General features: G+C 39.6%; 2 long non-coding RNA genes across 3 annotated transcripts; both read left to right on the top strand.

Moving 5' to 3' along the window:
- The first annotated feature begins 60630 nt into the window (after window positions 1-60630).
- On the top strand, window positions 60631-111119 carry LOC131218285 (uncharacterized). Of its 2 annotated transcripts, none has more exons than XR_009157607.1 (3): window positions 60631-60787; window positions 110745-110955; window positions 111076-111119. It is a non-coding gene; the product is annotated as an uncharacterized LOC131218285 (long non-coding RNA). The 2 variants fall into 2 exon arrangements; XR_009157608.1 differs by having other exon boundaries at window positions 111024-111119.
- A 4539-nt stretch (window positions 111120-115658) lies between these two features.
- LOC131218483 (uncharacterized) lies at window positions 115659-116535 on the top strand. Its single transcript, XR_009157764.1, has 3 exons — window positions 115659-115701; window positions 115964-116082; window positions 116419-116535. It is a non-coding gene; the product is annotated as an uncharacterized LOC131218483 (long non-coding RNA).
- Window positions 116536-125720: the final 9185 nt, after the last annotated feature.

Below are 125720 nucleotides of genomic sequence, written 5' to 3'. Positions count from 1 at the left end.
TCCCGAACTCGAACCCAATTTCCTAAACCTAAACCTTAACCTATTCTCAATTCCCTAAACCTATAGCTTATAACCTAAACCGAAACCTAAACCTAAAACTAAACCTAAACCTATAACATATAACCTAAACCTAAACCTAAACCTACACCTAATCCTAATCTCAACTCCCTAACCTAAACCTAAACGTAAACTTGAAAACCCAAACCTAAACCCAATCCCGAACCCGAACCCGATTTCCTAAACCTAAACCTTAACCTATTCTCAATTCCCTAAACCTATAGCTTATAACCTAAACCTAAACCTAAACCTAATCCCTAACCTAAACCTAAACCTAAACATATAACCTATAACCTAAACCTAAACCTAAAACCTAAATGTATTCTCAAATCCCTAAACCTAACCTACACCTAGTCATAATATCAACTCCCTAACCTAAACCTAAACCTAAACTTGAAAACCCAAACCTAAACCCGATCTCGAACCCGAACCCGATTTCCTAAACCTAAACCTTAACCTATTCTCAATTCCCTAAACCTATAGCTTATAACCTAAACCTAAACCTAAACCTAATCCTTAACCTAAACCTAAACCTAAACATATAACCTATAACCTAAACCTAAACCTAAAACCTAAATGTATTCTCAAATCCCTAAACCTAAACCTACACCTAATCCTAATCTCAACTCCCTAACCTAAACCTAAACCTAAAACCTAAATGTATTCTCAAATCCCTAAACCTAAACCTACACCTAATCCTAATCTCAACTCCCTAACCTAAACCTAAACCTAAACTTGAAAACCCAAACCTAAACCCGATCTCGAACCCAAACCCGATTTTCTAAACCTAAACCTTAACCTATTCTCAATTCCCTAAGCCTAAAGCTTATAACCTAAACCAAAACCTAAACCTAAACCTATAACCTATAACCTAAACCTAAACCTAAAACCTATTGTATTCTCAAATCCCCGAACCTAAACCTACACCTAATCCAAATCTCAACTCCCTAACCTAAACCTAAACCTAAACTTGAAAACCCAAACCTAAACCCAATCTCGAACCCGAACCTGATTTCCTAAACCTAAACCTTAACCTATTCTCAATTCCCTAAACCTATAGCTTATAACCTAAACCTAAACCTTAACCTAAATCCAAACCAAAACCTATAACCTATAACCCAAACCTAAACCTATAACCTAATTGTATTCTCAAATCCCTAAACCTAATCCTACACCTAATCCTAATCTCAACTCCCTAACCTAAACCTAAACCTAAACTTGAAAACCTAAACCTAAACCTAAACCCGATCCTAAACCCTAACCCGATTTCCTAAACCTAAACATTAACCTATTGTCAATTTCCTAAACCTATAGCTTATAACCTAAACCTAAACCTTAACCTAAAGCTAAACGTAAACCTATAACCTATAACCTAAACCTAAACCTAAAACCTAAATGTATTCTCAAATCCCTAAACCTAAACTTACACCTAATCCTAATCTCAACTCCCTAACCTAAACCTAAACCTAAACTTGAAAATCCAAACTTAAACCCGATCCTGAACCCGAACCCGATTTCCTAAACCTAAACCTTAACCTATTCTCAATTCCCTAAACCTTAACCTATAACCTAACCTAAACCTAAACCTATAACTTGCACTTATAACCTAAACCTATAACCTAAACCTAAGCTTAAAACCTAAACCTAAAACCAAAATGTATTCTCAATTCCTTAAACCTAAACCTACACCTAATCCTAATCTCAACTCCCTAACCTAAACCTAAACCCGATCCCAAACCTGGACCCGATTTCCTAAACCTAAACCTTAACCTTAACCTATTCTCAATTCCCTAAAGCTATAACCTATATACTATAACTTATAACTAAAACCTAAACCTTAACCTAAACCTATAACCTAAGCCTAAACCTTAAATTAAACCTAAACCAAAACCTATAACCTAAACCTTAACCTGTAACCTATAACCTATAACCTAAACTTATAACTTATAACCTAAAACCTAAACCTAAACCTAAACCTATAACCTATAACCTATAACCTAAACCTAAACCTAAAACCTAAATGTATTCGCAAATCCCTAAACCTAGACCTACACCTAATCATAATCTCAACTCCCTAACCTAAACCTAAACCTAAACCTAAACTTGAAAACTCAAACTTAAACCCGATCCCGAACCCGAACCCGATTGCTATAATAATGTAGCCCAATTACATGGCAAGAAACAAGAATGTATCCCTTTTAGCATATGCCCCTTTTTACAAAGCTTTAATTTTTGTTGTTGTTTCTATTAACTTGAATTGTAGCCCAATCACATGGCAACAAACAAGAATGTATCCCTTTTAACACATGCCCCTTTTTATAAAGCTTTAATTTTTGTTGTTGTTTCTATTAACTTGAATTGAAACACTTTTTTGCATTATTCGCTTGCATTAGTTTTATTTTAATGATTAGTTTTATTTTTAAAAAGTGCCCACTTTTTTGGAAGAAGTTTATGTAATTCTTCATGATTGTAAATTATAATGTTTTGTTGGTTTAATATTATTTTTTTTAGATGAAAGACACAAAAAGAAAATTGTTGCTGATTTTTTTCCTTTTTTAAAAATTTATGATGTTAAACTTATATGTATTTATCAATGGATGAATGGAATGTGGATAAGATTGTTTGTGTTTGGATGGATGTAGTTTATGTTTGGATGAATGTAGTTTTATGTTGGATTTACGTAGTTTGGGTTTAAATGGATGTGAATGTGAATATGATGAAATATATTACATAGCAAGTGTATATCAGGAAGAATACGATGAAATATATTGTAACAAGTGTACATTGACCCTCTTAAATTTGAAAATTAGCTTTGAAGGCTCATAAGGGATGGTCCACGACAGTCCTTTTTAAGGACGGTCCATGACCATCCTTTGAAGGCTCATAAGAGACGGTTCATGACAGTCCTTGTTAAGGATGGTCCATGACTGCCCTTTTAAAGGACGGTCCATGGCCATCCTTTGAAGGCTCATAAGAGATGGTCCATGACAGTCCTTTTTAAGGACGGTCCATGACTGTCCTTTTAAAGGATGGTACATGGCCGTCCTTTGAAGGCTCATAAGAGACGGTCCATGACAGCCCTTTTTAAGGATGGTCCATGACTGTCCTTTTAAAGGACGGTCGATGGCCATCCTTTAAAGGCACATAAGAGACGGTCCATGACCGTCCTTTTTCGTCAATTAGAATGACGGTTTTCGACTGTCCTTTAAGTAATACGACACGGTAAAATTTGACGGCCCATGTGACGGTCCATGACCGTCCTTTTTGGTCATTTAAGACGGTTTTGGACCATCATTTTTTCACTATTTTGGCGTAGTGATGTCGCTAGCCATCTCTGAAATAATGAATATGCTTTCGATAATAGATCGATCATTAACAAAGGCACTTTGCTCTTCAAATATGATGAACGAAAGGATCTTAGACAACCTGTTGGCAATAATTTTGGAGAATATCTTGTGTATGCAATTACATAGACTGATTGGCTGGTAATCAGCAAAAGTCTCCGCATTTTTCTTCTTGGGAATAAGGAAGATGGATGAACATCGGAATGCTTTGGGTATATTGCCTCCCTTAAAGAGGTCGATGGCTGCTTCATGGATGTTGCCTTGAATTGTCCTAGTAGGAGGTGAAGAACCAACCAGAGAAACCATTCGGGCTAGGCACATTGTCAAAGGGAATGGAAAAGATGGCTACCCTAAACTCATCCAGATTGGGTGGACTTAATTAGGAGATGGGCATTCATCTGATCAAAAATCATGGTGAGGATGCATTGTAGAAGAGAGGATGAATTATGGGGGCCCTGGAAGTGAACAAATTTGTGTAAAATTGGATAGTTGCTTTGCCAATCTCTTTGGTGAAATTAATGACTGGCCCAAATAGGGGTTGAATGGATTTGATGGAGGCTCTTCTTCTCTTTTTGAGGATAGACGCATGAAAGAATTTGGTGTTGTGATACCCTTCCTTCAGCCAGGAGATGCGGGATCGCTGCTTCTAGAATATCTCTTCAAGTAGAAGAGCTTTCTTAAGAGACGCTTGGGCTTGATTTAGGTTGATTTTTTACTCTTCGGATTTGGTTAGGAGTAGTTTTCTTTCTACAGTTATTACTTTGTCCTATTCCCAAAGACCCTAGAATTCTAAGTTTTCAAGGCTGATTTCAGCCTGCTCATTTTCAGAAGTAGTTTAATCAGTGGGGTGCCCTATACTTCTAGCAGCCATTATTTGTTAAGAAGTCTATGAAAATCGTCATGCTGTGTCCACATGTTTTGGAATTTAAAAGGCCTGGGCCACTGTCTCTTGGTTCTTCAATGGAAAGTAAAATGGGGGAGTTGTTAGAGAGTACCCAAGCTGTTCGACTTTGCTTCGAGGGAACGCGTGCATCTAGTCAGTGTTGATCAACATCCTGTCTAATCTGGCCCATCGCCGACTTAACCCCGCTCTGTTGTTGCACCAGGTGAACTTGGATCCATAGAACCCCACATCCAATAGTCCTGCTTCTCCAATGGCTAAACTAAAGTCGTCCATGCTTCTGGTGTCTGATGAAGTGCTGCAGATCCTTTCTTCTGGGCTGATAGTGGAGTTGAAGTCACTACAAACAAACCATGGACGGCTGACTGATCTGGACAGTGAGATGATATCTTCCCACGGGTGAGTTCTCTCTGCTCTGTTACATGCTACATAAACCATAGAGATTAGAATGGACTGATCGCTATCCTCAGTTGTGACTTGATTTGTGATACATTGCTTGGAAGATTCAACTGTTTGGAGATAATAAGGGGGATTGGAGAGGATCTAAATTTTCCCTTTCGACTGTTCTTTTAAAATAGAATACTGGAAGCCCAGTTTTGAAGCTATCAGGTTCCTCCTGGATGGTCTAACCATAGGTTCTTGGAGAAGAAGAATGGCTATGTTGTTGATGCGAACTAGTCGTTTCAAGTGCCTCAAGGATGGAGCATTACCTACTCCACACACATTTCATGAAAGGATGTTATGCATCAGATTCCCAACCAATCTCAGTGGCCCATTTCCTTAGCCCTGTAAGTCGGGATCTCTTCCTGTTGGAAACCTTCCTTCTCTGACTGATTCTAGTCAGAAGCACCTTGATTACAGATGAAGAGGGGGCTGATTCATGTTGCAACTGATCTGAGTTGCCTCTAATGTCCACCCAAAGCTCCATCTCCCCCTCCAAGGTGCAAACAAGAGGATCGGGTGGATTTGTGAGTGAGTCTGAAACATATTTTGAGGTTGTGGTGTCTCCTTCTGAGTCTGGTGGCCTGATAGAAATAAATAGGTCCCAACTGTTGGTGGTGGATACGTCGAGCCAGCTCCAACTTCCCAGATTATCCAGCCTATTGTCTTTTCTCTGGAAAATTTGAGCTACTACTTCCAAGTCATGGTCATGGTTGCCTCTTGAAGCCAGGGTATGTGGGTTCACTAAAGGGACTGTTGTTGTGCAAGGGACTGGTTGATGAGCAAGGGCTGACTAGTGTGTGATGAGGGTGGGGGCAGTGGGTGGGTTGATGTGGCTGGTAGTGGTAGTATGATATGGTGGGTCAATATTTTTATAGTTGGACAAGCTTTTGAAATTGGGATGTGTGAGGGATGGATTTGGTGGGATCTGTGGGGGTTGTGGTGTGGAGGATTGGCTAGTGGGGCGTGATGTGGGGGAGCCATGCATGTTAGGTGAGGTCTGACATCGAGCAGATGTTGGGCATGTGGGCTGTGGGTTGGAGTGGAAAGGTGTGGGGTCGGTAGTTGGACTCAGTGGGATGACTAGAGGGGAGGGCAATGTTGGATGGTTTTTTTGTCTGGCTGCTATGGGTGAGACATTTGTCAAGCATCCGACGGGCACTAGCTTCCCTGATAGGATGTGTAGGCAAGTGTGGCCTCCCTAGCAGCTGATTAGTCCGAATCGCTTGGGTCATCCTGTGGTTTCTCTCTCTGGTAGGGTAGGGGGCTGAAGGATATGACGTCTGATGGGCTTGGCTAATGTTTTTGCTTTGTAGTGTTAACATGAGTTTCTTGGATTAGATATGGTGGCTTTATGGAGGAGATGATTAGGAACGATAAACCGTCCACTTCAAGATCTAAGATGGCTGCGAGATGTGAGCCTAGACTAGGGATGATTTTGGCTCGGGCGAACATGAGGAAAGCAGAGGATAGGGTGAGTTGATCGATCTCCATGACCATCCCGAGGAAGCTGGTTTCTTGCTTGATGGTTTGCCTGCACCAAGCATGAATGGGGATCCCCTGAATGAGGATCCAGATTCCCTTGTTTGTCGAAACCGCCAAAGGTCCCCATGGAGAAACAAAGCTAAGACCTATGGTATGATGGAGAGTGTCATCTCGGAGGAAGGCAAGAGCCTCTTCTCTAGATTGGAAGTTGAGGAAGAAGGATTGTGTTGATATCCTTGCCACTTCCACCTTCAAAGCTTCGAAAGGGGATATATGGAGAGATTCAATCAACTGAATAACAGAGTAGGAGGTTTCTATGGCAACGCTTATCAGCGCATTGGCTAGTTCTCTCCTTCAAGCGGCGGAGATCCTAGATGGGATGTACAGCCTGTAGTTCCTTTACTCCACAAAATCTTGGGGACAGGCTTGACGATCATTGACAGATGCAGAAAGATATGATATCTTAGGTAGGAGTGGGAGATTGGATGGATATTCGCTTGTGGAGGGGCCAGACGAGGCCACATAATGGCTGTGGGCTTCTTGGATAATGATGGAGCTACTCCCTAGTTTAAATCCTTGCAGTTTGGCCATGGCAACATTAACATCCTCCTTGAGGTGGAATCTCACAAAGCCGAAACCTCTGTTCCTCGATGAGTTCTTCAGTGTCGGGATGAATATATCTGAAATACCCCCAAATTTAGAGAACATATTTCGAATTTTAGGAGCTCCGCAGTGAAATGGGATGTTGGCAATGAGTAAGGAGTGAGATTGTTTGGCTTGCCATCGACGCTGGACTATGATCCATCCTTCCTCTTCTGCCATCCCTTCCTAGTAAATCAACAGTTCGGATTCAAAGCCAACCATGTGGGTGAGACCCTTAACCCTTATTATAGGGCCCACCTTGATGTATGCATTGTCTACTATACATCACGATCCATCTATTTTTCCAATTTATTTTAGAATATAGTCCTAAAAATGAAGTTGATTGTATAGTTTTAGGTAGACCACACCAGAGGAAACATTGGTCATTGAACTTCCACCATTAAAAGCTTATTGGCAATATTATTATAAGATCACACTGACCTGGATGAAAGTTATAAGAAATAGCTGCTTGATCTAAGACTTTTAAGACTCAAATATTGCATATTTTTCCCCATCCATTTCTTAGTTTTATGAACATTATACTGCTTACTGTTATGTTTTACTCATGTTTGTGTTGCAAGGTAAACTTGAGAGCTTAGAGTGAAAACAATGTTAAAAGTGTGGATTTAATGCTCAAGAATTACTAAGGCAAAGAATGGACCTTTGGAGACCAAGATTGAAGATTTCAAGACCCCAAGAATCAAGAAAATCAAGTTTGGTTGCTGGATGAAGTCTTAGATGACATAGAAGAATTATAGGAAAATCAAGTTTGGTTGTTGGACAAATTGGATGTAATCTTCGATGACATTGAAGCCAGTCTTAGATAACATCAAAAGTAGAATGGCTTACGCAGAGCCTACGTGGAGTGAGAAAATTTGAGGCAATTTCTGAATTTTTCAAATCAGTTTGGAGGGAGTTCTCCACTTATAAATAAGGCTTCCCAGGGCATTCCTAACCATCATTCAAAGTATTTAATGGCAAGATTTAGGATTTTTCTAAGGTTTTTAGATCTTTACAAGTTCTTTTTAGATCTTTATTAATTTATTTTCTTGTTTTCTTGTTGCTTTTCCATTTTGCAATTTAATTATGTTTTTTTTAATTCCCTCTAACCCAAGCTAGAAGGGAAGCACATTGGTTTAATGTTATCATAATTTATGATGATTGATTGTTTTTTAATGATAAGATGAATGGTGTGTGCATGTTATCAATTATCTAGGTTTAGTTTTTTGATCCTCATGTGAGATCCATATTGATGGATAGGCTTAACCTGGATCAATTAGATTTCTTAAATGGGAAATGTTCTCAACCTGCTACATTTCTTTGATTAATTATCTCATTGATATTGAATACTTAAAATCATTGACGCTTGAGAATTTATGTTAATGGTGATAATCTATGATTCTCTAATCTTTTATATAGTTTATTAAAATATTTAAACTGTTTTATTTTCCGATTATGTCGACCATAGTGATCAGATCCTAGTTGTGTTATTAAAGTCATCATCATTTATTGATCATTAACATATGTGTGGAACTTTGAAGATTGGGTGTTATTTTAATTCTGTTAAATTTCATACCTTTAAAACCTTCAAAATCATTTTATTTATTTAGTTTCCATTACTTAGTTAATTTTGCATTTGATTTTCTCATTCTCATAGATCGCCTCCCTGTGAGATCGGCCATGTATTCACAGAACATTACTTATGAACCTCTGCACTTGGAGGCAAGCGATCAGCAGGTTTCAACATGGGCATCAATACCCACCGTTTCGTTTGGTATGGTCCACCAACACTTCAAATAGGCTTCATTTTTCAGCTCATGGCTTAAAATGAGCTGGCAAAGTGGATAGAAGGCGTTCATCATACAGCAGTGGGTGTTATAAAGGTTTCAACAGTAGACGATAAAATAGGGTGGACACCATCCATTCATTTTTCCAAAGCATTTTAAGGCATGAGCATAAAAATGCAGCAGATCCAAATCTCAAGTGGGCCACACCAAAGAAAGAAGTGGGGATTGAACGCCTTCTGTTGAAAAATTCTTAGCAACTACATGAGTTTTAGATCAAGCTGATGTTTTTATTCTCCCTGCATCGGGTCTGTGTAACATTATTAACAAGTTATATTGTATGCAAATGAGGAAGATGGAGGTGTAGTCATTATTCCCTTTACTTTCTATGGTGTGGTCCACTTGAGCTCTGTATCGGCCTTATTTTCGCGATTATGCCCTAAAATGTATGAACGGTGTGGATATAAGGCATACATCATGGTGGGTCCGATCAGCAAGGAAAGAGAACCTCACTTATTTGAAGATGACGCTCAATGGGAGATGACACTCGATGGAAGATTGAAGATGACGCTCAATGTAAGATTGAAGATAACACTCGATGAAAGAGGGAAATGAGAGCAAACGGAGATTTGGAAATCCTCTTCTAAATAAGATAATAATTTTAAATCTGAATAGTGTGCATTTTCCAGTGTTTGTAACACAAACTCTATTAATAGTCGTACATGCAAGGGACCATTTTTTGGATGGTTAAGATTGTATAATATAAGAAAATGTATAAATATTAACCATACAACTAGACCGATTATTTGGATGGTCTGGATAACTCTGTATCATTGCCACTATTGTTATGAACGAGTCACCACTATTTTACATCAAATACAAAACTCATAGTTTTTCACTGTAGAATAAAAACGTTAAACTTGAGCTTTGGACCTAGTAGGGCTCTATGGGCCCCACTATGATGGATGTGTTTCATCCACGCCGTCCATCCATTTTTCAACATCATTTTGGGATTGATCCCAAAAAATGAGCCCAGATTAAATATCAGTTGGACAACAAAATGAGAAAACGCTAGTGATTGGATGTCCACCATTAAAAACCTTAACTTAGTTGACGAATTATTGTGTTTCGCCGACAGCTAAAAGCCGTCGGGGAAACCATCAGAGGGCTGTCGACTTTGCCTTGTTTTTTGGTAGTGTTAAGATATTCAAATTGTAAAAAGAATGACTTCAAAAATTCCAAATATTTTCAAGTCTCTAAAAATAAATAATAATGCCATCAGCTACAAACATCAAAGGAATAATAAACCTCCTTTAGCTGAAAAAATTGTGAACTTACTTAAAGAGCTATTAAAATCCAACTTAGATAATATTGGAGTATATAGAAAAAGAAAAAATCCTAACTCTCAAACACAGCGAAAAACAAGAGATCCACCTAAACATAGAACCGTAATGAAATGGGTTTCAAAGGTTAAGTGTTTTGTTGCCCACACAGCTTTTAAAGCTATTAGCCATTCAAGATGGTAGCTGGATAGTTGATGTTCGAGACACATGATAGGTGATGAAGCTATATTCTCAAACATCAACGACGTAAATGGCAACTCAGTTATATTCAAAGATGGAAGCAATTGCAAGATAATTGGCTAAGGTAATGTATAACTTCTTAACTTACCTCTCTTTGAAAATGTTCTATATGTTGAAGGATTAAAACATAATCTTCTGAACATATCTCAGATTTATGATAATAAGCATAGTGTAAAATTTTCAGATCACGGATGTGAGATTATAAATGAGAAAGAAAGTGTAATATTAAATGGTTGCAGAACGTCTAAAAATTGTTATATAATTGATAACTCTTGCTCACCAAACCATTCATGTTACATGGTCCAAACTGACAAGACTGAACTATATCATAAACATCTTAGATATGTAAACTATAGAGATCTATATAAATTGAGCAAAAGAGATCAGTTATGTGGCCTACCCAATCTGAAAAAGATGTAAAAATTTTGTGTTGCATGTCAAATAGGCAAGCAAATTAGGAGTAGTCACAAGAAAGTGAACTCCTTAGCCATAGCTAGACCTCTTGAACTTCTCCCTGTGGATTTAGTCAGACCAACTAGAACGGAGAGTGAGGAAGAAAGAAATATTTTCTGGTTGTAGTTGATGACTACACTAAATATACTTGGGTAGCCTTTCTAAGAAAAAAATCAGATAATCTTGATGAAGTAAGAAAAATTTTAAAACGTATCTAGACTGAAATAGATTATCAACGGTTAAAATTAGAAGTGATCATGGTACCAAATTTGAAAATAATAATTTTGAGAAATATTGTAATGATCATGGTATATCACATGAATTTTTTGCTCCAAAAATACCTCAACAAAATGAAATTTTTGAAAGAAAAATAGAATTCTTTAAGAGATGGCAAGTGTAATGTTAAATAGTATGAACCTAGTAAAAAATTTTATGGACTGAAGCTGTTAGTACTACTTGCTACATAATTAATCATATTTATATTAGAAAAGCTAAAAACAAAACAACTTATGAATTATGGTTTAATTAAAAGCCTACAATTAAATATTTTCAAACTTTTAGAAGCAAATGCTTTATTTTATGTGACCATAAAAACTTGAAAAAATTTGAAGCCAAGAGCAATAAAATAATATTTCTAGGTTATGCTATAAACAGTTGGGCATACTATGTTCTTAACAAAGGAACTAGGGTGATACAATAGTCTATAAATGTTATGCTATATGATCAAGAGATCACACCTAGTCCTAATCAAGATAATGATGATGATAATGTCAATTTGATTTGCCTAACTCTTCATCTAAATCAGATAATATTGAGTTAAGGTTAGTCAAAGACCATCCGACTAATCAAATACTTGGTAACCCTCACACCGGCATTCAAACAAGAAGACAACTAGAAAATATATGTAATCATGTTTGTTTTACTTCCTAAATTGAACCAGATAATGTAAATAAAGCACTCGCTAATGAAAGTTTGATTAATGTCATACAAGAAGAGTTAAATCAATTCATTAGAAATGATGTATGGTATTTGATTTCCAGACCTACTGATAAACATGTGATTGGAACCAAGTGAATTTTTAAGAATAAAACTGATGAAATAGAAAACATTATCAGAAAGAAGGCACGACTGGTTGTACAAGGGTATACTTAAATAGAAGGTATTGATTACGATGAAACTTTTACATAAGTTGCGCACCTTGAATCAATCAGATTATTTATTTCAATTGCGTGCCATAAAAAATTCAAAATTTATTAAATGGATGTAAAAAGTACATTTTTAAACGGTGATTTGAATGAGGAAGTATATGTTTAACAACCAAAGGGTTTTGAAGATCCCAAACTTTCAAATTATGTTTACCATCTTAAAAAGGCTCTTTACGATTTGAAACAAGCTCTCGGAGCATGGAATGAGAAATTGACTAAATTCTTACTTAGTCATAATTTTGTTATGGGTTGTGTTGATAAAACTCTATTCATCAAGAAATATAATGATCATATCCTAATGGTTCAAATCTATATTGACGATATTATTTATGTATCTATGTGCGCTAACTTATCTATTAAGTTTGCAGATCTAATGAAATCCAAGTTTGAAACGAGTATGGTCGATGAACTAAACTATTTCCTTGGATTACAAGTCAAGCAACTTGAAGATGGAATGTTCATCTCACAAACCAAATATGCATTAAACCTTATAAAAATGTTCGACTTTAAGAATTGTAAGAATTTTGATACTCCAATGAGTACAACTCTTAAACTCTCAAAAGATGAATCAGGTAAAAGTGTAAACCCTCGACTATACCAAAGTATGACTGGTAGTCTTCTATATTTAACTAGTAGTAAACTTGATATTGCATTTAGTATTGGAATATGTGCTAGATATCAATCCTAAAGAATCACACTTAACTGTTGTTAAACGGATAATCAAATATGTTGCAAATTCTGCAAACTTAGGTCTATGGTATCCAAATGATACGTCTGTATAAATTTCTGGTTATACAAATGCAGACTGGGCAGGAAATGTTGATGATAGAAAATCTACCAGCGGTAAATGTTTTTATGTTGGCAACTGCTTAGTATCTTGGCTCAGCAAGAAATAAAATTTTGTATCTCTCTTTATCGCTAAAGCTGAATATCTTACAGTAGGAAATAATTGCACTCAACTAATATGGATGAAAAGAATGCTAGCTAACTATGGAATTACGAAAGATACGATGACATTATATTGCAATAATTCTAATGTAATAAATATCTCTAAAAATCCAATTCAACATTCTTGTACGAAGCGTATTGACATACAATACCATTATATTTGAGAATTAGTTGAAGACAAATCCATCATACTGGAATACATTCAAAATGAGAAGCAGCTTGCAGATATACTGACTAAGCCGCATGACGAAGTTAAATTTTCAAACTTAAAGCATGATATTGGATTATGTGTCGTTAATTAACTATTTTATTTCCTTTTATGCATTTATGCTTATGTTTATTTTTTATAATGAAATGCATGAAATAAAAATAAAATATTAATAAATTTTAAAATTTTAAAATTTAAAATTTTTGGGGTTTTTAGACCAATCGAGCACGGGCTTAAGCTAGCCGAACATCACGTGGATTTGACTCAAAAAGGAAAAAATCTCCAAATTCCTTTCATTCTACATCTTCTTCCTCATCTTACCGGTGCCCTATTCGACCAACCCATTTTCCAAACTCATTTGTAAGTGATTTATTTTCAAATTCCTTCTAGTATTTAGTGCTCTCATGCTATATAATCATATTTGAGTAGATTTTTCATCATTTAAAACCCTTTTTGTTGTGTGTTTTGATTCAAATCTGATCTAATCTTTTTCTTTGATATTTTTCTTGTGCAATCTAATATGGAGCATAGAACTAAGAAAACAACTTGCAAGAATCGTGCTAGTTCATCTTCTAGATCAACCCCTCTTGGTGTACGGACACCGAAGGATAATCTAGATTATGTTCAGGACTTTTGCACAAGAAACATAATCATAGAAAACTCTGTCAACTTAGACCACATTGCTAGGCTTGGTCTTATTCCAATTCTCTCTAAGGTTGGATGGGAACGCATCTTGAGTTGGGGTGGAACGGCTTACCGCTCCATAGTGCAGGGCATGTATGCATCTATATGTGATGTTTCACTTGAGAATTTGACATTCTCAGTTAAATTTGTTGAAGAAACATTCACGATAACGCTACACGTTATTTCTACATTGATGGATATAGTTTGTGAGGATGATGGAATACCAATTGCCACATTGTCAAAGAAGATGTTGAACTCTGAAAAACAAGCCATCACTCGTAAATTATGTCGCTTTAATGCTGAATGACGATCAGGTAATACCCTTCCCGCTAACCAAGTGCTTTCAAAATACCGCGTATTACATCGGATTTTTTACGTCTAACGATCTTACTTCCATCATGTTAAAGTATTTCACTTTGTTGTATCAGGTATTCTTGTCTATATGCATTCCTTAATCTGGTACATCATCATTCAGTTTCGCTTGCATCCCAAGCACAGTTTGATTCCCTTTGCTCATCTCATGAATTGCATTGCATTTCACTACAATGTTTAAATTCCTACATATGAGGCATCAGAACCTGAACTTCCCTTTAACAACTCAAATCTGAATATGATAAATCTCACTCTTCATGGACAAAATTAAGAAGAAGAGGAAGTACTGCCAGCTGTAGACATCACAATGGAAGACATTTTTAATGAGGTAGATGATTCAGATGATCCAGCTGATTCTGACTACCAACCCTCTCAATTTGATCAGAGACTTATTGCACTGGAGGAGAAAGTGGAGTCCTTGCATGTATCGCAGGTTCATTGGCCCAAATCCAAAAGTTTACAATGAAGTACATGAAGAAGAACTTCCATCGCATCACCTGGAGTTTGAACCAAAATGATCCCTCGATGCCTCCTCCTCCTTCATCTGGGTCAGATTGAGCTAGATTTTCATTATTTTTTCAGACTTATGCTGGTTCTGTACTAAACACTTATTTTGTTTGTCTTGGTACTTTAGATGCTTTTACTGACACTTGCTTACCCTTAAACCTTAACATATTTTATATGCTTACATTTATCATTTCATATGGTTGGAAATTTCATATGCTTACCCTTCTCTTACTACATGTTACCTCTATTTATCTTATTTCTTCTATTCTTCCTTTGTTAACTTGTGACAAAAAGGGGGAGAGATGCTAGTATGGGGGAGAAATGATACCAATGCTAGTAATATGAGTAATATGCAATGTTATACTATAGGGGAGATAATGTAGGAGAGTATGTATGGAATGAATAGCATAGATGTTATGTGTATGGAATGTATGAAATGAATGCAATGCTATGTGTATGGAATGCTATAAGTGTATATCATTGGGGGAGTGCCAGTTGAGCATCATTGGTTGGTGAGCTGAAGATTACAAGCCTTCATATTACAAGACTTTAAAAGATGTGTGTGATTGCATATTTATAATGTTAAGGGCTTTGTTTTGTCATGAAATTGACAAAGGGGGAGATTGTAAGTGCTAGGATGTTGACCACACATAAGTTGTCAAATTTTGTAAAGACAAAACTACTTCAAAGTAGATCTTCAAAAATCGGTCTATGTCAAGAGAAGATCAAGCTCAAGATCAATCTTTGTTCAAGAGAAGATCAAGCTCAAAATTAGTCTATGTTCAAGAAAAGATCAAGCTTAAGATTAGTGAGCTGATATTCAAGATGAAGTCTGAGACACAGTTCGAGCACAAATTCAAAATGAAGTCCAAGACTAAGTTCATGCCAAAGAAAATCAGATATTTGATATATTTCAGGTGGTATAAAACCCTAGAAAGACCGTAGGACTAGATACTTTCAAAATTATTTAATCGTGGGTTTTTCACTTGTTTTTGCCTGGAATTTAGCTAGCCTAACTTTTGGTTCGGCCAGCCTAAGCTTCTTTGACCAGCCTAACTTCAAGCCCGAACCAAATAACAACTTTTCTTATAAATTCGGCTAGCCCGAGCTTGAAATTCAACCAGCCCAAGAAAGTTCGGGTCAAATTCCAGCAGCTTCAACTTTTGGAATTCGGAGGAATTTGGCCAGCTGAAGGTCAAATTTGGCTAGCCGAATTGTGCTGTTCGGCTAGCCAAAGTTGACCTCGAGCCAGCCGAATTTTTGATAATCCTTATCCCGCGCAATCCGAAATCTATTGAACCGAATCCGCTGAACTTAGGCTAGTCGAAGCCCATATTGGGCTAGTCGAAGTTCTAACTTTTTTGCCTATAAATTGAGTTCTTCTCTCATTCCAAATTACAAATTTTAATTATCACAAGAGAGAAAGAAGCTCAAGTTATTAGCAAGCTATTGGACGATATTTATAATTTATTTAAATAGCTTTTTCAATTCCCTTTAGTCTCAAATCTTTTAAGTTTAATCTAAGAGAGTAAACTATACTCCTCTTTGAGATCTAAGAGAATTAAATTAAGTAGTTTTTGGGTTTAACATAATTAAAATCAATAGAACCATAGACCCTTTTTATCTAACTGTACACAGTACCATGTACATTCAAGAAAAAGATGCTTCTGCTATAAGTTTCTGCTACATCTTCTACGGTGAAGATAAGTATACCTTCTATAACTCTTTTTAGGTTTTTTTGAGATCTCTTGTGAAAATCTCAATTAAGGTTTTGTCTGAGATTGCTTAGTAAAATCACAATTAAGGTTTTGTCTAAGATAGCCTAGGAAAATCTCAATTTGGATTTTTATTGTGATAGCCCATGAAAATCATAAGGAATTGTATAAGGTTATTAAGGTGACCCTAAGAAAACTTTTTCATAGTGAAAGCCAAAATTATGAAGGAAGTAATTTTCAGAGTGGAGTAGCTGTGGCTAATTTTAAAGCACCGAACCACTATAATTCTTTATGTCATGTGGTGATGCTTTATTTTTGTTTGTGATGGATTGAATGTATTTAATTTCAGTTGTGTGGTGAATTTTATAATTCTTTAATTTACTCTTGCAAGTTTGAGGTTTTGATTTTAAAGAAATTCATGAAATAAGGTATTCCTGCCTAAAACTTTAAGTGAAGATTGTCGTAAGAATTATTTGGAATCAATGTTTCAATACTCAAGCAATTGAGATCATTCTTTTATTTATATATTCAACATTTATTTCAATTATTTGGCATTATCCTATTCATCCCCCTCTAGGACACCGTAAGTTCTCATTTTCATACTTAATGAATAAGGTTTTCTATAATGTCATGAGATAGAAAACTGTAGCAAGTAAACCTTTTAAACCTTCTAAGTGGTCAAAGTGGTCGACTTCGCTTTAACTAACGTGGAACATACTAATGGCTTTTTAGCCACTACTTTTGCAATTGTGATCTCGTAATTGGGGTCGTTATAATGAGTCCCTAATGATGAGTTCTTTTATCTGGTTCCTTCTTGTAGGAGTTCCTCATATCGAGAGACCTTTTTGGTTAGGTCGTACAGATCCATAACCTCCATGCCTATAAATTTCTTATGGAGCTCGTATTCAAGCTCGTCTTGTGCCAATTACACAAACTCGGCTTCAGTCATAACAACTTTACAGTGGCTCTTCACTCGCTTAAATCATGTGATGTAACTCTCACACGATTCTCCAGGAAACTGCTGGAATCGCACAAGATTGGACATGGTAATTTCTCTATTCTTAGAAAAGAACTAAGTGTGTAACTTTTCTTCCATCTCCTGCCAAGTGTGTATCGAGTCTGGCAGTAAATTTGAGTATCATGTGAAATCTATTACGATCAATGAATGGCTGAACAATTGTAATTTGTTATGGTTATTGTTAGCCAGCTCTCCACATTGCATTGTGAATTGGCCAACATGCTTGATGATTGACGGACCTGGTTCACCTAAAAATAAGGCAAAATTTGGTTGATAGTTCCTTGGCAATGGATGTTGGCGATCTATCCACTCGAGGTATGACTTGTGATACACCAAGATAGTGTTGCGGCTAAGCAATTGGCAAACAACTTCCTGGATAATTTGTATAATCTAGTCGCTCTCGATCCACTAAGGCTCTAGGGCTGGAGGATGATCGGGGCCAAATCGATTCACATTATCCTAGAATCTAGGGAGCTATTGGGGATTAAATCCTTTCGATAGTCATTGATTCCTTTTTTTAGGAATAAAGTTTCTAGCATCTCGCTCCGGTCGCCTAACCTCCTTAGGAGGTGGCACATTTATTATCTTTAGGACAGGAAATCCAAGACTGGATGGATTGTAATGCTTTCATTTTCAAATTTAAATGCCTACACCGAAATTCCGGCATCATCTCTCCATGTCTATCCAGATATGTTGATCTTGTATTTGATTTCCATGTCAGGTATCAACATAAAGTGAGAATATTTGACAATGGAAATAAATGTAAGAAACATATCCAAAGAGAAAAAGAGGGATGATGCATAGAAAAGGCAAGTGCATTTGAATTGCTAAAACGAAAGCATTACATTCTATTCGGTCTTGAACTATCCAAACAAGGACAATTTAAGGATTTTTATGCACCAAGGAGCACACTGTATCGATGCCTGACCACAAAAAAACCCTCAAATGGGTAATTGATTGTCCTAATCTATATACAATCACATCAAAATTTGTAATATAAATGAACATAATTCAAAATCTAACCATGTAGAATCAAAGCAATTAACCATGTAGAAGCATATTTTGATAACAACTCATTTCTAAATGGAACTCTACAAAATACATTGCAGATACAATAAACAAGACAAAGCAAAGAACTGGTAACCTGAGTTGTTTTCCTACAAATAGTCTAACCAGATACCAGCACTACCTATTCTCCATACATAAACAAATAAACAGAAATCAGAGCATGACATTGAATAGCATAAGAAGTCCATAAAACAAATATGAACTCAACATGTATGAAGTATACAGTACACGAGTGTATGTTTATAAAAACTAATAGGCATCTCAATGTGGAATACTCACACATCCACCCACATTACATGGTCATTTGACCCGGTGTCACTGTAACATGCACTCAAGAGAAGGATTGGCATATAGATATGGTCAAGGTCTAATTAGGAAATCCTGTTATTTAATAGTTTGCTTTTGCAAGTAGATAAATGGAGTCTTTTAGGCAGCGCAAAGGACTTGGACTTTCATATTCTTTTCTTTTTTTCTTTTTTAATATGGCTGTGAAGGCTGTTGTATGTATCATTGCAAATGCAACCATTACCTTATCCGGGGGTTTGAGAATGGTGGATGGGATGGAATTAGAAAGAAGAAGAAAATTTATCTTACCTTGATCCAGATACAGGGAAGGAAACATACATGGAAGTGTTGGTGTTCCTCGGCTGTTGCCAAAAACATGGGTACTGGTATGAGTATGGGTACCATTCAACACATGAGGATGCTATGTTCGTATTTTTTAGAAGATGAGATTAAGTTAAATAATTGTTAGTTTCAGAAAATAAAAGGCCCATGTAGAAAAATATTTCTATCTTTGGGTTGAGCATGGGTATCATTCAACACATGAGTATGGGTATCATTCAACACCTGCCGTTCCTTTAGCCTCCCTCCATCTCCTTTGCAAATTAAGAGTAGGCAAGCCTTTTTTCCTCATGAAATCAGGATTTTTGAGGATTTTTTTTTCTTAAAAATTCTAAGAAATGAAAAAAAAAAACATTGAAAAATCTTCAAAAAAGTAAGAATGTTGAGGGCGGTCACACAGATGGGGAAAAGGGACACCTGTATAGCTTTATTGATGACCTGAGCAGGGGCATATTTCATATTGATCCAAACACCCCCATGGCCCTTGTTTTATCCAAGTATCCTATTGGCAGTCTCATAAGTACATTTTTTTTCCAATCCACGCAAGTGGCCTAGTGTTCCCTAGAATATAAATAAAAAATCCTAATCCTCCAAGATTATATGGGGTAAAATCCAACATCTTCTAAACTCTTTGTAATCTTACAATTTTAGTGCAACCAAAAAGAAGAGGGAATCAACCTTGACAAAAAATTTAAATAATAATAAGCAATAAATGTTCCTAAACCAATAACTGAAGAGGAACACCAATATGCAAATTGCTAAATAGAAGCAAATTTGAGTTCCCTCTACAAGATGCACAAGGCGAACATGTATGGTGATTGGGACCACTGTTCTGGTGGTCCCCCAATCCCAGAAGGAAAAGGGATTGGACTGTGTAGCCATCTTATCAATGTGCTGAGAAAGGAAAGGTTAGATAGTGGTCTACACATGATACAACCACAGAAACACAACAATTGGATCGTCAGATTTGTGCAATAATTACAATTTTTGCTGTAGAGCCAATCTAGAATGTGTCCATCAGATCAATATTCCTGATCATCAAACATGTTTTGCTACCATTGGGAGGGAACTGCATAGAACTTCTAAGCAGCAACCTGCATATTGGCATTTGTTGTGTCCAAGAGAACGGTTACCCTTACACATGACTTTATTACAACATGAGGAAACATTGTGAACCATGGTTTTAAATATCATCTGAAAATAAGTCGACTCAGTATCAAGGGAGAACAAAACGAGTCAATGGGCAAGTTACACCATGAAATGATACTGAGTCGAGGCGAGCTGTATAAGTTCCAGTCTCTGTGAGAGTCACTCTCCAAAACTGCAATCGAAAACCATGTTTCCAACACATCTATGGTACACAAGACATCAATCCATGAAGAATCATATACTACATTGACTGCATGCTTGCATAGCATACACGGGGTTTTGATTCAGTAAGTGAAGGGCCATTGCATATTCTAGACCATTGGTCTATCATGTCCCACTGTAGATGAACTAGGACTCACAATCTCCTTGATAGGACATTCTTAGCCTATTGATTTTTCACCCGCAGATTGATGGTTACAAAGAGAAGATACAAAAAAGCAGTCCACATTCAATTGGAAGTGGGTATGAAAAGCACATCTCTTTATCAAGGGTGTCATGCCCACTGTAATTATCAGATTAGAATATAGGAGATACAATATTATATTTTTCTGTTTAAAGTATTAAAATCCTCAAGATCCCTAAAATTCTAAAATCCCCAAATCCCTAATTTGTAATATCAGAAAATCCTCGATTCGCGGTCCACATTCAAATCTGTAAGCCTTAAATTTCAAAGCCCTACATGAGGGTCCACATTGAATCAGGAATCCACAAATTGGTAAATCCCCAAATCCCTAAATCGGTATTGAGATTGAGAGAGATTGAGAGAGAGAGAGATACCTCACAGTCATGAATGAGCTAGCCTTCAACCGAGCTTCAGAGAGAGAGAGAGAGAGAGAGAGAGAGAGAGAGAGAGAGAGAGAGCGTGCGTAGGTAGGGTGTTCGCAACAGTAGATCTGTGGTGGAGAGAGAAAGAGAGAGGAAGAGAGAGGAGAGAGAGGGTGCGACAGAGACTATCGGATTAGGGCGAGAGAGACAGACAGAGAGGAGAGGGTGAGAGAGAGAGAGAGAGAGAGAGAGAGAGAGAGAGAGAGAGACGACCCATGGATTAGGGCATGTCTCTGGACGTGGATTAGATACTGACATCACCAAGTTTTGTGTGCCCCACTATGATGTATGTGTTATATCTACACTGTCCATCCATTTTTAGATATTGTATGAACCAAAGAATGAGGCAAAATAAAAATCTGTAGTGGACCCCACCAAAGAAAATAGTGGGGAGAGTGATTCCCACCGTTGAAACTATCCTAAGGCCCATCATAATGTTTATTTGAAATCCAACCTATTCAAAAGTTAAAAAAGACACGAAATAAGGGAAAACACAAATATTAGCTTGATCTAAAACTTTTGTGGCCTTTAGAAGTTTTTAATGGTGGGCGTCACTGTCCCATTGTTTTCTGTGCGGAGGTGCACTGGAGCTTTGGATTTAACTTGTTCTTTGGATATTGCCCTAAAATGATCTCTCCAAATGGATGGAAGGTGTGGATAAAAAACATACATCATGGTGGGGCCCACAGAACTTGGTGACGTCACTTCAGTAGCTAGTCTCGCTACTCCCCCTGACACCAGCCCCGTGGCTGGTGGTCATTACTCTGTGGGCCCCACCATGATGTATGTATTTCATCCATTACGTTCATCCATTTTTAAAGATCATTTTAGGGATTTATTCAAAAAATGAGAGGTATATAAATCTCAGGTGGACCACACCACATGAAAACAATAATGATTGGATATCCATCATTAAAATCCTCCAAAGGCCCACTGTACTGTTTATTTGACATCCAATTTGTTTAATAGGTCATATAGGCCTAGATAAAGGGGAAAAACAAAAATCAACTCGATCCAAAAATTTTATGGCCCCTAAATGTTTTTAATGGTTGACGCTCATTCAACACTGTTTCCTATAATGTGGTTCATTTCGGATTGGGATATACCTCATTTTTGGTCTGATGCTGTAAGATGATCTTTAAAAATAGATAGACAGCATGGATGAAACACATACATCATAGTGGGGTCCATAGAGCACCGACCACTAGCCATTGGCTGGTGTTAGGGGGAGTAGCCAATCTGTTCCCCTTGCATACCGATTACGTACCGAGTAACTCGATACACTTAGCGCACTCAGTAAACTATGAGGCCCACCATGAATGCGTGTGTTTTATCCACTCTGTCCATCCATTTTACCAGATAATTTTAGATCATTAGCCAAAGTATGAGGCAGATCCAAACTTCGAGTGGACCCTACCATAGAAAACAGTGGGGTTTGAACGCCTACCATTAAAAACTTATTTGTGGTGTGGTCCATTTAATCTTTGGATATGATTCATTTTTTGGATAATTCTCTAAAACGATCTCGAAAAATGGATGAATGGTGTGGGTTAATCCAAAATTTTCGGTAAATTCAAAACTCAAGTGGACCATGCCACATGAAATAGTGTGGAATAATGATTTCCACCATTGATACCTTAGGCCCACAGTAATGTTTATTTGTCATCCAACTTGTTCATAATATCTAAAAGATATGAATGAAGAGAAAACACAAACATCAGCTTGATCCAAAACTTCTATGGCCTCCAAGAATTTTTCAATGGTAGAGGTTCAATCACACTATTTCCTATGGTGTGGTCCACTTGAGCTTTGGATATGCTTCCTTTTTGTTCTTTAGACCTCAAATTATCTATTAACATGGATGAATAGAGTGGATAAAATAAATAAATAACGGTGGACCCCACAGAGTATACTCTAGTAAGGGTAATGAGTAACTCACCTAAATGTAGTGGAAAGGGGTTTCCTTAAAATATTTATAATCATATATTGGGCCTACTTAAATGCGATTCACATATCCAACCCACTCATTATGTATGTCCCACTTGGATGAGGGGTTAGACCAAGTTTCAGCCGCATCCAAAACTCATGTGGGCCCCACCAAGTGCTTTTATATTTTTTAGGATGTTTTCACATAGTGTGTGTGTGTGTGTGTGTATGTGTGTGTGTGTGTGTGTACATACACACACACACACATATGTATATACATACATACATACATACATATACATATACATATACATATGTATATGTATATGTATGTATGTATGTATGTATGTATATGTGTGTGTACACACACACACACACACACACACATACATACACACACACACACATATATCTACATACATACATACATACATACATACATACATACATACATACATACATACATATATATATATATATATATATATATATATATATATATATATTTCAAAATCTCAGTGTTTTTATAAATAACTTTTTCTTTTAATTTCAAATTTCGAACATTTTCAATTATTTTTCAATATCACAATTTTTTACAACTTCTTTATTTTTCATTTCAAAATGTTTGTTTTTTGTCAAAGTATTGATTTTTTTTAATATCGTTTTATTTTAAAATTTTCAATTCTTTCGAACTTCTCCATTTTTTTTTAAAGCATTTTTTCCGAACTTGTCAATTTTTATCGAACTTCTCAAATTTATTTCATTTTTCAAAATACAAACTCTCATTTTCTTTTTAAAAATATTTTCATTTTTCAACATTGTCAAAATTTTCACATTTTTTAAAATCTTTTTAATTTTCTTTTTTAGGATATTATTTTTTTCTCGAAATCAAATTCTTTTTTTTCGAAATTATCAACTTTATTAAATATTCTTTTTTTTCCCCATAAAGTAGATTTTTTATTAAACTACAAATTTTTTTTTTCAAAATCTCAATTTTTCTCAAACATTATTAAATTTTTTAAACTTCTCAATTGTCACGCCCTAGACTCGGTAATCGGACTCACAAGGTACCCGATGGCCGGTTTTGGCCGCAACAACCTCCGTAGTACCCCATTTTCGGCTTCTGAGGCAGATTCCGATCCTGGGATCCTACAAGGAGGATTTCCATAACAATATAATCATTTCTAATATGAGCATACCCAAGATCACAGCAAGTATATCTGAGAATAATAAGGCACACATCATAAAATCTACTAAGAATTTGAACTTTTACAAGCTTTCATAAGGTCCACAGGGACATACATAGGATAATAGAAAAGGAGAAAAAAGTCAACAACACTAGAGTCCTTAAGCTCAACTCTACTCTAAGCTCTACCGCTACGATACCCACCTAGGATAACCCGCACACATCAATCGTGCATAAGCTTATAGGAGCTTAGAGGGTGGCGAAAGTGTGTGATAATGGTGCATAGAAGAATAGAAAGAAGTACAGGAAGAAGAACATGCTCAATGACAATATCACTAGCCTTACCGAGGCTTATCATGAATACGATACAATGAGTACTGGACGTCATACCAAGGCGATGTATGAAGGGGCTTATACAGCCGATGCGAATGCGATGTAAGTAATGCTAGTACTCATATCCAATCCACATATCAAGTACATTTCCAATCATAAAGAAATCACCCGGGTCCATTATACTGCTAGATGACTGCTGCTCTATAGACCCCGCACAGTCAAACGAGCGTAAGAGACCTCACTAACAAGGCTCGACGGTAGCGGACCCATTTCACGAGCTGGTCAGACTCAGACCAATAATGCTCTCCCTCACAGGCAAATCAGGCCACATCCCTACCCAACCAACTACACGAGAGTGGGAGTCGCGGCCTAACGGTATAAGGCCCTCGTGCGCTCATAATTTTCACTCGGTCACGGCGTTGGGACAATCCCTTGGTACCATGGAAGTTTTGGAAATTTCACCCATGTGCTTCTTATGCACTCGATAGGCTTAAGTATCATTTTCGATGTCCACACATCCATCCATCAATAAATATCCCTGTGGAGGTGAAGCCCTGATAAAGTAAGGGCAGTATCATCATGAAAATGCAATGCCAATGCATAAGTCACATATACAAATCGTGCATAAGCTTCAGGCACTTAATGTGCACAAGGGGAGAAACTCTATCCCTTAAGACCATCATACAATGCAATCCATTCATACAGATGATGTATATGGGTCATAATGATGGAAGTGCGCTACCTATAGAATACGTTCGTCCTTCCCAAGGAGAGATAGGTTCTAGATAGATAAACAGATACTCTAAGGAGAAGTGAAGTCCTTTAGTGGGGGCCCAACACTTTGGGGTGACCCATAAGCTAAGTGAGTCATAAAGTCTTAATGGAGGAACAGTCCTAACCAGGTCTAAGGTGGGCCTTCAACTACCTATAAGGGCCCTATGGGCCTATCTTAGGGCCACCAAGGAGGACATCTAACCTCAACTGGGTCCCAAAAAGTATCCCATTATACATAAAAAGTAAGGTTCAAGGCCCAGACAATCCGTGGCCCGGTGGGCCATACACTAAGCCCAATACATAGGCTGCATGGTGGGCTCTTAAATAAGGTTTGAGCCCAACCATAAAGGTCATGAATCCACTCATTGTGGTTGGCCGAATGGGCAGCCCATTATTTCAAACATATGGGAAATCCTTACATTTAAAACAAGTAAGTTGGGCTTCACATCTTGACCCAAGCATGGATTTATTTTAGTGGGCAAGGAAGGGTCCAACTACTTGAGTATTTGGCCCATAAAACTCATTACAATGGCATGATAATATAGGCCCCAAGGGTCCAATGGACCTATCAAAAGTTTCAGCCCAACCAAGGTTATAAGGCCCAACAATTAGCTAGAAAACTAGTTCAATAAGAATCCAATTGGAATGGGCCTTAAATATGTACTAATTAAGCCCAAAAAATCTAATTAAAATGGGGCAAGATGTGTATGATAATGTCCCTAAATTTTGGTGCACCACGCTATCCCAAAACATCCATTTATGGGCAGTAACCATGGGCCTATTGCTGAAATTCCAGCCCACCCACAAGCTGGGCTTATTGGAAATTCAAAAATAATTAATTTATAAATTTATTTTAATTCCTAGTGACCTATACTTGTCACAGGGGGGTCCACCAGATGAAGAGAGTAAATTAAACACATAATTCAGATGGGCCATGCTGCTGGACTGGACGTCCAGCAGCAGCCCATGGTGGGTAGTCCTATGGGCCTGGGTATTTGGCCCCAAAACTTATCCAGTGGGCCCCAAAAATGGAAAAAATTATAAAGGGAAGATGATAAATGCCCCTATGGACCCACATTGATGAATTTTGGGATATAAAATACATTAAGGTGGGCCCACAAAGTAGCTTGGATGGCCAGCCAAGGCTGGACACCCCAGCTTGGGCGTCCCAGCTTGGTGGGCCACTCCTGGCCACACCAAGGATAGTATGGGGACCTGTTGGCCTTGAAATGTTTTAAGTTAGTACTTCCATGGGTGGGCCATACCTGCAAAAAAATTTCATAATTTTTGGATATTCATAAGTATTTTAATTTATTTACGGAAGACAGTCTGCCCAAAAATTCTGGTCATCCTAAACATCCCAACGTGGTGGGCCGGTCCAGCCCTTGCCATGGTGTGTACAGGGGTTCATTGGCCCTAAAATTTGGTATGTGGGTCCTACCATGGGTTGAACATATCTTCACAAAATTTCATGATTTTTGAATACTCATAAGTATTTTAATAAATTTCAGAATTACAATCTGTCCAGGGTGAAATGTTGCTGGAACTATAACTGTCCCTATGTTTGGGACCACATGGAGTGGGCCTGCGCCCACCCAAACCCTTGGAAAATTAGGGGAAAAGGTGACCCTACATCTGAAAAATAAGTGGGGTCCACTGGGATGACCCACTTCTTCCAGAAAGTCAGATGAATATAGTGTTTTCCTCCATACTGTATTGCTGAACTGTCCAGAAATTTCTGGATAGTTAGCCATCTTTGGCCCAACCCATGGGCCTCAAACATGGGAGTTAGGGTGTGGGCCCTATACCACATCAAAGTGGGGTCCACACACTACAAAACCCCTAAAGAAATTTGGGAGAAAAGGCTTATAATTAAGTCTAAAGAGCAGCCCAAAACGCAAGCTCCAACTGGGCCTGAAATCTGGATACCAACATAGGCTGTCCATATTTCAGCCCATGCAAATAAATCAAGGGGTCCATAGCCCTGATTCCTCATATGGGGTCCACCCTGATAGGTTACAAAATTTTAGACCCATCAGACCTCTCAAGCCTCCATGAAAATCCAATTTAGAGGCCATCCAAACCATGCATGCATGATTGGGCCTAGACGTCCAATCAAGGTGGGCTTGGACATCCCATCTTGCTAGGGGCCTGAGATGTTGCTGACCTACTTTGGTGGGCCACACATTATTAGAGAATGTACAAAAGAAGATAAGAAAAAGGAGGGAGAGAGGAGCAAGATCGGCCATAGGTGGGAGGTCCCACCACTAATGGACCACCCACACACAAATCCACACCATCACTACATCATATACTTACATGCAAGCCAAGATACATCAAAATATGTTGCTGAATGGTAGGGATCCCTTCCCTACATGCATGAAAAGGCCTAGGTGGCCCATGAGATGCAAGAAATGAGAGGAGATCATCATGGTGGGTCCATAGAAAATGACCCTCTATGGAATGGATTGTGAAGCATCTAGGCCCTTGGCCTTCATCTTAGGAACCATATAGGGCCTCCACCATAGATTGGTGGGCCCTACATGCTTCCATGCATGTAACAAAAGGAAGAAACGAAAGAATAAGAAGGAGAGATGAAGCTAAGAAGAGCACCTACCTTGAAATATGTCTCCCAAACTCCAAGATCCAAGTACCAGGCTTTAAGAGGAAGATGCTTGATGGTTGTAGATGGGTTGCTAATGGCTAGATGGAGAGGAAATGAGGGAAGAAAGGGCTAGAAATGGGGAGGGAGCTTACAAGAGGGAGAGGAGAGGAAGAGATAGAGAGAATGAGAAGAAAGAGAGAGGGAGAGATGCTTGTAGGAGAGAAATGATTGCAACCTTGTTTGGAGGAGAAATTTCAGCTTTTCTCTTGAGAAATGGGGCTTTGGTTAGAGAAATAATAATAAGCTAGCAAAAGAAAGCGTATTGGAGGCTATAGGCTAGGTTTGTGGGTGGTTTATAGGTGATGGGTAGTGTAAATTATGGGATTTTAGGTGGTGTTGGGTATTGTGCGTTGAAACTTATGCATTAGGGATGGGACCATCTAGGAAAATGTGCACACCACTCCTAGGTGGGCCATGTGATTATGATCAAGGGCTATAACATGAGATGCACACAACTTATGATCTATACATTGGATGGATGCATAAGACACGTCGTTGGAACCGCAACAACGATGTGAACACAAAGGCATAGTTTTCGGGTCGATCCGAGTTGGGTCTATGTGATCGAACTTAAGGATGACCGCAAACATTACTCGAAGGCCGCGGGTCACTGGAATTTGACCGGTAGGACCGCGGGACCAAAATAAACGAGATGTACACTCACACACACACACATGCTCATATGCGAATTCGGGTCGGGTCTCACATCAATATTCTTTTTCATGTGATATTACAAATCATTTAAATATTAGTTTTAAATTAAAAAATAATAATAATTTCCACTCATTTGATATAAAAATAATTTTTTTTTTTTTGCATTCAATCAATTGTTAAAAATAATCTTAGATACAAGTATGTACAATTAAACCACTGAAATTCTAGTAAAAAATAATTCCTAGATGACAAAAAAAAACATAAATTTCCACCATATTCTAAAAAGAATGAAAAAAATAAATGTTTTAAGGCAAGTCCTTTTACGACATATCATAAACCGTCGCAAAAGCAACTAAAAACCGTTGTGAAGTGCTATTTTGGGCGGGAATTTGCAGCTGATATTCCGTCGCAAAATCAAAATTTATGACGGATTTAATCTGTTGCAAATTTATGACAGATCACAATCCGTCGTAAAGCCATTGTAAATCAGATTTTAGCGACCGATTTTGTTTGTCACGAAATTCTTTGAACGGATTTTTGAGACAGGACTGGCGACAGACCTTTTCCATAAGCGACGGATTAAATTTGTCATTAAACCAAGCGATCCGTCGCAAATTCACAATTTGTGTGTGTGTGTGTGTATCAAGGCAAATCTAAATCTCAGGTGGACCACACCATAGGAAAACAGTAGTGATTGAATGTCCACCATTAAAATCCTCCAAAGGCCCAGTATAATGGTTATTTTGACATTCAACTTGTTGATTTGGTCTTATAGATAGCCCAAGATAGAGAAAAAAACAAATATCAGCTTCACCCAAGACTTCATTCATCCCCTAGAAGTTTTTAACAGTGAGCATTCAATCAACATTTTTTCCTATGAGGTTGTCCACATGATATTTGTATCTATCTCATTTTTGTGCACATACCATAAAATAATCTGAAAAAACAGATGGTCAGCATAAATGAAACACATATCATGGTGATGCCCATAGAGCACCAACCACTAGCCATTGGCTAGTGTCAAGGTCTCTAGCCAATCCGTGTTCATGATTTGCATGGTGTTTTACACATGATACACAACTCATATGTCACATGCAAGTGCCAGATTGGCATGTATATTCATGTGCAAAGGTTCATGTAGAAATGGTTTTCTATAAGCTTGAAATTAAGGAAAATTACCATTCGCTATTTCATAAACGACGATAGGAAGAGTTATGCCAGAATATGATTCACCAGCAATGTAGAGAGGATTTGATAGCAACTGCGGGTGAGCTATCAACCACTGTAACATGAATAAAACAAAACATTCACATCCATTCATCTCAATGGCCCATAAGGATAGTGCATGCAGTAAATATGTCACATCTGTTGTAAGCTGCTAAAAAGGTAGGTCACCTTGAAGATCACAGGACACAAAATTCAAGCAGATCCATTTATCATCACAAAAAACAATGATGAAGCATCAACACATCATCAAACATAAGGTTTCCATGATGGAAAATAATAGTTAAATCAAAGCAATTTTCATACTACTACTTCGCTTATCAATCTATTGCCTTCCTCTATTAATCTAATCATAGTTTAAACAATCCAAAAACCTTATTCGACTCCATCTTTACCCAGGTTGGGTTGACTCAAAGGCTCCACCATATCTTCGCTTGATTCGACTCGATATCAAGTATTATATTAACAATATTTGGAGCATTTTAAGCATTTAAAATGGTGAATTTACTATTATAAATATAAAAATCTCAATTATATAGCTATAGGCATGTAGTACGCTACTTGAGGAGTTAATCTACCTTTACAACTATCCTCAATCGAAAATTCACCAGGAACCTTTTATAGAAAAAAAATAGTTTCAAAAGGTAAGTGATTCAGTGTCTCAACTCTCATCGCACTGAGTCAATTGTCTCGAAATTGACTAAATGAGTTCTAACTAGTCAGAAAGCTTTCAAAAATGAGATTCCTGGTAACTCAGCTCGAAATCTCATGCCGTCAAGTAGCCTAGCTGGGTTTTGAGTAGAGCTAACAAGTTTTAGAATTATGATTCTACTGATTCGTCTCCTTTCCAAGCTATTATTACCAAATTCCTGACTAATGCTTTTTACATGCTTTTGGTTCTACTTGCCATTGTTCATCTCCATTATCATCATACCCTGCAACAATCAACTAGGAGTTATGTGTGATCTGTACAGATCCGCATGGTGCATTCGAAGATCTGGAGATATCTAGGGAGAGATTTCTTGGTAAATATAGCTAGAATGTATCAGACAGTGCCGTGTACTACTTGAGCGACTGAGGAGCAATCGTGCTCGAACGGTTACATGACAGGTAGTAAGAGGAGAAGCAAAGGAGGCCAAGTAATGGAGCTAAGACGTGGGAAGCATCCAAAAGGCAATAGTGGCGAATGGTTATGGAAACCGTCAGAACATGAGAAGGATCCAAATGATCGGATCAAAGATATTAATAACAAAGCAAAATAGCAAAGAAAGGTGTCTCATACCAAACCAAACAAACCGAATCTATCTTCTAAATTATCCTGTTGAATTACATTCCATAGTGTAATATTTACTTTCCAAGCCTGTTGTTTTATAGTCTGTAGTGTAATCCGTAGCAATAGCCAATTAACTGCTACTCTCTAGCTGTAATTTGAGTATAAGCTCTCGCACTGGATTTGGCTCATCCATTGGAAATGTGTTCTGCATCTGCCCTTTATGACCGTTAGTAAGAATCCTTTCTCCCATTCTAATTTGTCCCTATCGAAAAGTCCTTCCATATGAAAGCAAATGTGCAACCTATCATTGGAAGATGAACTCCACCCTCTGAATATTGCCTAATCCGATTTTACATAATGAACGAGTGCCTGAATAGGCAACCAATCTCGGTCATGCACTACATGTCTACCTATCTTGGCACTTGGGGTCATTGTTGTTCTGTTTGAATTGAAGCCGCGATTTCAATTCTGGCACACTTGCATACCTAGTGTAGAAAATAATGAAGAAAATAATGACAAATAATTTTCTAGCACGCCCAGTGGGACACTATCTCTAAATTACTGGTATAGCATTGCTAATGATGAATAAAAGAAGTTTCCGTATTGTCGGGGTTGGGCCCATCATGCCAACCACACCTCCAGTTGAGGACGTGCTGGTTTTTGCAACCCTTATGACATTGAACTTGAACAATAGTCCAACACCTGTTGTTGGGAAATAGGGAGGAGCGTCAACTTTTCGAACCATTCTTTCAGATGAAGTAGCAGTCGTACCTTAAAATGTTCATATGAGCATTCAGCTTGTGCAAGAATACGGAAGAGCCCAGGGGGGACAATTCCATATTCAAGCTGACAACACTAATCGATATATGGCCAGCCAGACTAAAGCCATGCTTTGATTGATAACTATAATGACTGAACGAACACCATCAGTAACATAATACCATGCCGAGGGAAGTTCGATTGGTAATCCAACTCCATTGCCACCAATGCTGCCTCTGCAGCATAATGCACCGACTGATTTAGTTAGTTAGATAGACATACTCATTCGCAATCTAACTTAAACACATCATGTACGTGTTACCAGAGATGGCTTCCATGACACCATGCAAGAATTAGGTGAGGACAGGAAGGTTAACTGTTGAATACATGGAAGGTGTTATAACATTTATAGAGTACATGAAACAAAATTCAAATGGGGATGACTGGCACAACTGTCCTTATGCCAAGTGTTGTAATATACGTGGGAAGATGACATTAGAAACCATTTCCAAACACTTGGTTTGTAATGGCATAGATCAAACGTACACGACATGGTTTCTCCATGGGGAACAACATCCTGAAACAGGTGCGAGTGCATCTATCGATAATCGTAACGAAGATGTGTTGCTGAGAATGGTTGATTTGGTGAATTGTTCACACCCCAAGTATAGGGTTACGATGTAGTAATAATCTCGGTAAGACTGAGGTCAAATCCACGGGGATTGAACCTTGTACGTATTTTGAAAGTAACCAGAACTAGAACTAGAATAAGATGAAATCTAAATCAGAGGGATTTAAGAGAATAATGGTGAATTATCTAACTAAAAACTAATGAATTTAGGTGGGAAACTAGGGTGTCAAGAATCCACTTGTAGAGATCAGGGAGATCTACTCTTGATTCCAGAACACAACTGGACTTAAAGTCCCATCTTCATCCAGTTGGAAGATATAACATTAAAAATTAACTATGAACTTCTTTTGATCTAGTTTTCAAGAGACAAGAAGGATGTAAATTAGACTTGATTCCATCACAAGACCATGCCCAGGAGACAAAGTAAACAACAGAATTTAACCAATCCACATCTAATCTAAGAGAGTTATGAACATATGGAAGGGTTCTGTCATCTAACCATGCCCGTGAGACGATGGTGAACAACAGTGCTCCTACGACTATAGCCTCTATACATGCATAGAAAATACTCAAAGCTATCGCAAATCCATTGTAATTTAAGTCACAGTAAACCATTAAAAACTATAAATATTCCATATAATCAAACTATAATCAAAGAGAGTCCTTAAAACATGAATCAAAGCCGTAGAAACCGTCCCATCATGTTACAAGCTTCACCTCTTAGCCCTAGCTAAGAGGTTTAGTCTGTCATAGACATGCTAGAAACTCTTAAAAACATTAAGGAAGAAAACGAAATGAGAAAGGAAGAAAAACTCCTTGAAGATCGCTGCCTCCACGCTATCTCTTTCCCTCTCCTCATGTGCATAGCCTCCATAGCTGCCCTAGATGATTTCTTTCTCTTCTCCTCTCCCTTATATAGACACCATGGGGGCCGGTTTGTGGCTGGAGTTAGTGGGAAGACCCCCTTTACGCAGCAACATGCATATGCAACCAAACACGCAAATCACCTTGCGTTTGGAGGAAGATTTCGGGCGGTGGACATTCTAAGAACCGTTTTTGGCTCATGGTTAGGCTAAAGACCCCCTTCCCGAGCTTTTGGATGGTTCGGATTAGAGATCCGACCATCATCTGGGCCGTACAACGCCCCGCAGCGTTTGAAAAAATCAGACGTATGTATGGTGCGAATTTCATTGCGTTGTGATACTCGGTGGGCCCCACAATGATGTTTTCTGAGAAATATGACCCGTTCATTGGATTCCTGGTGAAAAACCAATCAGGAATGAGTGGTTTTTATTGAGTTTTGGTACAGTCCACTGATGTTTTTCTTCCACCGTCCATCCTGCATTTGAACGGTGATCTGCGTGTGCATGTGTGCATTGGGCCAAAAGGCCACCTAGGCAATGGTCACACCACCCCCACCCCCCACGAAGCATATGGCATATGGATGGTTCAGATCATTCAAAGGGATGATGGATGGGATCCACAATCAAGAACTGATGAATGCCAGTCCATTCACAGGCTCCTCTATGTGAGAGAGGCAGGTCAACCGTCTAGTTGACCAAATCCGGGTCCGGTGCGCGTCCAGCACAGGTGCACTATGTACACGCACTTCAAGCATGGGATCCATTGAGATGTTCATGAAAAATCTACTCCATTCATCTTCTTCCCAATCCAATTTAAGGGGTTGAGAAAAAAATTGAAGCATATCCAGATATCGGGTGGGCCCCAAATCAATGATTTAGTTATTAATCTATCCGTTGGGCCACTTTCACAAGGATCCAATGGCTTAAATTTGATATGTATACTTAATTTATGGTCTTTAGGTAAAATATAAAGTTTCGAGCAGAACGGATGGTGGGAACCCTATGATCTTGCATTCTGGACGATTTCAGGCCCGTTTAAACCCAATCACTTGATTTTCTCGAATCTTTGGTGTGTAAATTCTTTGATCTCGGTCCACTAGGGTCTGTCCCTTGCCTTGGTGATTTATGAGCATTAAATTAATGCTTTTAGCACCCTTTTTTAGTACAGGCTCCTAAAGTCACCTTACAACACGAATGTGATTAAAATAAGCTATTAAATAGTATCATATTCGTAAAATCAGGTAGTAACTGGGGTCTAATATGCAATATTTGATCCTCAACATGAATGATGCTTTCGGTCATTTTCAACCCGATGAGTTAGATGCATGTATGGATGAAGTTAATAATGAAGATGATATTGAACCTTATGATGACTTAGGCAATGAGGCTTGGTATAGGAAGTTAATGGAGGATGCAAAACAACCGCTATATCCATCGTGTAAACCCGAGCATACAAAGTTGTCTATGATAGTGGAGTTAATGAGTATGAAGGTTAGGTTTCGTTGATCAGACAATAGCTTTACAGAGTTGTTAAAGTTGCTCATGAAAATTTTGCCAAATGAGAACTCTTTGCCAGATAGTACTTATAATGCAAAGAGGTTGATCAGTTCATTGGGTATGAACTATGAGATAATACATGCATGCCCTAACAATTGTATGTTGTACTGGAAGGATCATGTTGATAAGTAGTGTTGTCCAAAATGTGGAACAAGTAGATGGAAATTTGATAGTGTTGTAAGGTCAACCATCCCACGTGTACCTTGTAAGGTGCTAAGGAACTTCCCATTAACACTGAGGTTAAAAAGACTCTACACTATAACAGAGATTGCAAAGAATATGATACAGCATTCAAAGTCGGCTCAAGATGATATTTGTATGTGTCATCATGTGGATTCGTCTATGTGGAAGATTGTAGATGAAAAGTATGTTGATTGTACTGCAGAGCCACATAACATTCGTTTGGGACTTGCAACGGATGGATTCAATCCTTTTGGGAATATGAGCAACTCATATAGTTGCTGGCCTATTATGATTGTTACGTATAATCTCCCACCTCATTTATGCAAGCGAAAGGAGTTTACCATGTTAAACTTTTGATCCCTGGAAAAAAAAGGTCCAGGATATGACATTGACATTTACTTGCAACCATTGATTACAGAGTTGCTTGAATTGTGGGAAGGATCTGTGACATATGACTTGCACACTAAGAATATGTTCACAATGAGGGCAATTTTATTATGGGCAATATACGATTTTCCAGCATATGGACATCTTTCTGGTTATAGGACAGGAGGAAAGTACACATCCCCTATTTGTAGTGAGGAGACGAAATCAGTTTGGCTTGAACATGGAAAGAAGTTTGCATATATGGGACATAGAAGATTCCTGCCATCAGGTCATGACTTTAGGACCGACAGAACTAGATTCAGTGGGAAAAAAGGAAAAAGGAAGGCTCCGAAGCATATGAAAGGTTCAAATGTACTATGTAAAATGAATAATATTCAAACCATTTTCGGAAAGCAAGTGGGAAAGAATTTTTAAAAAGTCTAAGAGTGACCCGAACAACATTACTCCTTGGACAAAGAGATCAAACCTTTTTGACTTGCCATACTAGGAGCATTTGCCCATTCATCACAATCTGGATGTGATGCATGTTGAGAAAAATGTCATCAAGAACCTCATTGCAACAATCATGGATACAAAAGATAAGACTAATGATGGTTTACAAGCCCGTCAGGATCTTTAGGCTATGAAGATAAGAAAGTCTATGTGGCCTGAAGAAAGGAATGATAGGTTATTCTTACCCAAAGCTCTTTTCACATTGTACACATCTGAAAGAAACTTGCTTTGTCTGACACTGAGCAATTTGAAAGTCTTGAGAGGATATTGTGCAAACTGGACACATCGTGTCAATTTAGAGGATTGTCAGCTCAAGGCCCTCAAATCGCATGATTATCACATTGTGCTGCAGCAGTTGTTACCAGTTTTCTTGATGCACTCGTTTTCAGGAAAGAAGAAAATATTGCGCACTGCCATTTGTGAAATGTCAAGATTCTTCAACTTCATATGTTCAAAAGTTATTAATCGTGAAGAGCTTCAAAATATAAAAAATAAAATAGTGGAAACATTATGTGTATTCAAAAAATATTTTCCCCTATCTTTTTTTATTCCTATAACACACTTAGTGGTACACTTAGCAGAGGAGTTATAACTTTGTGGACCTATCAAATATCGGTGGATATATCCTTTTGAGAGTGAACATTAATTATCAGAATTTATTAACTTTCTTTTTTCTATTTTTCCTATTTATATCGATATCTGATTTTAATATGTATAGGATGATGAGAACATACAAAAAGTATGTGACGAATCAAACTTATCTAGAGGGTTATATTGTTGAACGCTACATACTAGAAGAGTCCATGATGTACTGCATGAACTACATGCCTGATAAGATGTTAGGAAGCCATAAGAGAGTAAAAAAGATATTCTATGATAAGGGTGATGAGAATGCCAATCATTTTTAAATCGATAAGGAAGGAAAAAGTTATCTTCTTACTAATGTGCAATATCAACAAGCACGTAGATGGGTATTACACCATCACGCTGAAAATGCTCAATGGGAGGGGTATGTTAACAAAAGTATTTGTTTCTATCCTTAGTGTTTTTAGATGGTACCATGTAAAGTAAAATTTTAATTTTTATATTATATTATATGTGACTTGTAGGAAGTACAATGCATACATTCATGGCCAAACACGTAGGGGACAAAACTGGAGGGGTAATCCATCTGTACAAAAAGAAGTAGACTACAATGCTTAGTTAAGGGATCAATTAGAGAATGAAGAAATGTCACAATTTAAGAGAATTGCTACTAGTCCTAGCTATAATGTCACATCATATAGTACATAGTCAGTAAATGGATATGTTTTTTGCACGTCAGACTCTGAAAAAAACTTAACAACACAAAACAACAGGGTCTCTATGAAAGCCTTAACTATGTTCAGGGCAAGTGTCAGGGATAAGAACTTGGTAGAATAGGAAGCCACCTACTATGGCATCATTAGACAAATTCTTAAATTAAACTACTTCACCTTCAAAATAACACTATTCTACTGTGATTGGGTGCATATCGAAAATACTTCAAATGGATGTTATGTATATCCTGAAACAAATCTGATATTTGTTAACCTGGGAAGATTTAGAAGGAATAGAAAGGAAAAGGATGAGCCATTTATCCATGCATCTCAGGCGGCTCAGGTCTTCTATTGCAAGGATCCGATAAGAGATGATTGGCATGTTGTATTAGATGTTCAAAAGCGATTGACCAAAGATGCATATGCATTTGAGGATCCGCTAGTGTTTGAGGTCAGGTTGATTGCAGGATCCTCAATCCCTTCCTTAATGGACGATCTGTACGACCGAACTAGTGAAGATATACAAGATGGGTCATATATAGAAATTGAATCAAGTAACTCACGTCTTCGGAAGCAGATAAGAAACTGATCAAGTTTCATATCAGGTTGAAGTAAATTTAATTACAGTTACTATATGATATTTTTTTCCTTTTCAATTCTTTTTCGAATTCAACAAAAACATGTTCATGTGTATAGCATCATCTCTTTATAATGTATAACAACATATTAAATAACTAATAATCTTAATTTTTTTATAAGAATTATGTCGTATGTAGGGCCTTCTTCTAGTTCTGCCCCAGGAAGCACTACGAAGATCAAACTTTTAATTAATTCAAATGGAGAGATTATTAGAGAAGGAAAAAATCAATTCTCCTCATTTTTAAAAAATGTGGTTAGGACACACTATCCAATTTCATACAAAGACTCGTGGCTTGTACTAAATACCATTAAAGAATATGTTTAGTCAACCGTTTTGGTAAGCATTGAAATACATGAGTTTTACTTTCTAATATTTATAATATAATTATTGTTGACTAATTGCCATATGTAATAAAATAGTAGGCCAAATATAATGTTAACAATAATCAGAGATGTAGAAAATGTATAATTAAGAATGTTAATGATATATGGAAGGACTAGGAGAACATATTGTGAGTAAATGTCTTGGATAAGTATGATGCAGACAGGTAAAAAAATTGTCCTAATGGTGTGAAGCTAGAAGATTGGATCAAATTCGTTGATTACGAATCTATAGAAGAGGCGAAGTCTCATCGTGGAAAGGGAAAGGTATCCAAAAGAGAGATGAAGTTCCCTCACACGACTGGTCGACGGGAATCTGCTAGGACGACAGAATTGATGATAAGTTTTTAACATAACTTTAATTTCTTTTAATCCAATTTAAGAATGTAAAATAATTAACATAATTTCTCATTATAAATTATAGCGACAAAAAAATTCAGATACTCCTATCATGAGAACAGAATTGTTTGTGGCAATTCATACTAGATCCGATGGGTCTCTCCCTTCACAGGAGTTGAGCATCACAATGGAAAAAAATAAAAGAAATAGTTACCAATGACTCGGCTAGTATATGTAACGATTTAAATCACGACCTGGTTGCACAGGTTTTTCATTCATCCTCCTCGCTTTGACATACTTAGCTTTTTGAACCTTTTCTGTTACTAATATACATGCATTACTAATAATGGCGGATTATCATTTCAGTTTGTGGTCGTTGTCATACCCCAAACTCGGAAACCGGGCTCACAAAATTCTCGATCACTGAATCCGGTGCCGACAGCCTCCATAGTACCCCATTCTCGGCACCCAACGTCCATGTGCCAGATTCCGATCCTGGGATCCTACAAGGAGGATTTTTCAATGTACCTTTAACTCGTATTAAGCATAACCACAAGTATACCCAAATCACAAAGGCAACATCATCATCACATATCAACTAATATAAACATTTCAATACAATGTTGAAAGGGAAATACATATATAAAATAAATCAAAGCTCCAGACGACCGCTACACGCTCCAGGCTTAATGCTGCTGCAACCTAACATCACCTGCACGCATCTATCGTGCATAATCTTATAGAAAGCTTAGTGGGTGGTGAGAGTGTGTGTATAAGGTAAGTGCCAAGTAAGCAATATCAGAGTAAACGAAAATACTGAAAAGAAATCCGTAATCATACAATATCAGAAACACTAGCAAGATCATAAATCATAAGAAATCAGAGTAATACGAAAACATACTAATAGGCCCATAAATACATCAGTCTTATCCAGGCTATTCGACGCAGAAATATAATAAAAACAGTATCATATACTGATAAAGCAATGTAGATCGACTATACAATGCGGAGACAACAAGTCAAATATCAGATGTCGCTGATGCAATGCAATATACAAATCCTGATGAGTCCACGAATACCGTCAGTTGTATTTAGGTCATATAAATGCATAAACATAGTAACCCGAAATGCCATATGCGGTGGATTTAATGCGATATGTGGTGTGAATGGAATGACCATCCTCGAGTGTGAAGTCGGGATGATAGTACGTAGTATCACAGGTCACGGGGTCCATCACAAGGGACTTCTATCCAAACTAGTCCCATACCTAAATTTGGATAGTCAGACTCAATGTGGTAAACTCCTGATCTCAGGTTAGTCGCGCGCCCAACCGAAATCCTAGTCATGCGAATGTACACGTAACAAATAGTTGCGCACCACCAGCCCGAGTGAATAGTGAATGAATGAATGAATGAGTATGCAACGCCTGCTCAATAAGTTCACATATCAGTACGGTTCCTCTCTAGAAAATCACCGGGGTCTATTACACTCCAAACCAGGTTGCCGCCCCATCGCGCGCAACAAGGTGAGTGGAAGAGACCTCACTATCTGCCTACCAATATTAGGCTCGGCTCATCGATAGCGGACCCATTTCACGAGCTGGTCAGACTTAGCCTAGCATTACCCCCTCCTCTCAGGCAGGTAAGGCCGTACCCCCTTCCAACCAACCACGACACAGTGGGAGACGCGGCCTAACGGTATACGGCCCTCATGCGCTCATGCATCCACTCGGTCTAAACGTTGGAGCAACCTTTGAAACCAAGAGGGTTTAGGGACTTTCACCCAGGGATATCTATAGCACCCCATGTAGAACAGATTTTCGGTGTCCCATCTGGCCATCCATGAAATACCTGTGGAGGCTACGCCCCTGATGTCAATAGAGCGTACAATAATCACAACACACAATGCAAGATGCATGAATCATACAATCCAGTCATGCATCAATCTTGCGCATACCATGTACTCATGTGAGACAATCTCTACCTATCAGGGAGTCTTATAACAACATGCCCAATGTTATATGCAATGGTCAACCACATCTCATAACAAACATACAGATGATGTGTATGGGTATGTATCGTGATGCTATGCTGTCACATACTCATAGTCTGTATCAATAACTGGCACCGACAACCGGCATCGACAATCGGCCTCGACAATGTGGACATTAAACCAACATTACCCCCAAGGAGTGGCCCACATAGAGCCCCACATATAGTGGACTCATGGCCTCACAAAGGGCCTGATATACAACACCATGGGCCTCACTCAAGAGCTTAATACACATCACAATGGGCCTTTCACACGGGCCTAACATACATCACAATGGGCTCCATCGCCTGACCCTCAAATGCATTACAATGGGCCTCATCACATAGGCTTAGACAATCGGCCTCGGCAATCAAAATCGGCCTCGACAAACGAAATCGGTCTCAATACTCAACCCCGATAATCAGAATCAATCGATAATCAGAATGGTAAATCGGTCACGTCGATCAGAATCGGCAATCGGTCACGACAATCGGAATCAATCGATAATTAGAATCGGCAAATCGGTCACGTCAATTGGAATCGACAATCGGTCACGATAATCGGAATCATTCGATAATCAGAATGGTAAATCGGTCAAGACAATTGTAATGGATCGGTAATCAGAATCGGCAATTGGTCACGACAATCGGAATCAATCAATAATCAGAATGGTAAGTCGGTCGCGTCTATCGGAATCGGCAATCGATCACAACAAACGGAATCAATCGATAATCAAAATCAGCAAATTGATCACATCAATCAAAATCGGCAATCAGCACTGATAGTCTGGGTCGATAATCGGCACCGATAATCAGGGTCGATAATCGGCGTCGACCTCGATAATCGGCACCGATAATCAATAGATAAACAAAGTGGGGTCCATAGATGATCAGCCGATCAACCATAGTATAAAGATCGGCACTGAGACGTGGTTATATCAAATCCGATAGCACAGAGTCATCCGTCTACGGCGAATGGGGCCCACTTATTTGAGTTAACCCACGAAGAGGATGGACCTAACAAGGCCTAAGGGAAGGTCACAATGTCGACATTAAACCATCATTGCCCAACAATGTGGCCATCTAACCAACATTGCTCTTAAGGAGTGGTCCACATAAGGGATTCATATACAACGTAACGGCCACACATACATCACCTTGGGCCTCACATACATCGCATTGGGTTTCATACAAGGGCCTTAAGTGTATCACAATGGGCCACGCCCACAGGCCTCGCCCCTGGGCCTCAAATACCTTAGGTGGGCCGCATCAATGGGCCTCATATACATAACAGGTGGGCCCTGCTCATGGGCCTCATACACATCAAGTGACCTACATCAATGGGCCGCACCAATGGGCCTCTCATGGGCTAGGATCACATCTAAAATTATTTTAATAGTTGAAAGAGTAACATGTGTATCATTGTACACTATCATCCCATGGGGCACATGGCCCACTAATGATGATCAGCACTATCCAAAGATTGTCCACCACCGTCCAACACAATCTAGATGGTGTGGATATAACATATATATCCTATGGGCCTCACTAATCTAGACAGATGGGCGGAATGAATATACAATAAATACATCAAGGTGTGGCCACAGGACTTGCTGACGTCTTGCATTGGGACCCATTGCCGGACGGTTTGGATTCAAATACATCTAGGTGGCCCACAGAACTTGCTATCGCCAATTAAAGAAACTATATAGCTGGTGTGAGACCCACCAGCCAAACCGTTCCTCATCGGGTGGGCCCCACGTGGGACCCACCACAAGATAATATTAAATTATATAATATATCATGAGGGGTCCACCATTTATCAGGGCAGGACCCACAACATTCGGCAGGTGGAACTCCACCACCTAGCAATCTGGATGGTGGCAATACAACATATACATCAGGAGGTGTGGCCCACCAGATATTTGAATCCAACACATTGATGGTGTGGATACACCACACGTGCAGATGCGTGTCATGTCCAGACCCTAAACGGTCTGGATATAACATAAACATTACTGTGCAACCCACCGTCCAGTAACTGGATAGTGGAGATAAAACACATATATCATAGTGGGGTGATACAGGGCCTGGACGGTCTAGATTCAACCGCCATCAAGGTGGCCCCACTGATGAACGGCGTGAATAAGGCACATACATCATATCAAGGCCCCACCGTCCCTTACTGGACGGTGGTGGATGGCACGCACATGACAGGTGGGTCCAGCACCGATGGACGGTGTACGTATAACACCTACCTCATGTTGGCATCCACGGAACTCGCTGACACCTTCAGCACTAGCCACCGTCCAAATGAACGGTGTGGATTTAATGCATGCATCAAGGGGTCCCACCCCACACGTGTCACACGTGTGGGTAGTCCCATGCCATAGGAAAATGAATGGACGGTATGTATACAATACATACATCAGGGCGGCACTACGGCCCTTGCTGCGTTAGGTCAGCAGCTATAGGCTGCTGACCGTCCAATCAAATGGACGGCCCAGATGTGGCATACAAGTACGAGGTGGGTCCCACCCGCCACATGTTTCACACGTGTGGGTGAGCTACGTCCAGAACAAATGGACGGTTATGAATGTAACATATACATCATGCTGGCCCCATAGAAATGGATAGACGGACGATTCTAGTATAACACATACATCGCTGTGGGTCCCACGTGGGGCCCACCATAATGTTTATCTTCCATCCAACCCATTCATAAGGTCGCCCGTACCTGGATGAAAGGAAAAAAACAAATTTCATTTTGATCCAAAACTCCTGTGGACCCAACAAGGGTTTCAATGGCAGACGGTTCAATTCACACTGTTTCCTGTGATATGGGCCATCTGAGCTTTGGATGGGCCTGAGTTTTGGAGGGGACCCATGTCAAGAAGGGACCCACCTCATGAACGGTTTAGATGTCATACACACATCATGGTGGGGCCCATGGCTAGAGCCATGGGTTGTTGTCCACTCGCCCTTCCACCCGAGCGTGCACAGGTAACGCCTGCTGCCATTCTGACAACAGCAGCAACGCTGCTTATGAATTTTTTTATTTTTATTTATTTTCTGGTTTTTCTAAGGTTTGCTCATGTGGGGCCCACATTAGGTGAATCCACCCCGTCCAATGGCCCTCCATGCCTCAAAATAAGCAAAACAAGTCCAATATTGGGCCTGTTTCAATGTATAGAAACAACAAGGGATTTTTCAACACTAAACCCGCCGTTTGCCATGTTATGGCCCGCCTGAAAGTCTGATTGGTCCCATCTTTCGAATCAACGCCTAAAACGAGCTTGGGAAAGGAATGAATGGCGTGGATTGAATACATACATCAAGGTGAGGCCTACATAGATAGCCCTCTCAAAAGCTTTGAAAACAAAGCTGAAACGTGCTTTCCATTGACGTCCAACGTCCCTGGACGGTCTGGGCAACGCATGTACATAAGGTGGGCCCGGCTAGGTGGGCCACCAAACGGAGTATGGTGTGGGTACAATACACACAAAGTGGGCCCCACTTGTAGATGGTTTGGATAGAATACATGCCTCGTGGTGGGGTCCATTCAAGTGGGTCACATGACCACACCATCACAAAGAAATAAGGAAAGAGAGAGTGGGAGAAAGAAGCACCCACCTTCAAAACTACTACTCCTTCTTCCGCACTAGGGCAATCTAGCTCCAAGGAGAAAGAATCAATGGTTGAGATTGGATTTTATAGGTTGGATGATGGGGTATGAAGCTTCATGGTGGGTGAAAAAATGGAGGAAAGCTTGGACGTGAGTTGCTCTCATGGAGCTTGGGAGAATGAGAGAGAAAATGAGGAAGAGAGAGAGAGGTGATAAGTGAGAGATGTGAGTGATGGATAGGTGTACTTGATGGGTGTAGAGAGAGTGTGTGTTGACTTTAGAGGTTGCTTGGGGATGGGTGAATGTACTTGACATGATGGGATGGAGTACTTGACACTTGATGCGATTGATGGGACATTCCCTTGGGATTGCAACGCGCGGCGTTTCTCTCGAAATGAACACGGGCCCACATCTCCTGGCTCGGGTATCGTCTCGGCGCGTGAGATGCGGCATCGGAACTGCGGCGACGGCGCGGTCGCAGGGGTACAAGTCTTGGGTCGAGTCAACTTGGGTTGACGGCGAGTGAATCAGGGTCACGCACAAATACCGGTTGAGGGTCGAAGGTTACCGAAATTCAACCGGGAAGACCGCGGAAGTCTATGAAACGGTACGGTCTAGGACACGGGGCTTACAGTCATGATAAAAGAGGACGTGTCAGGGGGTTGGGTCATATTTCAAAACCTACCATTATTGCTTCAATCCCTTACATTAATGAAATTATAGAGGGAAATGGAGAAATTGCTGAGGTTAAAGCATCGATAAATGAATTCAAACAGCAAATGGAAAATAGGATGAACGAGCAAATCAACATGTGCCAGAACATTTTATCCAACATTGGAGAATGTATGGCTGATTTTCAGAATCAAATAAATAGTTTAGTTCAACCAATGCAATGCTCTCCGGGCACTGCTGGTTCTCAGGTATTTTAACAATTAAAGAATAATGTATAGTTACTATTTTATCCATGAAAATAATAAAAATTATTTGGTCTAAGCATTTTTTCGATCTGGCGAGACCTCAAGTCATCGTGATGAGTCAGCTCCACCTCCACCTCCACCTCCACAAGTGAAACAAATCTGTCGTTTGATAGATATTCCTAGTCAAGTTGTTACACGTGGGTGCCTAAAGATAATGCAAGCATCCCTCCAGATTGCATCAAAGTTATATTGGATGTTGTTGAAGTTCTCGGTGCGAATGTGTTTGGTGATGTTGGTGACAAGACGTTGGCCGATTGTGACATGGGTAATGTTCTCGTTTGGCCTAGAGTCCTGACGAAAACATAAATATTAAAGGAGTTTACTTAAAACTTTTCTTAAGTCAAGAACATACTTTTTAAATTTGGTCAGGACATGTGGATTGTGTTTAAGGTTATTTTGGATATTATTTGACTAAATATTTATCTTAAATTATTTAGTAGTTTTGCTTAACTAATCTATAGAAATTTATGTTATGATTTGTTTCAGCTTTTCATCTTCTTATGCGTAACAGAAGGAACACATGTTTCTATTATGATTTGTTTTCATTTTTTCTCTGCTTATGCATAAAATGTTCTAATTTAAATATTAAAAACTACGTAGTGACTTGATCCCAATCTTCCGAACATTGGGTACGTATGCAGCCATTCATACTAGACCGCATTGGTGTAGCCACAAATTTTATTTTATTTTCCCTTCTTGTAGTGTGGATGCATTTTCATTAGGACTACTTGACCGTAAGAATGAGGTGGATGTAAGTTCTCGAAACCTTAAATTAATCTTAAATCATTTATAGCTTTATCGCTTCATTTATATGTTGTCATCAGGGTTAACATGCAACTCCTCAGAACTCGCTCTGCCGTAAGACATTACGGTGCATGACGGTTCCCAATAGGTTAAGTTGTAAATTATTATTAAGAGTTGGTTGGATATCTTTTATTTTTTATAAATGTTGTTAATAGTTGGATGAATGATGAATGTAAAAATAAAAAATAAAAAATAAAGAACTTAATATATATATTATCAATGGAGGATACCTTCACTACCAAAAAAATGATCAAAGGCTATGGACTATGCTAGTTTTTAGCTATGGACTATGGAAGTAAAAAACCACTATGAAGAAAAATGAAGATTATAAGGCAATATACTAACCTCTCCCTTGGAAGTACATAGAAAACCATTTGTCCACACCTTCGAATTATTTCTCATACCCTAGAAAAGCCCTAAGGACATCTATTTATAGTTTAGGCAACTTCTCTTTCGCACCTCTGCAAAAACCGACTCAAAAATCTGCAGTCCGCATCAAATCCGGAAACGAATCTATGTAACCTCGACTGGTCAAGCAGGCTGCTCGACCGGTCGAGCAAACCCTTGACTGGTCGAGCATGGGCCTTGACTAGTCGAGCACGGGCCTTGACCAGTCGAGCACCTCGGAACCCAAAACCTGATGCTCACTGGACTTTGAGTCAAGCCAGTCCTCGACTAGTCGAATGGGCCACTCGACCAGTCGAGCAACCCCCAGATATGGCTTCATATCTCAACAATCTCTCACTTGGAGACACATCGCCATAACCTTCATCTTCTACATCCGGAGTGCACCACCTTCAAGCCTGAAGACCTATCAAAGCTGAACAGAGCTTCAGCTTCTCCCGTGTGACCGCCTTGGTCAGCATATCCGCAGGATTCTCACTTGTATGAATCTTCTCCAGAGCAATCGATCCATCTTCCAGTAACGAACGTATGAAGTGATATCTGATGGCAATATGCTTGGTCCTTGAATGAAAGGCTGAATTCTTAGCCAAGTGTATTGCACTCTGTCACTGTACAACTTGCAATCTGCTTGCTTCTTACCCAACTCTTCCATGAAACCTTGCATCCACACCATCTCCTTGCATGCTTCTGTAGCAGCAACATATTCTGCTTCTGTCGTACTGATAGATATTATCTTCTGTAACTGAGAGACCCAATTAACTACAGCACTACCCAGAGTAAAGACATAACTTATAGTGCTTCTTTTGCTATCGATATTTCCTGCCAAATCTGAATCTACATAGCCTTGTAGCTTGATTTTCAATCCACCATTGTACAGCCCTATATCCACAGTACCTACCAGGTATCTGAGGATCCACTTCAGAGCTTCCCAATGTTCCTTCCCAGGGTTATTCATGAACCTGCTAACAACTCCCACTGCTTAATCAATGTCTGGCTTCGTGCTCACCATAGCATACATGAGACTCTAACAGCTGACATGTATAGGACTTTAGCCATGTAGATTTCCTCTTGCATCTTTGCACCTTGCTCCTTAGATAGCTTGAAGTGGTTGGCTAATGGAGTGCTAACCGGCTTAGCACCTCCCATATTGAATCGATCAAGTACCTTGGTTATGTACTTTGCCTATGACAAAACTAATTTCTTATTTTTCCTATCATGCTTTATCCTCATACCTAGGATTTATTTTGCAACTCTAAATCCTTCATGGTAAATTCTCTAGACAGTTGTCTTTTGAGATCTGAGATGTCCTTCATGCTTGAACTGGCCACAAGCATATCATCAATACACAGAAGAAGGATGATGTATGACATATCAAACTTCTTCTAATAACAATAGTGGTCTGCATGACATCTCCTAAAACTATTTTTCGACATGAAACTGTCAAACTTCTTGTACCACTGCCTCGAGGCCTGCTTAAGGCCATATAGACTCTTCTTCAGTCTACACACCTTGTACTCCTTTCCTAGTGCCACGTATCCTGTTGGCTGATGCATATATATCTATTCTTCAAGGCCTCTATGAAGAAAGGTTGTCTTAACATCTAGCTACTCTAGATGTAAGTCCTCTATAGCCACTATACTCAAAATCATGCGAATCGTAGACATTTTCACTACTAGTAAAAATATTTCAGTGAAATCAATACCTACCTTTTGTTGAAACTCTTTCACAACCAATCTAGCCTTGTATAATTTCGAACCATCGTGCTCCTCTTTCAGTCTATAAATCCACTTGTTATGAAGAGCTTTCTTACCCTTGGGTAGAGTGACTAGCTCCCATGTATGATTAGACTCAGGAGAGTCCATCTCATTCACCATGGCCTGCTCCCACTTAACCCGTGTATCCAACTATAATACCTCTTCAAAACACTTTGGTTCACCATTATCAGTCAACAGTAGATAATGTAAGGAGGGTGAGTATCAGACTGTGGGTCTCCTCTCTCGAGTAAACCTCCTCACAACTGGTGTCTGTGGCTTTGCCTCATAATGCTCCTGTGTATGATCATCGTATGGCACTGTAACACCCATGTCCGATAACTCTTCCAACTTACGAATTCTTTCTCCCCGGCCTTATTTTCTTGTACATTGTCCTTATGCATCACTTTTTCATTGAAGACTACATCCTTGCTTTTGATGATTTTCCTGTTTTCTATATCCCAAAACATGTAGTCAAAATCATGCTGATCGTAGCCTATAAACTGCACCTCCTGGACTTCACATCCAGCTTGTTTCTGTGCTCTACATCAATGTGAACATATGAAGTACAACTGAACACTTTGAGAAGTGCAAGGTTCACTTCTTTCCCAATCTATATTTCTTCTGGTAGCCCACCATCCAATGGTGCTGAGGGACTTCTATTGATGAGATATGCGGCAGTATTCACAGCATCTGCCCAAAATATCTTGGGCAACCTTACATGTAGCCTCATGCTCCTGGCGCGCTCAAGGATGGTCCTGTTAATGCGCTCAGCCACACCGTTCTGCTGCGGTGTCCTTGAAATCATTTTCTAATGTTTGATTCTATTTGGTGCACAATACTCCTTCAATCTCTTATCACAGTACTCTCCCTCATTATCAGATCTGAGACATTTTACTATTTTACCTGTCTCATTTTTAACCATAACTTTTTACTTCTTAAATACATCAAATACATCAGATTTGTGCTTTAAGAAACAATCTACAGTTTTATACTAGCATCATCAATAAAGGAAACAAAATAATGTGAACCACCAAGAGATAATACATATGCCGGTTCCCACACATCAGTGTGTATAAGTTCCAACAGATGTGTCTTTGGAGCACGTCTTATTTTCTTGAAACTTACCCTCTTTTGCTTGTTATACAAATAGTCCTCGTAGAATTCCAAGTCAATAAACTTTAGCTTTGGTGGCTTCCCCTTTGACAATAGCACTTTCATTCCCTTTTCACTCGTATATCCAACCTCTGATGTCATAACTGCCCATTCACTCCAGTTGATGCGACTGCGAGTGAACTATACGATCCTTAAGTCACGTACGAAGTACCTTCCTTCTTGTCTCGAGATATCACCAAGGCACCTTTTGTGATCTTTCAAGAATCACTGGTGAATGTCTTCACATAACTGGTATCGGCCAACTGCCCTACTAAGATCAAGTTCCATTTCAAACTTGGAACATGTCTGACGTCCTTCAATTTCAAAGTTGTTCATTCTTTCTAATTGACATGAATGTCTCCCTTTTCAACAATACTGCACGGCTCATCATCGCCTTAGTAAACTCTCCCAAAGTCACCTGACACATAATCACGTAAAACTTCCTTACATGAAGTGGCATGAAATGAAGCACCCGAGTCATAACCCAAGATTCATTCCTCGCATTAAGAGACAAGATCAATGCCTCTGTGTCACTCTCCTCAGATAGAATCACTTAATCCTTCCCAACTTGAGAGCTTCCTTCTTGTTTCTTGAGCGCCCTGCATTCACGTTTCATGTGCCCCTTCTTCCCGCAATGCCAACACCCGTCTTTATCTTTCGATCCCTTAGACTTCTTCCTCGACTTAGAACGTCCGTGTTTATTGCCTCCTTTGTTCAGTGATCTTCCTCTTGCTTCAACGTTTAGAGCATTCCCTGAATCCCCTGAAACTGCTCATGCCTTTCTTCTAGATTCTTTGCTGAGAATTAGACTGGCCACATCATCAAATTTCAGCTTAGTCGACCTTGAAGAATTGCTCACAGCAATCACCAAACCATACTAACTGTCTGGCAAACTAGACAAGATCAATAACGCCCTGACCTCATCCTCAAAAATAATGCCAACAGATTCTAACTGCCTCGTGGCTATATTGAACTCGTTTAGATGTTCAGTCGTGCTCCCACTATCTAACATCTTCATGTTGAATAGTTGTTTCATAAGATGAACCTTGATGGACGCTGAGGGTTTTTCATACATGGTAGTTAGAGCTTCCATTAATTCTTTTGTAGTTTTCACCTTGGATATATTGAAGGCGAAGCTCTTAGACAAAGAGAGTCGGATCGTTCTTAAAGCCTTCCGATCTAATAAAAACCATTCATCATCTGTCATCTTTTCTGGTTTCTTCTCTTTTCCTCCTAAAGGAATATAGAGGTCATTCTTATACAAATAATCCTCCATCTACATCTTCCAGAAGGCAAAGTTTGAACCATCAAACTTCTCAATTCTAGTCTTCCCTTCTTTCGTCATCGCTCCCAATAGAACTAAACCAATAGCTTTGATACCAGTTGTTGCGCAGCACGCCAACAACATAGTGAACCGAGATTCAATCGCTGGTCTCACCCACAAACGATAAACATAAAGAAATATAAACTAGAAAAAGAATCAAAGCATCCCAAATAAACCACAACACAAGATATATATGGAAAAACCCCAACAAGGGTAAAAAACCATAGATGCAAACTTCCATTATGAAGAAAAACAAAGATTACAAGGCAATATACTAACCTCTCCCTTGGAAGTACATAGAAAACCCTTTGCTCACACCTTAGAATTATTTCTCATACCCTAGAAAAGCCCTAGGGACACCTGTTTATAGTTTAGGCAACTTTCCTTTCGCACCTCTGCAAAAACTGACTCAAAAATCTATAGTCTGCATTAAATCCAGAAACGAATTTGCATAACCTCGACTGGTTGAGCGGACCCCTCGACTGGTCGAGCATGGGCCTCAACCGGTCGAGCACCTCGGAACCCGAAACCTGATGCTCACTGGACTTTGGGTCGAGCAGGCCACTCGACCAGTCGAGCAGGGCACTCGACTAGTCAAACGACTCCCCAGATGTGGCTCCACATCTCAACATTAAATGCATCACGATGGACCCCACAAAGCCCTTGACAAGACCGTCCATCTAGAACCGTCATACATGCAAACGCGGAGTGGGTGTGAAGGATGGTACAATGGCTACGGTCCAGAGGGCTTTTAGCTACAATCTAAAACCGCAGCAGGACCGTAGCAGGTAAAAATGCAGAATCCGCACTGCCTTTTTCTGTTCTCCCTCTCACGAAACATTTCATTTCCCTCCACTCCTTATAAAAAAAAACCTCATTCCCTCTCTCTCTCTCCCTCTCTCTCTCCTGCTTCCTTCTCACGTCCCTCTCTCTCTCCCTCTCGATCACCTGCACCCCTTTTTCTAATCTCTCTCTCTCTCTCTCATTTGCTTCTCATTATAGTGATTTAATCAGATCTAATATTCTTTCTTCCATCTCTTTCTTTCCTTTTGTTTGATCTGATCATCTCTATATTTTGATTTTTTTAGCTTTGGATTGTAGGTGAAATGGGGCTCACGTTTACGAAGTTGTTCAACCGTCTGTTCGTAAAGAAGGAGATGAGGAATTTGATGGTCGGTCTTAATGCCACCGGTAAAACAACCATCCTTTACAAGCTTAAGCTTGGAGAGATCATCACCACCATCCCCACTATTGGTATCAAATCTCACCCCTGTCTCTCTCAATCTTGGATGTTGGATGGTTTTTGTTCTCTTTTTTAACCCAGATTGTGTAATTCTGCATGTTTTTGGTGATTGGTTGATGTTTGATCTGGTTTTCATGCTTTTGGACTCAATTAGATCCTTTCTCTATCTGTAGAATCAGAACTGGGTTGTTAAAGCATGTATGTTTCAGGATCTGTTCATTTGTTTTGTACAGTTAGGTTTCCTAGCTTGATTTTATGGGAACTTGTATGCATGTCATAGATCCATACATTGCATTGTTGAAATCTGAAGATGTGCTTGTCGAGAATGAGAGATCCGTACCTATTGGCTTTAGCTGGGGCTCTGTGTTCATGGCTCCATAGGTGAGAGGTTGGGCTCAGACTTATGCTAGTTAGCCATTGTCTACATGGTTTTAAGACTTGCACCAACTCATTTGGTCTTGAGATGAGTTGTACTGGAGTTGGGGTGACTCAGCTAAGTCACCACCATGTTTCTTAAAATAGAAGGAAAAATAAAGAAATATATAGAATTTTTTTAAAAAAAAGGGCAGCTAGGGTAGTTCTATGATAAAATATAGTTAATGTGTGACCTTGAAATGCACTAAATATCAATTGGTTGTGTGAAATGTGGATAGGTATCTGATTGATTTCTTTGGTAATAGATCCACACCATTCAGGAAAACATGTTTCTTGATGGTAGTTGTAAGTTCATCTTGACCATGGTAGGTGGAAACACACTAGGGCCATCTGAAATGCATTTTAGAAAAGGCAGATTTGCATTTCAAATGTTCTGTCAGAATTGAAATGCATTCCCTTGGGGAACGTTTGTGAAAGGCAATTTTGAAAAAGTAATAATTTTGCACTTTAAAATTTCTTTGAAACACTTGTGATGCATTTGTGAAACATAAGAGAAACTCATTTCAGACTTCTTTTTCTTTTCTTTTCTTTTTTTTTCCTTTATCGGTAACATAAGAAATCCTCTTGTGAAACATTTCTCACGAGTAAGAAAAACATGAGCGAAACAACTGTGAAACTCAAGTAAAACATCTGAAGTGATAGTGAAACTTTAAATTAATACATTATCATATTTTCTTAGTTTTATATTAAATTCCCCAAACAATTTAAATGTGTTTCTAATTAATGTAAAGGTTTTCTTATTATTTTTGAGACATGGGTAGCAAGAGACCATTCAACAAATAATGTTCACGCTTAATTCGATTTCGATCGTTAAAGTTATACAATTCAGTCAAAGAAACGAAAATGCCAGGAAATCAACTTTTGAAGGAACAAGGTGATGTTTACGAATGTACTTGATTTCTTCACAAATCTCTGTCTATTAATTATTATTGAGCTCTCTTACTCTTTGAACTTACTTCTCCAAACTGTTAGAACTTCTACAGTAAAATTTCCAATGAATGTTGATTACAAGTCTAAACTTATTCAACTACTCTGCAAGTAGAATTGAACTCAACTTGGCAAGACTCAGCTTTTGAAAAACCTAGTTATATCTGATGAAAATTTGCCAAGCACTTGAAAAACTCTAGTGATTTCTTCACAAATACTTTTGGACTTTCTGAGGCTTAGATATGGTCACAATCCACCTCAGTCACACTCATCTATCCTTTTTACACTTTAATCCTTAAATTTTCCCATCGACATGATTTTCTTGTCTTTTTTCATTTTGTAACCCAAGCAAGAAAATCTTCTCTCGAAGTGTTTGACAACCCTTTCATTTTCTCATGACATAGTGGGCCTTTAGGGAGCTTCAGGAATTCCAGCGATAAATTCGCTGATTTTTTTCAAGAGTAGGAAATAATGTGGATAATTGCCCACCAAAATAGGGGCCCTATTCGGGTGAAGAATCAACAGTAGGAAAAAACTAAACAAGAAAAATGTTTTCATATGCATAATAATTTTGTATTACTATAAGCCTATAAAATGTATTTCCTCCTCATGGAAGTGGAATTGTACATAATACTGAATTAATTGAGGTGCTTTGCTTCCATGTTTTTCCTTCTTTGACTGCTTTCTCAGTCCGATTGGTCTATCTGATTCAAATTTGTTTAGACTTTATCTTTTGAAAGAACATATAGAGTTGCATTGGGATTGGTAAGGCACTTTCTTTGATTTGGGATTTGTTCTCCATACTTTCAGCATTGTAGGGATATAAGCTTTTTGAAGCCTTGTCTAGCTGTTTGTTTTGGTGTTACTTATCATATTGCAGCATTGGCCAATTGTCTGATTGCCTTAAAAATTTCAATTACTCCTTTTAATTTTATTTGATAAGTAACTGCTTTTCTATTTTACTACAAATTCGCATTAGAAAGTACAATGTAATTTCATCAATTCTTTTCTTATTTTTGTGGCTAAAGATTAATGTTTCACAGATGCATGATGTGGAAGTAGCAAGAAGGAAGAAAAAGAAATCAATAATCACCAAAGAAATTCTAATCTACAACAGCGTATCTGTGTTACCTACTTAATTGTACATCTTTTGTGGCTTTTAACAAAATAATAATAATAATAATAAAGGAAAAGGGAAAAAATGAAGAAGAAGTTAAGTCTGCATTTGGCTCCTGGCTATAATGAAAATGGAGAAAGATAAAAATTTGTTCTTTGTAGAATTTCAAAAAATTGCGAAATGGGGTTCTTTTGTGTTGTACCGGAAACAAAGTTATTTCAGTTTTTTCTTGTTATCAATATATTTCTATTTTCTATTATGTGTGCACACTACCTTGAGTTTCTTTTTTCTTTTTTAACTTTGGCAGGGGTTTCAATGATGCCATCAATGGATTCCATGATGATGGCTGGTCAGTGTTGGATTCAAATGGAGTCGAAGATGTAATAATTGCAATCAATTCAACCAAGAATATGGGCACCCATGTTACTAATGCAAATGCTCTCCCACTGCCTGAAGGCATTCTCTGTGCAAAGGCCTCCATGTTACTCCAGGTAAGCTCTAAGCTTGTTACAACATTTTTCTCTCTGCCCTCCTTTTTCAGATGATAGTGCTTCGTCATCAATTCCATCATATAGTTAACAGTTAATGTTGTTTTCAATTCTTATTGCATGATGAGAAATCAATTGAGCCACTACATTAGAAAATAACAAATTTGTAGAACTCAATGGTCAAAAACTTACAAATGGATTTCTGTTTTGTTTTTCCTACTCTAATTGTTATTTGTATAAATCTACTGAATAGTTGTTTCCTGAATCTCTTATTAAACTAGATGATATTATTTTTCTCCATCTATTTTTTGTATTGTTTTTCCTACTCTAATTGTTATTTGTATAGGGCGAAGCACAGGATGGCTTGAGCACACATCGGACCTTGGATTTGGCATCTAGTCTTGAAGCAGGCTCTGCCGTGAACCGCACAAGTGGAGATGCTTCTACAAACACTTCTAGCCTGTGCTCTGTGATGACAATTACCTTCCAGTTCCCTTATGAAATCCACCTCTGGGACAGCGTTGTGACCATGGCTCGATAGTACTTGCGAAGTGTCATTTCATCTGTATAGCGGATTGCCATAGCCATTTCTCCCTCTCGACTTGGATCACATATGGGGCCAAAGGTACCTCTGGGGTCTCCAGAAGCTCTTACACTTGCTCATTGGATCTGCCAGAGCTATAGGCAAGTTCTACCATACTAACTCAGTGTCTCTACCTTAAATGGTATGCAAAAACCCAATGTTAAAATTCTCCCGACTTGTAGTTAATCAAAAACTCAATCATGCTTGGCATTCGCCAGGACTGAGCATTTCCTGCTACAAGCATGTCTTTTCTTTTCTTTTCTTTTTCTTTTTTGCCTGCTATCTAATTACCTAATTTTCCTTTTATGCAGCTATATTTTAATCCTGCTACCGTGAAAATGCTAAGCAACCTGAAGGTATTGTTGACATATGGATTGTCTTTGACATTTTATTTTGTGATGGCATTGTCTATGACATATTTACATATTTTTCAATAAATTGAGAAAATTTTGAGATGTGCACCCTGGATTTGAAATCCTCCTGTTGTGTTAGGCACCCTGGATTTGAAATCCTCATGTTGTGTTAGGCACCCTGGATTCAGAATCCATGGTATAGTTACTGAGGTTTGAATTTAATTACTAAATCAACTTTAAAAACTCTAATCATTGAACATATGTAATGTTTCACATGTTTTCTAAGCTGCCATTGTTTAAATTAAATCTAACTATTACATTGCTACAAAGGCTCTTTCTTGACCCAAACCCAAAGACCCAACCTAAGTTTGGGTCAAGTTGTCAAGTTCCTCAGGCTGGAAAATGCCAACCTGATTTGAATTTTGGTTGGGTTCAGGTTGAGCAAATTTGGGTCGAGCTAGGTAGGGTTGTGAATGATCACATGTATTTGGGGGTAGGGTTGTGTTCGATTGGGTTGTGTCAAGCATAGAGGATTCTAGTTGGGTACCTTGGGTTAGAATTCAGGTTGGGTCAAGCATGGAGGATTCCAGTTGGTCACCTTGGGTTGAAAGTGCTTGAATATTGATTTTCTATAAGATGAAGATTGTCTGAGTAATATTTGTTGATCCAATTCATGATGGTGAATGGTACTCTAGTTCGGGTTCTTATTCATACAGATGTTACAAAGTACCTAAGCTTCAAAGCTGTGGACGGGGGCTATGTCTTTAATAAAGGAAAGGTAACCCCATTTCTGTTCATTAAACTTCAATGTGTTGATGATCTGTTCTGCCATCACTTCGGCTTTCAGCAGTTCTTATGCCTACACTTACTGATCATTGCAACAGGTTCACAAGGTTCCAGCAACAAACATGGAGGCCCTAAAATCTCCATTGATGGGCTTATTTGAAAAGCGTTGTACTTGTAAGTTCTTCATCTATGTCCAAAATTATGTAGAAAATGACCCCAAGACACAAGAAGGGCTGGACCTTACAAGAGTGACGACTAGAGAACTTATTGCATATGTTCCTGATCTTTCACTTGCATATACAAAATTATTTCATAATGAGAAAACTTTGTTATAATAATGGAAGTATCTACTATTAAGTTTTGATTTATGTGCCTTGAATTGAACAACTCACATTCTCACATGGATTTTTTAAGTTCAGACCAGTCTGTATGATTTTGTCATGAGGCTGATCCACTACAAAGCACTGTAGGTTAAACTTAACCTACTATGCAATGTGTGGAGCCCCATTGTGATGTGTGCATGACATCCATCAGTGCATCATGTGTGCCCCTTCATGTTCTCCTTGGCTCTCAAAAATAGGTTGATCCAATAGTCAAGGGAATCATACCGTATAAAATCATGCTCAAAACATAAAAAATCACATGGTGTGGCCCACCTTAGCTTTGGAATGACTTGATGTTTGGGGTGTCCGTTCATCTCTCTGGTGCATCCTCTGAAATATACAAAAACTTGTGGACCCCACATGCAAGCTGGAATTGGAATTACATTACTGTCAAGCATAATTCAAAAGCCTGTAAGCTCAGCTTGACTTCATTATTTAATATTTAAGTTAGATAATTGGAAAATGTTTGGGGTAACATGTGTAGTATCCTAGTTGAAGGCAATACTCTCCCCACTAGAGGTGGGAGTTTTGAAGTGCCTTAACTTTTACTAATGGACACCTTAATCATGTGAATGACTCTACCCAAGTCATTGGCTGAGTTTAGCTGAAATGGTTGATCTATTTTGTTTTTGCAAATTTAGTTGGTATTGCTATACCTATATTAGTTGGTATTTTGAATAGCTCAATGTTTATTTTGTCTTTGGCTATTGCAGATTTTGCTTGTTCAGAAATGAGAAGATCAGTGTATGCTCCTGAGTATTGTCTTTCTTTTCTATGTCTTCTTGTCATCATTTTTCTCTATAATTTAGTTCTTCAGTTTCAGGGCATAACTTTTTCATATGACTACATTATTTATATAATGAAATTGATTTTCAGCCATGTGCAGTAAGCTTTCAGATCATAGCAAAGCTGAGAATAGGGTATTAGTTGATGGCAAATTAATAAACAGTAGAGGCACATCCATGAAGTTCTCACTTGCGATTGTTGAGAAGCTATTTGGCTGCGAGAAAGCATTGGATCTTGCTATCAATGAGAACTTTAAATAGACATATAACTATTATGTTCACATTATACTTTTGTGAATGGATTAAAATGAATTATTGTATTTTTTATTGAATGAATGAATAATTGTGTTTGATTGAATGAATGAATGATTTAACCATGAAGTATTGATCTATATTAGCTTATATGAGTTGATCTATCAAGGCATATACTACAATGGTAAGAGATGCCATTATTATATTATATTTAATTATTTATTATTATTTTTTAAAAAAATAGGCAGTAGCTACGGCTATTAACGGTAGCCCTTTATCTCAAAACTGTAGCTGTTACTAATTTCAGCCTATTACTGCGATTCTCACTCTACTTTTAGCTACAGATATAATCTGTAGCTGTATATACTTTAGCGCTACAAAAATTATTGCTACGGATTTAATCCGTACCTATTGTTTCTATGGCTATGGATTAAATCCGTAGCCATAGATTTAAGACCTATGGCTACGGTACCAATGGCTACGGTCGTGCTATGAACTATAACCGTAGCCATAGGCCTTTAGCTACATCTTTTATTCATAGCCTTTGCCCAATTTTCTGGTAGTGTGCTTGTTTAGGGGGATATGAAATTTTGTAGCCTATGGTATGGTACCCCAATATTGGTTGTATGTTATTAGTATGTAGTAGATAATACTAAGTTCATCTTGGTGTGAAGACTCCTTTGAATTAATTAGATGGTAATATAAATTTGCCACTATAGATCGTATTTCGTTTTGGTATGGATTACCAATTATCATGATAGCCAACACTCTTGAGAAAATGGAAGCTTTTCATAGAAAGAATGCAGTCCAGGTTTAAAAAAATGAAGTATTTTTCAGCAATTGTTGTAAATCATCAAATGAATAAAATAACTCTTTGAATTGACAAATGGTAGAAAATGTAAACGATCTGTCTTTTAACAATTAAACAAAATGACATCTGGCCGTGATAGGTAGCTGAAGGAACTGTAATTGTGGACAAGTGAATGCAGGTGGGTATCAAAATCAGTACGTGGGCGATCAAGAAAATTGTAATTGTTTACATGCAATGGCTGAAGCTCACTGTTTAGATAGCAGAGTGAGTTTTGAAAGATGGAAAATCCAAGCTCGCCCATCAGTCAGATGCTTCAGATTCAACATCAGACTATCCACATGCACAGAAAAGATGCAGGCTACACAGATATCATCTGCTTTAGGAAATTTTGTTTCATTCCTACTTTAGGTGAACCAGAGGAGCTAGCTCCATTCCATTAAAAATGGCAGAACTAGGCCCCAAATTCTAGCTAGAATAGCTTCAGGCGTACTCAAAATGCACGAGATTACAACTGAAGATTGGCCATCAACATGAATTAAATTGGTGCATGTCACCCTGCTTTAGCAATTTTTGTGTGTTGATTTGATTGACAAATAGCCCCACAATTATTTTTTTTTATTTTTAAAAAATAACGATAATAAACTAAAACCTAACAAAGAAAGTAGAGCTTGCATTGAGATCAAGCAAGCAAGCTCCAAATCTAGAGTGGGAGGAATCTGACAGAAAGTGCAAGAAGAATTTAGAAACCAAATTGGGTCTCTAAATGAAATTTCTTCCAAGAGCCCCATGATCAAAATAATGACAAATATTGATGTCTAATTGCCAATATAGTAGTGTATGGCAGCAGATTAAGTCCACTAATAGTAAGAACAAGAAAGGAATGAACTCCAAAAAAAAAAAAATGAACTCAAAAAAATTTGAAAATATGTATTGATGGAGGTAAGATGGCATTGGGCTCTATTTTCTCATACCCACTGAAGTGATCCCTACTGAGTGGTGATTGCTTTGTACTTATTGGATCGGTACTGCCACCTAGTCGTTAGCCTCCCTAGAAGACCCGATTTGGCATTTCCTCTAACTTTATTGCCGACTTCATCAGCCGATGCGACGTAGTGATTTTGAGCATCCAATCGGTTTAGTCTTTCTATACATTCAAAGGCATTTACGATAATGCGTGTATCTTGTATATGCCGATGGCTTTAATAAAAAAGTAAAAGTAAAAGAAAAGGAAAAAAGAAAAATAGTTTATGGCACCAGACTTGCGTTTTGAACATGAAATGTACATGGGTTGCGTGCAAATACAGATATGCAATGATACCCATGTTTTTCTTTTGTTGTTTCATTGTGAATTATGGCAAATCGAAAGAAGTGTGTGTGCATGTGAATGGCTTGACTAACAACTATCTTTTCTGCGCTATCATGCACCATAAGGAAATGGGTCAAGATTGTAAGGATGCAAGTTTAAGGGGTCATGATCATGTTGGGTGCACATAATAGATGAAGGTGGTTTTGATGCTTATCCAGCAAAGAATAGGAACTATTTCTAATTGTTCATTTTATTACAAACAGCATCCCTTCATTTTTTATTTTTTATTTTAAATTTTTTGAATAATGTTATAGAATGGTAAATTTTAGTTTATTTTTTAGTAAAGCATGGTTATATACATATATATTATATATTATATACATATATTCTACGTGCATGCTTTTTCATTTTTTCGTCTCCGGGTTAGAGGAATGGGAAGTTCAACCCAAAGCTGAAGTGCTAACTTATATCGTGAGCCTGTACCATACACCCAAATCATATCTCAAACAAATAGTTATTTCCCCCTTTTCCTGATGTAGCTTGCTTGGTACAACGGAGTGGTTGGATAAAAGACGTGGATATTTTCTTCCAGTGGTTATCAGCAATACCATTTACTGGTGGTGGTTTCAGTGAAGCTGCAATTGCAGAAGGGCTTGCTGAAGCATTAATGGTACATTTCATGTTCATCTCTACATTCTCCATACGGTTTAGTTGTTCGTGTTCATGATGCTTTGTTGATATATGAGCATTTCGATTGTTCTACTTTCAATTCATTTTTTAAATATATTTTTCATGAGCATAACACCTCTTGGCTTATTTACTTAAAAAGGATCTCAGACCAAAAGGGGGATTTTCAATTAATTTATTTCACATAGGTTTCTAATATGGAAGTGAGTGCACGAGTGATAATTTCTTGATAGAACTTTAATGGTATTTGATTTAGGAGAATGTAAGACCTAGCGTCAGTTCTTGTGTGTACATGTGTGTGTAGGTATACATTTCATTTCTTTTGGTCCCGCGGTCTTACCGGTCGAATCCGGCGACCCGCGACCCTCGGATAGTGTTTACGGTCATCCTTGAGTCTGGTTACGTTGACCCAACTCGGATCGGCCCAAGACCTATGCCATCTTAATCGCATCGTCGTCACGGTTCTGACGACGTGTCTTGTACGTCCATCTGATATGTAGATCAAAAGTTATGAACATTTCATTGTATGACCCTTAATCATGTGGCCCACTTAGGTGGAATGCATGTAGACCACCACCACCCTTAGCACAAGTTCCAAGGTACACTACCCACACCACACAAAAGCTCCGTAACTAACACTACCTATCTCACACACCACCAAGAAACATAACCTAGCCTACAACATTGTAATCTCCTCCCCTAGGCAATCACTGCCTTTCTTACAAAGCAATCATGATCTCTCTCTCTCTCTCTCTCTCTCTCTCTCTCTCTCTCTCTCTCTCTCTCATTTTTTCCTATCAATCAATTTATTTCGAATTTCCCTTTCTTCCCAAATTCTCCCCCCATCTAAACCCAAAAACCCCTCAAATCCTACCACTAAAAATACATCTCAACCATCAAAATCTCTTCCTTGCTCCAAGATCTTCATGATATAGGAGTTTGAGAGTTGGATTCCAAGTGGGTGACTATGTTTTTGCTGATTTCTTTTCTATCCTTTAATCTTATTATTTCTTCATGAATGGATCATATGGAACCCACCAATCCATGGTGTGGATCCCATTTGATCCCATATATGTGGCCCTTTGGCCCATCCTGCATGCATGTCATGTTCCGTGATGGGGCCATTTTCCATGCACCCCAACATGATGTATCTCATGATCTACACCATTCTAAGGTCATCTAGACCTTAACATCATGTTGGGATGGCACCGCAACCATTCATTATGATTATAGACCATGCATGTGTTTGATCTATGTTGTATCACGAAAATCAATTAAATGTGTGGTGTGATTGATGAAGGGGAGGACCTCAATGTGGTGGAGCCTCTCCTCTTGTGGCCAATCCTTTTTTTCTGATGTTAGCATTCTGATCATGCATGTGTGGCCCACCTTGTAGACCAACAAAAATCCAGACCATCCATGGAGGTTGGACGTCCATGGCGGTCCATCCTTAGACCTATGGCTCTAAAATCCACCTGGGGGCACATGCAAGGGATTTTTTATGATGGGGAAGGTCTAGATATTTGTGGGGCCCACTGGGGTGGTGTACAACATGATTTTTGGGGGTTAAATCTCATCTTAAGTGATGTTTGTATTTAATTTCTCTCAATTACATGTTGCTGTCCAAATTTATCTGGACAAATTTTTAGGCCAACTTGAGGCCAGAATTTGGAGCCTTTGGTGGGGAGTTTTGTCACGCCCCAAACCCAAAAATCGGATTCACAAGAATCCTGATTGCCGAATCTAGTGCCGACAGCCTCCGTAGTACTCCATTCTCGGCTCCCAGTGCCCAGATGCTAGGTTCCGATCCTAGGATCCTACAAGGAGGATTTTTCAACATGCATTTATCTCGTAAGAGGCATAACTACAAGTTTACCCAAATCACAAAGGCAACATCATCATCACATATCCACTAATATAAACATTTGAATACAATGTTGAAAGGGAAAATACATATGTCAAAAATTAACGCACTAGAAGACCGCTGCACACTCCAAGCTCAACGCTGTTGTAACCTAACGCCACCTGCACACATCTATCATGCATAAATGTATAGAAAGCTTAGAGGGTGGTGTAAGTGTGTGAATAGAATATACGTGCTCAGAATGTAGTATCGGAGTAAACAGAAATACTGGTAAGTCCACGAACCATACAATATCAGAGTAAGTCGAAATACTGACAAGTCCATGAGTCAATCAATATTAGAGTACGCAATACAAATCAGTTATGCAAATGAGAAGTCATAAAGAATCAAATATTAGATGCCATATCTAGACCATATAGATGCAAAAACACAGTAACCCAAAATATCATATGCCGCGGATGTAATGCAATATGCGGTGCGAATGGAATGACCATGCTGGAGTGTGAAGTCGGGATGATAGTACGTAGTATCGCAGGCTATGGGGTCCATCACAAGGAACTTCTATCCAAACCAGTCTCATACCTAAATTTGGATAGTCAGACTCAATGTGGTAAACTCCTGATCTCAGGTTAGTCGTGCACCCCAACCGAAATCCTGGCCATTGCGAAGGCACACGTAACAAAAAGTTGTGCACCACTAGCCCGAGTGGATAGTGAATGAGTATACAACTCATGCCTAATGAGTCCATATATCAGAACTGTTCATCTCTGGGATCATCACCGAGATCTAGTACACTCTACACCAGCTTGCCGCCCCATTAATCGCACAACTGAGTAAATGGAAGAGACCTTACTATCCGCTTAGCCAGTAATCAGCCAATATCTACCTGGTACGTTAATAACAGACCCATTCATGAGCTGGTCAAACTCAGCCAAGCTATGCCTACTCCCTCAGGCGAGTAAGGCCACACTCCCTCCCAACCAACCATGACATAGTGGGAGACGTGACATACTGGTATACGGCCCTCATGCACTCATATATATTCACTCAGTCTCGACGTTGGGACATCCTCTAGTACCAAGAGGGTTTAGAGATTTTCACCTAAGATCATTTATAGCAGCCCGATGCTAGAACAGATTTTCAGTGTCCCATCTGGCCATCCACGATATGCCTGTGGAGGCTATGACCCTGATGTCGCTAGAGCGTACAGTGATCACAATACACAATTTAAGATGCATGAGTCATACAATCCAGTCATGCATTGATCCTACGCATACCGTGCACTCATGTGAGACAATCTCCGCCTATCAAGGAGTCTCATAACAACTTACCCAATGACATATGCAATAGTCAATCATATCTCATAACAAACATGCAAATGATGCGTATGGGCATGTATCATGATGTTATGCTGTCACATACTCATAATCGGTATTAATAATCGACATCGACAATCAGCCTCGACAATGTGGACATTTAACCAACATTGTCCCAAGGAATGGCCCACATAGAGCCTAACATATAATGAACCCATGGCCTCACACAAGGGCCTAATATACAACACCATGGGTCTTACTTAAGAGCTTAATACACATCACGATGGGCCTCCCACATGAGTCTAAGATATATCACAATAGGCTCTATCGCCTGGCCCTCAAATGCACCACAATGGGCCTCATCACATAGGCCTAATATATATCACATTGGGCCTCAAACACGGGCTGAATACACATCACAATGGGCCTCAAATACGGAGCGCATATACATCACATTAGGCTTCGACAATTAGAATCGGCCTAGATAATCGACCTATACAATCGGCCTCGACAATCGGCCTTGACAATCGGAATCGACAATTGAAATCGACATCGATAATCAGCCTCGAAAAACGGAATCGACCTCGTCAACCGGACTCAGCCTCGACAATCGAAATCGGCCTCGACATACAGAATCGGCCTCATCAATAGGACTCAGCCTCGACAACCGGAATCGACAATCAGAATCGGCTTTGACAATCTACCTCGACATTGGGAATCGAAATTGGCCTCATCAATCGGACTAGACCTTAACAACCAGAATCGATAATCAGAATCGGTCTTGACAATCAGCCTCGACTAACGGAATTGGCATCGTCAATCGAACTCAGCCTTAACAATCGGAATCGGCCTCGATAATTGGCCTTGACATACGAAATCAGCCTCATCAATCAGACTCAGCCTCGACAACTGGAATCGACAAAGGAATTGGCATTGACAATCGGCCTTGACATTCGGAATTGGAATCGGTCTCATCAATCGGACTTGGACACGACAACCGGAATCGGCCTTGAAAATTGGCCTCGACATTAGGAATCGGAATCGGCCTCGTCAATTGGACTCAGCCTCGACAATTGGAATCGACTTCGACAATCGAAATCAGTAATCGGCCTCTACACAAGGCGGGATCCCTGGATGGACAGCCGATGATGGACCAAGTAATATTAATGGGGCTCAATTGTTTGGGGTAACCCACTAGAGAATGACGAGAATGTGCCTAACCAGGCCTAATGGGAGGTCACAATGTGGACATTCAACAATCATTGCCCATCAATGTGGACATTTAACCAACATTGCTCCCAAGGAGTAGCCCACATAGAGCCAAGCGTATCGTAGGCCCAGGGCCTCACACAAGAACCTAATACACATTACTATGGGCCCACACATCAACCGCATGTGCATCACATTGGGCCTCGCTCATGGACCTCATGTACATCACAATGGGCCGAAATACATGGACCTCATATATGTCAGTTGGGCCTCAATACATGGGCCGAAAAATACATCTCATTGGGCTTTACCAAATGGGCCGAAAATATATCACATTTGGCCTTACCAAATGGGTTGGAAATACATCAAGTAGGTCACATCATATGGGCCTAATATACATCACAATGGGCCACAACCCATGAGCCTAATACATCACGGTGGGCCTCATATATGGGCCTCAAATACATTATAATGAGGTGGCCCAACAACCAGTCCAACACTTTTCTGAAGTTGGGCCCAAACCATGAATATAAGACTCTTACATTGAGGGGAGTCCACGACCCAACCCAATACACATAACGTGGTGGGCCCACAGATAGATGGCCATTCGGACAATCGTGTAGTCTCAAGAAGGTTTCAATGGTGTGGCCCACATGAGTTTTGAATCTACTTCAGCTAAGGCCCATGCCCAATGAGCGGGTCCACTAGAAAGGCGGGGCCACATCACAAATGAGCTGAAGAGAATGGATAGCAGAATGAAGCATTCATTAGCCTGTGGTCCACTCGTCCAAGGACGGTGGATGAATCCCACAATCACGTTGGATCTCCGGCACTGGAGGCCTTGACTCCCTTCTTTCTATTATTATTACTATTATTATATTATTATTATTTTTTTAAACAGGTTTGGATGACCTTGGGTGGCAAATGAGCATCGTGATTGGCTCTGGAATGTTTGAATGGTGGTGGCCCCTGACCACTGTCTTGTATGGTATGGCCCACCTGAGGTTGCATCTGGTCCATCCTTTGGATTTCATCCTAAAATGACTTGGAGAATGGAATGGATGGCTTGGATGACAAGTACATAATGGTAGGCCCACAAGAGAATTTCAACAGTTAAGAGTTCAATGCCACGTTTTCTGTGTGGTGTGGCCCGTCCTGGCCATAGATTTATGTTGATCTTGGGACCATCACCTAACATGAGCTGGCAATACATATTGGCGGTATGGATAATACACATATAATCAAGGTGGGTCCCACAGAAACTCTCCATCCAGGAAGGGAAGGACGGCTGGGAGAATGGGTCCCACTGATCTAGACGATGGGATAAAATCCATACATCATGGCTGGTCCACACGTCCTACGGGTGGGCGGCTTGGATATAACACATACCTCAACGGTGGGTCCCACATAAATGGACCATGTGGATATATAAAGCATACATCACGGTGATTCCACACGAGGACGGTGTGGATCCAAAACATACATAACGTGGACGACAGTAAAAAGGGATGGACGGTTGGAGGAATGCACGCATCACGGTGGATTTCCACCGTCCCGATGTCTGGACGGTGTGAATGTAACACATGCATTGAGGTGGGGTCCCACCGTCCATCAGATGGATGGTGTGGATAGCAGGTGAGACCCCAGGCCTTGCTGTTTCAACACAGCAGCCCTGTAGCTGGTGCAGGGCACTCCAGCCAACCTACCATCTCAACAGGTGGGTCCCACGTTGGGCCCACCACTCATGATATATGTATATAATATATAAATATATTATTATATTATATTTTTCTTTTTTTTTTGTAAATTGTCCAGACTCTGGATGTCCTTGATGGACGGACAACGTGGATATGAAAAACATTCTTCAGGTGGGTCCCTCCTGCCACGTCTGGACGGTGGAGACCCTACACATGCACCTAGGTCCCACCGTCCAGCAATGGATGGACGGTGTAGATAAAGCACATACCTCGTGATGGGACCCACAAAGCTTGCTGGCGTCTAGTACGCCAGCTAGTCCATTTCCAAAATAGGTGGGTCCCCACGTGGGGCCCACCATATACTATATTAATATATATATTACATATAATATATGTATTATATTATATATGGGTCCAGCGTGAGGGATCTCCACCATCCCAACCGTGGGATGGTGTGGACCTCCACCTGCAATAGGATGGGCCACACCATCTGATGGACTACATATAACACATATTTGTGGGGCCCACTCCATCATGATAGATAGATAAAGAGAGAGAGAGAGGGAGGGAGAGGGAGAGAGAGAGAGAGAAGCGGTGAGGAGGGGAGGGACCCCGCCACTATGGGCCCTCCCTATATAATACATATATCAAGATGGGTCCCACATATGTGGGCCCTCAAATCACAAAATCAATAAATAAAAGCACCCACCTCGAGATCTCTTCTTCCTTCTTCCGCCAATGCATAACAGAGCCCCAAAGGGACAATTTCAACGATTGAGATGGGCTTAAGATGGTAGGATCGGGTGGTAGAAAGGTGGGTCACACTAGCTCTCTCCCATGGAGCTTGGACATGGGTTGCTCTCATGGAGCTTGGAAGGAAATGAGAGAGAAATAAGAGAGAGAGAGAGAGAGAGAGAGAGAGAGAGAGAGAGGTGATAGGTGAGTGATGTGAGTGATGGGTGAGTGAGTGATGGGAGTACTTGTGTAAAAAAGAGAGTTGACTTTAAGGGGGGGTGGTTGTACTTAGGGATGAGTATGAGTGATGGGAGTAATGTGTACTTGATTGATGTGATTAATGGGATTGATGTGATGTTTTCTAGGGATTGCAATGCTTGGCATTTATCCTCGAACTGAACGCAGGCCCACATCTCTTGGCCTGAGTATTGCCTCGACGCGTAATAAGTGGTATCGGAACCACAGTAACAGCGCGGTCGCTAGGGTACAAGTCTCGGGTTGATCTAAGTCTTGAATACAGGATATGACTCAAGGTTGTGCGCAACTGCCAATAACAGATCGTAGGTCACCGGAATTCAACCGGGAGGACCGTAGAAGCCTATGTGACAGTACGGGCTAGGATACGGGCCTCACAAGTTTTGTAGCAAGTGATATATGATTTTTAAAGGTACATGTCTCACTTATAAGCATACCAAATTTCAGCCTCAACTCACCTCATTTGGGTCTCCAAAAGAATGGAGCAATATGAGTACCTTGCTGGATTTTCTGCTGTAATTCCAACAACATTGCAGTCTGGAAACTTAAAAATATAAAATAATTTCTAATTAGGTGGGCCACTTTGGTGGACCCTATCTTGTACTATACATATGTGGGGATGTAGAATCAATTTTCTCCAATTTTTTGACACCTTGGGCCCACCCTACTGGGTGCTCAATCAGGGTCTATCCAGAACTCTACACTTAGCAGATTTTCTATACAGATTGTATTCCTTAATTTAATTAAAAAATTTCTGATTATTTAAAAATTTTAAAATTTTGTAGAGGTGTCTTACACCCATGGTAGGACCTACCTGTAAGTTTTTGGGGTCAACGGACCCCTGTACCACCTGTGGTACAGGCTGGACCGGCCCACCAGGATGGGACGCCCAGGCTGGGGCGTCCAGCCATGGCTGGCCGTCCATGCCAGTTTGTAGGCCTACCTTGATGTATTTTGTTGTCCCACCATCCATACAATCTTGGTCCATGTGGGATATGGTCATCTCCCTCAATAGCTTCCATTTTTTAGACCCATTTGGATGAGTTTTGGGCCAATTGCCCAGGCCCATTAGACCACTGCTGGACCTTCATCCAGCAGCATGGTCCACCTATTTTATGTGTTTAATTCAGCCCTCCTATCTGGTGGGACCCACAAGGAGATATGTGGGCCACCAGGGAACTTATACTTAATTTTTTTTATTATTTATTGGGCTCCAGCAGGCCCATGATATAAACGGGCTAGAAATTCAGCAATGGGCCCAACTAGCTGCCCCTAATGGCCTATTTTGGTGTAGCCTGGCCCACCAAGCTAAGGGCCTTTTTTAGGGTAGGCCCAAATCATCTTTGATCTTCTAAGTTAGGCCCCTTCACCATTTGGGCTTGTATTTCACCACCTATTGTGATGGGTTAGGGGCCATAAGTGCAAGTAGTTGGGCCCTTGGTTGCCTACCAAAATGACCTTGTATATGGGCCAAGTTGTGAGGCCCAACTCACTTGGATAAAGTTATGATATTGCCCATATGGTTGGATTACCGGGCTGCCCATTAGGCCCACCACAACATATGTGTCTATAATCTTCATGGTTGGGCCCAAACCTTGTCTATGGGGCCACCATATTGCTTATGAGTTGGGCCTTGTATGTGTGCCCAGTAGGCCCTTGATTGGTTTAAGCCTTGGGCATTGATTTGTATTTGGTTAGAGGTGAGCTACCTCTTGGGAACCAATTGAGGTTGGATGTTGTCACGCCCCAGACTCGGTAACCGGATTCACAAGGAACCCGATGACCAGTTCTGGCCACAACAGCCTCCGTAGTACCCCATTCTTGGCTCCTGAGGCAGGTTCCGATCCTAGGATCCTACAAGGAGGATTTCCATAACAGTGTAATCATTTCTAATACAAGCATACCCAAGATCAAAGCAAGTATATCTGAGAATAACAAGGCACACATCACAAAATGCACTATGAATTTGAACTTTTACAAGCTTACATTGGTCCGAAAGGACATACATAAGATAATGGGAAAAGAGAGAAAAGTCAACAACACTGGAGTCCTCAAGCTTAACTCTACTCCACGCTCTGCCACTATGACGCTTGCCAAGGATCTCCTGGATGCATCAATTGTGCATAAGCTTATAAAAGCTTAAAGGGTGGTGAAAGTGTGTGATAATGGTGCACATAAGAATAACAGGAGGTACAAGGAAAGAAACATACTCAATGAGAATATCACTAACCTTACCAAGGCTTATCATGAGTACGATGCAATGAGTACTGGACGCCATACTAAGGCAATGCATGATGGGGTTTACATAGCCAATGCTAATGCGATGCAAGTAATGCCAGTGCTCATATCCAAACCACATGTCAAGTACATTTCCAATCATAAGGAAATCACCGGGGTCCATTACATTGTCGAATGACTGCCGCTCTACAAACCCTGCACAATCAAATGAGCGTAAGAGACCTCACTACCCACCTGTGGATAACCAATCACCAACAGGGCTCGACAGCAGCGGACCCATTTCACGAACTGGTCAGACTCAGCCTAGCAATGCCTTCTTACACTAGGCAAGTAAGGTCACACCCCTATCCAACCGACTACATGACAATGGAGTCATAGCCTAATGGTATAAGGCCCTCGTGCGCTCATAGTTTCCACTCGGTCATGGCGTTGGGGCAGATCCTTGGTACCATAAAAGTTTTGAGAATTTCACCGATAGGTATCCTATGCACCCGCCATGCTCATATAATATTTCCGGTGTCCACTCATACGGCCATCCACGAATATCCCTGTGGAGGCAAGGCCCTGATGAAGCAAGGGTGGTATCATCATGAAATGTGATGTTAATGCATGAGTCACACATACAGATCATGCACCAGCTTTAGGCACTCAATGTGCATAAGGGGAGAAACTTCATCCCTCAATGACCACCATACAATGCATTTAGTTCATGTAGATTATGTATATGGGTCACAATGATGTAAGTGTGCTACCTGTAAAATGTGCATTCCTCCATCCCAAGGAGGGACAAGGACAAGATCTATGGTCAAGTACTCTAAGGAGAAATGAAGTTCTCTTAGTGGGGGCTCAACAGTCTGGGATGACCCACAAGGTAGGGGAGTCCTATAACCTCAGGGAGGAAACGGGCCTAATAAGGTCCAAGGTGGGCCTTCAACCACTTATAAGGGCCTTAGGAGCCTACCTTAGGGCCACCAAGGAGGATATCTAACCTCAACTGGGTCCCAAAAAAGTAGCCTGCTACGTATGTAAAGAAAGGTCCAAGGCATATACAATTCATGGCCTAGTGGGCCATACACTAAGCCCAATACATAGGTAACCTGGTGGGCCCTTAAACAAGGTTAGGGCCCCAACCATAAGGGTCATGGGTTCTGTCATGCCCTAAACTTGAAAAACGGGCTCACAAAATTCTCGATTACCGAATCCGGTGTCGACAGCCTCCGTAGTGCCCCATTCTCAGCTCCCGACAATCATATGCTAGATTCCGATCCTGGGATCCTACAAGGAGGATTTTCAGAATAAATATTTTTTGTAATGGAGCATAACCACAAGTTTACCCAAATCACAAAGGCAACATCATCATTACATATCCACTAATATAATCATTTGAATACAGTGCTGAAAGGGAAATACGTATGTCAAATCCAAGCTCCATAAGTCAGTTATATGCTCCAAGCTCCACGCTACTGCAACCTAACATCACCTACACGCATCTATCATGCATAAGCTTATAGAAAGCATAGAGGGTGGTGTAAGTGTGCACGCAAGGCAAGCGCTAAGTATACCATAAAGCCCATAAATCATACATCTTCAGAATAAGTGGAAATACTAACAAGATCATAAATCATACGATATCAGAGTAAGTGGAAATATACTGGTAGGTCCATGAATTATACAATAACAGAATACATAATGCGGATCGACTATGCAAATGTAGAAGCCAAATATCAGATGCCAATGATGCAATGTAATATGCAGTGTGAATGCAATGACCATGCTAGAATGTGAAGTCGGGATGATAGTACGTAGTATCATAGGCTTCCACCACAGGGGACTTCTATCCAAACCAGTCTTATACCTAAATTTAGATAGTCAGACTCAATGTGGTAAACTCCCGATCTCAGGTTAGTCGCGCAACCAACCGAAATCCTGGCCATGCGATGGTACACGTAACAAATAGTTACGCACCACCAACCCGAGTAGATAGTGAATGAATAAATGAATGGATATACATTTCCTGCTCAATAAGTCCACATATCAATATAGTTTCTCTCTGGAGAAATCACCGGGGTCTATTACACTCCACACCGATTACCTCCTCCCTAGCTAAACAGCCCAGTGAACTAGAAGAGACCTCACTATCCGCCTAGCTAGCAGTCTACCAATACCTATTCGGCTCGTCGATAGCGGACCCATTTATGAGCTGACCATACTTAGCCTAGCTTATAGCCCCCTCACTTGGGCGGATAAGGCCACACCCCCTTTCAACCGACCACGACATAGTGAGAGACACGGCCTCATGGTATAAGCACCGGTGCTCATATTCCACTCAGTCTAGATGTTGGAGCATCTCCTGGTACTAAGAAGGTTCTGGAATTTTCACCCAAAGACATCCTACGTGCCCACAGTGCTAGAACCAAGCATTTTCGGTGTCTCATCTAGCCATCCACGATGTGTCTGTGGAGGCCACGGCCCTGATGTCATTAGGGCGTACAATGATCAAGTCACATATATACGAGATGCATGAGTCACACTATCTAATCATGCAGCAATCCTGCGCGTACAGCGCGATAATGTGGGCACTCCATCTCATAAGGAGTCCCGTAAATAGTCTGCCCAATAACGTATGTTATGATCAAACATTTCTCATATCAAGCGTACATATAATGCATATGGGCATGAATCATGGAGCTATACTAACCATGTTATGTGGTGATGAACTATCCTTCCAACGAGGATGAGCCTAAACGGCCAACACATAACAAGTATGGACCTATCAATGGGCCCTAGGGAGAGTTATAATGCAGACATTTAACCAACATTAATCTTACAATGTGGACGTCAAACCAACATTGCTCCCAAGGCATGGCCTGCCACAAAAACATCATTGTATATACCACGGTAAAATTACACATGCAATGGTCCTATATACATCTCATTGGGCCTCGACCCATGGGCCTCAGATACATCAAATGGGCCACATCAATGGGCCTATGTATATTGCAATGGGCCATATCCCATGGGCCTTTAAATACATCACAATGGGCCTCAACCCACGGGCCCTAATACATCACAATGGGCCTCAGCCCAAGGGCCCCAAATACACTACATCGGGCCTCATCAAATGGGTCGTATCAACGAGCCGAATCAAATGGGCTGAAACAAATGGGCTTCATGTATATCAATCGGGCCCACCCTTATGTATTTTTAAGATCCAACCTATTCATAAGTTAACACAGAGGAAGATGAAGTAAGAGCAAAAACATTAACTTGATTGGAACTACCATGGCCCTTAAGAAGTTTTGAACAGGCGATATCACTGACCCTACTATTTTCAATGGTGGGGTATGCTTGAACTATAGATCTGACTCATCATTTTACCCATGCCGTAAAATAACATTTCAAAATGGTTGGACAATTTGGATACAACATATGCATCATGGTGGGTCCCATAGGGATGGACAGCATGGATAAATCACATGCCTCATGGTGAGGTCCCCTGGCTATCTAGCAGTCCAGCTAAAGTGGTTGGACGGCATGGATAAAACACATAGGCAAGGTGGGGTTCCACCGTCCAGGGGTGGACGGTGTAAATAAAACACATACGTCAATGTAGGCTCCACCGTCCACAGCCGTGAACGGTGTGAATAAAACACATAATTCATGGTGGGTTCCATGTGGGGCCCACCATAATGTTTATTTGCAATCCAACCCATTAATAGGGTCACATGGGCTTGGATGAAAAGGAGAAACAAATTTCATATTAATCCAAGACTTTTATAGTACCCAAACAGGGTTTCAATGGCTGACGTTCAATCCCATTGTTTCCTATGATGTGGGCCACCTGAGCCACGTATATGGTTGATTTTTGGTGGGGACCACTACCCCGAGGGGGCCCACAAAATGGACGGTGTGGCTGTTCAACACACATCACGATGGGGCCCACATATGGGACCCATCTGGCTGTCGTTCACGTGCAGCAAGCGCTGCCTGCGTGCCTCTAGCAGCAGCAGCGACCTGCTGCATATTAAATTTTTTTTTAAAGACTTGTTTTTCTGATGTTTTTCACAGGTGAAGCCCATATCAACAAAATTCACCCCACCCATTGGTTTTTACTGTTCAATACAGACCAAACGAGCCTAATATTAGGCGTGTTTCGAGGTACAGAAATGGCAAGGTGGTTTTCAACGGTAAAGAAATTGTTTTCTATACTATGGCCCACCAGAAAATCGGATTGGTTCCATTTTTCGGATCAACACCTAAAATGATCCGCTGAATGGGATGGACGGCATGGATTGAATACATATATCAAGGTGGGGCCTGCATGAGCGGCCCACCTAAAACCTTTTTTTTCCTTTTGCTACAGTCGTTAGTACGCTCACTGTCAGCTCACAATTCACTTGTTGCCAATGTCCAGCATCCCTGGATGCTGGACGGTTGCATATAACACATGTTTAAGGTGGGCCCCACCCACATACATGCTATCAGGGTGGGCCACCAAATGGTTGGATGGTGTACATGAGACCCACATCAAGGTGTGGTCCCTTTGTTGAATGGTTTGGACGTCTCACAACTCATTTAAGTGGGCCACATAATCATATCATCACACATAAAACAAATGAAAAAGAGAGGGAGAGAGAGAGAGACACACACGTGTGATGGAGGGACCCCGACATTATGGGTTCTCCCTTGCATTCAATCATACATCAAGTGGGTCTCAATACATGTGGGCCCACCAAATCAAAGATCAACAGTGGAGATTCCTTCTCCACCAAAATGGAAGGTCTAGATGACCTCTATCCATGCAAAGAAAATAAACATCATGATGGGGACTATGGAGAATGGCCCTATCATGAAATGATCATGAGAATCAAGGTGGGCCATCGGCCACACCTAGGGTCCAAAGTGAGATCCATACCATCAATTGCTAGGCCTCACTTGGCCCATCATCAAAACATGAAAAATTTAGCCTATAAAGCACCCACCGTTCGATCTTCTTGGTCCGATGAAAAGTAGAACTCCTTGTGCTTCACTTTGACGAAAGATGATGAGGTTTGAATGGCTAAGATGAAGGATTTGGGATGGGAAAGTGGGCCACACACATGCACTTTCTCTCCTTGAAAATGTTGGACGTGAGCTTATTTGGGTGGTTAGAAAATGTGAAGAGAAAGAGAGAGAGAGAGAGAGAGAGAGAGAGAGAGAGAGAGAGGGTGGTTGTAAGAGAAGTGATGGGTGATGGAGTGATAGATGTGAGGTGATGGTCTGTGTAAGAGAGAAGGTGAGAAAGAATTGACTTTGAGGTTGCTTGACTTGAGGAGAAAGAAAGCTTTGATTGATTGATTGAGTGATTGATTGATGGGACATGCTGTACAGATTCTCTTGGGATTGCAAACACGAGGTATTTTCTTTGAAATAAACATCGGCCCGCATCTCCCTTCTAGGGTATCGGATCGGTATGTAAGACGCAGCGTTGGAACCGCGCGACGACGGTGCGGTCGTAATGATACAAGTCTTAGATTAAACTGACTCAGATCTATGGGTTACGACTTAAGGTCGCGCGTAAACGTCAATTATACGTTGCAAGTTACCGAAATTCGACGGGAATGATCGCGAGAGTCGATGGAACAGTTCGGACTAGGATACGGGTCTTACAAGTTCACTCATTGTGGTGGGCCTAATGGGCAGCCCATTATCCCAACATATGAGAAATCCTATTTAACACAAGTAAGTTGAGCCTCACATCTTAGCCCAAGTATGGATTTATTATAGTGGGCAAGCAAGGGCCCAACTACTCGAGTATTTGGCCCATAAGACCCATCACAATGGCATTGTAAATATAGGACCCAAGGGTCCAACGGGCCTATCGAAAATTTCAGCTCAACCAAGGCTAAAAGGCCCATAATTAACTAGAAGACTAGCTCAAGAAGAATCCAATTGGAATGGGCCTTTAATCATGTACTAATTAAGCCCAAAAAATAAAATTAAGATGGTAAGATAAATGACTTAAATCCTCCTCAAATCTAGTAGGCCATACTGCCCTAAAAGAACATTTATAAGCAATAATTATTGTGCTCAATGCCAAATTCCAGCCCACCCATTTAATTTCTAAGTTGGTTGGAGTCCAACAATAGAAGTATTTCTTAGTGTATTTAATCCCTGATGGCCCACACACATCACTGTGAGCCCCACCATATGAGAGAGGATATGCAACACATATATCAAGTGGGCCAGGCCATTGGAATGCAGGCCCAGCAGTAGCCTAAGGGAGGGATGTCCCATGTGTAGGCAGCTCTATGGGCTCGGGGTATCTGGCCCCAAAATCCACCCAATGGGCCCCAATTGAATACTAGAAAAAAAGGGGAGAATGATCAATCCTCTAAGGACCCCACATGGATGGATGGTGGGATATACAACACATCAAGGTGGGCGCACAAAGCAGGCTAGACGGCCAGCCAAGGCTGGATGCCCCAGCCTCCGCGTCCCTGCCAGGTGGGCCACTCCCGGCCGTACCACGGTTAGCTAAAATGTTTGTTGGGTCTGAAATTTTATAAGGTGATACTTTCATAGGTAGACCATACCTCCACAAAATTTTAAAATTTTTAGACACCTAGAAATATTGTAATTAATTTAAATAAAACAGTCTGTCCAGAAAATTGGACTGACCTGGACGTCCCAACATGGTGGGCCAGTTCAGCCTTACCACGGTGTGCACAGGGTCCCATTGGCCCCAAATATTTGTAGGTAGGTCCCATCATGGGTGGGCCACCTCTCTGTAAATTTTCATGATTTTTGTTTACTGATAAGTATTTTAATTAAATTCAGAATTACAATCTGTCTAGGAAGAAATGTTGTTATCCATGCATTGTTTACCCAATAAGGTGGGCCCAAACTTCATCTAGGAGGGGGAAAATGGAAGTTTAGTATTTTTTTATAAAATAAAGTAAGGTGGGGTCCACAAAAGTGTCCCACCCCTTAGACAAACCAAGCTGAAGTGTGTGTTTTCCCTCCATACATGTGGGCTGGACAGCCCAACAAGGTGAACCGCCCACCCCTATGGGCCTCCCTTTTTGGGTACCATTTCATGGGCCATCTAAGGTGTGACCCACCACATCTCAAGATGGGGTCCACACCTTCTCATTACACCCCATAATTATTAATAAAAAAAATTCATGATCCAAAAATTCATGCCAAACATTGAACATGACACTCCATGCAACAGTCCAGATTTTTGGACAACAATACATGACTGGACACACCAGCCTATATCTCAATAATCTCAACCATAAAAAGGGTGTGTGGCATTCTTTAGTGGGACCCACTTATGTCCAGATCACAGACTAAGTCTAGGACACTTGCATGCATTGATTAAGGTGTCCAAGGATCATGGAGTTGGGTGGTAAGGGCGTCCCACCTTGCTGGATTATTTTTTTTGGGACATCGTAGGCCCACCAAGTGGGCCACACATACATGATCATCCACACATCATAAAAAAGAGAAGAAGAAAAAAAAAAGTAATCCGGCCATGGGGGTAGGGCCCTGCCACTAATGAGCCCTCGCAAGAGTCAATCTCAACCATATAACAATGTTACTTGAACATGTAACATTAAACTAATGCATGCATGATCTATGACTAGAATAGATGGTTGGGATGCCAACTCAACATAACTTCTAGGGTCTAGATGCCCTTAAAATAAAGTGGATTATACAATACATCATGATGGGGTCCATAGAGAATGGCCCCATCATGTTTCATGATATGCATATAGAATGGGCCAAAAGGCCACATCCATGGGCTTAAATGGGGTCCCCACCATGGATTGGTAAATCCCATATGATCCAATCAGAAAGAAAAAGAAGATCAAAGGGTAGAAAAGAAAATTAAAAATTATAATCACCCACTTGCAAATCAAGCCTCCAAACTCCTACACCATGAAGGTCTTGAGCCTAGGAAGAAGTTTTAATGGTGGAGATCTACTTTTAATGGAGGGATTGGGAGTATTTTGAGGATTAGGGGGCTGGAGAAGAGAGGGAGAAGGAGACGTTGGACTGGGGTGTTCCTAGCAATAGAGGGAAATGAGAGAGAGAGGGAGAGAATAAAGAGAGAAAAATGTCATCATTATTTTATAAGAGAAGTCATCATAATATAGGGAGGAGATTACAATGCTTAGGCTTTTAGGCTAGGCTTGGGTGGTGTTTGTTGAGATGGGTGGTATTTCCATAGAATTTTTGTAGTGTGTGTGTAGTGTATATGGGGACTTTTTCCATGGAGGTGGTCCATATGCATTTGCACAAAAGTGGGCCACATGATCAAGGGCCATACTATGTAATATTCATAACTTTTGATTCATAAGTCAGATGGATACACAAGACACATCGTTGGAACCGCAACAACGATGCGAATAAGGTGGCATAGGTCTTGGGTCGATCCAGGTTAGGTCTACGTGATCGGACCCAAGGATGACCGCAAACACAATTCGAGGGTCGTAGGTCACCGGAATTCGACCGGTAGGACCACGGGACTACAAGAAATGAAATGCATACTCACACAGACATGCACATGCAAGAACTCAAGTCGGGTCTTACAGATGTCCTCCTGGGTGGTCCTAAGGTAGGCCTATGGGTTCTTCTATGGATGGTTAAAGGCCCACCATAGGCTTTAGGCCATTTTTTTTAAGGGTCAATGTGAATGTATGTTGAGCCTACCTTAACGCATGTTTGGTTCAGGCCATCCAAGCCTTGGATCGCCCGATCATGGAGGCACTCTCTGCATTAGGTTGCTGCTGGATTCATAATCTAGCTGCATACCCACTCGATCTTTTCATGATGTATACACGCCCTCCATCTGGTGAGGCCCCCTGTGAATATTGTTAGCCTTCATGAGATTGTTTCCGCATAGTTGATTAATTTCTGGACTTTAGTAGGTCCAAGAAGTGAAACGGGCCAAAATTTTATCAAAGGGTCATAAATGTACATTTTTATGGTTAAAATTTTATTTGGCTGTGGGGCCCACAATATTGAGAACTTGTGTACGCGTTGCATGCTTATGTTTTCTTATAATCCTTGGGCTTAATCAGTGCATTCTTTTAGGTCACCTTTAGTAATCACATGAGGAACCCATCTTAGATCAGATTTTTCGGGCATCCCGTGGGCCTAGAGTGGGTTGGGACATCCCAACTTGGCCCAGCCATATATTGGGCCGACTTCCACCATCTTGATGGACATGTGGGCTGAGATAAGGATAGTATTGGGCCCTTGGTTGCCCACTTAAAATGTTAGTGTTGGGCTGATGTAGTGGGGCCCATTTCATCCAAACTTAAACTTGTTTTTGGGCCGTATATTGTGTACGCGGGCTGCCCACCAAGCCCAACTTAATGCATGAATTCTATGGCCATTAAGAATTGAGCCTTGGGCCTTAATTCATCTCTTGGGGCCCATGTTGTTGAAGATAGTATTATTCCCCTCTTTTTTTCTTATGGCCCATTATGAGGAGTATACACGTATGTGACCACCTATTTTTATCTTGAATGTAGGCCTTGGGCCTTCTATCCATATAGTTCATGGTTCTTATGCCTTTTAGGGAATGGTGGTTAAATGTCCCCATTATGGACCCCTCTGGCCCGATTATATCTAAGTGTGATTGGATGCTCATCTAAGACTCTTGGTAGGCTCATTTCTACATTACTTAGACCCATAGCTTGTATGCTCAGTCTCGTGGGCTACCCCAGGTAAATAGGCCCCCACTAGAGGTTAGATTTCCTTATGAAATTGTCTAAGTACCAAGTCTTGGTTCCTTCTTAGATAGGAGGAATGTACTACTTTGTATATCGCCGCATAGTGCGTCTAGATCCATCTTCATGGCCCATATATTCAGTCCCTGGGTCGAGTATGCTTGAATGACACTATGTGTGTGTGGTTATGATTGTGCTATTGGGCATTGCATGATACCTTCCCCGAGGGATGTAGTATTCCCTCTTGAGCACGTTGGATGCTTGAAATTGATGCATGGTTGATTGTGTGATTCATGCATCTAGCATTGCATAACATATGAACACTATCGCCCTTGCTTCATCAGGGTTATAGCCTCTACAGATACATCATGGATGGCCATGATTAGACACCAAAAATGTTACCTGAGCATATAGGGTGCATAGGATGCCCATGGGTGAAATTTCTAAAACTTTCATGGTACCATGATCTGCCCCAACGCCATGACCGAGTGAAAACTATGAGCACACAAGGGCCTTACACCATTAGGTTGCGACTCCCACTGTCATGTAGTCGGTTAGATTGAGGTGTGGCCTTACTCACCTGAGAGAAAGAGGGTAATAGTTAGACTGAGTTTGACCAACTCGTGAATGAGTCCACTACCGTCAGGCCTTGTTGGTGATTGGTTGACCATGGGCAAGTAGTGAGGTCTCTTACGCTCATTTGACTGTGCAGGTCTGAAGAGCAGCATTCATTTATCAGTGTACTTGACCCCAGCAATTTCCTTATGATGGAAATGTACTTGATATGTGGATTGGATATGAGCACTGGCATTACTTCGTATTGCATTTGCATCGGCTGTATAAGCCTCATACTGCATTGCCTTGGCATGGCACCCAATACTCATTGCATTACAGTACTCATTACATTATATAGTCTTGGTATGGCTCCCTACAATATTGTACTGCGTTCGTAGCTTCTTGCGTTCATAACAGCCTTGGCAAGGCTAGTGGAATTGGCTTGATTATGTTTCCTTCCAGTATCCCCTATTATTCTTCTGCGCACTATTGTCACACACTTTCACCACCCTTTAAGCTTTCTATAAGCTTATGCACGATTGATGCAAGCAGGACATCCAAGGTCGACATCGTTGCAATAGAGCTTGGATAGGAGTTGAGCTGAGGACCCAGTGTTGCAGATCCTTCATTCTTTCTACTGTTACCTTATGTATTTCTTTTTAGCCTTGTACTTGAAAAGTTCAAATTCATAGTGGATTTTACGAGGTATGTCTTTATTATTTCTAAGATATACTTGTTGTGATCTTAGGTATGCTGATATTTGAATGATTATTTGGTTATGGAAATCCTCCTCGCAGGATCCCAGGATCGAAGCCTACCTTAGAAGCTGAGAATGGGGTACTACAAAGGCTGTTGTGGCCAGAATCGGCTATTAGGTTCATTGTGAGTCCAGTTACCGAGTGTAAGACCCGTGTCCTAGTCCGTACCATTCTATTGGCTTCCGCGGTCCTTCCGGTCAAATTCCGGCAACCTTCGCACCGTATCCGGTGTTTGTGCACGATCCTAAGCCAGGTCCCGCACACCGACGTCGGCTCGATCCGAAACTTATGTCTTGGCGATCGCGTCATCGCCGCGGTTCCAACGCCGTGACTTGCACACCGAACCGATACCCAGGCAAGAAGATGTCGATTAGCGTTTATTCTGAAGAAACACCGCGCGTTGCGGATTTCGAGGGAATCTCTACGCAATAAGTCCCATCAATCAACATTTAATGCATCCCATACATCAAGTACTATACCCATTCCCTCTTTTTCCAAAAGTCCACCATTCTTTCCACCTCACCACTCCTCTTTTCCAAATTTCAACAACAACCATACACCTTTACAATTTTTTCAACCCAACCCATCACTCCATCACCTCACCTCACCCATCCATATCTTCTTTCTCTCTCTCATTTCTCATATCTCTCCCAAGCAACTTAACCCCAAGCCTCATACGTCCAAGCTCCCATCTCCCTCTCAAGTGTGGTCCACCTTCCATTATCCATCTACACCCTCCCATCTCTCATCCACACCATTAATCCCCCATCATCCACCATCCAAGGCATAGGCAAGGTGCATTTGAAGCCAAGGGAGCAAGGAGAAGGAAGATAAGGTGGGTGATCCACCGTCATTTCTCCTTTTTTTTTGGGCCACATGTGGTGGGACCCGTTTGATGTATGCATGTATGAAATGGAGGGCCCATAGTGGCGGGGTCCCTCCTTTATCTCACCGTGTATCTCTCTCTATTTCTCTCTCTTTCCCTCTCTTTCTCTCTTCCTCAGAATGAAGTGGGCCCCACCAATATATTAAATCTACTCCATCCATCAAATAGGGTGGCCCACCTCATTTTAGGAAAGATTTCCCCCCCTATTTAGAGTAAATGATATATTATAATATTTTATTAATATTTATATATATGGTAGGCCATGATCATGTGGGACCTACCTTGATGAACATAGGCCACTCACGCGTGGGACCCACCATGAGGCAATGTTTATCCAACCGTCCAGCGTCCAGAGACGCTGGACGTAGGCATAAGGCATGGCTAAAAAAAAAAAAGGGAAGAAAAAGTTACTTTTTAGTGGATTGCCCATGCAGGCCCCACCTTGATGTATGTATGTGATCCACACCGTCCAATCTATTCTCCAGTCTTCTTTAGGCGTTGAGCCAAAATTTTAAGGCGATCTGAACTTCGGTGGGCCATACCATCTAAAACTATGTGAAGACATGCCGGATCGTAAAAAGTACTCGGTGGGACTCACCTGAAGTCTAATGCAGTGAAACTAGTTCGACGGGTAGAATAGTGGGATACATATAATGGGTGGGTGGATTGTGAATCACATCTCGGTGGGCCCCAAAACAAAAAAATATATAAAAAAAAATTTTAAAGCGGCGGCTGCTGCTGATGAGCGGACGGATGGACGCTGGGCCTCACGGCTCAGTGTGGCCCCCACGGTGATGAATTTCGATCATCAACACCGAGCATTTGATGGGTCCCCACAATTCATCCGTCCACGCCAAAAGTCAGCTGTATATGGAACTCCGTGGGCCACATCATTTAAAATCATGTGAATATATGCCTAAAACATATAAAATTATTTGGTGGGGCCTACCTGAAATTTGGATGCGACTGAAACTTGGTCTGTACCCTCAGCCAAGTGGGACACACATAATGAGTGGACTGGATTGTGGACCACATCACGGTGGGCTCTCTATCCATGTGTAAAATAAAATAAAATAAAATAAAAATAAAATAAATAACGGTGGGCTCCCTGACCGTGTACTGGGGATGCATAAAAAAATAATGGTGGGCCCCACCCACGGTCCGTGTGACCTTATGAATAGTTTGGGTGGAAAATAAACATTCCAGTGGGCCCAGTCCAGTGGGCCCTACCTTGGTTCAAGTAGCTTTATGAACAATTGGGTGGAAAATAAACATTATGTTGGGCCTTAAGTTGGGTGGAAAATAAACATTATATTGGGCCTTAGGCTGGGTGAAAAATAAGCATCATGGTGGGCCCCACTTATGTAAGTATTGTAAACCACACCCTCCATTGGTGTGGGCTCCATCAGGATGCATGTGTTTCATTCGACTATCCAACCATTTTGAGATATTTTAAGGCCTATTGTGGAGGCCCATCTTCATGTACTGGTAATCCTTGTTGAGGCCCACCTTGATTTGTATAAGGCCCATATTATGAGGCCCATTGTAATGTACGCAAGGCCCATGTGACTAGGCCCATGTTGATGCATGTGTAGCCCGTCATTGAGGCCCACCTTGATATGTATATATGAGACCTATGTATGGAGCCCATTTGATGTGCTGGAGGCCCATAGGTCAAGGCCCAATAGGACATACATAAGGCCCACTGATAGGCCCATGCTTGCAATGTAATTCCGCCATGGTATATGTGTTGATTTTGTAACGGGCCACGCCTTGGGAGTAATGCTGGTTTGACTTCCACATTGATAATGTTGGTTAAATGTCCGCATTATAGTTCTCCCTAAGGCCCACTGATAGGCTCAAACTTGTGGTAAGTAGGCCGTCTAGGCCCATCTCCATTATACCTAGAACCCATCTCTTATTACATGTTTAGTATAGATGCAAGATTCATGATCATTCGCACCATATGTATGCCTGATGTGAGGAGTGACCGATCATAGCATATACCTTTGGATAGACCGTTTATGGGCTCCCTGATAGGTGGAGTTGCCTCATATAAGCGCATGGTATATACAGGACTGTTGCATGACTGATAGTGTGACTCATGCACTTGCATTTGTGTGATTGTAATTACTGTATGCCCTAGCGACATCAGGGCCATAGCCTCCATAGACACATCGTGGATGGCTGAGTTGGATACCGAAAATATTTGGTTCTAGCATACGGGCGCCATAGACGTCCCTGGGTGAAAATCCCTAAACCCGATGGTACCAGAGGATGACTCCAACGTCGAGACCGAGTGGATATACGAGTGCATGAGGGCCGAATACCAGGAGGCCGCGTCTCCCACTGTGTCGTGGTCGGTTGGAAAGGGGTGTGGCCTTACTCGCCCGAGGGTAGGGGGCAATACTAGGCTGAGTTTGACCAGCTCGCGAATGGGTCCGCTATCGACGTGCCGGATAGGTATTGGCAAACTATTGATCAGGCGGATAGTGAGGTTTCTTACGCTCACTTGGACTGTGCGGCTAGGAGAGCGACAGTGCCATTTGGAGTGTATTGAACCCCGGTGATTATCCAGAATGAGAACTGTACTGATACATGATGAGGATTGGCATGCTTGAGTTGCATCTTGCATCGCATGGCCGTGTTATGGCCGATAGCATTCATATCTTGCACCGCATAGCCTTGGTACGGCTGATTGCATTCATGTGCTCATTACCATGATTCCGCATCACTCTGACCTTGCATTATGAGCACGCTTATATCCCACACACACTTACACCACCCTCTAAGATTTCTATAAGCTTATGCACGATTGATGCGTGCAGGTGACGCCAGGACACAGTCGCAGCCATAGTCTCGTTGTAGTTGGAGCGTGCAGCTGAGCTTCTGGAGTTTTGTTTCTTTTGTTACATTGTATTTTCCCTTTCTATCGCATTGTACTCAAAAGTTTTTGATCATAGTGGATTTTGTGGTGGTGTTCTTGTGGTTATTGTTTGTGGGTTATGCCTTTTGTAATGCTCATTATGATTCAGACTGATGATTTGAAACCCTCCTTATAGTCTCCCAAGATCGGAACCTGGTGAATGGGTGCCGGGGTCCGAGAATGGGGTTCTACGGAGGCTGTCGGTGCCGGATTCAGCGATCGGGAATTTTGTGAGCCCGGTTTCCGAGTTCGGGGCGTGACAACGAGTCTGTGGCGTGACACTCTGATATAATTTGGGATAACATCACATATCTAGTGCGATCTTATGACGAGTTGTGTCCCAAGTACATTTCCCTCATTCTATTTGAGCCTTCAAGGATTCTAATCCCTAGGTGTCCATCACCTTTGTTCTTTCTGTAGACCATGTCATCTAGTCGAGTTGCCCATGACTGTGATGCCCCTGGCCATAGTGCCTATAGACATGGTTCTCATTCCGCTCCAGCGACCTAAGCGACTTTTTCTCCATCATCTAAGATTCCTGTTCCTCCTCGTAGGATCCCAGGATCGGAACCTGCCTCAGGAGCCGAGAATAGGGTACTACGGAGGCTGTTGCAACCAAAACCGGCTATCGGGTTCTTTGTGAGTCCGATTACCGAGTCTGGGGCGCGACAGGACAACTCCTGGGATCCCACAAGGACGATTTTCATAACCATATAACCATTTTCAGTACGAGCATACCCAAGATCATAGCAAGTAAATCTTGAAAGTAACAAAGGGACACATCACAAAATTCACTATAAATTTAAGCTTTTACAAGTACACAACAGAAAGGAAATACATCTGGTAGCAAAAGAGTAAGGAAGAAGATCTGCACGCTGGGGGTCCTCGACTCAACTCTAATCCAAGCTTTACTCGTACGATGCTAACCTAGGATCACCTACACGCATCAATCATGCATAAGCTTATAGAAACTTAGAGGGTGGTGAAGGTGTGTGACAATGGTGCACAGAAGAATAATAGGAGATGCAAGAAGGGAAATATGGTCAATGACAATATCGCTAGCATTACCGAGACTTATCATGAATACAATGCAGTGAGTACTGGGCGCCCTACCAAGGCGATGCATAAAGGGGCTTATACAGCTGATGCGAATGTAATGCGAAGTGATGTCAGTGCTCATATCTAAATCCACATATCAAGTACATTTCCATCATAAGAAAATCACCGGGATCAATTACACAACTAGATGACTACCGCTCTACGGACCTGCATAGTCAAACGAGCGTAAGGGACCTCACTGCCCGCCTGTGGATAGCCAATCACCAACAAGGCTCGATGGTAGCGGACCCATTTACGAGCTAGTCAGACTCAGCCTAGCAATGCCTTCTTACATCAAGTGGATAAGGCCATACCCCTACCCAACCGACCACACGACAATGGGAGTCATGGCCTAACGGTATAAGGCTCTCGTGCGCTTGTAGTTTCCACTTGGTCACGGTGTTGGGGTAGATCCTTAGTACCATGGAAGTTTTAAAAATTCACCCATAGGCATCCTATGCACCCTATATGCTCAAGTAATATTTCTGGTGTCTACACATACAGTCATCCACGAATGTCCCTGTGGAGGCAAGGCCTTGATGAAGCAAGGGCGGATCATCATGAAATGCGATGTCAATGCATGGGTCACGCATACAGATCATGCACTTATCTTCAAGTACTCGATGTGCACAAGGGGAGCAACTCCATCCATTTATCATGTCAACCCAATGACCACACACAATACAATCCATTCACGCAGATGATGCATATGGGTCATAATGGTGTAAGTGCGTTACTCGGTGATGATGACGGGAATCATACTCCTCCTTCCCAAGGAGGGACAAGGTCTAGGTGCATGGACATGTACTCTAAAGGGGAGTCTTCTACCTAATACTTTGGGGTAGCCCACAATCTAAGTGGGTCATAAGGCCCAAGGAAGAAACAGTCCTAATAAAGGTCCAAGGTGGGCCTTCAACCACCTATAAGAACTCTATGGGCCTACCTTAGGGCCACTAAAGAGGACATCCAACCTCAACTGGGTCCCAAAAGGTAGCCCGCTACCTACACACACACAAAGCAAGGCCCAAGGCCTAAACAATCCATGGCCTAGTGGGCTATACACCAAGCCCATCACATAGGCAATATGGTGGGCCCTCAAGTAAGGTTTGGGCCCAACCGTAAGGACCACAAACCCATACATTTTGGTGGGCCTAATGGGCAGCCCATTATCCTAACCATATGGGCAATATCATAACTTTATCCAAGTGAGTTGGGCCTCACAACTTGGCCCATTTACAAGGTCATTTTGGTGGAAAACCAAGGGCCCAACTACTTGCACTTATGGACCACAACCCATCACAATAGGTGGTGAAATACAGGCCCAAATGGTGAAGGGGCCTAACTTAGAAGATCCAAGATGATTTGGGCCTACCAAGACCAATCGAAACTATGAGTACAATTCTAAAATAAAACCCAATGGAAGTGGGCCTCCAAGCATACATATATGAAGCCCAAAGACATCTCAGAAAGGGGCAATCTTATGTGCATAATTCGCCATTAACCTGGTGGGCTAGGTTGCCCCCAAATAAACCATTAAGGGCTACCCATAATCTGGGCTTGTTGGGGCCCAACAAAATCATAAAGGGGTAAGCATAAGTCCCCTAGTGGCCCACATATGTCTCTATGGGTCTCACCTGATGAAGGAACTGAATTAAACACATAAAATATGTGGACCATGCTGCTAGACTGAAAGTCCAGCAATGGTCCAATGGGTCTGGACGTTTAAGGGAAGATAGTCCTATGGGCTTGGGCAATTGGCCCAAAACTCATCCAAATGGCACCCCAAATGGATGCCACTGAGAGGGGGGGGAGGGGAATGATCATACCCCACATGGACCCCACTTGGATGAATGGTGGGACACAAAATACATTAAGGCGGGCCCACAACATGGCCTGGACGCCCCAGCCTGGGTGTCCCAGCCTAGTGGGCTACTTCAGGCTGCACCACGGATGGTACAGGGGCCCGTTGCCCTTGAAAATTTGCAGGATGGTCCTCCCATGGGTGGGATATACCTCTACAAAATTTTATGATTTTTGAATGATCAAAAGTATTTTAATTAAATTAAGGAATACAATCCATCCAGAAATTCTGCTAAGTACAGAATTCTGGATAGACCATGATTAAGCACCCAATGGGGTGGGCCCACGGTGTCTAAAAATTGGAGAAAATTGATTTATACATCCCCACATATGTATATTACAAGGTAGGGTTCACCAAAGTGACCCACCTGATTCAGAAATTATTATATTTTTAAGTTTCCAGACTGCAATGTTGCTGGAATTACAGCAGAAAATTCAGCAAGGTACCCATATTGGCCCACTCTTTTGGAGACCCAAATGAGGTCAATTGAGGCTGAAATTTCATATGCTTATAGGTGGAACATGTACCTTGAAAAATCATATATCTCTTGGTACAAAACTCCAAACCAAAAGCCCCAAATTCTGACCTCAAGTTGGCCCAAAAATCTGTCCAGACAGATTTGGATGGCAACATGTAATTGAAAGAAATTAAATATAGACATCACTTAAGATGGATTTAACCCCCAAAAATTAAGTTGTGGATTACCCCAGTGGGCCCCAAAAATATACAGACCTTCTCCATCATCAAAAAACCCTTGTATGTACCCCATTTAGGTGAATTTTGGGGTCACATGTCTAAGGATGGACCGCCATGGACGTCTAACCTCCATGGATGGTCTGGATTTTTGTTGGTCCACAAGGTAGGCCACATATGCATAATCAGAATGCTAACATCAAAAATAAATAAATAAATAAAGGATCGGCTACAAGAGGAGGAGCTCCACCACATTAAGGCCCTCCCCTTCATCAATCACACCACACATTTCATTAATTTTCATGATACAACATAGATCAAATACATGCATGGTCTATAATTACAATAGATAGTTGGGATATCATCCCAACATGATGTTAAGGTCTAGATGACCTTAGAATGGTGTAGATCATGAGATACATCATGATGGGGTCTATGGAGAATGGCCCCATCATGGAACATGACATGCATGTAGGATGGGCCAAAGGGCCACATCCATGGGATCAAATGGGATCCCCACCATGGATTGGTGAGTCCCATATGTTTCATTCATGAAGAAATAATAAGATTAAAGGATAGAGAAGAAATCAGCAAAAATATAGTCACCCACTTGAAATTCAACTCTCAAACTCCTACACCATGAAGATCTTGGAGAAAGGAAGAGATTTTGATAGTTGAGATGTATTTTTAGTGGTGGCATTTGAGGGGTTTTTGGGTTTAGAGGGCTAGAGAATTTGGGAAGAAATAGACATAGAGAGAGACGGGTTGCTAGCTATGGAGGGAAAAATGAGAAAGAGGGAAAGATAGAGAGAGTGAGAAAGAAAGAGAACATAATTGCTTTGTAAGAAAGGCAATGATTGCCTAGGGGAGGAGATTACAATGTTGTAGGATAGGATAGGTTTCTTGGTGGTGTGTGAGATAGGTAGTGTTAGTTATGGAGCTTTTGTGTGGTGTGGGTAGTGTACCTTGGAACTTGTGCTAAGGGTGGTGGTGGTCCACATGCATTCCACCTAAGTGGGCTACATGATCAAGGGTCATACAATGAAATGTTCATAACTTTTGATTTGCATATCAGATGGATGCACAAGATATGTCATCGGAACCGCGACGACGATGCGATCAAGATGGCATAGGTCTTGGGCCGATCTGACTCGGGTCAATCTGACTGGACTTAAGGATGACTACAAACACTATCCGCGGGTCGCGAGTCGCCGGGATTCGACCAGTAAGACCGCGGGATCAAAAGAAATGAAATGCATACTTACACACACATGTACATACAAGAACTCTGGTCGGGTCTTATAATCATCCCCACTAACAAAGAAATTCCATTCTCAAAATTTCCCAAATCGGAACAAAAAAAATGCATAAACATCATATATATATATATATATCAATCATCAATCACAATAGAAGGCAATACAAGTAATGCAGGCAATCAATCAACGAGCAAATGGGGATAACGCTCTCTAATCTCAGTCTCTCACACCTAAGACTCCTCAACCTCTGAATGATGATCCCATTGTATCTTCACCAAGGGAATGACCTTAGTCCTGAGGACCTGCTCCTTCCGATCAAGAATACGAATTGGCTACTCAATGTCGAAAGCATCCTCATAGACCTTGAGTGGCTATCAATCAATCACAGGAATCGTGTCCGACCTACATTTTCATAACATAGAAATATGGAATATGTCATGGATCGCGGACAACTCAAGAGGTAAGGCAAGCCTATAGGCCACAGCGCCCACGGGCTCGATAATCTCAAAAGGTCCAATGAATCTTAGGGCAAGCTTGCCCTTTACACCAAAGTGAACTACGTCTTTCATAAGTGAGACCTTGAGATATACTATGTCCCCAACCGCAAACTCGAGGGGTCGACGTTGTGATCAGTAAAACTCTTCTGCCGGCTCCGAGCTGTGCGCATCCTCTACCTGATAACATCAATAGCCTCTGACGTCTGCTGCACAAGCTCGGGACCTAAGAGAGGACACTCTCCAACCTTGGTCCAACAGCTAGGAGATCTACATGGTCTGCTATAAAGTGCCTCAAAAGGAGCCATGCCGATAGTCGCCTGATAGCTGTTGATGTACGCGAACTCGACGAGGCGCAAATGCTCATCCCAACCGCCCACAAAGTCAATCACACAATCTCTGAGCATGTCCTCAAGGATCTAGTTAACCCTTTCGATTTGCCCATTCGTCTGCGGATGACAAGCGGTATTGAGATGGAAAGTGGCCTCCATCGCCTGCTAGAAACTCCTCCAAAACTTAGACGTAAATCTGGAGTCTCAGTCTGAAACGATCGAAACTGGGATGCCATGCAGTATCACTATCTCCTCAATGAATACATTTACAAGCTGGTCTATAGACCAGGAAGTACGCATCGAAATGAAATGAACCGACTTCGTCAGACGATCGATGACAACTCAGATGACATCGTGACTGCGCTGAGTCCTCGGCAAGCCAAAGATAAAATCTGTCGATACATGCTCTCACTTCCATTCTGGAACGCTCAACGACTGCAAAGGACTAGGGGGTCACTAGTGATCGGCCTTGACGTGCTGGCAAGTGTCACACTCGGCCATGAAGCTAGCAATCTAATATACCATCCCTAACCAGAAATACTGCCTTGACAACAAAACAACCCAATAAGCTCGACATCGACAATAGAAACAAATCAGCGATCACCAACCAAGACGAAACACGATATACAACATCATTCTAACACAGCAGTCTTCTTAAAAAGTGTCAATACTGACAATCCCTTATGGAAGACTCTAATAGCAATCTGATCGAACAAAAGCCCTTAGATGTAAAAGGATGCGATGCACCAAAACACAAGACTTATATACAGAGACAATGAGAATACCCAAAATGACTCCTCTAATAACTAAAGGTCCTGCTGAGTTGCGCAAAATAAGTAAAGCTTGAGTTGGCCAAGGAGGTGCCTGTCCCCTCAACAGTCTCTACTGCTGCTGCTATTGCTGCGGCGGTGTACACTGCTGTCTCGACTGTTGTCGGGGTCTCGATGGCGGGAGCCACTGTCGCTGCTACAAGGGAAGAGGGCACTTGCACCTCTGATGCCCTACCTGCTCACGTCCATAACAAATGCTAGTAAATGGCCTAGAAGAAGTTGTTGTATACAATGCTGATGCCCTGGTGACTCGATGGGCTGCGCACACTACGCCAAAACTGCAAAAAAAGGACGGTCCAAAATCATCTCAAATGACCAAAAAGGATGGTCATGGACCGTCGCAAGGGCCGTCAAATTTTGACGTGTCGTATTACTTAAAGGACGGTCGAAACCGTCATTTTTACTGACAAAAAAAGGACGGTCATGGACCGTCCTAAAAAAGGACGGTCTCGGACCATCTCTTATGAGCCTTTAAAGGACGGCCATCAACCGTCCTTTAAAAGGACGGTCATGGACCGTCCTTAAAAAAGACTGTCGTCGACTGTCTCTAATAAGCCTTTAAAGGACGGCCATAGACCGTCCTTTAAAAGGACGGTTATGGACCACCCTTAAAAAGGACTGTCATGGACCGTCTCTTATAGCCCTTTAAAGGACGGCCATAGACCGTCCTTTAAAAGGACGGTCATGGACCATCCTTAAAAAGGACTGTCATGGACCGTCTCTTATGGGCCTTCAAAGGACGGCCATAGACCGTCCTTTTTATGAGGGTCAATATACGCCTGTTACAATATATTTCATCGTATTCTTCCTAATATACACCTGTTATATAATATATTTCATCATATTCACATTCACATCCATCTAAACAACCCAAACTACGTAAATCCAACATAAACTACATTCATCCAAACATAAACTACATCCATCCAAACACAAGCAATCTTATCCACATTACATTCATCCACACATAAATACATATAAGTTTAACATCATAAATAAAATAAAATAAAATAAAATCAGCAACAATTTTCTTTTTGTGTCTTTCACCTGAAAAAAAAATATTAAACCAACAAAACATTATAATTCAGAATCATGAAGAATTGCATAAACTTCTTCCAAAAAAGTGGGCAATTTTTAAAAATAAAAATGATCATTAAAATAGGTTTAGGTTTAGGTTTTAGGTTTTAGGTTAGGTTTAGGTTTAGGATTAGATTTTAGGTTAAAAGTTTAGGTTATAGGTTATAGGTTACGGTTTAGGTTATAGGTTTTGGTTTAGGTTTAGGTTAAGGTTTAGGCTTAGGTTATAGGTTTAAGTTAAGGTTTAGGTTTTAGTTATAAGTTATAGTATATAGGTTATAGCTTTAGGGAATTGAGAATAGGTTAAGGTTAAGGTTTAGGTTTAGGAAATTGGGTCCGAGTTCAGGATCAGGTTTAGGTTTGGGTTATCAAGTTTAGGTTTAAGTTTAGGTTAGGGAGTTGAGATTAGGATTAGGTGTAGGTTTAGGTTCAAGGATTTGAGAATACATTTCGATTTTAAGTTTAGGTTTAGGTTTTAGGCTTATGTTTAGGTTATAGGTTTAGGTTATAAGTGCAGGTAATAGGTTTAGGTTTATGTTAGGTTATAGGTTAAGGTTTAGGTTTAGGAAATCGGGTTCGGGTTCGGGATCGGGTTTAGGTTTGGGTTTCCAAGTTTAGGTTTAGGTTTATGTTAGGGAGTTGAGATTAGGATTAAGTGTAGGTTTAGGTTTAGGGATTTGAGAATACATTTCGATTTTAGGTTTAGGTTTAGGTTTTAGGCTTATGTTTAGGTTATAGGTTTAGGTTATAGGTTTAGGTTTAGGTTAGGTTATAGGTTAAGGTTTAGGTTTAGGAAATCGGGTTCGGGTTCGGGATCGGGTTTAGGTTTGGGTTTTCAAGTTTAGGTTTAGGTTTAAGTTAGAGAGTTGAGATTAGGATTAGGTGTAGGTTTAGGTTTAGGGATTTGAGAATACATTTAGGTTATAGGTTTAGGTTTAGGTTATAGGTTTAGGTTTAGGTTTAGGTTAAGCTTTAGGTTTTGGGAATTGAGAATATGTTAATGTTTAGGTTTAGGAAATTGGGTACGGGTTCAGGATCGAGTTTAGGTTTGGGTTTAGGTTTAGGTTTAGGTTAAGGAGTTGAGATTAGGATTAGGTGTAGGTTTAGATTTAGGGATTTGAGATACATTTAGGTTTTAGGTTTAGGTTTAGGTTTAGGTTAAAGTTTAAGTTTAGGTTTAGGTTTAGGGAATTGAGAATAGGTTAAGGTTTAGGTTTAGGAAATCGAGTTCAGGTTCGGGATCGGGTTTAGGTTTGAATTTTCAATTTTAGGTTTAGGTTTAGGTTAGGGAGTTGAGATTAGGATTAGGTGTAGGTTTAGGTTTAGGGATTTGAGAATATATTAAGTTTTAGGTTTAGGTTTATGTTTAGGTATAGATTATAAGCTATAGGTATAGGGAATTGAGAATAGGTTAAGGTTTAGGTTTAGGAAATCGGCTTCAGGTTCGAGATCGGGTTTAGGTCTGGGTTTTCAAGTTTAGGTTTAGGTTTAAGTTAGAGAGTTGAGATTAGGATTAGGTGTAGGTTTAGGTTTAGGGATTTGAGAATATATTTAGGTTTTAGGTTTAGGTTTAGGTTATAGGTTTAGGTTTAGGTTAAGCTTTAGGTTTTGGGAATTGAGAATCTGTTAATGTTTAGGTTTAGGAAATTGGGTATGGGTTCAGGATCGAGTTTAGGTTTGGGTTTAGGTTTAGGTTTAGGTTAAGGAGTTGAGATTAGGATTAGGTGTAGGTTTAGATTTAGGGATTTGAGAATACATTTAGGTTTTAGGTTTAGGTTTAGGTTTAGGTTATAGGTTATTGGTTTAGGTTAAAGTTTGAGTTTAGGTTTAGGTTTAGGGAATTAAGAATAGGTTAAGGTTTAGGTTTAGGAAATCGAGTTCAGGTTCGGGATCGGGTTTAGGTTTGGATTTTCAAGTTTAGGTTTAGGTTTAGGTTAGGGAGTTAAGATTAGGATTAGGTGTAGGTTTAGGTTTAGGGATTTGAGAATATATTAAGTTTTAGGTTTAGGTTTATGTTTAGGTATAGATTATAAGCTATAGGTATAGGGAATTGAGAATAGGTTAAGGTTTAGGTTTAGGAAATCAGCTTCAGGTTCGAGATCGGGTTTAGGTTTGGGTTTTCAAGTTTAGGTTTAGGCTAGGGAGTTGAGATTAGGATTAGGTGTAGGTTTAGGTTTAGAGATTTGAGAATACATTTAGGTGTTAGGTTTAGGTTTAGGTTATAGGTTACAGGTTTAGGTTTAGGTTTAGGTTTAGGTTAAGGTTATAGGTTATAGGTTTAGGTTTAAGTTTAGGTTTAGGTTATAAGCTATAGGTTTAGGGAATTGAGAATCGGTTAAGGTTTAGGATTAGGAAATCGGGTTCGGGTTCGAGATCGGGTTTTGGTTTGGGTTTTCAAGTTTAAGTTTAGGTTTAGGTTAGGGAGTTGAGATTAGGATTAGGTGTTGGTTTAGGTTTAGGGATTTGAGAATACATTTAGGTTTATGTTTAAGAAATCGGGTTCGGGTTCGGGATCGGATTTAGGTTTGGGTTTTCAAGTTTAGGTTTAGGTTTAGGTTAGGGATTTGAGATTAGGATTAGGTGTAGGTTTAGGTTTAGGAATTTGAGAATACATTTAGGTTTTAGGTTTATGTTTAGGTTATAGGTTATAGGTTTAGGTTTAGGTTTAGGTATAGGTTTCGGTTCAGGTTATAAGCTATAGGTTTAGGGAATTGAGAATAGGTTATGGTTTAGGTTTAGGAAATCGGGTTCAGGTTCGGGATCGGGTTTAGGTTTGGGTTTTCAAGTTTAAGTTTAGGTTTAGGTTAGGGAGTTGAGATTAGGATTAGGTGTAGGTTTAGGTTTAGGGATTTGAGAATACATTTAGGTTTTAGGTTTAGGTTTAGTTTATAGGTTATAGGTTTAAGTTCAGGTTTAGGTTAAGGTTATAGGTTATAGGTTTAGGTTTAGGTTTAGGTTTAGGTTTAGGGAATTGAGAATAGGTTAATGTTTAGGTTTAGGAAATCGGGATCGGGTTCGGGATCGGGTTTAGGTTTAGGTTAAGGAGTTGAGATTAGGATTAGGTGTAGGTTTAGGTTTAAGGATTTGAGAATAAACTTAGGTTATAGGTTTAGGTTTAGGTTTAGGTTATAGATTTAGGTTTAGGTTAGGTTATAGGTTAAGGTTTAGGGAATTGAGATTAGGTTGAGGTTTAGGTTTAGGAAATCGGGTTCGGGTTCAGGATCAGGTTTAGGTTTGAGTTTTCAAGTTTAGGTTTTAGGTTTAGGTTAGGGAGTCGAGATTAGGATTAGGTGTAGGTTTAGGTTTAGGGATTTGAGAATACATTTAGGTTTTAGGTTTAGGTTTAAGTTATAGGTTACAAGTTTAGGTTTAGGTTTAGGTTAAGGTTTAGGTTTAGGTTATAAGATATAGGTTAGGGAATTGAGAAAAGGTTAAGGTTTAAGTTTAGGAAATCGGGTTCGGGTTCGGGATCGGGTTTAGGTTTGAGTTTTCAAGTTTAAGTTTAGGTTTAGGTTAGGGAGTTGAGATTAGGATTAGGTGTAGGTTTAGGTTTAAAGATTTGAGAATACATTTAGGTTTTAGGTATAGGTTTAGGTTATAGGTTACAGGTTTAGGTTTAGGTTTAGGTTTAGGTTAAAGTTATAGGTTTAGGTTTAGGTTAAGGTTTAGGTTTACGTTTAGGTTTAGGTTATAAGATATAGGTTTAGGGAATTGAGAATAGGTTAATGTTTAGGTTTAGAAAATCGGGTTCGGGTTGGGGATCGGGTTTAGGTTTAGGTTAGGGAGTTGAGATTAGGATTAGGTGTAGGTTTAAGTTTAAGGATTTGAAAATACACTTAGGTTTTAGGTTTAAGTTTAGCTTATAGATTTAGGTATAGGTTAGGTTATAGGTTAAGGTTTAGGTTTAGGAAATCGGGTTCGGGTTCCGGATCGGGTTTAGGTTTGGGTTATCAAGTTTAGGTTTAGGTTTAAGTTAGGGAGTTGAGATTAGGATTAGGTGTAGGTTTAGGTTTAGGGATTTGAGAATACATTTAGGGTTTAGGTTTATGTTTAGGTTATAAGTTATAGGTTTAGGTATAGGTTTAGGTTTAGGTATACGTTTAGGTTTCGGTTTAGGTTATAAGCTATAGGTTCAGGGAATTGAGAACAGGTTAAGGTTTAGGTTTAGGAAATCGGGTTCGGGATCATGTTTAGGTTTAGGTTAGGGAGTTGAGATTAGGATTAGGTGTAGGTTTAGGTTATAGATTTAGGTTTAGGTTAGGTTATATGTTAAGGTTTAGGGAATTGAGAATAGGTTGAGGTTTAGGTTTAGGAAATCGGGTTCAGGTTCAGGATCAGGTTTAGGTTTGGGTTTTTAAGTTTAGGTTTAGGTTTAGGTTAGGGATTTGAGATTAGAATTAGGTGTAGGTTTAGGTTTCGGGATTTGAGAATACATTTAGGTTTTAGGTTTATGTTTAGGTTATAAGTTATAGGTTTAGGTTTAGGTTTAGGTTTAGGTATAGGTTTAGGTTATAAGCTATAGGTTTAGGGAATTGAGAATAGGTTAAGGTTTAGGTTTAGGAAATCAGGTTCGGGTTCGTGATCGGGTTTAGGTTTGGGTTTTCAAGTTTAGGTTTAGGTTTAGGTTAGGGAGTTGAGATTAGGATTAGGTGTAGGTTTAGGTTTAGGGATTTGAGAATACATTTAGGTTTTGGGTTTAGGTTTAGGTTATAGGTTACAGGTTTAAGTTTAGGTTTAGGTTAAGGTTATAGGTTATAGGTTTAGGTTTTGGTTATGGTTTAGGTTTAGGTTTAGGTTATAAGATATAGGTTTAGGGAATTGAGAATAGGTTAATGTTTAGGTTTAGAAAATCGGGATCGGGTTCGGGATCAGGTTTAGGTTTAGGTTAAGGAGTTGAGATTAGGATTAGGTGTAGGTTTAGGTTTAAGGATTTGAGAATAAACTTAGGTTATAGGTTTAGGTTTAGGTTATAGATTTAAGTTTAGGTTAGGGTTTAGGGAATTGAGAATAGGTTGAGGTTTAGGTTTAGGAAATCGGGTTCGGGTTCGGGTTCAGGTTCAGGTTTAGGTTTGTGTTTTAAAGTTTAGGTTTAGGTTTAGGTTAGGGAGTTGAGATTAGGATTAGGTGTAGGTTTAGGTTTAGGGATTTGAGAATACATTTAGGTTTTAGGTTTATGTTTAGGTCATAGGTTATAGGTTTAGGTTTAGGTTTAAGTATAGGTTTCGGTTTAGGTTATAAGCTATAGGTTTAGGGAATTGAGAATAGGTTATGGTTTAGGTTTAGGAAATCAGGTTCAGGTTCGGGATTGGGTTTAGGTTTGGGTTTTCAAGTTTAGGTTTAGGTTTAGGTTAGGGAGTTGAGATTAGGATTAGGTGTAGGTTTAGGTTTAGGGATTTGAGAATACATTTAGGTTTTAGGTTTAGGTTTAGGTTATAGCTTGCAGGTTTAAGTTCAGGTTTAGGTTAATGTCATAGGTTATAGGTTTAGGTTAAGTTTAGGTTTAGGTTATAAGATATAGGCTTAGGGAATTGAGAATAGGTTAATGTTTAGGTTTAGGAAATCGGGATCAGGTTCGGGATCGGGTTTAGGTTAAGGAGTTGAGATTAGGATTAGGTGTAGGTTTAGGTTTAAGGATTTGAGAATAAACTTAGGTTATAGGTTTAGGTTTAGGTTTAGGTTATAGATTTAGGCTTAGGATAGTTTATAGGTTAAGGTTTAGGGAATTGAGAATAGGTTGAGGTTTAGGTTTAGGAAATCGGGTTCGGGTTCAGGATCAGGTTTAGGTTTGGGTTTTAAAGTTTAGGTTTAGGTTTAGGTTAGGGAGTTGAGATTAGGATTAGGTGTAGGTTTAGGTTTAGGGATTTGAGAATACATTTAGGTTTTAGGTTTATATTTAGGTCATAGGTTATAGGTTTAGGTTTAGGTTTAGGTATAGGTTTCGGTTTAGGTTATAAGCTATAGGTTTTGGCAATTGAGAATAGGTTATGGTTTAGGTTTAGGAAATCGGGTTCGGGTTCGGCATCGTGTTTAGGTTTGGGTTTTCAAGTTTAGGTTTAGGTTTAGGTTAGGGAGTTGAGATTAGGATTAGGTGTAGGTTTAGATTTAGGGATTTGAGAATACATTTAGGTTTTAGGTTTAGGTTTAGGTTATAGCTTACAGGTTTAAGTTCAGGTTTAGGTTAAGGTTATAGGTTTTAGGTTTAGGTTTAATTTTAGGTTATAAGATATAGGCTTAGGGAATTGAAAATAAGTTAATGTTTAGGTCTAGGAAATCGGGATCGGGTTCGGGATCGGGTTTAGGTTTAGGTTAAGGAGTTGAGATTAGGATTAGGTGTAGGTTTAGGTTTAAGGATTTGAGAATAAACTTAGGTTATAGGTTTAGGTTTAGGTTTAGGTTATAGATTTAGGTTTAGGTTAGGTTATAGGTTAAGGTTTAGGGAATTGAGATTAGGTTGAGGTTTAGGTTTAGGAAATTGGGTTCGGGTTCAGGATCAGGTTTAGGTTTGGGTTTTCAAGTTTAGGTTTAGGTTTAGGTTAGAGAGTTGAGATTAGGATTAGGTGTAGGTTTAGGTTTAGGGATTTGAGAATACATTTAGGTTTTAGGTTTAGGTTTAGGTTATAGGTTACATGTTTAGGTTAAGGTTTAGGTTTAGGCTTAGGTTTAGGTTATAAGATATAGGTTAGGGAATTGAGAAAAGGTTAAGGTTTAAGTTTAGGAAATCGGGTTCGGGTTCGGGATCGGGTTTAGGTTTGGGTTTTCAAGTTTAAGTTTAGGTTTAGGTTAGAGAGTTGAGATTAGGATTAGGTGTAGGTTTAGGTTTAAAGATTTGAGAATACATTTAGGTTTTAGGTTTAGGTTTAGGTTATAGGTTACAGGTTTAGGTTAAAGTTATAGGTTATAGGTTTAGGTTTAGGTTTAGGTTTAGGTTAAGGTTTAGGTTTAGGTTTAGGTTTAGGTTATAAGATATAGGTTTAGGGAATTGAGAATAGGTTAATGTTTAGGTTTAGAAAATCGGGTTCGGGTTGGGGATCGGGTTTAGGTTTAGGTTAGGGAGTTGAGATTAGGATTAAGTGTAGGTTTAGGTTTAGGGATTTGAGAATACATTTACGTTTTAGGTTTAGGTTTAGGTTATAGGTTATAGGTTTAGGTTTAGGTTTCGATTTAGGTTATAAGCTATAGGTTTAGGGAATTGAGAATAGGTTAAGGTTTAGGTTTAGGAAATCAGGTTCGGGTTCGGGATCAGGTTTAGGTTTGGGTTTTCAAGTTTAGGTTAAGGTTTAGGTTAGGGAGTTGAGATTAGGATTAGGTGTAGGTTTAGGTTTAGGGATTTGAGAATACATTTAGGTTTTAAGTTTAGGTTTAGGTTATAGGTTACAGGTTTAAGTTTAGGTTTTGGTTAAGGTTATAGGTTATAAGTTTAGGTTTAGGTTTAAGTTTAGGTTATAGTTTAGGTTTAGGTTTAGGTTATAAGATATAGGTTTAGGGAATTGAGAATAGGTTAATGTTTAGGTTTAGGAAATCGGGATCGGGTTCGGGATCGGGTTTAGGTTTACGTTAAGGAGTTGAGATTAGGATTAGGTGTAGGTTTGGTTTAAGGATTTGAGAATACACTTAGGTTATAGGTTTAGGTTTAGGTTATAGATTTAGGTTTAGGTTAGGATATAGGTTAAGGTTTAGGGAATTGAGAATAGGTTGAGGTTTAGGTTTAGGAAATCGGGTTCGGGTTCAGGATCAGGTTTAGGTTTGGGCTTTTAAGTTTAGGTTTTGGGTTTAGGTTAGGGAGTTGAGATTAGGATTAGGTGTAGGTTTAGGTTTAGGGATTTGAGAATACATTTAGGTTTTAGGTTTATGTTTAGCTTATAGGTTATAGGTTTAGGTTAAGGTATAGGTTTAGGTTTCGGTTTAGGTTATAAGCTATAGGTTTAGCGAATTGAGAATAGGTTAAGGTTTAGGTTTAGGAAATTAGGTTCGGGATTTGAGAATAGGTTTAGGTTATATGTTTTGGTTAAAGTTATATGTTAAGGTTAAGGTTATAGGTTTAGGTTTAGGTTAAGGTTATGTGTTTAGGTTTAGGTTAGGTTATAGGTTTTTGGTTAAGGTTTAGGTTATAGTTATAGGTTTTTGGGATTTGAGAATAGGTTTAGGTTATAAGTATAGGTTTTGGTTTAGGTTATAGGTTTTGGTTTAGGTTATAGGTTATAGGTTTAGGTTTAGATTATGGGTTATAGGATTTGAGAACACGTTCGGGTTTAGGATATAGGTTTTGGTTTTGGTTTTGGTTTTGGTTATATGTTTTGATTTAGGTTTAGGTTATAGGTTTAGGTTTTAGGTTAAGGTTATACGTTTAGGTTAAGGTTTAGGTTTAGGTTAAGGTTATAGGTTGAGGTTAAGGTTATAGGTATAGGTTAAGGTTTAGATATAGGTTTAGGGAATTGAGAATAGGTTAAGGTTAAGGTTTAGGTTCGGGTTCGGGATTGGGTTTATGTTTGGGTTTTCAAGTTTAGGTATAGGTTTAGGTTAGGGAGTTAAGATTAGGATTAAGTGTGGGTTTAGGTTTAGGGATTTAAGAATACATTTAGGTTTTAGGTTTAGGTTTAGGTTTTAGGTTTTAGGTTAAGGTTTAGGTTTAGGTTAAGGTTGAGGTTTAGGTTATAGGTTAAGGTTTTAGGTCATAGGTTTTGGTTTAGGATAAGGGTATGGTCCCTGCAAACAAACATATAAACACGGCCATCCTGCGCAAATGGCCAGGCCCTTCCAATGCTGTCCATAAAAAATGGACAGCTTCATCATGGTCATAATAGCGGTTCCCTCTTTTCAGGGAACCCCGCTCTTCCGAATAGCTCCGACGCACATCCGGGTCTGCTCCATTAATTTCGATCAAATACATAAACACGGCATGTCCAAATCGCCAAGCCCCTCCAATGTTATCCATAGGAAATGGACAGCTTCATCATGGTCATAACAGCGGTTCCCACCTTCCAGGGACCAGCGCTCAACATCCGGATAGCTCCGACGCATATCCGAGTCATGATTGAATGGAATTAGTAAAGAAACTGAAAATATAAATTAAATTACACCATTTATCTTCATTAGCCATAAAAGCAAGCGTCTAGCCATACCATAGCTTTTGTCGATTCGAGCACATTCTTTTCAGCTTCTTGGAGCACATCAGTCCATACACTTGGCTCCTTGAGAAGATATTGTAGGTTCGAATAAAATAAGTCAGCTACTTGGCTAGAAAAACTTTACACAAATCTTTCTGTCTATACTACAGAAAATAAGATGAAGATGTAATGTGATGCACTTGTTTATGATACAAAATGTATAACTGGTAACTTTGATGAGTAATGACAAGTCATAAAGTACTGACTTATTTCCATTTGAAATGTAGAGTTCTACAATGTGAGCTATTGTAATGGTAGTAAAATGCTCAAATATGCATGGTTAGAAGCACTCATCTGATATCCAATCGGGTGTAATGGAAGAAGAAATTAACAATGTCTATAACAAGTTGAGTACTAAAATGATATAAAAAATAAAAAGAGGATGCCAACATACATAGGTGTTCCACGGTGTTTGCTAAAAGCGATTTAGTTATGGTGTACTTGCGTGAAAATTGATTTTCAACCGGCACTTGTAATAAGTTGAACCCAAAGAAAGTTGGCCTTTGTTGGGTGTTGAAAAAAGTTGATGATAATGTGTATCGTATTGAGTTATAGAAAGGCTTAGATATCTCACATACTTTTAGTGTTCAAGAGAAACTGATCAGCCATCCAACAGCTGATATGGGATGGTAAAGATTATCCAATTAAGAAATAGAAAAAACAGTTTAAGAGAAACTAATCAGCCATCCAAAATGGCGGAATTTGGAAAACAGCAAAGGAGATGATGATTAAAGCTTAAAAGAACCCTCACCTTTGCCAGCTTTTTCTGTGTCTCGACCAACTCGAATGGAAGCACCACGGTTAGCAACTCCTTGCACAAATCACAATAAGCAAAATGAAAAATGAATATGCGTTTTCCAGACATTGGTATTTAGAACATGTCTTGGATTGAATGAAGTGGAAGGAATACCCATAAGAAAGTATTGGAATCAAAATACAAAGAGAACCACAAGATGTTGTAAAACAATGAAAAAAAAAGGAAGAAGATAGGTGGCATCCAAAAATAAATTTACCTGGATAGGCTTCGGGTCGAATGAGAGAACAATGCCAACAATCTCTATAATCCTCTGTTTACATAGCAAAGAGAACGATCTTACGACTAGTTTTACGAAATGTAGAATCATACATATAATTAGATTCTTTTAAAATAAGCAAGACATTCCATGTAATTCCCCTTTTCAGACCTATATATATATATATATATATCAAAATTAAGGTCTCCACAAGAGCCATGGACTGTAATTCTCTATTTACATTAGCAAAGAGAACATATGAATCATACATATACTATGATTCTTTTAAAAATTTCACACAAGCAACATTCCATCTTATAGGAATCATACATACAGTAGGAATCCCATAACAGGTTGTAGGAATCATATGTCTGGTACGATTCCTTTTGAGACTAATTTTAGAAAATGGAGACAGGAAACATACATATAGTAGGAATGCCTGTCTGTTTTTTTAGAATGACACCATATCTACATTCAAATGAATAATAAAGACAAGCAAACCAGAGGGTCACACCATGATCGTTAAAAAGAAAAGCTTAAGACAGTAGATCTGCTTATTTTAACTTAATGGAATGTCTGCAGCCAAGAGAATCCTTAGAAATAAATTCAAGTTATGTAACTTGAATCCTTTTAATGAATGCAAATCTGTTAAGATCAAGCTCAAGGGACAAGAACATTTTCAGCCATCCATCAACAAAGGCTGTCACCAGGTACCATTTGTCAAGAACTTCAAACACAAACGATCAATTTATATCTACATAAATGATCATATATCTAGACAAATGATTATCATGAAAACGACAGAATCAGACAATAAAAGGTACCATTTTCAACTCTATCAATAACAAACACAATTATAAAAACACTCCACCAACAAGATGTCCTACTATACAATCAAAGATTATTAAGTTATAGATATTAGAAATATGACAAAAGACAACAACAACCAAAACAGCAAGAATTCTTCAGGATAAGGACGCTTCCATCCTTTCCACAAAGAAATATACATGTGAACTGGAGAGCAACACCAGAAACAGAACGTCCTCCCAAATTGGAGGAGATGAGTTAAAATGTTCCTAAAAGTCGAACACGAAGAGAAAGAAACCTACTCCAGAAACATAACTTTTTCAAGACTGCAAATAAAACAATTTCGAAGTCAATGGTCAACACCTAAGACCATAACTACAACTTCATGTTTGCACAGATATCCATTCCCAGGTGCAGATTGGGAACATTTTGACAAAAAATTGAATGGTTCCATGCTACTAAAATTAAACAAAAAAATATTTTAAATACAAAATATGTTTTTATTGGGAGGGCTACAGAGGCACAATTACTTCAAAACCATTGAAATGCATATATCAATGATGACTTCAGGGAATGCTATCAGGTGGGGCTTCCAAAGGAGGAGCCCCATGATACTGAACACTTTCCAACAGCACCACCATAGCAAGGAGAGAGAGAGAGAGAGAGAGAGTGCCAAACAGACCAGATATAACAATCCCAAAGACCTTGCACCAATCCACTGACGCAGCTAGCATTACCTTGAAATCCATGCAATCCACTCTAATACCATCCAATCTCATCCATTTTGCTCGGCCAAACAGGCCCTTATTGTACTGAGTAAACTCAGTAGGGCCCACCTTAAACCCTAAATCCCTAAATCCCCAAATCCCCAAATCCCCAAATTCCTAAATCCCTAAATCCACAAATCCCTAAATCCCCAAATCCCTAAATCGATATTGAGATTGAGAGAGATTGAGAGAGAGAGAGAGAGATACCTCACTGTCGTGAATGACCTTCAACCGAGCTTCAGAGAGAGAGAGAGGGCATGCGTGGGTAGGGCGTTCGACAACAGACCGCAAGAGACGGAGAGGGAGGGACGGATTGGGGAACAGGGAAAGAGAGAGAGAGATTGGGGAACGAATAGAGAGAGGGAGGAAGATGAGAGAGTTAGAGCCAGATCGGGAGAGGGTTAGGGAACAGCGAGAGAGAGAGAGAGAGAGAGAGAGAGAAATGGAGTCATTTTTGGGCGCAGCTCTGTTTTGAGCGCGCGCCCAAATTTGGGGAAACGTATACGGTGTGCTCTATGGGACCCAACATGATGTATGTGTTGCATCCATGCCGTCCATCTCTTTTTACAGATCATTTTATGGTATGAAACCAAAAATGGGGTATATCCCAATCTCAAGTGTACCACATTACAGGAAACAGTGTTGAATGAGTGTCGACCACTAAAATTATTTTAGGGGCCATAAAAATTTTGGATCAAGCTGATTTTTGTTTTTTCCCATCATCTGGGGCTATATGACCTAATCAACATGTTGGATGTCAAATAAACAGTACAGTGAGCCTTAGGAGGATTTTAATGGTGGATATCCAATCACTATTGTTTTCATATGGTGTGGTCCACCTTAGATTTATATCCCTCTCATTTTTAGGATCAAGCGATAAAATGATCTTTAAAAATGGATGAACAGAATGGATGAAACACATACATCATGGTGGGGCCTACAAAGCACCAACCACCAGCCACAGGGCTGGTGGTTGGGAGAGTAGCCAATCGGTGGATGGGGTAAGACGAACATGGATTTCCTTTCTAGAGTTTTGTGGGACTCACCATGATGTATTTTGTTTATCCATTCCATCCATTAATTTTAATAAATAATTTTAGTACATGATACCAAACATAAAGTAGATTGAAGGCCCAAGAGGACCACACCATAGGAAGCACATGTGATTTAATCTCCATGTTTCCTACCGTGTGGTCCACTTTAGCCTTTAATATACCTGATTTTTAGTTTCATGACCTATAATAATATTTCAAAATAGATGGACGGCTTAGATATAAAACATATATTTTTGTAGGCCCTATAGAGCCCCTATAGAGCCCTATAATAACATTTCAAAATAGATGGACGGCTTCGATATAAAACATATATTTTTGTAGGCCCTATAGAGTCCTATAACCTAATCTTTTTTCTCAAATCATTATAAGGTATCATGCAAAACATTAGGCAGGAACAAGGCTTGAGTGGACTACAAATTGGGCATTGCACTTCCACCATTAAAAACTTCTTGGGAGCTGGAGAAGTTTCAAATCAAGCTCATTATGTGTGTCCCACTGAGGGGTCAGACCCAGTTTCAGCTGCATTCAAAACTCATGTGGGCCCCACCAAGTGCTTTTATATATTTTTTTAAATGTCTTTACATAGTTTTAGATATGGTATAGCCCACTGAGTTTCGTATACGGATGATTTTTTAGATATCTCATATGCTAAAGGGGACACATCAAAACTGTGTATGTCCCACCTTATTCCATGTCTGTATTAACTTATAAACAGGTTGGATCTCAAATAAACATCGCGGCGGGCCCTCAGGAGGTTTCAATAGTGGGTGTCACTATCTCACTCTTTTCTATGGTGGGTCCACTAGAACTTTGGATTTGCCCCGTCAGTCAAATGCACCATTCTACAGTGGGCCATGACCTTAAAAATATCATTTTTATTATAAAATATTTCAAAAAAAATTAAAATACAAATTTTGAATTTTTATTTTCAAAATCTCAAAAAATTTCTCATATTTTAATTTTTTCTCAAAAATTTCAAATTTTCGATTTTTTTCTTTAAAAGCATCATTTTGTTCTACAAATTTTTCTCAAACATAGTTAAAATTTCTAAACTTTTCAATATTCTTTTTCATATAATATTTTAAATCATTTAAATATTACCTTTTAATTTTATATATATATATATATATATATATATATATATATATTTTAAATCATTTAAATATTACCTTTTAATTATATATAAAATATTACCTTTTTAATGCTAATTTTAGGGGTTGATCCCAAAATTGAAGTAGATAAATTTAGATATTTTAAATCATTTAAATATTACCTTTTAATTATATATAAAATATTACCTTTTTAATGCTAATTTTAGGGGTTGATCCCAAAATTGAAGTAGATAAATTTAGATATTTTAAATCATTTAAATATTACCTTTTAATTATATATAAAATATTACCTTTTTAATGTTAATTTTAGGGGTTGATCCCAAAATTGAAGTAGATCCAAAGCTTAATTGGACCATTACATAGGAAACAGTGTGGAATAGTGATTTCCACTGTTGAAACCTTCTTAGGGTCTAAAGTAATTGTTATTTGTCATCCAACCTGTTAATATGATCACAAAGACATGGATGAAGAGAAAGCACAAACATCAACTTGATCCAAAACTTCTTTGGCCTCCAAAAGAATTTCAATGATAGATGTTCAATCAAACTATTTCTGTCTTTGTGGTCCACTTGAGATTTTAATTTTCTTCATTTTTCAGATCACGCCCTAAAATTATCCATTAACATAGATTAACGGAGTGGATAAAATAAATTAAATAACAGGTTCTCACGAGGTCAATAAGTTGGGTCACAATTTTGACCAGAATATTTGGTCCATTTTACATGTCTGGTCCATTCACTCTATTTTATTGATCATTACCCTCAAATTGACTAGTTACTTGCCTCGATCATGCTACATATGAGAGAGATATTGGGTAAACAAGATTGATTAACAATTTGAGTGAATTTTGATTTAAACATCCGAAGTTATTTACTTTTCAATCTGGACTGATCAGATTGTCCAAAAACGGTTAAAGGTTGTTCATAATATCAAAAATATATGAATGAATAGGAAACACAAACATCAGCTTGATCCAAAACTTCTATGGCCTCTAAGAAATTTTAAATGGTAGAGGTTTAATCACACTAGCTATTTCCTGTGGTGTGGTCCACTTGAGCTTTGGATATGCTTCCTTTTTGTTCTTTTGACCTCAAATTATCTGTTAACATGGATGAATGGAGTGGATAAAATAAATAAATAATAGTGGACCCCACAGAGTTTACTTTGGTAAAAGTAACAAGTAACTACCTAAATGTAGTAGAGAAGGGTTTCCTTAAAACATTCATAATCATATATTGGGCCTGCCTGAATGTGATTCACATATCCAACCCGCTCATTTATGTGTGTCCCACTTGGATGAGGGATATCATACCAAGTTTCAATCGCATCCATGTCTGTATTAACTTATAAACAGATTGGAGCTCTAATAAACATCGCGGCGGGCCCTAAGAAGGTTTCAATAGTGGTTGTCACTATCCCACTCTTTTCTATGGTGAGTCCACTTGAACTTTGGATCTACCTCGTCAATCAGATGCACCATTCCATGGTGGGCCACGAGCTTAAAAATAAAGTCAATCCATGACTTGGGTGGGCCACACCACATACTATAGTTGAAAGGGTTACCCTCCCATTAAAACATTCATAATCATTTATTGGGCCTACCTAGATGTGGTTCATAGATCCAACCCATTCATTATGTGTGTCTCACTTGGATGAGGAGTCAGACCAAGTTTCATACACATCCAAAACTCATGTGGGCCCTACCAAATGCTTTTATATGTTTTAGGGATGTCTTCACATAGTTTTAGATGCTATGGCCTACCTGAGTTTCGTATATGATTGATTTTTGGACTTAAAGGGGACACACTAAATACATGGTGTTGATGTTCTACATACTTCATGGTGAGGCGCGCACAGATTAACCTCATGGGAAGTTCCCATGAGGTGATCTTATAGTACCATTTCACTATTTTAGGTCTTTCATGGGTGTTACTCTAACCGTGTAGGGCCCACCTTGATATATTTTATGTATATCGACGCCATTCATATATTTTTCCATCATATTTTAGGATGTAATTTTAAATCATAAGAACTAAATAATCTTAGGTGAGCCATACCAATCAAAATTATATGATGAATAACCATTAAAAACCTTTTGAAGGCCATAAAAGTTTTGGATCAATTTGATCTTTGTAGTTTACCTTCATCTAGATCTTCTTTACATTATCAACAAGTTGGATTGCAAATAAACATTACTAAAACCATACGATGGGTTCTTTATAATTTTTAATGGTGAGGTACTATATTATCATTCTTTCCAGCGGTGTGGTCCACTTAAGATTTAAATCTACACAATTTTTTATACCTGGCCAAAAAATGGGTTGGAGAAACGTATGGGCGGCAAGGATATACAACACATCATCAAAATCTCATTTTTTTTATATAACTTTTCAATTTTTCTTGTCAAAATACAAAATCTAGTTTTCTTTTTTAAAAAATATATTTTTTTACAATTTGACAATTTTTTCACAATTTTGTTTATTTTTTAAAATTTTATTTTTCAAAATATCATTTTTTTTATCGAAATCTCACTTTTGTTATCCAACTTTTCAATTTTTCTTGTCAAAATACAAATTTTAGTTTTCTTTTTTAAAATATATATTTTTTACAATTTGTCAATTTTTTCACAATTTTGTTTAATTTATTAAATTTTCTTTTTTAAAATATCATTTTTTTAATCTCACTTTTGTTATATATAACTTTTCAATTTTTCCTGTCAAAATACAAAATCTAGTTTTCTTTTTTTTAAAATATTTTTTTTTTCAATTTGTCAAAATTTTCACAATTTTGTTTAATTTTTAAAATTTTCTTTTTCAAAATATCATTTTTTTATCGAAATCATTTTTTTTTTCAAAATTATCAGTAGTTTTTTTTTTTTTCAAAATTCAAATTTTTCGTAGGCATTGTTAATTATTTTTCTAAGTTTCTTAACTATTTTTTTCGAAATTCATAATTTTTTCGAATAGCTTAATTGAGCATTAGAGACGGTCTTTGATAGGGCTATAAGACGGTTTAGGACCGTCTCTAATAGAGACGGTCCTTGACAGTCTCTAATAGAGACAGTCCTTAACAGTCTCTAATATAGACGGTCTAGGGCCGTCTCTAATAGAGACGGTCTTTGACAGTCTTTAATAGAGACGGTTTTTGACAGGGTTGTGAGACGGCCAAGGACCGTCTCTAATAGAGATGGTCTTTGACAATCTCAGATTGCAAGTAAAAGATGGTCAATGACCGTCTCTAATGTAGACGGCCAATGACCGTCTCAAATGCCCGCATATAAGACGGTCAAGGACTGTCTCTAATGCAGACGGTCAATGGCCGTCTCAGATGACCCATATAAGACGGTCAACGACCGTCTTAAATGATTTATGGACGTTCAAATTTTTAAGACAATATTAAAGACGGTTAGGGGCCGTCTAAAATTTTAGAGACGGTTTACGACCGTCTCTAAAGTGTCCTTAAACCAAGCATTTTTAGAGACGGTCTAGAACCGTCTCTAAATTCGTCCTTTTTTTCCATTTTTCACGTAGTGGCACCTCTGCCGCTGTCGACGCTGTCGGGAGCTATCGAAGGGGACTTGCCTCTTCTGGCCTCTTCTCTGATCGTGATCCCTCTGTAAACCGGTCCACTCAACCTCGCCCTGAAGTAAAAATACCTCCAACGAGGCTCGTTGCAGAGTTAAATCCTGCAAAACAGGGCTCGCACGCTCCTGTTCCGCCTGCCCGGGCATCTCAGGAATGGGCTAACGGGTCTGAAGAACATCAGTGACGATCTGAATCAACTGCTAGAGATGCTCAGCTCTTACAGGAATCGATAGATAAGCGGGGGCAGCACTGGCCTCTAACAGAGGCACAGGTGCGGAGGGAGCCTCTTCCAAGGCTTAATTGGAAATAGCTCTTTGATTCTTTGGTGCTAAGGTTGGAAATGAACTGAATAATCATATTGACTTGGATTTTGATTAGAAAATAGGATTTAAAGGTACTGAAGATTGGATTCAGTTTGGGCTGAAAATCATTTATGCTGAATTTCTAAATTCATCGATGGTGAATTTCTTTGATTTCATATTATGGACTTCTCCTGGAAGTTGTGCTTGCCTGTTGTGTAAATTGTTACTTCTTCTTTGGTTGTTGTTTTAAATTTGTAGATTGATAATTTTTTATTCTCTGTCTATGTGCTAAGTAGAGAGTTTAATTGTTTCATTGCTTCATGGTTAGATGTTCTCCATAACTCCAAATGGAAACCAAACTCAACAAAACATGGATGGATAGAAACATTGTATTCTTGTAGCTACAAGCAATCCCTATGCCCTGCCCACCCATCTCTAGACCAACTATCCAAAATTTGGAGAAGAATGACAGTTGTACAGAAGCACAATTAGAAAGTTGTCTGTCTAATGCTAAGGCAGTGGCTAGATCATTCCCTTAGGTAGTGCAAATTTATTATCTTACCTTATTGCCTACCAGATTTTATTTACTACGTTCATTTCTATGCAGTTCCTTTAAATGAGACACAATCTTCAATGTTTCCAATCCTTGGCACATGCAGTGCTTTGTTTCTCTGTCAGTTATTTCTCCGAAGCAACTTCCAAACTCCCTTTGCAATTCCATGTTTCACATCCAACTTGAAACTATGGGAATTGCTGTTTGGGTTAGCCCCACTTAGGCCATTTCCTCTTTATTGAATTGAGTTGTTAACAATTTTGTGAATAGGATTCTTATTAAACAATCATGTCAATTATTTTTTGAATGACTATCAGGTGTAAGATTCAAAAAATAATAATAATAAATAAAAAAATTTGACGATAAATATTTTTTTAATTTAACAGATATTTTAGCAGCGGACCAAATCCGTCACTAATTTTTGAACAAGTTGCAAATCAACGATGGATTTGCAGTCTGTCACCCTACTCATATTGGCGACAGACCTTACCCCTTGCTAATATTTTTCATGACGACATTCGGGTGGGTTCTTTCAAATTTTTGCAACGGATTTTTTATTTTTTACGACAGATTTTATCCGTTGCTATTCTGCGATGGACCTTATCCATCGCAAATTAACCACAGATTTTATCCGTTGCAAAAAAATGACCCAGTGAACGGAAACAAACGAAATCCGTCATTTATTTGGTTTTACGACGGATTTTGTCCGTCGCAAATTCACAATTTTGGTTATATCTTTCATAAAATGATCTCGTAAAAGGATGGATGGCATATATAAAACACATACATCATGGTGGGGCCCACGTAGCACCAACCACTGTGTCCACACTAGGCTGAAGAAATCATGGCTATTGGAGTACGAGACTATCAATCTTTTAGCCAATAAGTATCGATGTGTCAGGTATATACAACATCCAGCCTATCCAAAAGGTTTTTCCATCCCGAAGAACAGATGATGCAAAAATTAAGCGAATCCACTTATCATGTGGGTTATCCCCTAGGAAACAATGGAAAGCCGTAAGTTTGATCCAAGTAACACTTGTGGCGATCCTCATGAGCGGATCCACCTGATTTTTGCGATAGGGCATCTTCATGGTGTAGACAACCTTTAAACAGATTGGATGTCATTCAAACATCGTGCATTCATGAGCATGAGCTAGTTGCATGATACTTTCATTCAGCAACGAGTTGCATTTGAGACGTCCTTTCATGGTATTACTGGGATTGATGCTGGACATGAACCAATCCTCAATCTTAAGGTATTTAATTCAATGGAAATTTCTCTTCTTCACGAAATTTGTGCATGTGGGAACCATCCAAACCATTGAGTTTTTGCCCCAATCACGGATGGACCATTCCTAAAGAACATCCTGAATGGGGCAATGGTAATCATTCAATGGTTGGCATTCAAATGGATGGTTAAGAAGCTCAAATATGCAAACAGTCAACATAATTCAATGGGAAAAAACGGCGAAATATTGGGCAGTAAAGATCTTCCAATTTGGATCATTTTGGTGTAGCGAGTTGTTGATGGGGCCCATTAGAATTTCATACAAGGGATTGGATAATACAAACATGGTCCCACTCAAAAGAACTTTATGCAATATATTCCAAAGTTCCCTAAACAGAGATAGTCCCATACCCAGAGATCAAGTGGACCATACCATAGGAAACAGTTGGAATAATAATTTCCACCATTGAAACCTTTCAAGGGCCCACAATGATGTTTATTTCTCATCAAACATGTTCATAAGATCACAAACTCATGGATGAAGAGAAAAAACAAATACAAGCTTGATCTAAAACTTCTGTAGCCCCCAAGAAATTTTGAACAGTAGATGTTCAATTCACATTGTTTCCTGTGTTGTGGTCCACTTAAGGTTTGGATATACTTTATTTTAGCATAAAGCCCCAAAATTATTTGTTAAAATGGATGGACGGAGTGGATAAAATAAATAAATTACGGTGGACCCCAGTTTATTCAGTACGCAATCCTCTTCCTTTAAAGAGTGTGCAATGGGGATTTTAGTTTGTACATGTGCGTCCATGGTTCAGTGATGAGGCTCAGCATTAATAACCCATGTTGTACACATACCCAGGATTGGAAGACCTTGACCATAGAATATTAATTTGTACTTTTATTAGTTGAATGGGAACCATCGATCCATGCTTTTTATTGGTTGGGTTAACGCTATCCATAGTTCCTATCTTTTAATGTACGTGTGGCCCACGTGATACATACATTGGACTGTACAATTTCACAATGGCCTCCGCCTTCTGTGGTACATACATTGGACACGTGTCATCTCGCGAGATCCAAGCCACTCACCAGCAAGGCAAGAACATGTAGAAGCCCTGTACTAATCTAGCCTCGCTCATGAGGTGGGTCACACTTGCAAAATAGAATGGATGGGTATAAAAGACTGACTTACATTCCCTAATTAACGGAGAAATGTTCCCATTTAATGAATGGGCCAGTCTGGCATTCTTGCAACATCTTCTAAACAATGTTGCGGCGTTTCATTAACGCACGTGTTACCTTTATCACACGTGAGAATATACTCATCAACCTCTCTCGCCCTTTAAATCGAATTGCTAGCAGGGTTATTTCCTCGGAAACCCATTAACGGACGAAATAATAGATGGTGGCTCATTTGTACCATATGCCCGTGGGATGGGCTTCGTATCGGCCGAACTCTACAAGGTGATTCCTCTAAACCCTCTTAAACGCGTTTCAGGTTGATTGCTAGACAATTCATCGTTTAACCTCCATGAGATATGCGATAGATCTGCATGGCCAAATGATATTTAAAGAGGCCTTCCACGCTCATGCTCTGCATAGGTAAGGAGTGGAATAAGAGGAAGATGGACTTTAAGAAAATATGGTGAATAAATCTCACTATCATTGGATGTATTTTACTTCCATGTCATAAGCATGTCATAAAGGGGTCTAAGTGTGTGTGTGTGTCTATATATATATATATATATAATGCGAAAATAATAATAATAAAATAAAAAATTTTTAAAAAAATATTATGCGCCTCTACATATAGCATTGGATAAACCTTATACAATAATGGGGAGATCCGTTCCGTCCACCTTCTCGGCCAGCTCGCCGCGGGCCTAAAAAGTCCTGACTTGGGCAATGTCTACTTCTAACAGACATCATGGTGAGCCTGGAAAGTTTCAATAGTAGGTTCTATTGTCACCATTATTTTCTATTATGTAACCCACACGAGCTCTACATCAGGCTAATATTTATGCCCTAGCCCTAAAATTACATAGCAAAAAGAATGGGCTGCATGGATTATAGACATACATCAATGTGGGCCCCACGAGTTTGGTCCTTGCTCCCGTGTAAAAAAAGATTATGTACACATCACTTTCTTGGCATTAAATACGATGTAACTTCTTATTCCCTAGAAAATTGCACAACTAATGAAACAAGGATAAGAGCATTTTGGTCCAAATAATTTTCATAAGCATGTCTGAATGCCACTCTTAGAATATATAGAATGATGTAGCTTTTCAGATAATTTGCCCAAACATGGAGGTGCGTACGGTCAATCTGCCCCCAATAATAGAAGAGCAAATGCCAATACTCCTGCGAAGAATCGATGGTTAGTTGCTTCAAGATTCCTCAAGAGATCTTTTCATCTAGAGGGGGCCACATGGTCAGACTGTCTGAAGATCAGAGCCCTCGATATTTTGGATGCTATGGACTTGCCTTGAACTGATGGTTTTGATCATCACTGTGTAGATGAATGTGGTACGCTGAAAAGAAATTTTTGGCGGCCCATATTCAATTCCGATTAAGAAGTATCTAGACCATCCTTGCTCATTTATGGTAGCACCGAGAATACGGACTATTCCAATCAAACGTCCATCTCTCCATGTAGGCCCGTCCCATAGGGTGGCAGTGGCACACACGCTTGGTGGCTGACTCCCGACATTGGCCAATCAAACTTATGGGACCCGGTTAAAGTCGGGTCCAGATTGGTTTGGGTTGGGTCCATCTACTAGGACTCAGTTAAAATGGGCCATGTGGGGTACAATTATATATATACACGGCGTGCGCAGCATTTATGTTAATAATGACCATCCAAATCTTGGGGCCGTTCAAGATCAATCATAGACTGAATCCCACTGGTTGAATGTTATAGGACCTGTGGATATGGAATGTTTACTGGAACAGTGGATATAAAATGGACACCAAAACAATGAAGTGGTCCATGGTTGAAAATCGAGTCAAGATGGTTAAGGTCATTCCATCTGCTTAGTTTAAGAACTCTGTTCCAAGTAGCTGCACAGCTTATGATTTGATGGGCGACATGACATATTATTAACCAAGCACGTCCACGATGAAAACTTGGTCACAACACTGTTGGCAAACATTGCCTGATTTTGAAAATTTGTGGCATTTTAATTGGAAAAAAAAAAAAACTAAATGATATTAAATCTGTGGAATTTTCAATAATTAAAAAAAGAAGCTAAATGATATTATCCTAATAATACCATGGTATTTTCCAAATGTCAGCAGCTCTATATTTTCTCAAATTTATTGCAAAATCATCCCAATGGAAATGGCAAAATCTTTTAATTTTAACTAATTTATTATATAATTATTTATATAAAATTTCAAATTTTCTTTTAATTTATAAGAAGCATAAATCGTAGGATAGTTATAAGGGCGGATGATGCAAGTGTTAGAAAGGCTCTCCACATCCGTGAGGTACAATCTCCCGACCTTTATGATGCATTTTCGTCCAACTCTTGCTTGGCACACACGCACACTACGTCAGGCACATGTGGGACATTGGACCCAAATATTGAGTGGGCCCCGCTTTGTAGATACCATGGCACAAAAATCATTTTAGTCCACTCATCAGGCATGGCGGCACAGCTACATTGTGACTGGGACCGATGGGAATTTGCATTGCCCATACTATCTGTGACCATGAATGTAACATATTCAACTTCCATGATGAAAATAGGGGACGATCGGTGAATGGCTACGGTGTAATAGAGAGCTGGCTTATGTTTATGAGGTTAACAGCAGTGTAAAGTACCATCTCAACATGACCATGAAAGGTTACCGAGCTCTGATATATAGGTGAACATTTTCTACATCTTACCTTTTATTCAACAAACAAGAACATGATCACTACAAGAAAATACACCTTTACCAGCGGTCAGGTTCAGAGAGATGAAGCAGGTGAGAGAGAGGGAAAAGAGAGAGAGAGAGAGAGAGAGAGAGAGAGAGAGAGAGAGAGAGAGCAAATAAGGGGGTTTTTAAGGTTATAATTAATCATATTCAGGGGCCCTTTACCGTACAAAGGAGGGGGCTCCATGTTGGGCACCGGTAAGGTGCCAGCAATACCACACTTTCTTGTAGTGTGATACTGATATATTCTTTGTTTTTTCTTTTGTTTTTTTTCCCTCCACACAGCGGTGATCACGACTTATCAATTCCATTTGTGGGGACAGAAACATGGATAAGATCACTGAATTTCTCAGTAGTTGATGATTGGCGACCGTGGGCTGTTGATGGCCAAGTTGCCGGGTGAGTCCCACCTTTTTAATGGGTTGGATCAGTAGTACATATCCATACTTTCAACTATGATTTGATTTTGGCAGTGAACTTTGATAATTGGGACTGTCCAAGGTTAGAATCCAAGTAAGTCGAAGCCATTTCTTCTTATTTTTGGGCTGGCCTATTTGACCACCAGACCATGATCATCTGATGTAGAAAGGGTTGCGGACAGTTACATGGCCAAGATGGATCAGAAAAAGCCCGATCGACGACAAAAGTGATCCGGACCGTCAGACCTTAAATCAGACATATCTCACAATTCGGAACGAGTCACTACCAAAAAACAGGGCAACGCCAACGGCTAAAAACCATCCGCAATGAGCTTTCCCGACGGCTAAAATCCGTCGGACGGTCCGTCGGGAGAGGAGGCTTGGGCATTGCTCGTCAATGGATTTTACCCGCCAGCATCTGCAACGGATAAAACTGTGGGCGTTTCCGATGGCTGAGGCGACAGCAAAATCCGTTGGTGTTTTCGACGATGAATGGCCGTCGGCCTTTCAGCTAAGTTCAGCGGCGACAGTTTATAGCTTTCCAAAATTCAAGCCCGACGGCCATTTGCCGACGGTTTTAGCCGTCGGCGTTTCTCATAAATTTTTTTTTAATATATAATAATTAATTTCCTAATTAACGCACATCCAAAACTAGATATACCCATTTCTCCAACGCCCTAAACCAACCTATTTGAGAAGGGAAGTCTACAAAAAAGAAAAGGAAGATATCAAAATCAGATATATCATCCAAATTCCAAACATAAAAATCAGGTGTAAATATTTCATAAAAATCATTGGTATTTACTCAAATTATAGCATTTAAAGCAAGAGACAATGTCACATGTGTAAATCTTTCGTAAAAAAATCAATGGTATTTATGTTGATCCACTATTTCATTGATGATTCTATTCCAGCTGGTATATTCCATTCAATGAACACCCAATAGAGAATACAAGGAAAAAAAATCGAAATTTTAGCAGAATTTGAGAATGGGTTTTTAAAATAGCATGATTTGGTTATTTTACTTGTTTATTTGCTGAATTAGCTAATAAATATGAACATTTGAAATGCTTTTTTTCTTCTTCCTCTTTTCTTTGATTAGTCGAAAGAAAAATAGCAAAATACCATAAATGAAAACTACCCATGAAATATGCTGTAATTGAGTCTGTGTAAAAATAACTAGTAAAAAAGAAATTGAAAAGATTGCTGCTTGTAATTACCTTTAGTGGGATCATAGAATCTGTCAATGAGGGAAATAACAGTGCTCTTACCAGAGCCACTGCTGCCCACTAAAGCTATGGTCTTCCCCGCTAGCACATTCAAAGAAAATTGCTAAGGATCCGAACCAATTGCCACGACGGGCATGAAAAATTGACCTTCTTCAGCTCAAATTGGCCCATTACAGAACTCAATTCTATGCCTGTTTCACTGTTTAAATTAAAGAGAGTCAAAATATAGGTAAGCATTACCTTTCAAAAAAAAAAGAAAGTTAAATATAATGTACTAAATATTCATATAAGCATCAAAATAAATGGAAAAAAATGTAGTAACGTGATGAAACTATTGCCAAAGGAGAAGCCACCACATCTAGTAATTAAGTGGTTGGTTTTGTTCATGTTCCTAGAACCCTGAAAGATGTCACCCAATTAACCATGGCAAAGAAATTGTTTTGGAAGATTGTCAGTATTTCTGGCCACTAACCCGCTACCCTAGCAACAAGTCCAAAATACCAAAGCCCTAAATGAAAAGTAAAGCAAAAAAAAAAAAAAAGATATTTTGTACCATGTAGGTTTGGCAACATACCTGCAGTGAAGCACTGCAAAGAAAAAATGTTGCTTCAGGTGCAGAATCTTTCCATCTTCTGTGGCGTCTCCAGGATATAGAACTGCACAAATCTGCAAAGTTGCAATTTGACAAGGTTCTCTGTCAAGCAATAAATAATGAAACAATTGGAAGAACAAGGGTTTAACCTGTCCAGTGTGAATTATCTATATTAGAACAAGAATTAATGAATGCTTTTAGTTGTAGAATTTCATGCCAGACATGGTACAATGATAATGGATGGTAAACCTGCTGAGCTTTTAGAGTGAAGCTCTGCTGCAGATTCATACTTTCCATCATTAAACTGAAACAAATTGAAATCATCTGCACTGGCTTTTGCTTCCCACAGACGAAGACTAATGGTGTTTTTGGTTTTGTATCCAGGAATGGGCATGTTGTAGGCCAATGCTTGGAGAACCTCCCCTCCCACCCATTTTCGACTGCCAAACATTCAGAGAGAAAATGGATGTGACATTAGAAAGTCATCACAAACTGAGCTGCAACATCAATATGGAAAAGAAGGAAATAAAAATATATGATATTTGTCCCTAATTGTGCTTTCTGGCAGGTTCAGACCAAAAGTTCTGTTTTGGGAAATATAAGTGAATAAGAAAGACTTACCCAATAAAAAAATATGCACAAGCAACTGCCTACCAAAGCAACCACAACATTGCAAACCGTTCACCCAATCATTACTTGATGAATAGAAACATAGCCATCAACCTCCCAGCTGTAACCACCATTAGTTTACACTTCTACGGAACTTAACAATGAGGAGTCAACCCCTCAAGAAATCTTCTTTTTTTTTTTCTAAAATCAGTGAAAGGCACTATTTTAGAGAGGCCCAATGGAAAAACAACACGAGCAAACAACTAAAGCATCACAAGAAAACTCCTTCAATTCCCCTCAAAGTCTCTCCTAAATTCTGAGAATTCCTTTAGGGTGTTTTAGGATATGCGGAATCCACTTGGGAATGGAAATTCTTTTCCACTAAAATATAGTTGGGTTGTTTGGACATGTGGATTCCGCAAAGTAATCGTTACAGTTATCCATGGGTAAAGTTCACTTGCACAAGAATGCGACTTTTGTCTAGTGAATATGAGGATTCCACTCACTATCCAAAAAGGACCCCTAAATATGGAATCCCTTTCTCAACAGTCTCCATGAAGTTATCATTATATAATCATTGTTTTTTTTTCCCCATATATTTTCCATGTATTCCTAGTATCAAAAGACGCCCTCAAGGACAACAATAAAGAGCCGAGAAGGATAACTCTTATGCATACACTGGGGGGGTCAGTTCTCTTTTATTGTTGAAAGTCATATTATCCTTTCTTTCCAAATGGCCCACAAAAATCAAACATTTATCAATGCCATAAAAAAGAGCTATGATATTGAATTCAAAATTGAGGAATGCAATGTTTTGCAGTACCAACAAAACATTGATAGAGAATTAGGGCCCATTTGGACGGCGGGATTGAAAGGGAGTAGGTCGTAATGAGGTGGATTGCACAGAAACCGATGCTCTTAAATGCAAGCCAGTGAATTGTCTCCAATCCCACTGTACTGAATGATCTAGCGTCCAATGGATGGGTCTGTTTGGACGGCCGAGCGTATCCACAGAGATACCACGTTCAGTCTGTTTGGCCAACCATGGGATTGCATGCAATCTCATGCATTCCAATGGCTGGTGTGTTTGTCACGTTCACACTTGCTGAGAACCGTAGTGGCCCCACAATATTCCGTGCAGTGCTAGTAATCCGTGGTGGTCAATGCTCTATGGGCCCCACCATGATGTCTGTGTCTCATCCACGCCGTCCATGTATTTTTGCATATCATTTTACTATATGAGACCAAAAAGGAGGTATATCCCAATCCTCTATTGACCACATTACAGGAAATAGTGTTAAATGAGTGTTGCCCATTAAAAAACATTTTGGGGGAATGAAAGTTTTGGATCAAGCTGATTTTTGTTTCTTCTCTTCATCTGGGCTTTCACGACCTAATCAACATATTGGATGTCAAATAAACATTACAGTGGGCCTTATGAGGATTTTAAGGATGGATATCCAATCAGTGTTGTTTTCATGTGGTGTGGTCCATGTGAGATTTATATACCTCTAATTTTTGGGATATCACTATAAAATAATCTGTAAAAGTGGATGAACAAAATGGATGAAACACATACATCATGGTGGGGCCCACATAGCACCGACCACCAGCCACGGGGCTGGTGTCAGGGGGAGTGGCCAATCTTTTTGCCCAGTTTCATGTCTTTTGCAGGAAGTGGATTGCGTATGGAGTTGCTCACTAGGCGAAGCGTACTGACTAAACTCTATGGGGTCCACCATGATTTTGCAATTGTATCCACTCCGTCCATCCATTTCACTAGATAATTTTAGGTCTTGAACCTATAAATTAAGTATATCCAAGCATCTTTTTGGACCACGCATCTTTAGTCAATATGAACAGAACATCTAGTATTGAAAATTTTGCAAAACGCCACAGTAGTTTTGGATCATGTATTTGTTTTTTTCCCTTCATCCATGGTTTATTTCATGTTACAAACAGGTTGGATGAGAAATAAATATCACCGTAGTCCCTATAAAGGTATCAACGGTGGTAATCATTATTCCAACTGTTTCCTATAGTATGGTCCACTTGAATTTGATTCGTGGGCCGCACAATCATGGATGTGTTCCATCCAATCCAAAACATTTGTTTTACAGATAATTTCGGGAGATCATATCCAAAATACATTTGATACCATGCCATGGGAGGCTATCATTTGCTTTCCTGTCATCTAAATATGCATCAGGTCACACCTTAGAATCTAGTACCATGTGCATCAAGGTTGATCTCCCATATGACATGTTTACGTATCTATTGGACCACACCATATGATGGTGGTGTGATACAGGAGTAGACGAGAGTAACCAAAGCATGCGTAAATCCCATCTACTACACGGCTACTATGGCCGATTTAACTCATGGTCAAAGACCACGAAAACTCTAAAATCCAACAAAAATATCCTCAAAGTTACAACACCAATAATATCTAGAATTTCAAAATTATAAGCAACGTAAAAAAAATAAATAAATAAATAACCAACACGCCAACCAAAATGGCCACAACTCTCTCGCTCTCTGATGGGGCAAGATCATCAGTCGACATGTCCCTATCCACAACTTCCGTGCTCGTCTGGGACGCCTATCAGATAGACGAGGTCATAGCATGATGAATGTCCATCGCAGCAGATATAGCGACAACCTGAAGATATGGAGACTCTGTGAGAGGTCTAGATGGTTGGCTAGCCTTACCGAAATAATTTTCCCAACATGCCACAGCCTTCTTCCAATTCCGAAAGGCTCGGTGTCTGCCCCCACTAAAGCCCTCCACCTCTACTCGAGAATCGTCCCATGTGATATATATTCCCGGATGATGTCCAACAAGGACAACGTAGTACTTATCTTTACCCATCTGCAATGACATGCGAGGATTAGGGACGACATATATGAAAAACGGATTAGGATTGCAAAATGATGCATAGCAATCAAAAGAAATCCAACTCCCTTACTAATCCTTTACAATAATATAAAAGTTGTATGCACGTACCCTTCCTCCGGTACATCCAGTGTGTGGTCCGTTCCTTCTTTCAATGCGTAATGCAAGCATGTTAGTACATATACCAAAGATGTTAACAAACATATATAGTCATGACCACATCAATCAAAATGGTATACATTACGCATATATACCAACACATCAACATCCAAAAAATATGAAAATACAAAAAACAAACATCACAACAATATAAGTTATTACATGCCCAGATAAGAATAAAGCATAAGAAAACCAGTAACCACACCCTGTCAGACAGATCCAACACCTCCATCACCGAAGTGATCACGAAGTGTTTTCTTTAACCACTCCACTCAGCGCTCGGGTCGGAGACTGACAAAGAACGACACGAGCGACTTGTCCTTACTCAGAATCTGACCAAGTTCAAGAAATTCAGAGCTGGTCAAGCCTTTCACCTCTTCCAGCACATCAAGTACCTTGCTAGTGTGATTGACCTCTTGCTTGAAACCGTTATCAACTCTACACCCTAGTACGACTTGTTCGATAAATGTGTCGAATAGAACCTAATCTATAGCAGTAATCCATTTGATCTTCGCAACTCGGGATAGAGGCTCCGCTAGAGATTTCACTGTCTTCCCACGCGGAGAACATCGAGTGGGCACCGGCGGTGTTCTTACCGGTGATTAGGTTGGTGTCGACGTATCATTAAAGGAGTCTGTCATTTCACCTGAATACGGAGTATGTATGATATTTTACCAATGTCAATCATAATCGTGATAACCGCAAATATTAACATAGACGAACACAATATAAATTCATTGGTCATTATAAGTAACCAACAAACCACCCATTGTGTAACTGGGTGATTATAATTCCTTTGTTTCGAAGTCAACTAAACCTGAAATATACTATCATCAACTAATGTAATGAAAATTAAATAGGAAGTCTCGACTATTTACTCCTATTCTGCTAAGCATCTGCCCACATTCTAGCTGCAATGTCATCGCGCACTCGATTCTAAGCATCTTTTTCACACTGAGTTACTCAAAGTAACCATTGACGCTCGTCATTACCTGATACCTCGTGAGGCGTTGGGATACCCTCCCCATCAGCAGCAGATATACCAGCAAAATCGCTATCCTATGAAGACTCATTTTCGGTACGTATATAATTGTGTAGGACACAGCAGGCTATCACAATCTGGACTTGTGTTTGAACTTTGTACTGCATAGCGCTCTTCAATATAAGAAATTTGCCTTTCAAAACACCGAAACAACGCTCAATTGCATTGCGCAATTGTGCATGTCGATAATAAAACAGCTCATTCATGTTTGCAAGAGCTCTCCCAGTTCGATACTCCTGTAAGTGATATCGAACGCCCCGGTATGGAGCCATAAAACCAAGTGCATAGTGCACTTCACACTTGCTTCTTCAATTGCTGCTATTTTTCTTGCTAGTGCACAATTGCTTCTTACATCAACCGGATACACAAGTGCCCTTTTATAGGCATTTGCATCAACTGTGAAATGACTACTATACTCCTACTAAGAGCTTCCAATATTTAATGTTTGCATTTTTCCAAAACACCACCATAGGAACTGTTGCTGTGCATTGGAAGATCAACAGTCACCTGAAAATTGGGTTTTGGGTTTGCGGGAGCGGATTGGATATTGAACGCTTAAGTAGCCAAAAGGCTATTGAAATGATGTGGCAAAATGCCATTAGTTAAATACCAATGGTACGTTTCCTTGGCAAAAATGCTACTCCATTAGATCTGTTAACTGATCTTTCTCCGTTTCCGCCGTGCACCCACTCGGCCACGAAATCGGATTGTCATACTGAGAAACTTCAGTTGGGCCCACTGTGAATTTATGTAATTTATCCACACCTTTCATCTATTTTTCCATCTAATTTTAAGCGTTGAGCCCAAAATTGAAGCTAATAAAAATCTCAAGTGGCCCATACCACAGGAAACAGTGGAAATAATGATTTCCACCGTTGAAACCTTTCCAGGCCCCACAGTGATGTTTATTTTTCATCCAAACTATTAAAAGGATCAAAAAACATGGATAAAGGTAAAAAACAAATATAATTTTGATCCAAAATTTCCATGGCCCCTAAGAATTTTTCAACAGTATAAATTCAATTCACACCGTTTCCTTTGGTGTGGTCGATTTTAGCCTTTTATATGCTTAGGTTTTGAGCCGAGGCCCTAAAATTATCTTATAAAATGGATGGACAGACTGGATAAGAGTTTACTTAGTACGCAATCCGCTTCCCTTGGCCACATATCGGTAAACTCCACATGTTTTTTCTAGACCCTGCGCTGGGAACCCAAGTGGGGCCCACACCTGGGGTCCCAGCGCAGGTGTGGGCAAACAGTGTAAAGAAAGAAAGACTGCTATATAAAACAAGCTTAAAATGATCATACTTGATGTTCACAGACTATAACCTTTTCCGCAACAAATTCCTCTAAAGACATGTCATTTTGTCCAAAATTGTGCATCGTAAGAAAAAGTGGCCACCCGATTTTGCATTTCACGACAAAGTTTTAAAAAAAAACATTGATACAGAAACCATCAACTTACACACTTGCATTGTATAACATATATTCCAAGACTCATAATGTACAAGAAATAACAAATGTAGCTAACAGCATTGTATCCATTCTATTCCAGCCGTACTACTCATTTGATGTGTTAAAATTAAAAGAAGAATATGGATGAAGGTAATGAGACATACTTGATTACTTATGATTTAACTGAAGTTATAGTCATTGATAGATTTTTTAGTGACAACATAACTAGCATAAGGACTGAAATCATCAACAGCACCTGCTTGTAGAAGGCATGTGAAACACTCAATCTATGTGGGGCTCACAATCTGCATATGTAAATCGAACCAGTAATTGAAAACCCTTGATCACTTGAATGGTATTTAGAATCAATGACCTTGATTTGAAAACAATTCCAATGGTCTACACAAATGCAAACAGTGTAAAGTTTTTCAAAAAAGCATTTCCTTTATGGGGACTAGCCTGCATAAGTTATGGATCTTGTAGATTTACCTATATTCATAGGACACAGCACGCTAGTTAGGCCTAGTAATGAGTTTTCTAGTAACTGGGCCAATTCAAGTTTTAGAGCTACAGTATTAGTTTTCTTTAGTGAAGAATTCTATAGATGTGGGGGGTCATGATTTGGTTATCTAAACTATTGATCTGACGTGCCAAATCATGGATACATGGTGCCCCAATAGTCTCGAACCTTACAAGTAAAACTGAAATTATCAGTTAGTTTTACATCAAATCGAATATTAACCATTTACCTACATGAAGAGAAAGCTGAAGCTCCCAATTCCCTACATGTGGGGCCCACAGAACTCATCCCTTATGAATGCAGCAGGTTTCGGTCATGGTTTTCAAACTGGTACAGTTTCTTCCAGGATTCATTCTAAATAAGCGCTAAACATGGATGGCCTTTGATATATATTTCTGTTATAGCAGATCGAAATCTGTTCATGTGAGAAACATGATTGCTGACGCGAATTCAATATAGAAAACGCGCGAGAAACATGATTGCTGATGCGAATTCAATATGGAAGACGCGCATTGCCTGATTCAGACAGGCCTGCCTTTTGATGATTTGGGTTTTCAGTAGTTCCTTTTATCCTATTTTGGGCAGCATTTAAATGTGCATTTGAGGAAATTACTAAAGCAAGTGGCATTTCATACATCCATAACAAGGATTGACAACTAACTGTCA

Source organism: Magnolia sinica, chromosome 11, assembly GCF_029962835.1.
Source record: "Magnolia sinica isolate HGM2019 chromosome 11, MsV1, whole genome shotgun sequence".
In the NCBI taxonomy this organism is placed as follows: Eukaryota; Viridiplantae; Streptophyta; class Magnoliopsida; order Magnoliales; family Magnoliaceae; genus Magnolia; species Magnolia sinica.
This window is presented reverse-complemented; position numbering and strand designations above follow the sequence as displayed.